The sequence below is a fragment of the Pectinophora gossypiella genome, chromosome 17, assembly GCF_024362695.1.
Source record: "Pectinophora gossypiella chromosome 17, ilPecGoss1.1, whole genome shotgun sequence".
NCBI lineage: Eukaryota > Metazoa > Arthropoda > Insecta > Lepidoptera > Gelechiidae > Pectinophora > Pectinophora gossypiella.
In genome coordinates, this window is record NC_065420.1 from 7754522 (window position 1) to 7898700 (window position 144179).

At 36.2% G+C, this 144179-nt stretch overlaps 2 protein-coding genes across 3 annotated transcripts; one reads left to right on the forward strand and one right to left on the reverse strand.

The window, feature by feature from the left end:
- The first annotated feature begins 14305 nt into the window (after positions 1-14305).
- Positions 14306-16409, forward strand: LOC126374276 (uncharacterized). Its single transcript, XM_050020797.1, has 2 exons — positions 14306-14661; positions 15044-16409. The coding sequence occupies exons 1-2, from the start codon at positions 14517-14519 to the stop codon at positions 15310-15312; spliced, it is 414 nt and encodes a 137-aa protein (XP_049876754.1). The 5' UTR covers positions 14306-14516; the 3' UTR covers positions 15313-16409.
- Positions 16410-21414: 5005 nt separating this feature from the next.
- Positions 21415-62457, reverse strand: LOC126374273 (diuretic hormone receptor). 2 transcript variants are annotated; one of them, XM_050020792.1, is made up of 10 exons: positions 62329-62457; positions 45184-45277; positions 41725-41827; positions 41306-41386; positions 38477-38556; positions 32179-32301; positions 31073-31261; positions 23942-24108; positions 22003-22131; positions 21415-21465 (listed from the first exon to the last, which is right to left on the reverse strand). In XM_050020792.1, exons 2-10 carry the CDS (start codon positions 45235-45237, stop codon positions 21456-21458), a joined length of 936 nt encoding a protein of 311 aa, XP_049876749.1. In that variant the 5' UTR covers positions 45238-45277; positions 62329-62457; the 3' UTR covers positions 21415-21455. The 2 variants fall into 2 exon arrangements, with proteins under 2 accessions (XP_049876749.1, XP_049876750.1); XM_050020793.1 differs by lacking the exons at positions 21415-21465; positions 22003-22131 and adding an exon at positions 23073-23239.
- Between the last annotated feature and the right edge of the window lie 81722 nt (positions 62458-144179).

The window sequence follows — 144179 nt, forward strand, 5'->3', positions numbered from 1 at the left end:
ATATCTCTAATCCAATCTCTAAGTCAATTTGATATTTGAATAAATTTGTTGTTTCTTTAATGTGTGCAATAACTTAATTTCTTTGTTTTCGTTGTATATTATACCACACAGTACAGGTATACCTTATTTTTTTCAGTTTTTGGTCACAATCAGTTCTTACATTTTTAAGTAACATAACATAAACAGCCTATATACGTCTCACTGCTGGGCACATGCCTTCCCTCAATCAACCGGAGGGGGTGTGAACCATACTCCACCACGCTGCTCCACTGCGGGTTGGTGGAGGTATTTTTACGGGACCGGGACTCATCTTACTTTTCAGACAAACAGGTGGTTCAAGCCTGAAAAGTCATTACCAAACAAAGGACAGTCTCATAAAGTGATTTCGACAATGTACCAATCGGGAATCGAAACCGTACCTCCTGATCATGAGCCGAATGCTCTAACCACTAGACCACTGATAAGTAATTTTTCAGTATTTTTATATATTATATAATTAGTAGTAGGTATTTTTTAAAGGACATAAACTTAAAAATGTGTGTAAATAATGAATGATTTTTTTCAATCGATTAGTTCGAATAGCTACCCATTCCAATGAATCATTCACATTCGCCCATCACTACAAATATTACATACGAGTTACATAGAAATTGAATCATAGCGCGGCAATGATTTCCATTTTGAATGCGATGAGCTTACGTGTGACGCGACGTCATGACAGCTGTAAATAAACCTAATAATACGAAACCACATTTTACCAAGAATTTGTTTGGTTATCATTATATTGTACGTGTTTCCACTAGTTCAGTCGAGATTATGATATGTGTTATAAATATTATAAATTCCAAAACAGATAATTTAATCATGCTTGTGATTTTGTTCTTAGAAACTGTTTGGATCATAATTCAAATCAAATCAAATATACTTTATTCCACAGAATTAAATTATAACAATCAGACATAACACATGAATACAGTACAATTTGGCCGGCCTTATTGCTCTAGACAATTGATGACAATTTATAAATTATAATCCATAATATTATTATATGCTAACTTTCGATAAGTTTTATTAATTTCGATCAATTTGCTTTTTGCGAAGGAACTTTAATCGTGATGTTTTTTAAATTATCAAAGAAGATCTAGAATATAATCATCGGCTATACAGCTTGTTGAGAAGCTGCAGTAGTTTTACGCGGAGATGTTTGACAGAGAATATTTACTTCGGCAAAATTGACGATTCAATGTGTAACTAACTATATTACCCACTAAGCAAAGATATTTTTGGGTTTCTGTTTGAATCACTACTTAATCAAACTCGAAAATTAATATTTACAAACGAATAAAAATAAATAAGTACTCATTATATCTCACAGGATGAATTCAAAAGGATATTGATAGAGAGTTGGTTTTATTCAGAAACCAAGCAAAGACTTGAAAATATCTGGGTAAAGCATAATAGTGCTAATTATATATTAACTCGGTTTCAAAATTAATAAAGTCGGCCGGGAGTATTCGTTACTACGGAAAATTTTAATTTTATTAACATTTTCAATTTCCACACTTTTCCGTGTCCTATTTCTCGTTGTGGTTTACAGAATTCAATTTAAAAGCGCATAAAAGTTCTCTGGCAGTGGAATCTCTAGATTAACATAGATATTGGCCCGACCTGTGCCATTCGCTGTGGTTCATTCCAATACTGCATTTACATGATTACTTAGTCACAATGATATTACATCTTAGACAATATCTAATTGGAGTGACGTAAAATGCAGATTAGATGTCATCAAAGAAACTGTTACTTAAAACGTCCGATATAGTGGTTAGAGCGTTAGATACCTACCTACCTAACTTGACCTGGGAGCTTAAAAAGGCACACTGAAGCAATTCCTCTAAAAAAGCAATATTGCTATTTGATTTTTGTTGACACAGCGCACTTAGTTTTATATGCTTGCGCCAAACTACAATATTGCTTTTTAGATGAATTCTTTCAATGTGGCCGATCTAGACCATACGTTATGAATATACGTTATTACAATACGTTATTACAATACGTTATGAATACTTTTCAATCAATAAGTAATGAAAATTTTCGAATCATAATATTACAGTAACGACAGATGACATTGTAAGTGCTCAACCTTTTGAAGATGTTTTTAATTATTTTTCAGCTGTGCTTTTTATGTTGTAGCTCTAACTTTTCACGACTCCCACTAACCGTTTAAAAATCGTTTAGCTCGCGATCGACGAGGCAAGGTTCCAAGCTCTTAAAATTTATAAGATAGAAACATTTTAGTGCTAAGCCAGTGATAGCTTCATATATTCCCTTTCTTTAAAGTTTGTTTTAGAGAAAAATCGGAGTGAATAAACCCATAATACTTGACTAAGCTGGTGTGTAAAGTAAATCATGAATAAATTCTACCATTTTGTTAAGCAAGTTTAGAAGATACGTAAGAAGTTCAAAGGGTTTTGGATTTTATACGATTTTATTTAGACGTAATCAAATGATCACGTGATAAAATCTATGCGATCTCAGTTTTTCACTGAAAATATTATACAGACTGTATACTATTACAAACTAAGACAACTTAATAAACAGGTTCAGAACGACTATACTTTTGTAAGTAAGCATTATTTTCCACGTATTTTTCGTAGGCAAAAACGATCGAACTTAAACGACAATACTCATAGTACTGTAACAACAAAATTTCCATATACTTACGTACTTAGCAAGATTAGTAAAAAGTTTGTATAGTTCTAAATTATTATATCATAATTACCTATTAACTAAGTATTGTACTGTATAACAGTATGGATTATCTTTCATTTGTTGGCAGCATTTTAACTCAATAATATCGCAAGGACTTTCCAATGTTCCTACCACAGTCTCCAGTTTCCATTTCCTCCCCTTTGCACTACTTTGCATCGATTCTCTATTTTGCCTTTGAATCAAAGGTTTCAACTACATTGAACACTTTAGCACTTTAGAATTCGCTTTTTATTGTGCTCTTTGTAAGCAACTGCTACTATTGACGACAGTGGAATTAATTTAAAAGTAACTTTGGTTTTGCATTGATTTAAGTATCCATAGATTTTTACGCATAAAAGTATTTCTTTACTAAATTTTGTCTTTCTGGCAACTTGTTATTTCAACTAACACATACAATTATACAGGCGACATTATAATAAATTTTAGTATGTGCACAATCTCTCTCAAAATTTAAAAGCTTCCCTCTTATAGGTGGAATAATCGCCATTCCTCTCTTCTTTCCGCCGAATCCTTCACCAAATACTACACGATCTGTACCTTTTATTTTATTTCTGTCATGAATTTAATGATCTTTAAGGTTTACCCCTTTCGTAGTGTTCTTTATAAATGAATCTCTCCGGTTTCCTATGTACAATACAATATTTTTATTGCACAATCAGACAAGAAACTGTAAGCTAAGTAAGAAAGTCATATTATGTTGTAGCTCTAGATAGCTCTACTTTATAAAACGGTGCAAGTTATGTTATATAATCTTTCTTGCAGTCACGTACATCAGAAAAAAAGCGTATTTACTTAATAATAAATTATACGTTAACCTCGTAAGAAACAATAGTTAAACATAAACTCTCTTTATTTTTCACTTTCCTTCCACCGTAATTTTTTGTTTTTTATAATTTTTAGTTAGTAAGTAAGTAGTTAGTGTTTAAAGCCAGTATACATTTGTGTAAGTATCTAGACTTGAAAGTATTCTTGTACGTGCAAATGAAATAACTGAGAAGATTTGTACCCTCTCCACTAAAATGTACTGGATTTCATTTTGGGCTCTATTTTTCACTTTATATATCACAGTTAGTCTCACAGTTTGTCTGGTGTTCTAGGCGACAGATGGGCTTACACATTTTCACATTGGGTATTCTGTCTCGAAGTTTTGGGGACTATGTGAAACGTGTCTTCTCGGCGGTCTAACTGAAAACCCAGAATAAAGGATTTATTTACTTATCGCTGTCTTTTCATTTAATTATAAGCTTTTGTGCTAGTTAGTTTTAATAATTAATTACTGTTATAAGGTGAAAGTAGAAAAAAATACCTACCGAGTCGTGCGCTCTGTTAGAATTTCAAGTTTATATGGAGTTATAATATTAAAAAAAAACGTTTCATTCGCCTGTGGTTTGGTGGTATGTTTGGTTAATTAAAATTTTCTGACCGAAATGAAACTATATTAGTATTAATTTAATGTACTTATTGTGGTAATTTATGTTAAAACTGAATTCCGATATTTTAGGAACGTAAAGAAAATGTAATAAACTGCTACTTTTTTAAAACCCGGACCTGTCAAATCTTTAGATTAGGTAAGCGGACCCTGTGAAAAACGGGATAACACTAGGGAAACGACGACGACTACTTTTTAAAATAAAATACTTGCAAACAAGAAAAAATGAAATGAAAACAGTGAGCAAAGCCTGCCTGAGCCTTTTCTAAAACGCAGAGTTCAGCGGTTTGTATGGAGTTCCAATCTGTCTTCAGAATTCAAAGAGGGTTTATTGTTCGTGGGACAAAAGAAAAACTTGTCACTAAAGATTCAAGTGGACTTGCTGAATTTTTGTTAACTTTTTTTATCGAACGATACATGTTTTTTTTTATAAATAATTATAGTAAATTAAATTCATGATTAAATAAACCTTTATTTAATCATGAATTTAATTTAATTTAATCAGGTGAGGTGCGGGACGTTTTGTAGGGTTGCCGAGCTGCTGTTTTGGATAGCTCAACATGTTTCTTAAAAAATAAAAATCAGAAGCTCAAGAGCGTATTAGTAACTACGCCCAGAAGTGAATATAAAGTTTTATAGAGTTATACGCCTAGGCGCAAACATTCCGACTTCACTTTCTGATCTGTATTATAATAGTATGCAGGTCTATACTCGAATAATGGCTACTCAGCAACCATTTACACATACAAACGATTGCTGAGTAATGTACTGTGTGTGTGTGTGTCAACCACTATAGACGGCGATACGGCTCACCATATATTCACATAGGTCTATTAGAAAGCTCGGTTAAGCGTAGGTACTTAGTTCATCTTGCGCTGTATGTATATTTGATCAGGTGAGCTTATGTGATCAGGATCAGTCATTCTCTTGAAGTTCTCTTTAAAACGATTCGGTCTTGATGACGAGATCCGGTTTAGCGATGGTTGCAGTAAAACGGATTTTAAGTTAAATAACGTTTTGGTAATTTTATTTTACAAAAAATGAGAGGTACTGTGGGGAAAGTTACTGGCATTCATAAATCAATTTATCCAAGTCTTTGAACATTTAAGCTTCTTTACAATTTAAAAATTGATTGCCTGTAGAAGGTAAGGTCTGTGGCCTTACAGATGCTCAATCCAAAAGTATTTTACAATTGAATGGGACCTGAAAAAAGGACGATTTTAGTTCAATAAAAGGACATCCCAAACGTGATAGAAACTATGTTTTATCTTTTTAATGGAAATCGCGACTCAACCCTTTTCGTCGTGCGTATATATACCTATATGGATAAGCATAGAGTAGGCATTTTGAGCAAGCAAATGCTTAAATACAATACGTAACACAAAAGGTCTGTCGGAGCCCAAAGACCTGAATAAAGACTTGAACACAGTAGGTAGTGAAAGCGTTTCAACAGGATCTTTTAAAAGCGAAGAAATTCGAAATCCTTTATGTAGAAGGAGAGAGGAGCACAGTTACTTGAAAAGCATTTTTAACAGTCGGCGATGTGAATAGGAAAGTAAGTATTTTGAAATAAGTAGTATAAATCCACGTTCGTTCATCTTTACAGATTTATAAAAAGAACTAGGATAGACAGATAATAATTATTTTTTTATACAATCCAAAGTATTAATAAAATCGACTGATTCAAAGTTTAATGTACTTAATAAATTAAATGTTTTAATATACTTACGTATGGTTTATTTTGTATTTATTTCTCAACATCCCGTTATTCGGTACCGTAAAGTCAAGAGATTGTTTGACCTACTTCAGGCTATGATAGACAGACGTATTGTTGTACCCTGCGTTGTAATTACTGCAGTATCGCACTATCCATAGGATCAGCAAAGCGTCGTCATGAGCACAATAATTATGCCTCGTTCACAATACGACCCATTTGTAAGTAGCTAGTAGCAAACAAACTAACTGGCAAAAAGGTGAACAAGTTAAAATTATGCATGTAAAATGTGTAGAGTGCACAAACGGGAAAATATTGTTCGTCAAACTAGTTTCCGGCGTTGCTACGGCAGCGCGTTGCATCGTTTTATGGCGTCTTTGTGTAAGTATAATAATACAAAATTTTGAGAGCAATGTTGACTTTTTGTAAGAGAAAAAGAAAGAACTAGACTATTTTTAGGACTAGGGAGGTAGGATAGTATAGGAATACTACTCACATACACACCCACACACACTTGGCGTTTAACTACCCAATTTAGGTACTTCTAGGATTTACTAAAATAAATCTGTCAAAAGCCGATATGAGAGTCTAAGTATTTCGGTTTGCCGGAAGGCTCGGTCTAACAGAGCGCTTTCATAAAACCCAGACTACATTTTTTAACGTGGATTAAAACTAGCGTATATGTTGCGTGGTTTTGTTAGTAAAAATAACATCAGTATGCGCTTACGAGGTATTTACTATGTACGACGATATAGTACAACAAATACTATAGTATTCATTTAATAATCTGATATTACCTCCACCGGCCGGAATACGCACAGGACCGCGAAAAATGGAAAGAGGAAGGGGAGGCCTTTGCCCAGCAGTGGGATCTTGTAGGCTAGATTAGATTAGATTAGATTACCTCCAGGTTTTTGTCGAAGTGTTTTAATATTCTTTTTTACCATTAATATTCACTGTAAGGCGGCGGAAGGTTGTTTACATACAATTACTTATCGATGCGGTACCGAAATATGTTTGTCTTGACAAAATGTGGATCGTCGTATTATGTATTATACATATAGAATCCGGATAACATACGGCGTTATAATAAAGATAAAACTGGACTGTTTGTGTTCCGTTTTATTCATAATATTTAACCTACAACAGTCACATTGTGGCGGATCTAACTAGTTGGTCAGCTAGTTCCGCCCACATGCAACAGATGGCGCCACATTGAATAATGCAGTCTTCAAGCTATCGTGAAACGCGATATCGAAGTTTACACAGCAAGACGCATATATACAACTTCCAACATAACACCGTTGGATCGTCGATCCCTAGTCACACTACCAACTTGTGGCTAGCGGGGTACTATGCTCTGTTCAGTACCCCGATAACATCCTTTGGCGGCAGCACCCCCTCGCCGCCAAAACATTTCTGGATATTGGCGTCGCCGTTTGCAAGAAAGTTAACGCGCACATTATTGTGCAAAACTTGCGAACAACAACAAAATCACATAAATAGAATCGATTTTAAGTATAATCTATTCGATGTCAGATAACAAATTGTAAATACACATTCCGCACGTATGTGCTTACCGGGCAGTAAAGATAAACCTCTCCACACTGATTTAATATTAAACAACTTTAGATACGGCTTTGATAACACGATGTCATTTGTAATCACGCGATATAATAATGTATGTGTACGCTTCAAATGTTGATTGGTTTAACAGGTATATACATGATTCTGTAATTGAATATAGATATATATCCTATACACAGCCCACATATTCCTTTACAGAAACCTATGTAATACACAGGCTGTAGGCTGGTAAATACCTACCTATAGGGGAATTACAGGTTTGTAGATTTTGTCACGTTATTACACACAAATCTAACAGACGCAATATGATCCGTAAACAGCCCAACACGAGTTAGAATCGCCCACTAAAGGGTTCTGTAAACTTCCGTATCATGAAATACTCCTAATAGTTAAGTAAACTTTGTAACTTATACTGTTTACGAGCTTGGCGCTCGTGATAGCATTGCCAATCGATAATCGACTACCGAGAGTTAATAATTAGTCTATCGTTATTAGAAATATTAATCGATAGATAGTAAGGCTATTTGGAGATGAAAACTTTTGTATTTGAGAACTACTTATTTATCGATAGTTTCGCTCAACTAACGCATGACAAATGAACATCAGTGTAAAACTTTCTTTTTGGCATTGGCAACCGCCTTTGTTCAATAAATAGCCGTTTTAATTTGAACCTTGTCGGCGCAAGTATAGAGTTACGGTATATTTTATGACTACTTCCCGGCGCCGTAAAGTTAATCTTATAATCTTGTTTTAGTACACGATCGTAACAGGCGTTACTTACTAGCCTAGACTGCCTTAAAGGATTTCTTTGTTAACACCAACTTTCAAGGATAAGTAACTATAAGTCGCTAGGCAACTAGGTACAAGCTGATTATATATTTATATCATTAGGTGATCAGTTGCTGATCATGTAAAGTACCTATCTAAATTCAAAATAACGTCACCTACTGTACACGTTCCACGTTCAAATGTCATTTTTATTGTTTCAAGTTTTTTACTTATAACACTCATACGGTTTTGGTTGCTGTGTTCACATTCACCTTTTCAACATTACCCAAGTGTTTGCATAAAATTGTTCGTCCTGAAGTTGGTGTTTGAGTAAACCGCACGAACGTCACAGGCAACTTTTGTGTTGAAACATTCATCGCTCCTGTTTGAATCCCGAATTTTAAATAACGCTCGCCAACAGAAGGTAGCGTTATGAATTTACGTGCTCAAACATCACTAGCTAACTCAACCATTTTGTAGATATTCGTCAACCTTTCTAACGACGCGATATTCACATTTTGTATAAGTAATAAAAATATAGTAGCGTTGATGTGATATTTTTGGATGGATTTTATGGGTTATTTCGTTTAATGGCACATACAACTGCCGCGGAAAAAAGCCTATTTATCCGCTACTCTTTTATATAATCGTAAAAAAACACTCAAAACTTATTATATGTACTTTATTGAAAAGGAAATTAGACTACGCGTTACTTATAAATGGTGGTTAATTAAATAAAATAAAATATTGACTATTAATATGTGTACTCTGATGATCCTACAATGATGTTGAACGAAACGGTAAACACGTCAATTGCCTATAACTAAAGGGGACCATAACGAGCAGATAGTAGTACTTTCCAAGCCAGCGAGCGAGTGGAGGCAGCGTAGTGCAGAAACGATGCCGAGACAAATTTTCCGCTCGAATGGCCGTAATGAACCATTGCACTGCGCTAAACAAAAGTTCTACTGCACAGTTCTCTCATTAATCCACCTAGGACTCCACTAGCCTGCTACAAAAAGTGGAGCTTTCATTATTTCTTTTTATGTTAAAGAGAATATTAAACTCCGCTTTTGTCTTGTTTAAGTAAAACTAATGGCTATAATGATACATTTGTGTTATTTATCTTCACGCTGTTTTTAGCGTGGTTTTAATGAAAAAGCTTTTCCACTGTCATTACGAGTGCTGGAGAAGTTTTGTCTCTTAAAATATTTCTAGAATTTTTTTATAGAAGTTTCTCTTCATGTTGTATGTGCAAATATTGTATTTTGGGCACTCCTTCTAATTTACAACGTATAAAAAATATATTTTAAGGAGGCATTCTCTGAAATTTAGAAAAAAATAAATACTAAAACGGTTAAATAATTATGCATAGAGCTATTACATAATTAGCTATTAAATGTAATGAATAGAAAGCAAATTTTTATGTCAAAGACAGTTAAATTTGAGATTTTATAATTAGTGTTTTAAGATTCGCCAGTACATAGAGTTCGTTGTTTAAGATGGATGCACATGGAGTCGGAGAAGCGAGCCGGGCCCGCAACTTTGAAAACAGTTACGTACTAAATCCCGCACCCCTGCCCGCTTATTCCGCTCTCCCATTTCTGAGCGCAGCGAACATCAAGCTAAACGAACCAGTTTAAGACCTTGTTTCTCATGGCACTACCCGAAAATTACTTATTTATCGCAGCAAGAGTTAACTCTTACAAACTTGATGGAGAGCCGGTCCCTCGGATATTTGCAGAGGCGACCAATCTGATAGAAATCATCAAGTTGAAATTGAGTGCCGTTGCAAATCGATTTCATCTGATCAAATCGCTTCGTTACTGGGACTTTGATAACCAACGCTGTACTTTTAAATTTGTAGGTATGTAAGTTATAAGGAGAAACAGGGAAAGAAATTTAAACTTAATCTTTAAAAAATAGGGCAATGATGTTTTTCGTACAAGTAGGTAATGTATCTTTCTACAAAGCATTCTATTTCTTTTGCTTTATAAGAACGTTTAAAATTTATAGAATTTTAATTTTACTTATTTCAAGGTCAAAATATGAAGTTTAGAAGGTTTTTATAATCAAAGTAAAGGTCAATATTATGGTCACCTTTTTATGTTTAAAAAGATTTATACTTCGAAAGTAGTAGTATTGGTACGTTTTTTAACGACTTGGGATTCAGACTATCTGGATACGGGTTACTTGTGTCATTGTAATACAACCTTATAAATCAATTGTAGAGCCGTGGTTTGTCGGTTTTGTAACAAACTGGTAACCGGAAGGATTTCCACTCCAGCATAGTGTGAGGAGAACAGTAAGTAGGCTATACATAAACTTACCAAAGTTTACGACTGTATAAATATCCCCGGCAATCTCTAACAAAAACGTTTACATTACCACGATACAAAACCAATTCAGGATTACATCAACCCATATCCCTTTGTGCATCCTATAGCGATTTGAATGCGAAATCTCTACAACTGAATTATATTATTCGATTCGCGGGCTCTCAAGAGCAAGCTGATAAAACACTATCTATTTTTGATCTCATTTTGATTGATCGAAAAAGTAAGATGACTCCGTCCTTCGAGGGCAATTTTCCGACAGGAAATGCCACTTGATATGAACTCAGCATCATGGTCTGACTTATCCCCGTCAGTATTCGTTACGGTGTCACTAACATCCATACCTGCTTGTATGGCTATCGTATATACTTGTACGGTGTGTAAGTGACATCGTAACGAATACTGAGGGGGATGATTCAGCTGATTATTCTGAGTTAATATCAAGTGGAATTTTCCATCGCAAAAGTAATAAAAATTGAAAATAATTTGAATAAATTAAAAAAAATGAATTTTCGATGGAAAATTCCACTTGATATCAACTCAGAATCATGGTCTGAATCATCCCCCTGAGTATACGATGTCACTAACATTATTAACTATTTGCTAGATGACTAGGTATTCTGGTTATCTTTACACTACGTGTTCACACCGCGTTCGGGACAAGTAATCGACATCTGCTTCGCCGTGATTAATGCGTGTGTTCCCGTAATAGAGCCGGTCATTTGTTACTCCACAGTCGATATAATTAAGTATACAATCATCTGTCTTGTCTCCGGGTGAAGTGGATGTTTCCCTCGACTGTCAACTGTTTTGGACGTGTCAATTTTTTCTGTTGTCAAAAGTGACACAGAGAGATTATGTCCAAGGTCTTTTCTAACACGTCACCGTAAGGTTCATCATATCCAGATATTCATACATCCATTTTCGTATCCATAGTGGCTGCTAAATGTCTTTGATTACTAGTTGCTCTGCCCACTACGTATGTGTCGATAGTGAGCTCAGTGCTTTTTTTTAACCCCGGGTGCAGCCCGCGTGCTAAGGTAAATTAGTATATATTTCTTTTACTGAGTAATTACTAAACATCAGTGTTACAAGTCCTTCTAATGTAAGTCGTTACTCAATTATGTCCTATTATAAGTCGCTACTCTGCAGTTATAACGGGAATCAGTCATAAGCGGCAAAGCAAATAAATTACAAACTAAGGAACTGTAACTCACAGCGTTACTCTGCCGCTACGCAGCTACGCCGTTACGGTCGTAACCCGTAGCATACTCCCGTAACGAGCCAGATATTTACTCAAATAAAATGATATTTAAGTATTTGAAAGTTGCTACATTTTATTCTTAACTTCAAAGTAGCTAGTATTAGAAAACAGCATTTTTATTGGCAAATACCTAGTATTCACTGTGAATACTGATTGATTAATGACAGTTTCAGTTCAATATCAGTGTGCAGGCTTAATTCATTACAGTAAATGCAGTGCATAGTGAGCGAGTATTGAGCGACTGTTGAGCGAGTCACAGTGCTTTGTCTGTCTCGTTACTTGTTGGTTAATTTATAGTGACTCTTCGTTACTGTATTAAGACGAATACTCCTCTTTGTCTGTGAGGCAGGACCTTTCAAAGAGTAGTATTACTTGTAGGCATTGTTTTCGATTCTTCTTCTTCTATCGTATGGGTTGTGAGGTGAATTACCAACTTCATCAACCCTGGTGTCAGGGTTACTATTGAGCCGCCAAAGGCCCTTGACATGACTCATGTAACGACTACGTACTTACATCAGTAAGTAGTAACCGGGGACCAACGGCTTAACGTGCCTTCCGAAGCACGGATCGTCTTACTTTCGGACAATCAGGTGATCAGCCTGTAATGTCCTAACCAAACTAGGGACCACAAAGTAATTTTTGTGATATGTCCCCACCGGGAATCGAACCCAGGACCTCCGGATCGTGAGCCCAACGCTCAACCACTGAACCACGGAGGCCGTTTGATCCTATAAAACTAGGACGCGCATTGTACCTTGACTTATTACGTTTTATGTATGACGAGTCATGAAGATTGTTCGTACCTAGATTTGTAATGTACCTAGTTAAGAGTTTTGTGAATAGATCTCTCATTCATCATTGTTTTACATGCTTCATTTTGGATTGAATTATAAACATACATAAATTCAAGCCCGTAATCGCTAATGAGGATACAAGAAATCAGAAGCATTTTTGCAGACATTTGTGATAAGATATATAAGGTTATTAGTGGAAATGATATTAGGTAATTCTTACCCGATAAGGCACGGGGCCTTAGCAATGTAATGAATGTAATCCTTGCAAACGAATTATAAAACACGTCTGTGACAGGGATAAAAATAGGTGTTAGTAACATCGTAACGAATACTGAATGGGATAATTCAAACCAAGATTTTGAGTTAATATCAAGTGTAAGTTTTCGTCGCAAAATCCATGTTTTTTTAATTATTTTCTATTCTATACTTTTGCGATAGAAAATTCCATTTAATAACAAATAAATAGAACTCAGACTCATGGTCTAAATAACCTTCAATGTTTTCGTTACGATGTACTAACACATATCCGCTTACCTAACTTGAAGATTTGACAAGTCCGGTTTTTTTACAAAAGCGACTACCGAAAAGGTAGAGAGAACCTTCCAACCCGCGAAGGCAAATCTAACCCAAAACGGCGTAGGTCACATACCTTTGTATGTTTGTAACGCATTTCTCGGGTACGTGGCTTTCCTTACGATGTTTTCCTTCACCGCTGTGCACGTGGTAATCATATATTTGTTTTTTAAAATATGATTGGTGTATGTAATAAAAAAAACTTATTTTGAATAGGCTCCTTTACACAAATTATTAAAAGCAAACACGCTCCAATTAAAATACTGTTTCACAATTTAACCAGACGTCTTCCTAAATGAAAAGATAATACCTGAAGGGAAAGTAGAAATATTACTTACCGTTTAAAAGCGACTTTGAACGAAGACGGTTTCGTTACAATTTAGCTTTGCGATTCGTAAAATTACTTTTTCAAGTTGTTCTTAAGTTATCGCTCGTTAAAAGTATTTAAGCGGTCGAAAATCTGACGTCTTTTCTAATTTGGTAATGGGAAAAATATACATTTAAACGCAGATTTACTTGTTGGACACATAGTATGATTTACTTTTAAGGCGTAACGGCGGACCTACTTCAAGGGGTGAATGATAAGATGCATGCGGTGGGATCATATAGTTATATCTACATTTGTTTTAAATTTATTTTGACGATGTAATTGGTCACCGGAATGTCGATAGTAAGATGATCCGTGCTTCGGAAGGCATGTTACTAGCTGATGTATGTACGTGGGCAGGGGCTTTTGGCGGTCCATTAATAACTTGGGAACCAGGGTTGCTGAGATTGGTCATCTACCTCACAACCCACACGATAGAAGAATAAGATCATTGGTCCACTTGTGGTATATGTTGCTCTTGTATCGTTGCAATTGATGATAGCATTAATTTTTATGTAAAGGTTGTTAGTGACATCGTAACGTAAATTTTGAGGAATAATTCAGACCATGATTCTGAGTTGATATCAAGTGGAACTTTCCATCGCAAAAATATGGAACTGAAAATAATTAAAAAACAATGAACTTTCATTAATTTTCTGACAATAACCAAAAGTATCTAAAAAAACGTGCAACACACAATTATATTTCGTCGCTTCATTCTTCAGATATAATATAAATCAATACAAGGTAGTCCCTTTAACCTACAGGCAACATCGCACGTTCTTTAGAGTAAATCGATTCAAGTCATCGATTTCAAATTTAAAACTATTTTTTAGTCTACTGTTTCTCTATGTACCCGAACTGTCAACTTCATTCTTTTTTCGTGCGAGGCAACGAGCGTACGCGCCATTAAAAATGCCGAAACGCAGTGCACAAGAAAAATTGGATAGCTACAAAAGGAAGATAAGGAAAATAGAAGAACGAGAAAAGCGTAAAAAAGAAACATCTCGACGTCGGATTCGACGTCTCTTAGACTCGTCAGAGGACGAGAACAACGAAGGTATGTAATATTTTATAACCTTAAATTGGGTTCTCACGTTTTTTCTTTTTCTATCGATAAAAGAAAATATAAGTGAATAATATGTACATTAAATTGGAATTGACTGCGAGTCAATTACAATAGCATGTTTAGTTGCGAACTATTCATGAGACAAGTATGTGTGTCAGTAAAAATGTCGAAAATACGTGTAATCTTAAATAGATATGCACGTTAAATACATAAATTATTTTGTCTGCGAGACAATCGCGTTTACTAACGCATACAATTTGCTAAATCACATTATTATTATTCTATACCTTCATAAGTCTTATTAGATTTACATTTCTGGTATGAAATACCCATTATGCCAATCATTTGGTAACATGAGTGTATTTTATTTTAGATACAAATTACATGGAATCTCGAGATGCGACGGAGCCACAGATGGGCCTGTTGACTCCACAAGATGACGTGATGGCAGCACCGGTCTCAGAAGTGCTGGATGTTGTGACGTCCGAGCAAGGCTCGGCGGAGCCCGTCACTGAGCCAACGTCCGAAGTAGCCTTGGACCCTGAATTGTTATTCGCCCTAGGTGCTTCCACATCCGATACACCAGAATTTGGTAATAATATTCATGACAGTTTAAGTAACTTATGGACCCCTATCTTTTAGTACCTATAGTCGAATCTGACAGAAAATATTTGCGTTTTAATTTCCAAGCTCCTAATTCTAATGATTTAATCACATACGAGTTTACAGCAATGCCTTACGGCCTATCCGTGGCACCCAGGGTGTTTACCAAAATAATGAAGGAGGTTATCGCCTACCTCCGGAGACAGGGATACATGTCAGTTATATATCTGGATGACATATTATGTATTGGTAACAGCTATGAGGAATGCGCACTTAACGTGCGCGAAACCTTAAAACTTTTACAGTGTTTAGGTTTTGTTGTTAATTATGACAAAAGTTCACTGATACCATCTCAAACTTGTAGATTTTTGGGCTTCCTCTATAACACTCAGAACCTTACCATGTCTTTACCGGCAGATAAAAGAAAGAGTATTGAACAATTAGTTCAAAAATATTCAGGCTTGCCAAGATGTACCTTACGAGAATTTGCTCAGTTAATTGGTGTTCTAATTTCCGCTTGTCCTGCTGCCAAATATGGTTTTATGTACACAAAAACATTAGAAAGACAAAAATTCATTTTATTACAACAACATAATAATAATTATGAAACTAAAATTATTTTACCAAACTGCATTTTAGAAGATCTTAATTGGTGGCTTAATAATATATTTACAACTTCTTGCCCAATGAGAATTGTAAATTATAAGAAGGAAATTTTTACAGACGCTTCCAGAACAGGCTGGGGCGCAGTGTGTAATGATGAAAAAGTCAGCGGCAGGTGGAGGACAGAAGAATTAGAACATCACATTAATTATCTAGAACTTCTCGCGGCATTTTTAGGACTAAAGAGTTTGGCTAGTGATGACGAAAACTCTTCTATTATTTTGCGTATTGATAACACTACGGCTATCAGCTACATAAACCGGTTAGGCGGCATTCAGTTTCCACACTTGAACAATTTGTCTAGATCCATTTGGCAGTGGTGTGAGAAGCGAAACATTTGGTTATTCGCTTCTTATGTGAATACCAAAGATAATTGCGCAGATGCAGAATCTCGTAAAATTAATCCGGACACAGAGTGGGAACTATCAGATGATGCATTCAATTCCATTATACATCACTTTGGACGTCCAGAAATTGACCTTTTCGCTTCTCGCAGCAATGCTAAATGTATCATGTTTACTTCTTGGAAACAAGAGCCAGATGCTTACGCCGTAGATGCATTTACCATAAATTGGAAATATAATTTTTTCTACGCATTTCCACCCTTCTCATTAGTCCTGAAATGCTTACGAAAAATTATTGACGATGAAGCCACCGGTATTTTAGTTTTTCCACATTGGCCTTCACAGGCTTGGTTCCCATTGTTACAAAATCTTCTCGATTCTCGTATTGTGTTTTTCAACCCAAGTAAATCTCTCTTACAATCTAATTTCAGGGAGTACCATCCCCTCTACCACAAGCTTACACTGGGTGCCGCGAGACTGTGCGGGCGGCGTTCGCGCGCCGCGGCACGCCACCAGAGGCGCTCGACTTGATGATGGCGTCTCTGTCTGACAGCACTGTTAAGCAGTACAATGTAACCTTAAAGTTATGGTGGCAGTTTTGTTCGGTTCATAATATTGACGGTTTTAATTGTTCAGTTCCATCGGTTTTATCTTTCTTAACGGAGCAATTTGCAAAAGGATGTTCATATGGCTCTCTTAACAGTCATCGTTCGGCATTGTCCTTAATTTTAGGCGATGTCATCGGCTCAGATCAATCTATTAAACGGTTGTTAAAAGGAGCATACAAGTTAAAGCCAAACCGACCGAAGTATACCTCAACATGGGACCCACAATTAGTACTTAATTTTGTTTCTTCATGGTACCCAAATCTGGAACTTAGTATAGAAAATATTACAAAGAAACTAGTTACTTTATTAGCCATTTGCACAGCCCATCGGGTTCAAACTTTATCTCTTATCAAAATTGAAAACATTACAATTTCTCAAAGTGGAGTTAAGATAGCAATAGTGGACATTATTAAAACCTCTGCTCCCGGACGGGACCAACCAGTTTTGTTTCTTCCATTCTTTTTGCAGAACCCGAATATATGTCCTGCTTCAGCTCTCAAGGATTATATTTTTATGACAAAAAATTTGAGGGTCACGAACGCGGGCAATCTCTTATTGACCCATAAAAAACCACACAAACCTGCCACTTCGCAATCAATAAGCCGTTGGATTAAACAAGTGTTGTCAGACAGCGGCATCGACGTCGCGACATACGGCGCGCACAGCACGCGCCACGCGGCCACGTCGGCGGCGCGTTCCGCCGGCCTCGGCCTCGACGTGATCCGTAAAGCGGCAGGATGGACCAATGCGTCCACTGCCTTTGCTCGATTTTATAATAGGCCTATTGTAAATGAGGGTGAATTCGCCAATGCAGTAGCATTTCCTAATTAACAATTAAGACTGATTAAGACTGATTGATTATTACATTTAAGTTACCATACGAAGAAGCGTATTTTATGTTATTTTTTGTTTAAAATAATTATGTTTTCATATGAAAGAAACAGTTCTTTTAGCTATCCTGACTTTTATTTGAATAATTATTTGATCCTGAAACAAAACTTAAATCTCTAAACATCTACCTTGTATTGATTTATATTATATCTGAAGAATGAAGCGACGAAATATAATAGATGATCAAACGAACTTCTAAGTGAAGTTCGATCATTATTATATGAGTCGCTTCATTCGAAGATATAATAACCCTACCCTCCCATAGTCATGCCACATACAATGGATGTGGATAAAGCCCAGGACTAAGTTTTGTTTCTAAATCTCTAAAGAATGAAGTTGACAGTTCGGGTACATAGAGAAACAGTAGACTAAAAAATAGTTTTAAATTTGAAATCGATGACTTGAATCGATTTACTCTAAAGAACGTGCGATGTTGCCTGTAGGTTAAAGGGACTACCTTGTATTGATTTATATTATATCTTCGAATGAAGCGACTCATATAATAATGATCGAACTTCACTTAGAAGTTCGTTTGATCATCTATAAATAAATGATAGGATAAATCGTTAGAACGTTGTGGGAATTTTTAAATGTACTTACAAGTTTTCTTCTGTTACTTTTATCATCTGGCCCTGAAGTAGGTACTCTGGAAAGTGACTATGGACTCGTACTTTTCAATGGCTTTTAAAAGAGACTACAAGGTTTAAAACACACTTTTATCACGTTTTTAAAGTTCTTGCAAAGATACGCGCGCGAGGGCAGTGTGTCGACTGACATTTTGTTTTTTAAACGTTTGGTGAAGTAGGAGTTTTGGCACCAAAGAACCAAAGGCTGAGAATCTTAGAACTGTATTAAGAAAATCAATTATAGCAGACGACTTGAAATAAAATCAACTATACTCAGCTTTGACATCACATTTTATTACATTAAGTATACAAATATTTAATTTAAAATTTACAAGTTGGTTATGAAAGTTTACACATCATTTTTGAGAGCCAACTTTTTTCACAGATTAAGGCTGGCAACAAGCCGAAACATAAGAAAAAGTCATGTAGGTAAGTACTCAAACAATTTACTTTCTTAAACGTTAGATTACTTCGACACTGGCAGAATGGTCGTACTCCTAAGTGACCCGTTGCCATAAAAAAAAAGAAAATAAAAGATTAAAGTTAAACACAAATAACATTACGCAAGTCTGTCACGACAGGTCTTCTTAAAAATGTGCTATAGACATAAATTGTAGTGAATTTTAATGAAATTCTTCTGGACACATTTAGTGTTATTATACTAGTACACACTTTAGTCTTGTTAATAATTAAATTCCGAACACGCGTCACACCGTTTTAATGAATTGTTGCCAGGAAAAAATATATATTTTATAAAATTATTACCAACATTTAAATTGATAAGGAAAAATAAATTACGACTTAGAACATTTATTATCATTATCTTGACAAGTATTACCATCCTATTTCATATTTGGTTGGACTCCAAAAAAAGGAAGTTATATCGACTATAATAATACCGCTATAGACAAATATATTTAGATTTAAACATATATATTATATAGCTTTTATATTCAAACTATTATATACCACATCGATGGAAACGGTTACAATCTAAGTAAAAATTACGATATGCTATATTATTATAATACAAATAGCGCTTTGTTTCCCGATTTCATTAAATGAAATTATACATTTACTTACCATTACAATTAGATATTAATATACTTTATGTAACTTTGGCAACACTTTACGCTTACTTAGCTTATGTTAAATAAGATTTTTTAAATAATTATTATGTACATACTAATATTTCATAAAATGCAATTCTCTTAAGAAGCAACTGAGTTTTTTTTAGCAATATTGCTTAATAATATTTTAAATACACGTTTTTAATAGTCACTTTTATAACATAGTAAAAGAGGTAAGGTAAAGTTATTAATGTAATTAATTGTTTTTACCTTATTTAACCTTTAATCACGTATGGGCCGGTTAAAATAGTTTACTATATTTTTAATAATCTATATAATGTGTAATAATATATATATATTTATAATTATATGGTATTACATAAATTTAGCTAAAACATTTTCGATGCATCACGTAATGCAATATACTTATGTTATATTATTATATAAAAGTTATATTTACAAAATTATTTAGTTATATTATCAGCAAAATGTCCATAACTATTGAATATTTTTGTTGTAATAACTATACATAAACTATGATCATAACGAAACTGAACATACGGCAATGATTACTATTCTTTAAAAACAAAAATAACAGCTGTTTATCAGCAAATAAAGTCACTAATATATATATCGATAACTCTTCTATGTAACCTTTGACAAAACATAATATATAAAGAAGAAACCCCTGTGTCGACTTCACAGAAATAAGCAGTAAAGTAGGGAATTAGGTATGAAGGAAAATACCAAAAAAGCAATAAAGTGAAATAAAGTGTATTTGTATTGTATTGTATTGTAAGGAATGAAAATCGATGAATAAAAGTGCGAGAGGCATAAAAGCGAGAACTGAAAACGTAATAGGGGACTAGAATGATTGAGTTAGCAGAGCAGGGCCCCAAAGAAGGGCAGAATAGTACTAAATGAAGATAAGATATGTATGTAACTTAGCAAAGAACCTGCCTATCCTGTGCGATAGGGGTATTAGAAAAAAATATATTGAAAAAGAAAACTGTTCTATGTATATATCCATGTGAAATTAACAATTTGTTGTTATTAATGGTGCTATTTTCTTCGATTCATCCGCGTAGCAACGTTGTCATCGTGGCTTCAATTATCGCGGCCAATTTCATTCATTCCGTTCCTGGAAACTATTTATGTACTGTAGCTTTAATGATGGTTGGTTGAGTAGTTACGGCGTGAATACGCAATAAACAGTTACTTTCGCATGAGCCATGTCAGGGGTGTATGTTGGCTTAATAGTAACCCTGACACCAGGGTTAATGAGGTTGGTACTCCACCTGAAAACCCACACGATTGATGGTGAGTTAGGTAAGAGAACAATACGAAATCTATTTAAAGCATAATTTAGTTAAAATGACAACCAATAGCCGCGTATTTTCTGTTTCGTCTGGCACGAGTCGACAACAGGTTTACAGATACCCGATACGATAAAGATATCTTAAAAGATAATTTGTTCGATAGTTCTCGAATTTCTATCTCTCTAATATCGTTCTCTCGAGATTCGTTCCTATTCAGACTCTACGTTCAAACGGTTCGATACGTCCGATGCTTCCAATCGACTGGCAACTGTAAATGGTCCGTTTGTTGCAGCTTTTTGGTCAAAATCGACTGCAGCGTTGGCGTAGTGCAAAGTTATAGTGGAATTCGAGTTTTGAAAGCGGGTTGAGTTTTGTCGGGCGTGGTCCCGCCAAGATTGGTCGGTTTGAGGATTTGAGTTCGAATTGGAATTCAACGTGTTATCCTGACAATTTAGATTTCGATTTGGCCAATCTTGGTTTGGCCAATTATTTGGCGAAGTGTCTCGAAGTTGCGAAGCATCTTGGGAAGGGAGAGCAAAGAAGGCGGGAGAGGCGAAGGCTTCAGTGGAAGCGTCTTCTTCGGGCAGCGTGCGCAGGCGCGGGAGCCTCCCCCGCCCCCCGCCTCACACCGGCGACTGGTCCCCGCTCGCACTCCCGCTCGTTATGTAGTCCTGGAGTAAATAACTTTCTTTAAGAGTTTTGACACGTATTCATATCAGTGTAAATGAATAGATTTCAAAAATAAATAGTCGTAAATATGACAAGGGCAAGCCACACCAAGACTGTTGATTCAGTGGCCGGCTGTCGACTTAATTTTGGGCCTTATCATGACCGTAAAGATGACATCGTAGTGTGTTTTGTCCTTAAAATTATAAAAATCATAAAAAATAAAAAGGAGTACCTAATAGTTACTATAATTTGAAAGAAAAACTGATTCAAAATCAATTTACGTAAAAAAAAACTTGTTTATTAAGTAGGTATAAAGTTTATACGTTTATTCGTTTATACTATAAACGAAGGATAACAGTCATAGTTTCAAGTACAGGATTGTAAGATCACTGATAAGGTGACATATAAATCTGTGTGTATGTTTTGTGTGTTCCTAAGTGAGAATGTGGTCGTGAGTTTATGTGAAGTTGTTAATTTTATATCTTTTATAAGGCCACAGGCTAAGGATTTTTATTTATTTATTTATTATTATTATTTACCGTGAATAACTTACAGCGTGGAGATGTCTGCCGTCATAGTGTGGAGCCAGTGAGGTCCTAGGCACGAGCAGCGTCGTGGTGGTTGTCTCTGAAGCAGCCGACTCTCTCTTCGAAGGATGATGGTATAACCTGCCCCACGCTAACATTATTCAATGTTCGAAGCTCTTCGTAGCAGATCGCTACGTCGTAGCACTTGCTACGTTTTAGTTATTACGTCTCGAATATTAAATTGGTAAATAATAAGTTGATTAAATTATACATACATAAATTTTTTGACAAATAGATTCAGCTTACATAATAAACGGTCAAAAGCCTCCACTGAATAAAAAGTATTATATTGATTTTGCCGGTGACTGGATTACGATATGAATAGGTTTCATTCGTAGTAGAGCATTCCCAATTCATGCAAAGCGTGAATAAACATGTGAATCAACCCCGTTTTCCTTTAACAAATGAATCATTCAGAAAAGATCAATACAAGGGTTCAAACGTAAAGTTCAAGCAATGAATTCTAATGACAAGCTTTATGTCATGAAAAGGTTTAAAGCTTTAAAATAAAATAAAAAAGGGATTTTTTCGCCGTAAATAATGTATAGTCGGAGACTAACCAGACAAATATGTATTTTATTATCGAGTTTTCGGTCCACAGCAGAAACGAAACCCGAAGTTAATTTGATGGAATGTCGGGTATTGCAAATCTCAAACAATTTTGGGGCAAATTTCAAATATTGCCTAACCAAAATTATTTCAATAAATGCACTGAACCCAGCGACCTAGTTTATTTATAACCGCCTAAACCTGAGGATTGCGGAGTCAAAAATAAAACATGCTTACTTCGACAGAAACTCATGCATTGTTCATGAATTTTAATACGATTAAGGTCGTTCATTTATTGCGGCGGATACCCACGCTACAAACGTTTCGCATTATATGAAATCTTAAATGGTTTTTCCGGGGTACGCATTGAGTGATGTTTACTATAAATGAGATGAGCGTATCGCAGGCCGCAATAGGTGACCGGAAACAAGTCAAAAGCTAAGGCGAAGGTTGAAAATAATAACAAGAACGAAGCGGGTTAAACATTTATTGAGTAACAAAGTAACAAAAAGTAAAAAGAAATATTTGATCCAAATCCACATTATCTTTTGACTATAAACATTTCCTTGTATAAATTTCTTCGTAAATGCAATAGTCCGGTAAGCCTCTGGTGCAAGTGTGGAGCCTTCACACAGTGAGCCTGATGGAAACAGAAATGCTTGATCAAATATGGATTTGGAGTACGAAGGAAAGCAGGGTTCGATCACATCAAGCGAGGTTAAAAAATAAAAGCGCATTCACGTTAAATTGAGCTGATCTGAGCTGATCGGCTCTTGACTATGAAAGGAAAATATGAGCTCCAGTTCGGACGCTTATGTAAGTTATTAGTTGCTTTTCTACTAGACTGACAGTAAGTCGTAGCATAACTGAATAAATGTTATGAGTACATGTACTAGTACATTTGACCTGAATTCAGTTAACACTTTAGTGGACCTATTCTCTAGGTTAAATCTCTAGAGTTACAGGTGTGTTGTGAGATATTCGTCCGGATTATTCATTCATTAATTTTAAAATTAACTGTTGTCAATCCTCCGTCCCTTTCCTTTTCAGCGGATAAAAAATGATGGGTATAATTTAAAATTAGGAGGTGTCTGCAGGAATAGGGGCCAATGTGTGCTTTATTTATTGTGGAATGCTATTAAAATAATGAGTAACATCAACAGCCAAACAACACAACTGCCAGATGTCATCCAAGTCACAAGTCTTCCGCTTAAGTCAGAAGATCCTTCAAATCAATGAATTTGAGTGATGTTCCGCTGTATATCTTATCAAATAAAAAAAAAATGGAAATGCCTCTACCTGCCTAACTTCCAGTAACTGGGCAATAAAATTCCAAGCTTACCGTATGCTCTCCGTCCGCGACCGAGGGGACCAGTCTTTGGAGTAGGATGCCCCTCTCCGCCGCCCCCCTCCGATGGCTCGGCCGGTCTTCCACCGCTCCACGTGGTAGCGGATCGCGTGACGAACTTCCGTGTTCATGAAGCAGTAGAATAGCGCTACTGTGAAGCCCTGTTGATGGAAAACAAGTTGTTATTTTTGGAAGTGTTTCGTGTGGTATATTAGGGATGCAGGAACATCTTAGGCCAGGCACGCACTACGAGTTTTTCGCCGCGCGGCAGAAAAGAGCAGCGGCATAATGTCGCACTGTAATACTGCGCCGCTGCGGTGGCTCCGTCGTCAAGTGCGCGCGATACAATTTAAAACTGTTTGGTAAAGAATTACAGTGCGACATTATGCCGCTGCTTTAAACCATAAGGTTAGACAGTTGGTGTTATAAAGGATTATTAATTCAATCTAACAAATATGTTATACTTTGAATCGTCATGTAATATTTTTATACTTTGAATCGTCATGAACATTTAAATATTTTTTGTTGAACGTCTTATCTGCCTAAAACTACTCAACCTATTTATCCGAGGAAAAGTAGCCGCAAGAAAAAAGTCATCGGCATAGGGCCCTAGATGTTTTTGACTAATAGTAAAATGCAATTTCGTGGGTTAGCTAATTAAGAGATCATTTGAAAATTAACAGTTGCCAATGATCCGTCCCTTTCCTTTTCGGCAGATATGAAAATGACGGATATAACTTATAATAAAATTAGAAGATGTCTGCAGGAATCGGGGCCATTATAATGATATAATTATGTTGCATAACAATGCATCTTAAGTATTTAATATTCCAGACAGGGCAAAGATAGGTAAATGCACCCCGTAAATACGTACCTGAACACTCCGAACAGGCTTCAGTTGCACAATAAACACTGAATAGTCAAACGTGAATACATGTACCTAATGTAAGCTTAGTCTTGAGTTAATTAACTTCGCGACTTTACTAAGTTTCCTACTTTAGCAAGTAACTTATGAACCTAGCCAAGCTATTTATTATATATTCACGTTAGCGAGGCGGAGGAGTATTTGTCGCAGCCCGTGGACCCGCAGCACCCGCCGCTGGCGGTGTGCGTCTCGTCAGCTGGCGGTGCGCCTGACCACTGCGACCGCCCGCCTGAGTCTCGATCTGATACTCGTGGAATGCATTATACAATACGACCAAAATGGAACTTTAACAAGGCTGATTTTAATCATTTATACCATTTAATTGCTTCTATTAATTGGGGTACATTGTATAGCATTCGAGATCCAGAGCAGGCGCTAGACCATTTTTATAATTTATTGTCACTAGTTTTAGAGGACTGTGTGCCGATAAAAAAAGAGCCATCACGTAAAGCAACAAGATATAGTTATCCTGAATGGTATACCGGAGAAATTATTTTCAACATCAAACTAAAGGCGGATTTACATAAACAGTATAAATCGAGCAATAAGAAAAATGACTATAAACTTTTTTCGGAACAAAGAGCAAAGGTCAAACATATGATCACTTTAGCACACGAACAACATAGAAACAGAGTGCAAAGTAGTGTAATGGATAACCCAAAATATTTTTGGAATTATATTAATAATAAGAAAAGTTCACGTAACAAATGTAAAATTACTAAGGACGATGAACAATTGTTAGGCTGTGATGGCGCGACGCAATTAGCTATGTATTTTGAATCGGTATATAGTAAAGTAAGAGCCCAGTTAGATGTAGGATCAGCAATATCGGGAAGCGGGAACAGCAGCTCACGGGTACATGTAGATATGATAGAACATAGTCAGGTGTTGGCGGCGCTAGTGCGTCTTAAACCTAAACGGTCAGCTGGCCCCGATGGGATACCGCCTTATGTAGTCAGAGACTGCAGAATGGTCTTATCAGAACCTTTACTACACATTCTTAATCTCTGTTTAGAAAAATCTATTTTTCCAGAAAGATGGAAAATCACTAGGGTGGTACCTGTACCCAAGAGTAAGGGGAGTACTGATATTACAAATTTTAGACCGGTGGCGATTTTATCTACATTTGCGAAAACTTTTGAGTCCATAATTCAAAAGTGTTTATATCAGCAAATATCATGTCAACTATCAGACGCTCAGCACGGTTTCCGACCGGGGCGGTCTACCACTAGCAACCTCATCAACTCAATGATGTATATAGTTCCTCATGTTGACGCGGGAGTCCAAGTGGAGGCAGCTTTCTTTGACTTCAAAAAAGCGTTTGATATGGTTGACAACGACATACTATTGTCCAAGTTGGCAAGTATGGGTTGCACCCCTAAGCTTCTGAACTTTTTTGCTAGTTATATGAGGGATAGGCAACAGTACGTGGAGTACGCCGGGTTCGAGTCACAGCCGTATTTTACATGGTCGGGTGTGAGTCAGGGTAGTAATTTGGGTCCCCTTAATTTTATTATCATGATAAATGACCTACCTGCAGTTGTGAAAAATGCGTTATGTTTATTATTTGCTGATGACCTTAAGTTACTTCTTGTAATTCGGAATGCTAGTGACTGTAATAACTTTCAGAGGGATATTGACAGTGTGGTCCAGTGGAGTAAACAAAATAAACTATTTTTCAATGCTGCGAAATGTTCAGTACTAACTTTTGGTCGAATGAGGACTCCCCTAAGCACGGAATTTAAAATAGATGGTGAGCCCATGAGAAGAGTCCAAGAGGTTCGTGATTTAGGAATTCAAATGAATAACGAGTTATCCTTTTCAACGTTTGTGACGAAAGTTTGCAAAAATGCTTTTAGACAGTTAGGATTTCTATTGCGTCAAGGTAAAGATTTTTCAAATATTAAAGTTATTATAGCACTATACAATGCCCTGGTTAGGAGTCAGCTGGAATTTAATGCTGTTATCTGGTCTCCACACGAAGCTAAGTACACGCAAATGCTTGAAAAAGTGCAAAATAAATTTACTAGGTACTTATATCAAAAACTGTATGGTGTCTATCCTTTTTATCCGTTAATGTATCCCACTTTATTTGTTCTGGGTATGGTGGGATACAACAAACTGGAAGTTAGGAGGAACCTGGCGTTATCTGTGTACTTGTGTGAAGTATTTCGTGGAATAATTCACAATCCCAGTGCACTAGCATATTTAAAAGTAAGTGTACCCGACAGATATGTGTATCGGAGAAGGATGCCTCGGCTGTTCAGCGTTGCCAGGGGACGGACGAACCTTGTAAACAAATCGCCCCTGACTCGAGCACTGCACACACTTAATGAGATCGCAGAAAGGACTGATATATTTATATGTAGCCTGGCCGAATTCCGAAGGGTCACCTTATATGTTACATGCTATGTACTATATAATTAATTGCTCCTACTTTAAGATTTGTATAATTATGTATATTTCTAGTGAACTATTGTATTGGGATAGTCTTGTAAAGATAGTTCTAGAACATTGATAAATAAATAAATAATAATAAATAATAATATTTGACGTGGCTTTCTGCTGTCGAGATTTGGCATGAGATGATGGAATGGCTTGCATTATGTTGATGTGTTATTGTATGTTTACACATTGCCATAGAATAGGGAATAATGCTATGTACAGAACAGCAACTCTCTGCTCGCCACCAGCGGCTGATCTAAGTGTACTTTACCCCCCTTGATTTTGCGTTAGTCTTCAATCGTACGGGCGTCACACGTCACACACACAGACGCGCGTGTACGATAACGTCAATATCTAGTGTCAGTGTAAAACGCGATGTTTTGTATGCAGAGTACGGGGTGTGACATTAGCAATATGGGCACCTACTTGATTGATGCTGTTTAATTTTGTTAGTTTACCGCACTTATAATTCCAATGTAGGTGGGTGGGTTTATTTATCTCTGTGGGGGAATACCAATAAAGTTCTGAAGATGATAGCGGAGTGATTCGACTCGCCTGTTTTCGGACGGTTCACAGAAATACACATAGCATGTGTGAGGAAGTAAATCGTGTTCGACGGCTAACATTTTATTGTATTTATGTTGTCAGGTTGTACCAACATAGTTTTTTAAGCATTTTTTTACTAAAAATTTGCAATTATCTAAAAAATAATCATTTATTTTATCTATGAACAAAAAGTAAAGATGAAACTCGTTTTCTAAAGATTTACGGCCTACCCATATCAGTCCGGCCAATAGGCATGTTTACGTAAGTAGAATTTGGCACAACATTCTCTAGATCGCGGAGTAAGGGCAATTTTTTTAACGGACTTGAGACGCGCCTTGATTTCATTGCCAAATTTCTCTTGAATACGCTACTGGGAAAGCGACAGAAATGTCCATGAAATATGTTTAGGAGTCACGCGATTTCGTTGAAAAATCAGGTTAGAAAAGTTGCTTTATTCGGGATCGTAGGGCCCAAGGTCTTTGTAAAATTTTACTTTTGTGTCTGGAAAACCAGAACTCACGATATTTAATCTATTTAGAAGTACTTACCTACATGTCTGCGGAAGAAAATGGTGGAAAATAGAGGAAAATTTATCGAGATATGGCGTTTTTGTTATATTATAAGAAATTGTATAATTATAATTTAGTCGTTTATTAAGAAAATTGTTTTTGACAGACCAGTTGTATCGTAGCAGTATATTATGTTTATTTGTCAACAAAGCAGATTGCGTTTATATGGACACAAAATTAAATTGTCACCCTTAAATACAAATCACTAATCAAACCAGGACGGTGTCTTTAAAGCCATTTAAACTTAACTAGACTTAAAGCTTACGGGCTTGCGGTCTCTGGCTTTGATCTAGCAATTCTAACATCAACTGTTTTATTTACGTACTTCTATAGTTAAACAGGTTGAACAAGAAATAACTTGTTTTTGTTTATGTCTAAAGCCGTGTTTTGCGTTAGAAATTTTGCGGTAAGTAATCCCTGGGAGCGACTTGTACGTGTGAGTGAAACAAGACAAATCAAGGTGAATCAAAGACAAGGGGCCTGTTTAATAAAACTTACAATTGTAAATTACAATGACAATTTGATAATATAATTATTATACATTGCGGTGTTAGTGATCACAAATATTTTGCAGTTTCATATTAGCTACGAAATGAACACCAAATTGTCGTTGTAATTTACAATTGTAAGTTTTATGAAAGAAGCCCAAGGATTTGGTTTGCAGAGCCGCAGATATGTTTCACCGACAGATTCTTTTTTATTGCGTTCGTATGTTGATTTATTTAGCGGAGGTTCGGTAGAGTCAGTAGAGGAAGACCTAAGCGAACATCATCTACATTATCCCGTTTTTTCACAGGGTCCGATTACCTGACCTGAAGATTTGACAGGTCCGGTTTATTACAGAAGCGACTGCCTGTCTGACCTTCCAACCCGCGAAGGCAAAACCAGCCCAATACAGATTAGGCACATACCTCCGAAAATGCATTTCTCGGGAATGTGGATTTCCTCACGATGTTTTCCTTCGCCGCTGAGCACGTGATAATTATATATAATCCAAATATGAATTCGAAACCAAATTCGACATCTTTGGTTTAGGCCTGTGCTGGATTCGAACCTGCGACCTCAAAGTGAGAGGCAAGTGTTCTGCCAACTGGGCTCGCCTTAGGAAAACGTATGCGAACATTATTATTATTGTTATTTCTGGCCGATTGATTGCAAGGCAAAGGCTTTATTCTTCCACGCGAACATACCGCGATTAAATTTAGGATGTTTTATTAAAGAAAGGGCAGGGTAACTATAAACCGGCGAGTAGTATGAAGATTTTAAAATTAGAATATTCCATACGTGTGACATGTTCTTACTCTCGGCAGTTTTCATGTCTCGGAGCCTTCTTTTGTTCTCAGAAGGCTCTAAGAACATGAAATCTGCCGAGAGTAGAAACATATTACACGTATGGAACATTCTAGTTTTAATTTTCGTCTTAAAATCAAATCAAATTACTTTATTGCACCCACACGAAAGAATTTTAAAACCCACACAAGAAATATTATAGGACAATTAGCAACCTTATTGCTCTACAGCAATTTATTTCAGGTAACCAGGGGTTGGAAACATTGATATTGTATTTAAATGCAACAACAAGGATTATTTAAAATTAATTTAACAAATATTTCATATTTAATCTGTGTGAGAGAGATCATTTGCTGTCACACGTAACTCCATAACTGTGATGTGTGTTCGCTAATTAAATTACTCAATTAAGGTATATGTTTACATTGATTATGAAGCCAGGATGGTATACGTTATTCTGTTTTGGTCGTATGCTATTTTATAATGGTATTTTGTTACATAATAATGTAGCATGATGGTGGGCTATTTTCCGCATTTAGACACGTGGAGGGCGCAATATGCGTGAATAATATAGTATGAAATATAAACAAAATATCATTCACTCATGATATTCCTTCTGAGTGACTGATATTTTTGTTTATATTTCGTGACTGAAGAAGCACTTCTTTATTTCTCACGGCTTAATATGATACGTTATTGACATGCAATACTAAAACAAATGAAAACTAGAGTTAATAGTAAAGCACTGGCGCATATAAAGTTTCAAATTATTTGACGATTGCATCTGGAAATCGCAGCCGCAAGAGGTTAAATCATATCACACCTAATTACAAAAAATAGGTCTTTTTAAAAAATAATCCACGCGATTTATATATGTGTTGACCTCCGTGATCCAGTGGTTGAGCGTTGGGCTCACGATCCGGAGGCCCCGGGTTCGAATCCCGGTGGGGACATATCACAAAAATCTCTTTGTGATTCCTAGTTTGGTTAGGACACTACAGGCTGATCACCTGATTGTCCGAAAGTAAGATGATCCGTGCTTCGGAAGGCACGTTAAGCCGTTGGTCCCGGTTACTACTTACTGATGTAAGTATGTAGTCGTTATAAGAGACATGTCTGGAGCCTTTGGCGGCTCAGTAATAACCCTGACTCTAGTGTTGATGAGTTTGGTATTCCACTTCACAACCCACACGATAAAAAGAAGATATATGTATATACGCGACATGCATCAATACTACTCATAAAATATTTCATGAGATTTCGTTTAGAAAAATGTACTTACACCTCTAAAGATAAAGATTTTTATTGTGCATAAATTTAGGTCTAATTATAAACATAAAATTAAAGTACCTGTGTAGACAACATCAAGGCTCTGGTGTAGTCAAAGGCGTGGGCGAACCACGAGTCGTCGCTCGGCCCACACAAAACTAGCAAGTTAGTGATGCCCAGCAGTGGGATCAATACCAATAGCGCTTTCGTCGCTTTCCGGTACTGCTCAGTCTCCAGTGTGTTCGCTGACCGAAGTTTCGTTATTAATACCTGTTGAATTGTAAAAACAAAAAAAAACTTTTTAATAAAATTTAATATATTTTTTCTTTCACTCTAATGCGTGGGATGTATTGGTACATAATGTGTAACCAATAGCCTACTTATATGCATCTATATATAAGCTACGTATCTCTTCACTTAATTGGAATAAACATCTGTATTGTGACAACATTCGATCTTTCATTACGCGTCTGCTCTCGTCCTCACATTATGTTAATTAATTTATTACACACATACAAAACAATAAGGTCGTTATCCCTAATGGGGTGGTGAATTACAAGTAATCAAATGAAAACCTGCAGCCACCAAACGCGAAGTCTTAAGATGAATTATGTTGAAAGTGTGAGGAGTGGTGAAGAGAGATCTGCCCTCAAGGCATAGCAATGGCATCGCGTAGATAGCATTCGCTGTGTTTATTGGTAGAAACCCTCGATATAATTCCCGACGTGCGCGGCGCGGTTGTGCAGCTTATCCCTAAAGGACAATTTCATTGTCAGATCCCTTTTTTGTTTTAAACAAACCGGTTTAAAACCCCTTTCAAACATCAGCTTACCGCCCATTGATATGCCCTGGAAGATAAGCAGCTGAACGCATTCCGTTATTCGCTTCGAGCACAGTTTCAAATTAATTTAATTTAATATGGTATTAAAAAATAATCTCAGGAATTCGAAAATTAAAGTTTATATATGAATGCCGTTTTGACGTAAAACAGGACGTAACTGCCGAGTCTATTGATGTTAATTAATTACATGACAACCTCTTTTGCTTAATGCCTTTGGCTTTGGACGACGCAACGTATGAGTGTAATGTATTGTAAATGATACCCGTTCAAATTAACAAGACACCTCGCCTCAGGGGTATACCTATCAGAGATGTATTTAAATTGCACGGGTTATAAGTATACTTACCCACATAATCCTGATGAGGAAGAACAGGTTCAGCGCAAGGCCTGCGAGTGCTGGTGCCTTGTGGATCCAGTCTACTTGGTGCTCGTGCATCCATAGACACATCTTGGTTTCAGTCACTGACAGCTGATTAAGAAAAAAAAAGATTTGATTAAAAATTAGAACACATTTCAGAAAATAGATAGGGTGTTCGATTGAGTCAAAGATAAATATAAAATGCTAAACTACAAATAGAAGCCTGTCTAAGATGATCAGAAATCAATTTCATTATACTTTTCTACTTATTTTCGAATTTTATTTATGAATTAAGTAACAATGAGTACGACGTTTGACCGCTTTTATTGATGTCGAGTATTTCTTGACGTCAAGATGGCGGTCCTACAGTTTAACGTGTATATCTTTTGAATGATAAAGGAATAGATTTTTTAGTTTACGTACTAAATAGTACTGAGTACTATTATCTAAAAATATGCAATTGAAATTGTAAGAAGGTGCCTATTCAGTCTTGCCTTAAAGGAACTCAACCTATCGCAGTTATAAACTCAAACCTTGTAATTTGTCTTCTTTGACTCAATTCTGTACCGTCGGTGAAAAGTAATACAAGTCCAAAATTCAAGTTTTGAGAAAATCGAGTTTAAAGTTAAAAATATTCTAGCTCGCGACTTATAAGGAATAATGGAACAGAAGTTAGATGTGTCGATAGGTGATGGTGGAAGGTTTCTTTTCTAATATTTAGTTATATTTAGAACCTAAACAGAAATGGTAGAGGATCAAAATAAATTACATGTATCAGTTGACACCAACTTTTATACTGTGTAAATTGATACAAGTCTACTTATACCTTTTTACACACATAACTATACAAAAGTCATCGTTGATATATCATATTTCAATTAATAATTTTACAGTCTTATTCTACAAAAAACAAAATGTCTTGGAAGAAACTTTATTTCATAAAGTTGTAGAAAGGCAAAATTATATTTATTTTCTTTAAAAAGTAAAGAAACGTAACTTATATCAATTGACACAAACGATAAACTATAACGAATTTGTGTCAAGTGGTTTAACATGACTTATTTTTTCGGTTTTATTGTGTAAAATGATACATGTTTTTACGAATTTCTAGTAATAAATACATATAAAGATGGTACACGTATATATAGTGTAAGGTGGCGATAATAAGATATTTTTGTTATGATTTTACTCTCAAAACTAATAAATAACCGGTCAAAACCACCATTGTTGCCCGCTACAAACACATTTTGTCCACTACACTACGCCCCTAATCAAAACCACTTTTTTCCACCCCTAACAAATGAAGGTAAGAGAAATCATATTAAGACTGGTCATTAGGAATGTTTCGGGCTAGCCTGGCAGTATGGCCTGAAGATAAAGGTGATGTACCTACGTACTTTTAAACCAAAATCACACAAACCGGTAAGTGTTACTTCTTTCCTGCTGAAACTATTTAAAAGATCACAACTCATTCCTTAATCAAAATCCCCTAAAGTAAAGTAACATTCGATATTTCGAATTATCAAAATTCCCGGTCTAAGGGTAGCCCGCAACATTGACAGAACGATAAACGGAGTCGAATCAATGTTGACGATAAGAATAGGTAGTGAAAATGAAGATCATTGGTTTACCTCCAAACCTATACGTTACACAGGGCTATCCTCAGGGTAGGTCTTATCACCTTTACCATGGTCTGTTATGGTTAAGCTAAATGAGCTCGTTTCCGCAAAACTCTACACGTAAGCACACGTGGGGGACTTTCCGCGTATCCTCGCGTATGGACCACTATTGTGAAGTGGTTAAACTTCCCACTATATCATCATCACCCTCCTGCCCTTATCTCACTCTAGGTGGGGTCGGCACAACATGTATGGGTAAATGTTCCATCTTCTTCTTCTTCTATCGTGTGGATTGTGAGGTGAATTACCAACCCCATCAACCCTGGTGTCAGGGTTATAACTGAGCCGCCATAGGCCCCTAACTTGACTCAATGAATACTCGAATGTCCCATATGTAATGTTATTATTGACTATGTAAGCCTACTAACTCCTTTCAGAAGCTCAAATACCTCCTGGGATTTTTACAAACTTTGTGACCTGGTTTAATTAAGGGGTTGTGCCCGTGGTGTTGCCAATTATTTATTCTAATCTAATCTATCCTACAAGATCCCACTGCTGTGCAAAGGCCTCCCCTTCCTCTTTCCATTTTTCACAGTCCTGTGCGTAATTCTTTCTTATGTAATCAAAATGCAGAAAAAAATATTACTGGTGTTGCTCAAGAGTTCAGAGTAGTTATTCCGTTTATAAAAATGAGGTAACTCGACAAATTTACACCATTCAACGTGTTTGAGAAACTGGTAATCTTCTCTTGAGAAGATGTGGCAGATCCCGATGCTGCCGATGCCAAGCTGGATCCCAGTAGGACCTTAAACCCAAAAGTATGTACGATCATCTACGGCTGTGTAGGTTCAAAAATACCATTACCGGCGCTTGCATCAAAGATCTAACCAGCGTGTATTGAATGGCTTGCATATTAATTGGAGCTCGATAATATTTGGAGCCATTATTTCACGTCTACAACCTCCTTAGCAATGAAGGCAGCGTTCAATCTGCCGCCGCTTAACCTGCATGTATTCAAGAAAACTATGTAAAACAGCTATGCTTCGAGCTAAGGGAAGGAGACTAACGACAGTTATGACAAATCTCAAATACCTCTTGACTAACCCTGCCATGGTGATAACGACGCCATAATCAGGACCCACAACTTATTGAGGTACTGTAATTAAGTACTACAAGGCGGCTATAGCAGAAAGAGAAAAAACACGGTTTGGTCTGAAGTACTAACTTAACCTATACCCATTCACAATGCGGATCAGATATGGTTTGCTGTGGCTCTAGACAAAATGTCTTCCCATAGACAGGTTTATGCGGAGGTCACTCTAGGATACACACTGGTGGCGCATGGAATCGAACTTGTATGTATCATTATACACGACACGATATTGATATTCAAGATCGTATTTTCTGAAATATTTTGATATATATTAATTTATATTACTTTTCACGAAAAAATAAATTTGGTGTTTGATGTTACAACTAAAATTATATCATTAAACACGGACCGTGAGAATTCAAGGATTGCGTGTATTTTAATATATGTTGAGTTGCATTTACTTACACCAAAATATTTAATGAAAATCTTCATTTCACTTTAATACAAGTTAAGATGAATTATGTTACACGTGTTATAACAGCATGAATCCTTCACAAACAGTACTTATATCACTGAACACAAAAATTATCTCCGTATTTATAATAGCTACAGTTACGAGAATTAGACAGAAAGAAAGAGAATTTTTTGAACATGAAGTGTGTGCTAATAACTCAAAAGTGATACAACTCGAGTTGTATTACTTTTCACCGACGGTACAGAATTGTGACTGTGCTCTTTAAAGAATGTTTTGAAAATGCTCATAATGCCCATTTTTACGAAAACCTGGGTAGGCAGAGACTATGGGATTCCATTTGCTTCGATCCTTCTTCGATTCTCTTGCTTCCTCCACATTCATTAATCGTAAAAAAACGATATTTAAAATGTTCATTTTCAGTAACAAATAAAAACATAAAAAGCAATGTTTTCAAATACTACGACTAAAATACATTAATGTACATTGTACGTGAGTATAGAGTAATTCATTAGCATTTGCACATTGTTTATCTTAAAACGTAATCGTTTGTGATAAGGGTACACTCCTACAATTACGTAAGTACGTATAATGTTTTGGACTTTGGATGAGACTAAACTGGTTTGACGTCATTACGGTATAGATAAGTGTGGTGTGATACGCTAGGTATCATACTACATTCCATTGTTTTGTAAACAGTGCATATTTTACACTACTTTTAGTGATATTTTATTTACTACAGATTAATAAATTTAGTTTCTTTTTCTAAATTAATTTAGTTATATTATTTTTAGAATCGAATATTTTTTCTTAAGTTACTCGAAAATGGTTCTAATAATAATATTGTCAAAATAAACTAACGTGTCCCATAGCTCAGTTTTTGTGTTTCTTGACATGGGGCGGTTTGAAAAAATTTTACGAATTGAATTGACCTCTCAAAACTTACTCCTCAAAAGAAGTATATATGGAGATGTAATTTTTGGGGAAGACAATAATAAGCCTTTAATATGAAATGTATAGGAAAGATTCTACCATTAAACAAGTGAGACCAGGCTACCTATTTTCTTTCCACACGATATAAAGATGTATATACTTAGAACACTTTTGGTTGCATATTCCTTGTAAATCCAGCAACGAATGTAGACTAACTCAGTATTTTTTTTTTAAAGAGTATAAACTTAAAAGCTGTGAATTCTGCCGTCGAAGTCTCTCGATATGTCTTCATCTATCAAGGTTATAGAGCTGTCCTCATTTTTACTTGCCACCCGATACGAAACTCAACGGTTAAAGACAAATTCCAACATTTGTTATTAAGTTTTTTAACCTGTAAGTAACACAGTTTTCTTTTGATTGAGATGTTGGAACAGATGTAGCATCAACTTTTCTTTCTTTTTTTGTATTGCTTGCTTACTTAATTTATTTATTAATTCTGTCTACTCAGTGATGCATGTATTAGTTATAAGTGGAGACTTCATTGGCTAATGTACAAACTATTTGCATTTTTTAAATTGTTACTTAAGCTGTTTGTTTCCCGATTTGAAATAAATAAATGTTTGCGCATAGGTAAGTGGATGCTAATTAAACATTAATTAAGTATTGATAGTGGTTATTGAACAGGGATACATTAATTCATTTAAAAATATAAATTGAGATCACGATTCGTACATATATTTATTTTTTACGTTTTGTTCCCATCACCTAAGTATTGTTTCATATCTTTCAAAGCCAGGGGACCAGTCATAATTTCATAAAACATGAAAGGTAAGGAATATGAAAAGTCCCATGACTGACATTAGATTTATTAGAAAAGATGGTGACTGTTACTGAAATTGGAATTCACGAGTCCTCGGTGACAGACATATAAATAACAAAGACTTTATAATGTGACAAGGAATCCGAAGGATCTCCACGACGATCATTATTAGCCGTACGACGCCCACTGCTGGGCACAGGCCTCCCCTCAATCGACCGGAGGGGGTATGGAGCATACTCCACCACGCTGCTCCACTGCGGGTTGGTGGAGGTGTTTTTACGGCTAATAGCCGGGACCACCGGCTTAACGTGCCCTCCGAAGCACGGAATCATCTTACTTTTTCAGACAATCAGGTGATTCAATCCTGAAAAGTCCTTACCAAACAAAGGAAAGTCTCACAAAGTGATTTCGACAATGTCCCCATCGGGAATCGAACCCGGACCGCCAGATCGTGAGCCTAACGCTCTAACCAGTAGACCACGGAGGCTGTTTGTTGGAGGATGTTTTTATTAGGATACCAGAAATACTCCGCAATATTTCATAATGGGTAATAGGTACCTTCCCATCACAAATTGTTGCGAAGTTTCGATTGGACTGTCTGTGTAAGCCGTTGACAATGCGCATTGTAGCATAGAACAGAACTTAGAGTATTATAATCTTACTTCCTTGAGTTCTGCAATGGTTCTGTATTGACAATAAACATTTGTCATCATTCTACAATAAAACTCGTGATTCATTTGGGAATAAGGTCCATGTTTCTTTAACAATTTCCGCTCATTTACCAATAAATTCGCTAGCATAATAGCTAGCTAGTGTAGTTGTAGTATATTACCTATAAACTCAGAGGCGGGGTATAGATATCTATCATATTTTGACTCAATAATTGGTTTCAGCGCTGTATATCTAATTTCATGATGATGGAACGGCATAGAAATACCACTAAATATGTTAAAACAGATACGGTAATTATGACGAAGCCGCATAATTTATACGACCTCTGGTGTTGACACCGATAATCAATCATGAAGCGCTTAAGTTTAAAAGCATTACAAAGTTGCTTTTTCATCCCTACGGATAATCTCTTGAAACTTTAAAGCAATTACAAGCAGATATTTTAAAACAGTAGTGTGTGCTTGTAATTGTTTTAAAGTTTTGAGAGTTCAAAATGATCAGGCTATAATATAATTATTATTAATATATCATTTGCAGTAAGCTCACCTAGGAAACTCTATAGAGCATATAAACAGTCGTGTGTGAGCGTGTGTGTGTGTGTGTGTGGGCGTGTGCTTGTGCGTGTGTGTGCGTGTGCGTGATTGTGTGTGTCCCTATAATAAAAGCACAAGTCTCACCGCGTCAGGCCCTGTTGACTGCACGACGTTGACAAAACATCGGGATATCACCCATATTGTGATGAAAACGGCTGGGGCTCCTGTAAACACACATAACACTTTACTGTTGCGTCGTGGTAATTGTCAGTTTATTTATTTATTTTTATACATTTATTGTTACAAAAACTTTGTTAGAAACATTATTATTAATATGACGTAGTTAAACCCCGAGAAGGTTTGTCCCGACACTATACCCACAACACGTATTAACGAATGATGAACAATGTCATGGTTAGCTTTATACAAGTAGTACAGTCATGAGCAATTATAATGTACCCACTTTAGGACTCTGTCGCACTAACATATTTAACATTTAGTGAGACTTACAGTTCAATTTGTCAAAAAAGTTAATGTGACATGGTACCAAAGTGTATACATATTAATGCTCGTGACCGTACCAGCATTTTAAGAATTATGGACTTCGTATCAACAGTGTATGTAAGTTGTCTTTAATTACTTGTAATTATGCTCACCCCATTAGTGTTTACGGACGTGAGTTTACTTATATAGAACATTTTAAACATTTGAAATAGAACTAGATGAATCAGTATTTTACATTTACTACGTACATTTGTGTACCCATAATACATAGGCTTATATTTATATACATAATGTTATAGAAGCCTTATATAACTTCTGTGCGCCGAAATTAAATAACTTTAGAATAGTATGAATAACTAGTAGAATTCTGTATTTTGACATTAATTTCATACGAACTACTACATTAAGACGTGGACGCTGAGATGCTGGTCTAACAGAAACCTCAGGGGAACGTGGGTACTCAGATCATTTTGCGATGGATGTGACCTCTGGATAACCCAAATGGGGATATAGCCGTGAACTTAAATATGTAATGTATAAAGAATCGATACAACACAGCAATAAATCAACATAAAACAGACCAAAAATAACTAATCTGTAATATATTGTTGTTTCGTAAAACTGTTGAGTAACGCTTACTAGGTTGAACAATGTTTTGGCTTTAATCAGCAATTCAAACAAACAATCTATCACGATGTCTTGTCAGAATCCTCTGATCTGTAAATAACATGTAAGTATTTGATCGCGTCTATCTTATATCGTCTAATAAATAACTTTATTCGAATGTAAGTTGTCAGCAACGCTATGAGGGATTTTCCAGACCACGTTCACCAAAAGCAATATAGATGGCGATGTACAGCTTTAACGCGATACCGACCCCGCCAGCGAGGCCGACGATTTCCCTCTATCAGCGCTTATTGCTATCGACCCGCTAGGGTCGATTAATTCTTTCGAATATTTTTCCTCTCAGACTACGTCCTGAGCCGAGGTTCGCGCCCAACTGGGCACCCTCATGCCTGTTGTCTTAAACGTTGTGCCGGGTGAGAACCTTCAGCGCTCCCCATTTGTCCGGCCAAGTAGTTAATGCAAATCTACAATAAGTCACGTCAAGAAAAAAGCTTTAACGCGATAATTACCTATTTTCTCATTACACGGGTACATAATTATTCCGAAAAACAATGTAATGGAAGAAGCATATATAAAACTAATTGTTGCTTGATATTTGGATTACATTATGTATAAGAACTATGTAATCAAAAATATTTATACCCAAAACAAAGATAAAAGAGGCATTTGTCTGTTATCCATGAAATAAGAAGGTTAAACGAAAATCTGTACAGCGCCATCTATGTTGTTTTGGAGGAACATAGCCTGAAATCTATAAAATGCATTTCATGCTTTGAAAACCTCTTTTAAGGTTCATAATAGTAAAGTAGGTAGATACAACTTGACTTTATCATCATTACTGGACCTGTATAGCGCACTATGTTATTTGGGCAGTCAAAATGGCGGATGTTCTATTAAGTACTAATATTTTATTATTCTGTACCTAAATTAAAAATGTAAATACCTCTTTAAGAACTCAATTATAACCATATTAAGGCTCATTCACTATTTTATATAGACATTATAAAATGTAGTAGTTAAAGCTAAGTAAGAACCAAATTTATAACTCAAAATTTATATACGAATGCAACATGACTACACGGAGATTACAAAGTTAATTTCCATAAACTATATATAAGTAGTTTGATAACTAACATTTATAATTTACTAATTCTAAAATTTTTATTTTTTTTGACAAGATGTTTTCATTTCATTAAATAAGATTATGTTTAATAGGAGCAGCCTTTTACACAATTCTTATACTTTCCTGGTAAGCACGTAAAAAAAAATCTTTCTCATTATTGTTGCCCAGGCCAGCGAGTGTAAAAAAGTTCATCAGAAGCCTTGAGTCTTTGATCATTCAAGTGCGAACTCTCATCTTATTACCTCTTTTAAATGTTTTTATTAATAAAGTATTTATTTTTCCTCTATTAGCGAAATGAATGCTCTTAATTTTACAAATGAAGATGTTTAAGTAAATGGTTTTTCCGTGTTATTTTGTCGGTAAAAAATATAGCTGGTACAAAGCATATTTAGTCTGTTATATACCTTACGAAGATAAAATATAATCCACATCTATGTGCTACCTAGAGATTAGTGAAACTATATGTATAGCTAAAGTAACTCGATATATATAAACGCATTTTGTCGATAGTGTGCGGTGATTTTAAAAAAATGCACTTTATTCGTATTATGTGCAAATGTCTAAAAGCACAATGCATGTTTTATTACTGATGGTTTTGTCTTATGCTGAATACCACTTTGGGTTACACAATGAAATTTCTTTAGATGCCCCATTAGATGTGGGAAGGTAATAAAAATCGGAATATTCTGCATCTGTTTGGAATATAAAAGTGCACTTACCCCAGCCAATTGTGGTATAAACTTTCAGTTTTATATTCTCAGCAGTGAAAGTTTCCACGACTAGCATGTACAGGTATAAACCTGAAAAAGAAATACTTATTTAACAGGTGCAATTCGAGGTGTAGGTATCTTTGTGTAAAGTGTAAAAGGTTATTTATTTATTTAACAGTCTAATGTACACAGAAATTGTATGTATTAAATAAATACTTTAGTCGTAAGTGTTGTTTGAATATGGATTCCACAAAGTTTTAATACTTAGGTAAGTATCTTAATTTTATTTACTTTTCGCATGACGAAGTCGAGTCGCTTTGCGTTCGGAAAATATGCGTTAAATAAAAGGGTGAACCATCTGTAGTGATCGAAGAAAAGGACGGGATGAATAAAAGTGAATTACTTAATAATTATGTTTAAGTCCTTACCTTCAACGAGCATCCAAAAGAAATTGGTCAGGTAGAAGTAGTGCATACATATAACTAGTATCATACACGACGTCTGGTCGTGTTGCGCATCGTCCGACCAATTCTGACAACAAACAAATAATTTATCAATAAAAATCAAGATCAGAGGAAATGCGGTTAGATTGATGGGAAGTCAATATCCATTACCGTGACCGCAAATTATCCCAATATACGCCAATATTATTTTTTTTTGCAAATATCCTGTTATAAATTATGTATGTCACCAACTTTTGTAAGTGGATATTTGAAAAAAGAAAAAAGATACTAAGATTTATTATTTTATCCACGCGAAGTTTTTGACGAGTATGGGAAATAGCATTAATCATTATAGTAGTTTAATAGGTGATTGTAAATTTTGTTATTGATGAATAAAACTTAATGGTCAGATATAATCTAAGGTAAGAAAAACAAGATCACCATATAAGGGTCTCAGGTTCGATTCCCGGCAGCGTCAATTTATCCAACCTCCATCCAACCAGTGGAACATAGTGGAGCACAGGAACCCTACAAGTTATGAGGTCTTGTGTCCGGAACTTAATATAACGTTTTTAAACAAAACTCGACCATTATCATAGATGGCGATACGGCTCACCACCTATCACGTTGGTCTGTAGACTGAAAGCCCGATGAGGTGTGAGTACTTAGTTGATCTTGCGATGGATGTACCTCTAAACATGATCACGTTTCAGATAAATACGTTATTGTCTCTACAATCGAATCTACCCCTAGGGTACGCGGACAGAATATCTGCAGATATTCTAATAAACAACTTATTCCGAATTGTGAGACCCATTCTGGGTACATTATTCAATTTGCTCCAATATTTTGAACAACCCTTATAAATGTAGGTAAATACAATACCGTAATGAATTGGTTTGTCTACTGTTTTGTGTACAAATGTAAATTGTAAGTAAACCAAGCGGCAGTAAAGTGTATTGGGAAGACTGTATCTTATTTTTTTATTATCATTCAGAAGTTTAGTTTATTTATTTATAACACTTTTGTGCGTAGAAGACAGAAATTCCAAACTAGATGTCTTGGACCCCTAGATAGTGTTAAACATGTAGGAAAATGAGTAGAACGGAAAGTAATATTGATAAGAAAGTAAGAGACAATACTACGGAAGGTTAATGAATGGGAAATTGGTTGTTTATGGTATGAGGGCTTTTTGGCGGGAATCGGGAACGGGACAGTTGCTTTCTTCATTGAATAATCTAAATAATTAATACGAAGTGGGGTTTTGTGGTTAATGATCGCATTAAGTTAGTGGGAAGACATTCGCGAGTGTTATTATATCGGAGTATTCAATAAACAAAGTGTATCTGCCTATTTTCGCTTCGTGGCAGGAAGCCGCTTCATAACTCGAATGTTTATGCGGACTTTTGAGTTAAATCGTTTGGGGTTCGGAGTAGGAGTCTACTCCGAGGGTGGGGGCTTAGGTTTCATCATCATCACCTTTCATTATTTCATTAATCATCAAGAAAAAAAATATGTAAGACATATAAAAGGGAAAACCAAAACAAAAAAAAATGTTTATGGTATGAACTTAGAATGGTTAATGACGGAACGAAGACGGACGGAATGAAGTTTTCTTGTTTTAAAAATAAAAAGGGTTGTCTATGATTATTGGGATTGGAATGTAAAGGTGCATATATGTTTTTTGTAAAAAAGGAGAGACTAAAAGGAGTGAAAATAAATAAAATATCCCTTTCAATTCTATCGCACAAATATTGTCCAATAATATTTCATAACAACATTAGTACCTTAAGGTAAGCGTGCTAAGAGGCCGATTGTTTATAATAATAGCAATATCGATTACAGTTAAGTGGACCTTGATCACGAAATATACGACCCTTAATACCTACAGGAAAACCCGTGGATATCGCAAACAGAGATTGCCAATTTCGCCATCTGCACCATTTTTATTTATGAGTTATTTGATGAGAGATTCTGTTCTGTTAAATAAAGCTTTTCGGTGAATTTCATTTGGCGACCTGTTGCTGGTCCATTCGCTAGTTTGTACAGGAATATTTATACTGAGGCTGTATTATATTGAAATGTTATTCTGTCTTTGTGTTTTGCATTGCAATGAATTAAGTATGTTGTTATGAAAACGGTCGGTTATTAGAGGTGACGGCGTCTGGCAGACAGACTATGAAAAAGAAAGATTTAGCATTCTTATCTCGATAACATTTATTCATAAACGACCCATATATGTAGTAAAGTCAGTAGAAAGTAAGAGAGAAAACTAAGGAGGGATAATGAATGGGGATTTGGTTGTTTATGGGATGAATTTAGGATTGTTAATGAATAGGACGGAAGGAAGTCTTTAAAAGTATAGAATGATTGTCTATTATTAGTGAGGGACATTGGTTTTTTGGGTAAAAGAAGAAAATAAGAGGAGCCTAGATAAATAAATAGCTTTTTTTTAATTCTATATCCCACATACAGTCATGAGAAATATAATGTACCCACTTTAGGACTCTGTCGCACTAACATATTTGACATTTAGTGAGACTCACAGTTCAATTTGTCAAAAAAGTTAATGTGACATGGTACCAAAGTGTATACATAATATTAATGCTCGCTACGAATAAATAATAATGCTCGCGACCGTACATGTACAAGCCTCGTTTTGCGGAGTCTACTTCATCACGCTAGTCCTTTGTCGGTTGGCGAAGAAACAGTTTCAAAATAGGACCTTAAGTAATTTAGAATAGGTCGTTTTCTATATTGACCTGACCGGGAATCTGATACTTTACATAGATGTCGTCAAGAGTAAGTGTACATAAAAACGATCTTCTATCGTGTGGTTTATGAGGTGGATTACCAACCTTATCGACCCTGGTGTAAGGGTATAAAAGCGATATATTGTAAGTATTTTGAGCTTAAAGTGTAGTAAGGTGAAACCGCATATATCTACGTTACGAGTATTTTAAAGCTATAAAATATTTTTAAGATCTCTAAAACCGATAATAAAACAAGTTCAACCTTAAGAATAAGAAGTATCTAACATGCAAACAATAGAGTCTTACATAGAACTTGCATCAAAGAGGTTTGAATCTTAAAGCAATACATTAATATTCTTATTCAAAATGAAAAATTGTAGTCGAAAATCAATTCGCGCAAAATCACTCAACCCATTTGAATTTACATAAAATCGATTAGGGATTCGTATTTGCTTCTAGAAGTTGTAGAACTTTGATATTTCTTCATTTATTTTTTTATAATATATTATAATATCTATACGTATATAGACCATTTTACTCACTGTCTTTTAAAATGTATTGTTAAGCCGAAGTCGTAAAGCTGGAAATATCCACTTCTCTTTCTAAATTTGGCATAAAGTATTTTCTCGCTCTTTCGACATCCATCGTAAAAATAAAGATACAGATTTAAAATTATTATGAAAGTACTTACTTGTAACGCTAAATTTAAAATCCAACTGCAAGCAGACAGTATGTACGTTGTCATAAGATTTGTGTGTATCGTGTTTCGCAGACATCTCAAGTCCCTGAAAGAGAAAAATCAATTTCAGTTATGATCAAAGTTTTCAAATAAGTTTTGAAATGAAAAAATAAAGTAGTTCACCGTTTTGTAGATATAAGTTTTCAGATAATTTATTCTCTAGATTTGAATTACTTTGATTACATTTCTGAAGTACTTAAATTTTTTAGAGTTTTCATGTAAAAGGGTTACCTTTTCGAACAAGATAAACGATTTGAGAAATATAAGTATTCAGACGTCGTACAGGAGAACAAAAAACGATTTGTTTCTTAAAATAAGGTGACTATATATAAACGTAATCCCAAAATTTCTAAATGAAAAGTGTACGTTTTAAACGTGGCGATTAATATTTATATTTACTAACCTAGATGAGTATTATTGCTATTATCAAATATTAAACTCTTCGGTTTTAAAAGATTAATGTACACATTTTTATATCCTCGTAAGGCCCGGATTTCCAGACACAATAGTTAAACAATGGGATTTGGATTTTAAAAGGACTTTGGGCCTTACGACCATAAAGATATTTTCTAGCTTCATTCGTTTCCCGTCTGTTTTATCTTTCTAAATTATGTTCAGCGAGAATTTAAGAAAAATAAAATATGGCGCTACATCTAAATTTGTCTGGGCGTGCGTCAATGATATTTCATAGCTCATAACAAACTACATTGTATGCATTGATTCACGCTTGTATCCTCGAAGGGGTAGGCAGAAGTGTATAGTATGTCCACTCCTCGCCAGCTATGCTCAAGTTCCATGTAATAGGAGGCGAGTCCATAGCCATCAACCGGGCAGAAATCCTGAAAACCACGTGATATCAATTATCTAACATGAATTCAAACTCGAATTGAGTGGTTTAAAACCCGAGCCGGGAGGCGGGAGTAGCAACTCCCGGCTACCGGCTTTACATTAATCTTTTCCATATTTCTAGGTAGCGTGCTAGTTGAAAACGTTTTAAAGCATCTTTACAAGAGAACATGGCGAAACCTCAAGTTATTAAAGCCTTCTTAACTTTCATGCGTAAATAATAAGTTCCTTTCTTTGAAACCAATGTAGGTGAAATCAAAATTGGTTACGGAACTAAAACTTTTTCAATTTTATAAAACACAAACTTACTAAAAGCCAATGAAAGTGGCCACTTAGTCGACTTTATCGCGTTATTCAACCGAAACGTAGGTAAGTTTTTTCATTTCAGTAAAGTTACTTTTCAAAAGTGAAAGAAAAATCTTTAGGCTAAAAGTCGGCTATTGGCTGAAGAATACAGTTATGTTAATTTCAGAAAGTGAGAAAGTAGGGTGATAAATTTTTATGTACTTAGTGCCAAGCTAGCGCTGGAATGGCCTTTTTCTTCGAACAAACAGAGCCATAAACATAAACCTACTTGGGTTTTTCTAGCGAGGCTTAGGAGGCAGTTTTATTTTGTGGTAATTTTGAAGAGTTGTTAAACTTTTTGCGCCGGTTTTACATAGCCCGTTGAAACCATAAATCACCTATTGGTTTCGTCCAAATATAACAAGTATTCAAATCTACCGTGAACAATGTATTTAGAAAGTTTTCCAGCAATAAAAACGTTTTGAATAGAAATATATAATATCGTTTTGCTTCTATTGTGTGGGTTACTATTGAGCCGCCAAAAGCCCCTGACACGAATCATGTAACGATTATTTACATACATTAATAAGTAACAACTGGGGCCAACGGCTTAACGTGTCATCCAAAGCATGAATCATCTTACTTTCGGAAAATCAGGTGATCAGCCTGTAATGTACGAACCGAACTAGGGATCACAAAGAGATTTTTGTCATATGTTCCCACGGGAATTCCAACCCGGGACCTCCGGGTCGTGAGTCCAATGCTCAACCGCTGGACCACAGAGGCCATTATAATACATATTATTAATATATAGGTAATCAAGCGGTCTTTTTCATTTTAATCACATGGGTGATCGATCATAGTGATCAAACGATTAGCAATATGTTTCAAGATGTCAATGAGCCGCTTATAGACAGCCATGTCACAGAAAATGCTATAATAACAGAAATAAACGATTACGAGTGCTTTCAAGTATTTTCGTTTTGTAAGTGTATATTACTTTTTTAGATGAGCTCGGTGGCGCAGCGGTAAACGCGTTCGGTCTGCGATTGTTGAAGTTAAGCAACTTTCGCAAAGGCCGGTCATAGGATGGGTGACCACAAAAAAAAAATGTTTTCATCTCGAGCTCCTTCGTGCTTCGGAAGGCACGTTAAGCAGTTGGTCCCGGCTGCATTAGCAGTCGTTAATAACCATCAATCCGCACTGGGCCCGCGTGATGGTTTAAGGCCCGATCTCCCTATCCATCCATAGGGAAGGCCCGTGCCCCAGCAGTGGGGACGTTTATGGGCTGATGATGATGATTACTTTTTAAATATCAACCCTGAAAATGGCTTCTTTTTCGTAGGTATTTGTAAGATTTTCTCAGTAATGGGGGTCGTTAGTTGTAAATCCCCTTTGTTACCCGACTACGCCGAGGCTTAAAGGAGGGATACGCCTTTTGTACTATCTAAATGAGATAGGTAAAATATCATGACGTCTATGTAAAGATATTTTTATCACAGACGCAAAGTCGTTATGTTTATTGCGTTCGTTTGGCAGAAAAGAAAATAGTTGTAGCAAATTCTTTGCAGAAATCTTTGACATCAAGGGATATGTGTGAAGTGTAGACGAAGAAAAGCTACGAGATTTAAGTCTTCATTCTTCTTCTATCGTGTGGGTTGTGAGGTGGATTACCAACCCCATCAACTCTGGTGTCAGGGTTATTACTGAGCCGCCATAGGCTCCTGTCATGACTCATGTAACGACTACGTACTTACATCAGTAAGTAGTAACCGGGACCAACGGTTTAACGTGCCTTCCGAAGCACGGATCATCTTACTTTTGGACAATCAGGTGATCATCCTGTAATGTCCTAACCAAACTAGGGATCGTTGTAATTTGTCCGGGACCTCCGGATCGTGAGCACAACGCTCAACCACTGGACCACAGAGGCCGTTCAGTCTTCATTATACGTATAAATGTAATTTGTTTCTTTATGTATTACTATTTACATAACATAACATAAACAGCCTATATACGTCCCACTGCTGGGCACAGGCCTCCCCTCAATCAACCGGAGGGGGTATGGAGCATACTCCACCACGCTGCTCCACTGCGGGTTGGTGGAGGTGTTTTTACGGCTAATAGCCGGGACCAACGGCTTAACGTGCCCTCCGAAGCACGGAATCATCTTACTTTTTCGGACAATCAGGTGATTCAAGCCATAACCACACCACCAGGTATTATTTGGTTTTTGTGTGACTATTTGTCTTTCTTTATTTGCTATAAAAGGGTTCGAGTGATGATATTAATCTTAATCTTACCCCTTCAGGGGTAAGCAGAGGTGTATAGTATATACACCCACTCCTTGCCAGCTACGATTAAGTCTCATGTAATAGGGGACGAGCCTATTGCCAGAAACAGGGCCTATGGTAACCACGAGATATCAATATCTATGATCCAAACATGAATTCAAACTACAAACAACAAAAATTGAAAGTATTCAAATAAACTTGAATGTAACAAGTGAAATTGAAAGTTACTATTGGAGGCGGTGTTAGCTCCGGTGTAAATAAAACTCCTTCGAGTGCCGATAAGCGGACTGAAATAACTAGAAAGTATTTACGTAAGTCAAATTTAATTTTATGCTCCAAATATGAATTCCAATATTAATTTGAAAATCATTGGTTTTTGCCCGTGCCGATTCAAACCTGTGAGAGTCAAAAGTTCTTCTTGAATATATTAATAACTAGCTTTTGCCCGCGACTTCGTCCGCGTGGCGTGTTATATAAGAGAGAGATCTTTGTGTGTGTGGGAGTGCATACTTATGCAGTTTAGATTTTTTCATACAATTTTTTTCCCAATAACTCCCATTTTTCAAAATACAGCCAAAAATTAACTTTATATTTACTAAGGTATGCATGCATGCTAGATTGAATCGATTGAATTGTTTTTTTTTTAATTGATTGTTCATTGAGTTTTAATTTTAATACACACTTCCTCTCTTCCCTTCAACGTTGCTGTGCCCTACAGGGTCCATGTTTTAGTTCCTATGCCTATGTAACACCCCATTGTACTACATGGAATGCAATAAATAATTTAATTGAATTGAATTGAAAACATCTATCCTACGCGGTTTCGATTTTTTCATACAAATGTTTTTTTCCCGCTAACTCCCGTTTCCGTGGGAATTTTACAATATCCTGTTGCAACTAAGCTTTAAGTTAACTAAGGTACCTGCATGCCAAATTTCAAGCGTCTAACTTAAGCGGTTTAGATTTTTCATACAAAAGGATTTTCCCGCAAATTTCCGTTCCCGTGGGAATTCCGGGAATTCCTTTCTTAGTGCACCTCTACGGTACCTAAGCTATGTCCCTTCCAAATTTCAAATGCCTACGTTTAGCCGTTCAGGCTATGCGTTGATATGTCAGCCACTGAGTCAGTCAGTTTCTCCTTTTATTTAGATTTGATTTTTTCATACAAATGTTTTTTCCCGCTAACTACCGTTCCCGTGGGAATTTTGTAATATCCTGTTGCAACTAAGCTTTAAGTTTACTAAAGTACCTGCATGACAAATTTCAAACGTCTAACTTGAGTGGTTTAGATTTTTCATACAAAAGGGTTTTCCCGCTAATTCCCGTTCTCGTGGGAATTTCGGGAATTCCTTTCTTAGTGCACCTCTACGGTATCTAAGGTATCTGCATGCCAAATTTCAAACGTCTAACTTGAGTGGTTTAGATTTTTCATACAAAAGGATTTTCCCGCTAATTCCCGTTCCCGTGGGAATTTCGGGAATTCCTTTCTTAGTGTACCTCTACGGTATCTAAGGTATCTGCATGCCAAATTTCAAACGTCTAACTTGAGTGGTTTAGATTTTTCATACAAAAGGATTTTCCCGCTAATTCCCGTTCTCGTGGGAATTTCAGGAATTCCTTTCTTAGTGCACCTCTACGGTATCTAAGGTACCTGCGAGCCAAATTTCAAACATCTAACTTGAATGGTTTAGATTTTTCATACAAAAGGATTTTCCCGCTAATTCCCGTTCTCGTGGGAATTTCGGGAATTCCTTTCTTAGTGCACCTCTACGGTACCTATGGTACCTGCATGCCAAATTTCAAACGTCTAACTTGAGTGGTTTAGATTTTTCATACAAAAGGATTTTCCCGCTAATTCCCGTTCCCGTGGGAATTTCGGGAATTCCTTTCTTAGTGCACCTCTACGGTATCTAAGGTATCTGCATGCCAAATTTCAAACGTCTAACTTGAGTGGTTTAGATTTTTCATACAAAAGGATTTTCCCGCTAATTCCCGTTCCCGTGGGAATTTCGGGAATTCCTTTCTTACTGTACCTCTACGGTATCTAAGGTACCTGCATGCCAAATTTCAAACGTCTAACTTGAGTGGTTTAGATTTTTCATACAAAAGGATTTCCCTTCACTACTCTGCTCCTATTGATTGTAGCGTGATGAAAAGTATACTATAACCTGTCCAGGAGTGTGAAGAATAATTGTACCAAGTTTCATTAAAATCCGTCCAGTAGTTTTTGTTTCTATAAGGAACATACAGACAGACAGACAGACAGACAGACAGACAGACAGACCAAAAATTTTCTGATTGCATTTTTGGCATCAGTATCGACCACTTATCACCCCCTGATAGTTATTTTGAAAAAATATTTAATGTACAGAATTGACCTCTCTACAGATTTATTATAAGTATAGATAATAAATAAAGAAACAAAATGATTTAAGGTGATTCGTTTTCCATACAAAAGTTGATGCAGTGCTACAGGAAAACGGATAGAGGAATATTGTTATAAAACCGATAAATAGTAATATTTTGGTGTATTATTTTCGCAAACTAACAAAAATTTAGGGTCCGAATACGAGAAGTACCATATTTCAGACCCTCAATTTTGATCAATTCTACATTTGTAGTGGTGCAGATTACAGTGTATTTGCTGAGCGTGTAGAGGTGTCAATGTTAGTTTGTGTGCGTGATAGTTTTTTTTTCTTAAGGCTTTGACTACTTGACAAGTGTAATAGAATGTCAGTGACAATTTATAAAGAGATTTTGTATGAAGAGAATAAATATAAATAAAAAACTAAAAATACTACAATCTGAGAAAAGGAATATTGGAAAAATATTTTTGTAATAACGTATCTTATTTAAACATTTTTAAATAATGGGTAAATACCGTGTTTTAAAAGAGGACATATATTATAATAAAAAATCAATACATAAAATGAAATGGCTGTATGGGCATAGTTCCCTTTGCCTTACCCTTCGGGGAAAACCAAATCAAAAAAGAAGTTGTTGCATTTGCCGGCCTAAATAGTAGTCATTTATAATTAATTGTTTTTCCATCCAACATACAGATTTATTTATATTCTCTTTGCCGCGGACTTTTTGGTGGGACCGGGAACGGGAAGGTTGCTTTCTTCATTGAATAATCTAAATAATCAATACGAAGTGGTGTTTTGTGATCACATTAGTCGGAAAACATTCCCGATAGTATTATTAAATCGGAATCTTCAATAAACAAAGTGTACCTATCTATTTTCGCTTTGCGCCAACAAGCCGCTTACTTCGTTTGGGGTTCGGAGTAGGAGTCTGCTCCGAGGGTGGGGGCTTAGGTTTCATCATTTCATTAATCATCATCAAGAAAAAAAAACACAAGACATGGCTGTATGTTCATAGTTCCCTTTGCCTTGCCCTTTGGGAAAAAAAATAAGAAAAATTTTGAAATTCTTATGTATAATAAACAAACATCACAGACATCATGACAGATCTAAAACTAAATAAAATCTTTTTTCTATTTTCTATTTGACTTATTTATGAATTTTAATCAAGAAAACGTGATAATAAGTTCGACAGCAACCAGTTCAGGTCCCCGAAACAGCCCATTTCAGGCCGCGTATATATGGAAAATACTACTTCAATACGTCCCAGCCTCGTCTTTTTTTAACGTCCTCGTTATAAAAAGACGTCCTAACCTGAACTAACTAACCTAACAATAAACACCACGCGTAAATATATGTCCAGAAATGCGCTGTGAGTCGTCTGGACTGGGCGCGAAAACAACATAGAATTCGATTAGGTGCTAAGTGTCCCGCATGCTATCACCAGCTGTCACTGACATACGTATGAAGTCCCGCGGATTTTATTGGAACTAAATGACAAGTCATAATAATTATATGCGGATACTGCGACATCAGCGCCGTGCTTGCGGGACGTCCTGAAGCGCTATTACATCTTTCAGACGCGATGCGACAAAGTTTGAACCTACGCAATTTAGGAAAAATCTACCTTATTATTACTGTACTGTGATCGTTATTTGTAAAATCATACAATACATATACACAATTCTTTATACACAATTTATTTATTTATTTATTTAATATAATTATTATGACATATTGTGGACTTTTCGGTATACCTACAAAAAAGGAACAATTCAACCATACGTTGTTTTGTTATATCTCAATGGGCTCAGGCAGCGTTTTCGCCGAAAGCTCCAAGTCGGCTATATTTGTAACGATAATTATGTTTGACATTCATCATCATTTTTGAACCATTTTATACAAAAAAAATACTTGTATAAATTATAAACCCTAAAGCACGCCCATGAATCACTCTACTCATTGGTGAAAACCGTATGAAAATCCGTTCAGTAGTTTTTTAGTTAGCCGCTTGTTCACTGATGCGATTAATGCCTGTTAGAATTTTACAAAATAAAAAATACGGAAATTACGGAAGGTACTTTAGTGCAAAGTAAATTATTGTATACTTAATTATAATATTATTGGTAAAAGTGATACTTTTTGAAAATTCCGTAACAAATAGACGGGTTCGCCAAATTCAATTGTAAAAAAAAATACAAAAAGTAAAAACAATTAAAACATGCAGTTGGGTTTGAACCGTGAACCTTAAGAATGGCGGCGACTGCTTTACCAAATGCGCCATTTAGAAGTTAGAAGTAGACTTCAAATTATGCATCTCTTTTAATAGCTAACCTAGTTCGCATGTGTGTGTGTGACAGCTTCGTGTTTGTACACAAATTGAAATGACACCAACTTTTGATGCAATGTTTCAATATGATATCTTCAGTAAATACTTCAAAATTGTAGCTTAACTTAAAGATAATGTATGTAAGATTTCGCCACCTAACATTTCACTGGGTCAGTACTCAACACTAAACGAATAAATGGAAAAAAATACGAAAACTGCAGAAGTAACGCCATCTACTGACGCAGCGTTACCTAGCTGACTGAAACACATCACCTTAAAACAAGAAGCTTTAAAACATTTAAAATTCATGATTCATACGTGTTTATATTACAAAGAGTAAGTATAAAGGACCTTACGAGTATATGATCACAATCGTATGCGTTCTATTTTGGTTCAGCATTATTTATAGTTAAACGCATGCTCTTGGCAAGTAACTGTCCATTCATATACATATACACGTGGCACTTGCAGGCAAACTATTCTTAGCCAAATAATATAATATAATAGAAGAACGCAAGCGTCCATCCATGTCTGTTGTACGTGAAAACAGGAGTTATATCTGTCATACTATTGTATCCAAAGTTGGAGGGTTTTTATTAAAATGAAAGTGTATAAACTTTCGAACATATACGAGTAAGTATTTAGTTTGTTTGTTACTAATAGATCTTTCAGGTTCTTCTAGCCATAGAGGCAGCCAATCAGCTCGCGACACCAAACACTTCAGGACCCCGATACCGACCCCGCCGGCGTGGTCGACGATTTCCCTCATTCAGCGCTTATCGCTATCGACCCACTAGGGTCGATTAATTCTTTCAAATATTTTTCCTTTCAGACGACGCCCTGAGCCGAGGTTCGCGCCCAACTGGGCACCCTAAGGCCTGTTGTCTTAAACGTTGTACCGAGTGAGAGCCTTCAGCGCTCCCCATTTGTCCGGCCAAGTAGTTAATGCCATCTGCGGCAAATCTACAATAAGTCACGTCAAAAAAAATATCATATACAATTACTAACATAAAATTGATACCTATTTACCTATTAATGGTTTATTATTACTTACAACGAAATGAACGATTTATTTGCTAAATATAACATGATATTGTGTAGTACCTACCTATTGATTACTCTCTCGCTACTATTAACAATATACAGGAAAATTCCACTTGATATCAACTCAGAATCATGGACTGAATCACCCGCAAAGTTTCCGTTACGATATCACTAACACCCTGTATCTTACGTCAGTACTCGAAGACTGCACTGTAATGATTTGTCACTAGCAATATTAAATCTTACTGTAAATGTAACTAGTACTACCATACGGCTGTCCTACGCGTACGTCCCCTTATAACAAAATGAAGACTGACGATAATACCAGGTTTAAAATAACGGAACTAATTGATAAGTCATATTAATTATAATTATGCAGAATTAGCGACACTAACGCCGCGGCCGCGTAACTTCTATAGCGGCGCGGACTTTTCTTTTTAAATCTGGTATTATTTTTAGTTTTCATTTTATAATAAGACGGTTAGAAAACATCGCAATTGAAAACTTTTTTACACGACTGCCCACGCACCTAAAAAGGGAAAGTTTGTCGTACTTTTTTGTTCTATTCGTATATAATATTAGGTAAATGGACAAATGATTGGCACAAAGGGCTCCATGCAAATAACTTTATTTCATTACTTAAGTAAATTGTAATTTTGGCGCTAAAAATAATAGGCATAAAAACTAAATCGAAATAAGATATTCCTTAAATATTTAAACTAAGTATTATTACTTTCCAACTAGATAGTAGGTAAGTAATAATTGTGTAACGTATTCTTTGTTCAATATTCACAAGGTTTATAATAGAATCACTAACAGAATCTACAAAGTCAAACTGAATTTACCTTTACCTATTCCGTCTTACAGACTAGACTGTGTCGTAAACATAGAAAGCGGTTCTTTAAGAAGTTCGTTAACTTGTAGTTAACGTCCCCGCGACACCTTAACTCGTGGTTCAATAACTTTTACCAAATCATACATTTTTGATGTGCTTAAATAAGCAAAAGTTGGTAAATACCAACGAGGTGGTTCGTTCTCAGTTCAGTTAATTTCTTTTTATCATGCCATTTGAATGCTCTCTAAAAATGTATGTATGTATAAATGACAAGATGATTAGACGTCTAATATGAAAATTACTGAGGCGCTGTTGGTTAGACTACGAGTAGTAGGTGGACTACCTACAATTTTATTTGCCAAGAGAATATTTTGCTTTTTTCGCTAATGCGAAACTTTACCGATTATCCATACCAATTAGAACGTAGATATCAATTAGAACTATTATCGCTTATTAAAACCTTCTTTTGCACATTTATATAATTATATAATAATCATGATTTGGTTGGTTTATACAAGTATAAACGTGCAAAAGAAGGCTTTAATAAGCGATAATAGTTCTAATTGATAAGTATTTCATACTATCGTCTTCTTCTTCTATCGTGTGGGTTGTAAGGTGGATTACCAATCTCATTACCCTGGTGACAGGGTTACTATTGAACCGCCAAATGATGTCCTAACCAAACTAGGGATCACAAAATATTTTTTATGATATTTCCCCACCGGGATTCGAATCCGGGACCTCCGGATACGTGAGCCTAACGCTCAACCACTGGACCACCGAGGCCGTTACATACTATCGCATTTGTTTATTTTTGTGAATTTTGTGTTACTCGAACAAAATACAGTCCGTCAGATCATCATCATCATTTCCGTATTCACAAGGGTCCACCTAACCTAACCTAACCTTAAGAGTTCCGGATCTTCACAGAAGCAACTGCCTGTCTGACTTTCTAGCCCGTGAAGGAAATACCAGTTCAATATAAGTTAAGTTACTAGAAGATGTGGGTTTCCTCACGATGTTTCCCTTCACCACGTGATAATCAGTTATGATTTTATGATTCAAATACGAATTTGAAAACAAATTCGATGAACCCTCAAAAGGGTTGGTCTAGATTTTGTAGAGATTGTCTAGGTAGCAAATTGTAATTAGTTTAAGTTTAGGCCTGTGCTGGGATTTCAACTTGCAACCTCACAATGAGAGTCAAGCGTTCTTCCAACTGAGCTGCCACGGTTTCAAAAAGTTGTAAGTAAGAAAAAACATAAAACTTAATTCAAAAGTAATTTTCGTCCGGTACAAACAATATTGTGAGTGACTTAGCTGTGGCGCTGCCCAGCAATTTACAAATCCATCATTTGAGAAAATCACCGGTCATTAGTTCGTATCGTGTTGGATATTGATCTAAGCGACCCACTGGCCTCACCTTACATTATAACATACATTGATTTATTGAGGGTTGCTTTTCGCTTTATTTTTGAACTGATATTATGACAATTTTAATATAACAATTACATATGGGTAATTGGATTTCAGCGTAGCATTCACGCAACCGCGCCACCAAACAAATGTTTGCAATTGACTCCTGGGGGGTTAAAAAGGCCACACAGAAGCAATTCATCTAAAAAAGCAATATTGCTATTTGACATTGCGCAATACAGACAAATGTCAAATAGCAATATTGCTTTTGTAGATGAATTGCTACAATGTGGCCTGTTTAGACCCCCTGGTGTTGGGGTGGTGTAGCTCACATTGAATTTGATAATATAGCTTTGTTTTATGTCCGTATATTCATTTTCAACTTAAGCAGTCAGTCAAAGTAATATTCGTTTCAAAGCACGAGTGTTTTATCTATTGCATTAAATTGTACAGAAATCAGTACTGTGAAAAGCTCAGACTAGCTTATATAGATAAAACCGAGCGATAAAACTTGCAGATTTTATTGTCGGTGAAGGCGAGATGTAACGTCAAACTTCGTCTGAATACTGAATACCGTGATTTAATTTAATTTAATTTTTAATTTTCTTTTTGTGAACGTTGATAAGAATAAATATCATTAGTAAAGTTGATGACGACTCCAACTAACAGCCTCCGTGGTCTAGTGGTTAGAGCGTTAGGCTCACGATTTGGAGGTCCGGGTTCGATTCCCGATGGGCACATTGTCGAAATCACTTTGTGAGACTGTCCTTTGTTTGGTGACTTAAGGACTTTTCAGGCTTGAATCACCTGATTGTCCGAAAAAGTAAGATGATTCCGTGCTTCGGAGGGCACGTTAAGCCGTTGGTCCCGGCTATTAGCCGTAAAAACACCTCCACCGACCCGCAGTGGAGCAGCGTGGTGGAGTATGCTCCATACCCCCTCCGGTTGATTGAGGGGAGGCCTGTGCCCAGCAGTGGGACGTATATAGGCAGTTTGTGTTATGTTAGTTGATGACGACTCCAATGTTGAACATAGACCTCTCCTGTTAAAAAGATAGAGATAAAGATTTTCATTGTGAATAAATTTAGGTACAGCTATAAATAAATGTTGCAGTTATTTATAAATTATGTCTCAATTTTTTTTCCTTTTTTGGTTATGAAATAACATAAGAAAGAGAGAGAAAACAAAAAAAAGTTTTCATTCAAATAATCTATGATGTCATCAAAAAATGGTGTTTTCACTCTTTTCTCGGTATTTCTCACATTAATCATTCGTCCACTAGCAGTTTTAAGGGAAGGGTATGTGAATATGAATATTAAAAGACGCTAGTAGTTAGAGGTGGAATGTATAAAGTATGAGTACGTACACTTACTACATATGTCAAAAATAGCTCCACTATCCGAACTTTTTTCCAGAATCGCTTACTTTTTTATCCCACTAATTTTATCGGTATTATAATAAATGCTATCTTTGAGACATGTGGTCTCGTATAAAGAAAATTCTTTCGTATAAACATTTTATTATTTTTTATTTAAATAAAATATCCAAACGGGTTGATGATTAAATACGGCCTCCGTAGTCCTGTGGTTGAGCGTTGGACTAACGATCCGGAGGTCCCAGGTTCGAATCCCGGTGGGAATATATCACACAAAATCACTTTATGATCCCTAGTTTGGTTAGGAAATTACAGGCTAATCACCTGACTGTCCGAAAGCAAGACGATTCGTGCTTTGGAAGGCACGTTAAGCAGTTGATCCCGGTTACTACGTACTGATATAAGTACGTAGTCGTTACATGAGTCATCAGGGGCCTTTGGCGGCTCAAAAGTAAGGGTTGATGAGGTTGGTAATCCACTTCACATCCCACACATATACTAGATAGAAGAAGATGATTAATTAATATCCTGAGGCACGGTTAACGGAGAAACACGAATATGCACTTGTATTTCCAACTTGAATTGAAATCGGATGCCTATAGTTTGGCATGTTTATTGTTTTGGTCCAAAACAACGGGAGGTTGTTGGAGAAGTGACGGGGGAACATGGAAATTCGAAGGGTATAGGAATTTGAACGTGTGTTGTCAGCGAGCTAACCAACCAGGACGTGAAGTTAGTTAGCAGCGAAGCCAACCAGAGAGGTTTTTGTAGTTATACTTTTTAGTTCAGAATTTTTAGATTTTCAGTTAGTATTTTTTCCCTTGATTTGTACGTAGTAGAACATCAGTTCCTTACTTTATTTCAATAAACAACTTTGTTATATCGGTTACCGTTCGTCCGGTAGGTGGCAGGTTGGTAAATTGTAACATCCAACTAGATATATTCTGAGCTTTGAATGCCGCTACAAGTTCTCCTAAAGGTCAAACGAGACTTCGAGGAAAGCGAAGCGGATTTTATGAAATAAATTAAGTCGACTTCAACAACATTAAGTACTTCGTCAACTTTATCTGCATTTATGTTCAGTTTAAAACTGTATCAACTTAAAATGCCAAGCAAATGATAAATGTTATGGTTTCAGCGTTTATGGCGTATTACTTTGATGCTACGTTTCATAGTGAAATACTGAAGGTTTATACTTTATGACAATTTTTATTTATATAGTTGTTATGTGTTGTATAGTCGCTATGTTCGTTGTTAGTTGTTAGATAGTCGCTATGTTCGTTATGTGAAAATTGACGATTCAAAGTATAACTATGTTACCTACTTAATAAAAATATTTTTGAATTTGAATTTGTTAAATGTCATAAAACTGAATAATACAACATACCCCTTAGTATTCCTTATGTTGTCACTAACATCATGTATAGATAAATAAAATTAAAAGTGTGCCTATTTGAAAATAGGCACACTTTTCAAATTCATTTGAATTTGTTAGATACCAAAAAAAAATTGATTGAATTTCATGATTGAATTCAAATTCATTTGAATTTGTTAGATACGGTCATATATCTCCAGCTACGTCTTAAGTTCGTTACATAAATTTTATATCAGCAGGGTCTGCACGTTGACCGTGTCGTGCCGCGAATTATCGAGGGCTTCGACCAATAGCTGTTTTGCACTGAGCTCGATTCGCCTCCAGGTACCAAACAATACTGGTAATAGCATTAAAATTCTATGATAAGCAGAAGACGATGTTCGTTCATGACGTCCTACCTAGAAATAACTCAAGTCTCTTTGTGAAAATGTATCAAATAATATGTAAGTTAACAAGAAAACTTGCTTCAAACCTTTATATCTGAAATCAAGTTAAAAAAATATTCATCCGTAATTATTGTGTTAGTTACATTTATCTTATTAAGTAGCTAGTGTTAGTAATATTTTTATTCTATTTTTTTTTATAATTTATTAAACCCGGTATAGATCTTCATCCAGTGCTGTCACAACGGGGAGTCCCACCGGTTAAAAGAATAATGTACTATAATAATTTCATTTTTTGTAACCTTACTGTAACCACTGTAACCTGTCATCGTACGATTCATCACAATAAATTTTTCGATTTCAAAACATGTGCTTGGCAATTTATTTGTAGAAGCTTGTAGTGACTATCTTATTACTTATATTTATATACCGATTATAAGGGATATATCTCATTAAGACACTATGGTGGCGCAACGACATGTATCCTTATTGGTTGCGCAACCATTAAGACACCAGGCGAGGTAGCCTCCACGGCTGCATCACAGCCTCCCCGGGGTAAGAAAAAAAAAAGGAAAAAAAGACAAAATGTTGTTTCTTTAACGTACAGAAACGCAGGTACGTCTATTATTTCCAATATCAGATGATGATCCCACATAACCGCTTCACCGAGCCCCAATGATTCCCCGCTTAATAAAAAAGAGAGGTAGTCTTTATACAACCGCGGCGACATCGCACGACCTTCAAACTGTATGATATCTTAGTGAGAATGGCCCTAACTAATTGGTAAAACTAGTCTATCATGTAGAACGTGTTTAATTAACGTGTTTTGGCCACATCTACACACGATTGCTCATTTCTGACAAATACGATACGAAGTTTTCGATTGAAACGGGCAGCGAAATTATTACAACTTCGGAAGCAGACGTGAAGTTGAAAGGAACATACTGCGAACTTGATTCGTGTAGTTTCGGAGAGTAATAAGCAAGTTAGTTATATGGAATACCTAAAAGGAAAACGTCTAGTACCAAGATTTATATGAGAGTTTGGTGCAAGTCTGAGTATAATTATGTCAGCCAAGCTTCGTTAAAAATAAACCGACATTTTGTGTCAGTTTTGAGCTTTTGAAAGTTTCAATACTAACACGTAATAAACATAACATAAACTGCCTATTTATATACGTCCCACTATTGGGCAGAAACATATGTAACAAGTGTGAATTTTAGTAGATATCTCATTTGTCCCAAGAAAAATTAAAAATGGAGCCATTTTCGTTTTGGTTCTGTTAAAATTGGTTCTAAAATTCACAGAAAAGAAACTGCTTATATTACTTTTGAAACTGAATAATTTAAGATTCTTGTAGTTTATCTGCGCTGTACTTACACAAGACTCGCGTAGCTATAAAATTACTTTAACAAACAACAATGCAAAGAACGTATATTAAAAATATATCAAAGTCTAGTTTTCCTAGCTGGATACAGTTAGCTAGGTCGTGCAATCACTTAACTTCTTCATTTTCCCGCTTTACTTCACAGTAAGTAAAGTTGTATTACTGTTTCTCTACTATGTGTACTCATTTCTTAGTAAAATAACGCAGAGAGAGTTTACATCAGAGAGTTTACATCTTCAGGGGCCGAGCGACATTGATACAAAATATGGGATTGACATAAAGTGACATGTCATTATTGATTTTTAAAATTTGCTATTTGACTTTCCGTGGTTATTTAGTTTTTGTACTAGATTTTCAGAATCACAGACCGTTACGAAAATATACCTAATTTCACAGCACCCCGGTCTTCGCAATAAGGTACTTACTTAAGTAAAAACTTTAATCTATAATCATTTTCCTATTCATGTGATTTATAAAACTAGTTTCTCGGATAAATGGGAAGAGCTGAGGCCGCTAAGGGCTCTCATCTGGCATAAAATCGGTGACGTCATCAACCGGAGACACATAGGCGATCAGTTTCGTGAAGCCACACCCCGGACCCTTCATACAAACAACCTAGTTTTACACAGACACTACACATTTACATTATCGTACACGCGCATCTGTGTGTGTGTGTGTGTGACGCCTGACACCATACGATTCAAGTCTAAACTGTGTTCGAGGGGGGGTGAGGTGGGGAGCGGAGTGTTGCCGTTCTATATATACATAACTTCACGCCCGTATTCCTCGAAGGGGTGGGCAGAACTAACATAACATAACATAATCAAATACTTTATTGCACAAACAGGAAAAAACAAAAGAGAAACTACAAATAATTAAGAAACTATTTGCAGCCACTTTTGATACATAGTCCTAAGGTAGATGATGATAGGGGATCAGCCTATCGCTTTTACAGATGATCCATCATGTTCGACAGGATGCTGTCCCTTTGTCGCCTTTTACGACATGCACGGGAAGATAAGCAGCTGAACGCATTCTATGTTTTTTCTTTACTCCCAGTCCAGCAGAGATACGCAGCCGTTCTATACGTAGTATTATTACTTATTCTATGGCTTGGCTTCGCGCAGAATCATAGTTTGTGAGGAATGGAGAATACACTTACTTGAAGTACAAGAATACGAAGACAGCGAGGGAAAGTACGGCGAGGCTGAGTGAGTAGCCGGCCAGGTAGATGAGGCTTGTGACGTCAGTCGGTGACACGTTCGCGATCCGTTCCGTGCAGTTCTGGTAGTTTGAGTAGTTGTTCCATACGCCTTCCAAACAAAACCGGGACGCGTTCTCTGTAAAGGTAAGATACTAAATTATAACATTTATTTTGTAAAGAGATTAATATAACCGACACAAGGCCCCGATTCCTGCAGACACCGCCTAATTTTATTTTAAGTTATATCCGTCATTTTCATATCCGTCGAAAAGGAAAGGGACGGATGATTCACAGCTCTTAATTTTAGGAAGAATGAGTAAATGAATGAATAACCCGGGCGAATCAAAAGGTACGTCGCTGGTATGCAATCCGTTTGACGTGCTGTCTACTTAACTGTGTCGGGTTATTGACGGATGTAATTTTTTTAGACGGTTGGTTTAGATTTGTGCTTAAAATTGACGTGTGTTCCATAAATTTTATGCTTGTCGATTACCCGTCCCTTTCCTTTTCGGCGGATAAGAAAATGACAGATATAACTTAAAATAAAATTAGATGGTATTTACAGGAATTAGCACCAATCTCTTACAGTAGTAGCAAATTGTCTGTAAGTAATTCGTTTGACACATAATCCAATAATTTGTAACCTGAATTGTAATAACTATTGGTGTTGCAATAATAAAAATACATTTATTAATTGCTTTGTAGTTCTACTCACCCCTGAGTTGATTTAGATATGTATGTATGAATATTGAAAACAGGATATATTGGTTTGGATTTGTATTTCTTGTTTAACTAGTACTTACAGTGAAAAGTGTGAGAAGTGTGACATAATCGAAGCAAATGGAATTACATAGTCTTTGCTTACCCCGGTGGGAAATAGGCATCAATTTGTGTATGTATTTAACAAGTACATTAGAGCACAGGGCTTAAGAGGTATATTTCAAGCTTAAATATATTCTAGGTATCTAGCCAACTTTTTTACGCCGTCCAAAGTTTCTTTTATTAATATTTTGCTCAAATAATTAGTCTTATTCCGTAAATTTTAGACAAAGTAAGTAGCTCCTTGTTTCTATATATTTATGAGCGAAAGTAATCTGAGAACTCGTCTAGTTGTTGCTTTAATGCATTTAATGTAAAAGGCTTATTTATTTACCAACTCTTTCTCGAAAGAATACTCGTAATAACATAAGTATTAACCCAAGTGCAGTGACGTACACGCATCAGCTTATGCTGCTAGTGTACTTAATAAATAATAATAATAATAATAATAATATTATTTAAAAGACAAATGACGGCCAGTTTATAACACCTGACAAATTATAAGTAAAAGGTGGGCTGGCTAGTAAAAATATTGCTGTGAAATGATTAACGTGCGCGTTGATTAATGATAGTTTTCATAATAACTCACATTATCGTTACACATAATGATTTTACACAAAATTACTTTGAAAGAAAATTGCAGAGGCATAAACGCGTGTAGTTTAGTATGATTAATTACTGCTATGTTTTTTTAAGAATAATAATAAGAAAGTCTTACGATAAAAAGAGTGAAAAGCCTATACTATCTAGTTGTATTATCCAGAGGAAGATCTAGATGGACTTACATTGACAAATTTTGCTCCGAACCGGCGTGCGTGTACGAAGCGATTGATGAATGTGGAGGAAGCAAGAGAAGTATGTCAGGATCGAAGCAAATGGAATTATATAGTCTCTGCTTACCTCGGTGGGAAATAGGCGTGAGTTTATGTATGTATGTATCATTATCCAGACCAGTAGCTGAGGTGCGATAGGTGGTGGGTTCCGAACAATAAACGATAATAGTCCCACCGCGCTGGTCCAGTGCGTGTTGGTGGGTCGCCAGAGCCCCTTACAACCCTGAGATACGTGATCTTATTAATGTATCGGTTAAGGCCTGTATAATTTTGTCCAGCCAAGTAGTTCATGCCATCTGCGGCAAATCTACAATAAGTCACGTCGAAAAAAAAGGCCTGTGTAGACCTATATCGCGTCTCGCTTGCGAAGATAAAGTTGCAGCTCTGGCAAAATAAAGCTGGATTAAATATACTTTTCATCCGACTGTACAAAGTAGAATCCTCAGTAACGAACAGGCGGTGAACAAGATAAACAGAACGCGACAATATTTTGATGATCCAAAGCCTGAGAAGACGCCACAAACTCAGCCATTGAATCACACTTGGTTGAAAGTTGTTTGCTGGGTTGCTTAGCAATAAGGCCGCCAGATTGCAATCTTTCGTCCATGTAAGTATGTGTAAAACTTGTTTTGTATGTCGTGTGCAATAAAGTATATTTGTATTTGAAAGTGTTGAATTGAAACCCCAAAGACTCATTTCAACTAAACTTGCTACTCTATTTTGTACTGTAAAGTAAAATAAGCCATTTAACAAACAGAAGCAAAATTAAGCAGTAGTGGCCATTTTGCAGTAATTAGCACATTAATTACCTTAATTTCCTTAGCAACTGTAAAGGCAATGTCCTGCAAGTTTCAGGTAGTTTTACCGGTACAAAGGATAGTGGACAAAGGACTTTTTAATATCCTTGCTGCACCAGTGTTCTGGATAGACTGAGAGGCTACAATATAGGTTTGGTATAAACGATAAATGAGTATAATTTTGTTTACATTAGGCCTACTGTTCACTACGTATTGTTACAAGGTTATAATGTAGGTATATATGCAAATCTACTGCGATAGTGAAATCATCAAGCTAGCAAGTATCATTTTCATTGACAGAGATTTTAAAGCTTATTAAAGAAAGCCTTCTTATTTGGTCAACCGTCCACTTTGTATAACGGGTTAGACTTCACAAAGACACAAGAGAATTTCGAGAGTAATACTACAAAAAAGTCTCTCAAAGATTAAACGTCTGTTGCTTTGTATATTCAACAGTGTCAATTTAAAAGCAGAAAGAGGCTACGACCTACTTTACTATCATAAATTATTTGTGATGTCATTTATTACGTCATACTAATGTAAATAGGTTAATCTGTAATCCTTTCTGTCCATTTCTAAATCAATATGACATGAAGATTTGTTTTCATAAACAACGCTTCACAAAGGATAATTTAAAGTGACTTAATGAATTAATTTACATCATTTTAGAGTACTCTAAAGGCGAGATTGTCAACAACGACGAGGTTGCTGTAAACATCAGAGCAGATTCAAACAAACAAAGTCAGTAAACAAGGGACTTGGTCAAAACGTCAAAGTTAATTTATAACTTCTCAAAATGTTTGGAACTTACCGTAATCAATAAAAACTTTGTCAGTAGGAATAGTTGCGGCCGTGGGTTGGTTTGAATTAGTTCGAAAGAACAATGTAAGTAAGATAAATGATTGACGTAATTCACAGGGGAAAATTATTTGCGAATATTTGTAATTATTTGGCGTTATATGGATAATTAATAAGGTACAAAAACTGGTCACTGTTTTGCGCCTTAAAAAGACCTTTTTAAACTTTAGTTTATGTTAAGACAATATTTATTGTATCTTCTCTTGCTTCTGAGAAAATGCTGATTAATTTATTATTTTTTTAATAGCTGCTATCAATCTCCCCCATCATTAGAATGATAAGCAGTAGCATTTTTTAATGGAGCATTTACGTTATCTGTAATTCGTTTTTTTATATTATGGTGTAAGATTGATGTCAATATAATTAATGTCACTTGTTTTCTTATTCGTTCTGTGACTCCACTAAGTATACAGGCTAATTATGGCACTGTTAAGGCAAGAGGTTGCTTATATTAAGGCACTGACCGTACGTGGAATGTGTGATAAGAAGTGGATAAATGTACTTACGAGTGTCATCATATAGGACGCCATGGAACTCTTTGAAGCAGCGCTGCACGGCTACCGTGTACCAGGGCGTGGGGTCCCAACACAGCAGCCCATCGTAGTACGCCGGGCAGTAGTTCCCCGACAGGTTGAAGTTCCTCTCCAGGCACTCCTCGGCCTTCGCGCTGCCATTCTCTATCACGTCCCTCGTCTCCAACGTCGGTAGGTCCTCCAGTTTGACTCGATTCCTTACCACAGACTAGTACAAATTTGAGCTTCCAGCTTTGCCTTCCGCTTACTCTGTTCTTTGGCTCATTTACACTTAACCACACTTACAATCTAGATATTCACACTGGCACTCGATCCATTTTATGGTAACTAACACAATTTTCAGGTGTTTTTCCTGACGCGGGCGAGTGGAGCGGATTCTGCGGAGCACCTCACCGTCTCCAGTAAGAACGTTACCATGATAAGGTTGTTTGCTCGAGGCTTGTGTTCTGACTTATCAAGTGATAACGCTCCGAGAGCAAACATCGGCAGTCTCTGCGAGTATTTGCGTATCGTGCATGGAACTCTAGTTTTTCTGTAATTGCCTTCGCCTCCTTAGAGCCGCCATGTCCGAACCTGCAAAGAGACATCATGCATTATGTTTTCGTTTTGATAACGTTATATGTGATGTACTTTATTGCGATATTTTGTTTGATCAGTGCGATACTAGAGTGCGCTAGAGGGCAATAAAAACGCACCGAAAGACATTTGCTTGTTGTGTACGACTACTTTGCTGTTTATGTTATGTTATTGTACGGGAGGTAAATGGGTCGTTTGTGAGCTGTATGTGTGCGGTAAGTGTATATTACAAAGATGCGATTGAGTCCCGCCGCGTGAGTGATAGAATTTAATTAATAGGCAATATTCCAGGCAATATGTCTCAGTACGGCTTAGCATACCTTCAGAGGGGCAATATTGTGAGTACCTTCTTAACAATTCACCCTAGGCTGAAACCCGGAGCTTGCTATTTTTCGAACATTTAATTATAATAAACTGAGGCTTGTATATAATTAAAATAACGTGTAATTAATTGCTTTTCCATTGAATTGTAATGTTTATTAAACTACTTTATCTCAGTAGTTTTTCGGAAACTTCAAAGAAATTTATTTGTAAGTCTTCTAAACATAAAGTTCATTAACTCTCAACACAAGATGATCGATAACATATGGAATTTTTTACACAAAATTTTCAAAGGTGGACGAGATGTGTTTTTCCAAAGCTGAACGATAGTTTATATCCGATTATATGAACATTTCACTAATGGAATGAAAGACTTCTTAGGTCATTGCGTGTAAGTAAACTGAAATTAATATGTACAGGGTGTTAGTGATATCGTAACTATTCTGAGGGGGATGATTCAGACCATGATTCTGAGTTAATATCAAGTGGAATTTTCCGTCGCAAAATTCATGATTCTGTTTTAGTTCTGTTTTAATTATTTTCAATTCTATACATTTGCGATCTAAAATTCCACTTGATATTAACTCAGAATAATGAGCTAAATAAGCATCCTCAATATTGGTTACGGTGTTACTAACACCCATACCTACTTTTATGGCTGTAAGTGACATCGTAACGAATACTGAGGGGGATAATTCAGACCATGATTGAGATGATATTAAGAGGAATTTCCTGTCGGAAAAATCATTCACATGATTGTCCGAAAAAGTAAGATGATTCCGTGCATCGGAGAAAAAAACAACACTTCCATCAACATGCAGTGGAGCAGCGTGCTCCGTACTCTTCCATACCCCCTTCGGTTGACTAAGGGAGGGAGGTCTGTGCCCAGCAGTGGGATTTATGAGGCTGTATGTTATGTTATGTACATAACACATTTTGTTTTGTTTTGTTTCAGTAATATAGACCTTAATCTCACAAAAAATTATAATCTGTAAGGATCAGTAGAACATCAATCAAAAGGGATATACCTCGATAAAGAGATTTGGGCGCTTGTGAGTTTAAAAAAATAAAGCTAAAATGGACGTCTCTATTTATCATACCTCTTATTAAAAGAAAAAATATTTCTTGTCTAAAATCAAAACATATGTGCGTCCCGTGTTCGATAATGTACGTAAAATGGCTCTTCGTTGTTACAAATTAAAAGAAAACATGTCAAAGGGGTTGGCTGAAAATTATGTTTATGTTCCGCAGCTCTGGCTTACCAGCGTCCGCCATGTTCGATTTAACGTGACGTCACATTGACGTATACACTCGTGGACGTAACACCTGTGGGATTAAATGTGTAAAATCTACGCATAAAATAGGCTGCTTGCATTCGTTGTAAATGCAACAAGATTTAAACGAGTAAGCTCAATACTAATCTTGGATGATTCTCAGCTCTAGTTATATCCCGTTTTCACAGGGTCCGCTCACCTAACCTGAAGATTTGACAGGTCCGATTTTTTATAGAAGCGACTGTCTGTCTGACCTTCCAATCCGCGAAGGGAAAACCAGCTCAATATCAGTTAGGTCACATACCTCCGAAAAGCATTTCTCACTCACATTTAGCATTTATTTTCGCATTTAGTATGAACTCTAGTCTAATAATCAATTATAGTAATTATATTTTATATTACCTATTATACGAATTGTCCTTCATGGTAAACAAATGCAATGCTGCTATGGATGCGTAATTTTATTATCAGCAAAGAATGTTTGTAGCTTAGAGTTCTTGTTTTATTGGCTTTAATTTTTTTTCGGGATAAATCTAGCTTTATATAATATCGAGTCTCTACTTAAATTGTATAAATAATTAAACCTGTGCTCGTGCAATATCTTCGAGAATGACACGACCGATAGAGCGAAGTGGAAGAGAAAGACCAAGAAGGCAGAGCCCACTATCAGATGGGAATAATAAATGCCAAGGAGAGAGAGAGAGAGAGAGATACCTAGTCAAGAATTACTAATATATTTTCACTAAATAATAACAGACTAGGTAACTCATGCCTATTTCTCACCAGGGTAAGTCAAGATTTCACAATTTGTCCTAGCATAGTAATTTTATCAACCTACTTAGGATCAAAATTCAGAATAACTATCGGGTTGGTCTCAGATTGTCTACTAGCAATATGAATAGTTATGTTAAAGACTATATCGCACAACGACTAGATATTATTTCACCCAGATCTTATATTGGCCTTGTCGCAAAATGTATTTGATCGCAAAATGACTATTTTGGTTTTTCTAGTTTGTGTTTTGTTTCACAAATGTACAGTCCAATTACTCTGCACGATGTTGTTTTGATGTTTTTATAAATTTTATATCATTTTGTACCATAAAAATTCAAATGCATTTTGAAACATATTGCTACCTACACAATATCAGGTTACTGAGGAGAAAAAAAATCACCGTCGTCGACCACCTTCGAGATATCTTATCTCAAGGGCACTATATTTGCTTCTGTTTTACATGTTTACAAGTTGTAAATCAATTTATCTTCTAAGTACCTACCTATTTGTTATTTCTATTTACAGCAAATCTGGGCCAGTTTTATATTATATGCACATGTATAACGCAAACAGCTTATAAACGTCCCACTGCTGGACATAAACCCAAAATCAAATGTTGTTTTCTATTCGTCTTCCTCTTCCCCCTTTTTATATTTTAATATATTATAATAAAAGAAATGGAACTAATAAATATGTTAAACGGACTGCAAATTTCTAATTTTGCAGGGCGGGCGTTAGCCCGATGCGCAACGTGGTAAAATTATCGATCTAATCTAATCTAATCTATCCTACAAGATCTCACTGCTGTGGAAAGGCCTCCCCTTCCTCTTTCCATTTTTCCCGGTCCTGTGCGTATATCGATCGATTCAATAAATTTTGTCGAAATCGATAAGTTTGTTTATTTACCAAACTATGATTTTGTTCGTATTTTGACAGAACGACACAAAAAAAAGAGTAAAAAAAAAGAAAAAAAAAGGCAATAAAGAGTTTTTGTTGTTGTTGTTGTTGACACAATGGTATCGTAAGAATCCATAAAATGACCGTGACAAAATTTGATCACGTTGCGCATGTTAGCCCTACAGACCTTTTTATAAAACATCCCGGATTTGGCCACGATATGTTCGTTAAGGTTTTCCTCTTCCGGCCTTACCACAAAAAAAGGAAATTGAAGCTATTTTTTTGTAACTTAGTAGTCTAGTTATTATTTTTTCTTATTTTGCCTACTATGTTTATGCTTATTCTGATAATAGTGACGTTGAAGATTTACTTTTATTATCTAAGTACGTTATAAACCGCTTGTGTGAGATTAAACAAGAATATGTACGTTTATTTGCACACCAGTGAGATTATTATCAATTAAAATGCTACTTTTATGCGCGAACCTGTTTACATAGAGTTGATGAGTAGTTTAGTAGCGTAGTTTGCATGTTGAGTGCTAATTATGCCTAATAATTTTCTCCTTGTTTTATAATTATAAGGTCATTTATAAGCCAACTGTAACAAATCTAAGTACATACATACAGAACAGTTTTACATTCATACATAAACTCAAGCCTATTTCCCACCGAGGTAAGCAGAGGCTATGAAATTCCATTTGTATCGATTCTGACACACTTCTCTTGCTTCCTCTACATTCATCAATCGTTTCATACACGCACGCCGGTTCAAAGTAGATCGTACTGAACCATTTCCTTACAAATTCCAATTTGGTTAACAGTATTAATAATACTATTAATGTAAAGTTGTTATCATATCATCAATACAAATAAACACGAAACGGAAATTCCGCTCTGAAAACCCCATTTTGAACGTCTTGAATAGCTGGTTGTCACAAAGGGAACCATTAATTCGCTACTGGGTCGGAATTCTGTCCGTGCGATTTAGTAGTACGGTTACGAGTACTAATATGTATACACTTTGAAACCATGTCATATTAACTTTTTTGACAAATTAAACCGCGAGTCTCTCTTAAATGTCAAATAATGATAGTGCTATAGGGTTCTAAAGTGGGTACATGTAATTGCTCATGACTGTACGTAGATTTATCTATAAGTTCACTTTTAGGGCCATTCTCATCGGGACGTCATGATGACCACGTCGCCGGCGACAATCGCCAAACAATACAATGAAAAAATGTTGTTTGAAATGTTTGGCAGGTTTCAACTGCTTTTGCGATGCATAGGCGACTTGCAACGGTTTGGCAACGACGCCATTTCAATATAAATTGTTTGGCGACATTGCGCGTCTAGGTGGGTCCTGATTGGGAGTCATCCTATCGTCCAAAGGTGTCATCGTTAGGATTGCTATCAAAAAAGCCGCCGCTTTTACACATAAAAGCCGTATCTCACTGGGACACCATAGTGTTGCAACGACAGTCGCGCTATCAACACTACTTTACCTGGTGTCTTACTGTATGTACAACCAACTAGTCAATAGTGTGTCCTTTTGTTGTTGGAAGTGGGTGAATCTCCATGGTGTCCAAGTAAGATACGGCCTTTAGAGGTGCACTGTACACACAAACACGTCTTTATGTAACACAAACCCGAGATAAAAGAAAGTGTGTTTAGTTCTTACCATTGTTTGATTACGTGAAACCAAACAATCTATTCCACATAACAGGAAAATAGTTGAAAGGAAATAATACAGTAGAGATATCAATACAATAACTTTTAAACATGTGTGATTGACGGTGGGGGAAGGAAACAATATAACCCCTCGAGTATGCGTACAAAAGAATATGTTCCACAAATATTTATGCTACAAAAGGAAAATGTATACTCTAATGTCAATGTTTTTGTTGTTATGTCTACGATCTCAATCTAATAAACAATAATGTTATATTGAAAAACCTCGTGGGCGCCATTTTGAAAACGTCCCACAGCCAATACGGCTCCCCTCCTACAATAATAATTATAAGAGGTATAGAGCAAAATCAATGTTTTTTTTTGTAAAATTCAAGATTTATTTAGTATCGTAAAAAAAACCTTAGAACTTTTTATTACGACATGGAATCTATGTGAAAAAAGGGAATTGGCGAGGAAGCGGATAAACCAATAGATAGATAATTTGATTTATGGACAATCGGATTCCAAGTGTAACACTCTTTCTGTCTAATTTCAGCATTTTCCTGTTACGTGGGATAGATAGACTTAACTAGTTTCCAGTAAGATATCACAAGTAAGTCATGGATTTCTTGTTTATTCACCTCTAAACTTGTAATAAGAAAAGTAAGTCTAAGTAAAGGTTATTGTAACTTTTACCCTATTTGAGTGTACTTAATAAAGTATATTCCTTATAAGAAGTAATCAGTATTATCATTATAATAAAACACATGAGTAATATTGGGCAAACTGATCCCGATGTTTGGTTGGATACTATAGCAAAGTGCTATGATCACGGGATGACCGAAAATAAATATTGGGGGTAAGAACGTAATATTATTTAGTAAGTAATAATTATAATAATCAGAGAAGGGAAAAGACAACGAGGAAGGCCAACAAAAAGACGGGTAGATGATTTTCCTAAGTTCTGGAGAAGATTAGCAAAAGACCGGGGCATATGGAGGGAACTCGAGGAGGCCTACGTCATGAGACAACTTGACTGTTAATGGCTGCTCTCTAGATATCAGGAAAACTTTGTATAACCTATTTTGTTAGTTTTTAAGTCAGGGAATAAAGATTTTTATTTATTTTATTTAATAATCATAACTAAGTCAATCCGCCGAAAAGGAAAGGGACGGGTAATCAGCAAGCATAACATTTATGGAACGTCAATTTCAAGCACAAATCTAAAAACAACCCTATAAAAATTTTGATTGTCTTGACCCGACAGAATTAAGTTGACAGCACACGTCAAACGGTTTGCATACCAGCGAGATTTAGTCATACTTCCTAAAATTAAGAGCTGTCAATCATCCGTCCCTTTCCTTTTCGGCGGTTAAGAAAATGACAGGTATAACTTAAAGTAAAATTAGGAGGTATCTGCAGGAATTGGGGCCATTACTTGATTCTATAGGAGCGCTCCCCATTTATCTGGGCAATTAGTAAATGCCATATGCGGCAAATCTACAATGAGTTATGTAAAAAAAATGGGAAACTGCTACTGCTATAGGATTATGTTAAGACGATACGTTCCTCAGCTAAGTTGCATGGCTTTATATTTAATGTATAATGTTATATTGAACTTGTCTGTATTCGAGGTCCTCAATAAAGGTTTGTTGACTAATAAACTTCTTCATTCCAAGCAAGTTAAAGTAATTTGATGTCACAGTTACATTGAATTACTGTTTTAATGGTAATGTAATTTAACTGCAAATTACGCTCTGAAAGGCTCGTGATTTTCTTTAAAAGGGGTGACAGTATCTTTAGGGCAAAGTTATTTTGAGAAGCGGAAGCTTAAATGCCTCAAGGGGTTAAATAGGCAAAGGGCATCTCAAAATACTTAATTATATGTCAGTTTTGCTTTTAATGTCAGTACAGTAGGTACTGTTCCTTTCTGTTCCATACGACCCTCCTGTTTGTGGTATGGTGTGTGTTCAGTTTACATAACTCTTACAATAATACATTGGCCTGCAGAATTAAGTACTACACTTTTATTTATTTTTTATAAACTATAGAAGTTTGAAATTTAAAATAAAAACAATTTTCAGCAAATTTAAAAAATCAGCTTTCTTTGTAACATTTCGAGTCCTTTTTATTTCAAAACTTTATCTTGTATACTTACTTAAAAAGTTAAGTTCGCATGCACGGGCCTAAACCTATGATTTTTGAAATCGTTTTTCGAATTCACGTTTGGATCATAAATTATTATCACGTGCTCAGCGGTGAAGGAAAACATCGTGCGGAAACCTACATACCCGAGAAATACGTTTCGGAGGTATGTGACCTGACCTGTATTGGGCTGGTTATCCCTTCGCAGGTTGGACGGTCAGATAGGTAGTCGCTTGTGTAAAATTTTCAGGTTAGGTAAGCGCACCCTGTGAAAACGGGACAACTCTAGGGATATGATGACTTACTTAAAAAGTATAATTTTATATAAGTAATAATAATATATTGCCAAGTACAGCCCCTCATACTTCTCCTACCTGACGATTCTAGGGATTCGATAAATTTTAATCATGTTTAAAAGTCGAATCATAAAATGGAACGTGTTAATCGTATTGTAAGTAATATTTGTACAGTGTTATTACACTCGTCAGGTAGGAGAAGTATGAGGGGCAGTACTTGGCAATATATTATTATTACTTATATAAAATTATACTTTTTAAGTAAGTCATCATATCCCTAGAGTTGTCCCGTTTTCACAGGGTGTGCTTACCTAACCTGAAAATTTTACACTGTTATTACACTTATCTTTATGCCGTGTAACTTTTATTACTAATAAATTACATTTTGATGTCTGTGTCTAATCTAGCGTGCAACGGACTTGTTAAAATAATCTCAAGGGAAAGTAGTTCACTAAAGACTGCACATTTGTAGTTGAGGAAGCCCCTTTATTAAGGGCACTCCGGATGTTTTGATGCGCGACCTTGCGGAGAAGGGTGTAGACATCGAGCAATAAATCTTCCTTAACATTTTTATTGTACTGCAGAAAACCTTGGAGGTAAAGTAGCGTCTTTTGTAAAGTAAATGACAAAATGTACAGACCGTAACAAATGGCCCGGGTTGAGTGCTGGCTACTTAGGAAAATTAAACAGCTTGTTAATTGTCCTGGTAAATCTTTATTGTTTTCAAAACAAAGTGTTGTAAAGACACAGGTAAGTATTGGGGGAAAATCGTTTGAGTAGGTAGGCTTTCGCATTTATATACGTAGAGATTATTACTACTATACCATTACTCAATTGATTATTAGTGTCAGTTTTTTAATTTTTGCTACTTTTATCATAATACTTTCGCACAATCTTAGAATTATTGTTTCGTCGAAACTTATCATAATGTAGCGTCAACTAAGATATATCCATATATCTAACTAATGGCAGTAAATTATAAAGTTTTATACGTGTTAAATTTTATGTCGTTAAACAAGGCATAATCAAAAAAAAAAAACAAACCTCTCATTTAACTAGGTATTTGAATACCAATTATAAAATTCAGTGTTTGATTTCTATCTCGTTCGAAAAAATCATTATTCCTTGTCTAGATCATCATCATCATCATCATCAGCCCATTAACGTCCCCACTGCTGGGGCACGGGCCTTCCCTATGGATGGATAGGGAATAGTCTAGATCATACCATGTAGGAAACCTCTATGCAAAATATTTTCTGTATAAGTTAGAGACTTTTCTTCTTTTATCGCGTGGGTTGTGAGGTCAATAACTGACCTCATCAGCCGTGTCGGAGTTACTAATGAGCCGCCAAAGGCCCCTGACAGGGTTCATGTAACTAAGAAATTTTTTATCGGTCATTTTGTAGCTAAGTATACAGGGTGTTAGTGACATCGTAACGTATACTGAGGGGGATGATTCAGACCATGATTCTGAGTTAGTATCAAGTGGAATTTTCCATCGCAAAATTCATGATTTTTTTTTAGTTTTTTTTATTATCTTCAATTCTATACTTTTGCGATTGAAAATTCTTTTTGATATTAACTCAGAATAATGAGGTAAATCAGCCGGCTCAGTATTCGTTACGATGTCACTTACACCCTTTACCAGTACATACAGGTAGCCATACAAGTAGGTATGGGTGTTAGTGACACCGTAACGAATACTGATGGGGATGATTCAGACCATGATTCTGAGTTGATATTAAGTGGAATTTCCTGCCTAAAAATTTATGATTTTTTTATGTTTTTTTTAATTATTTTCCGTTCCATACTTTTGCGACGGAAAATTCCACTTGATATCAACTCAGAATCATGGCCTGAATCATCCCTCAAAATTTTCGTTACGGTGTCACCACTAACACCCTGTATAAAGAATTTCAAATAAAAAGCTTCCTTCACATAAATTCGTTGTTCGTTGTGTTTTCGAAAAAGTCACTTGCAATTATAAGTGAGGAGGAAAGGAAGGTGAAATAGAGCGTCACAAAGAAGCATTTATATTTCAGAGTAGATAAATATCGTCACCATAATGAAACAAACTTACTTATAATATATTAATGCACGAAAATATTATTCTCAAGAAAAAGCGTAAATAATGCATGCAACTTTGAGTGTTTTCTAGAGTACCTACTATTATAATTACCTTGGATAATTAAACAAATGAATCACGTTTCATGTAGACAATAGGATATTAATAAGTCCTGTCATAAATAACTTCGGTCTTTGTCTGAGATACGATTAAATATAAAATATGATACCATACAATTTGCAGAACGTTATTCAAAATTACTTGAATATCTATTATGAAGTAACTAAATGGGACAAAGTCTTCTTCTTCTATCGTGTGGGTAGTGAGGTGGATTACCAACCCCGTCAACTCTGGTGTCAGGGTTATTATTGAACTGCCATAGGCCCCTGATATGACTCATATAACGACTAAGCGCTTATATCAGTAAGTAATAGCCAGGACCAACGGCTTAACGTGCCTTCCTAAGCACGGATCATTTTATTTTTGTACTGGTGATCAGCCTGTAATGTTCTAACCAAACAATGGATCATGAACTGATTTTTGTGATATGTCTCCAACGGGATTCCAATCCGGGACTTCCGGATCGTGAGCATAACGCTCAACCACTTGACCACGGAGGCCGTTAGGAGGAGGAAGTTATCGGTAATATTTCGGGAAAAAAATCGGTATAAACCATTAGGATGAATGTTTGATTCACATTCATTTGGTTTTAGATTGCCCTGGGCACCCATCGGACCAATATCATGCGTCGATCGGAAAAATATTGAAATGAAATTGCGGGATGACTTTCTACACATTTATTTATGTTTGGAGTTTCTGTCGCCTGTTTATGTTTTTGATAGTTAAACTTTTCAGACTCAAACCCAAAAATATCTTGATTCAATTGGTAACATACAGTACAATACAATACAAATACACTTTATTGCACAAAAACAAAAATAAATATAAGTACAACTGCACCTTTAATCGTCAATTTTACAAATAAATTGGTTTTGACGAACGTCTTATCCGCTTAAAACTACACAGCTTCTCACAACCTGTAGTCGAGGAAAAATAGCTGCAAGAAAAACATCGGCACATGGCCCTAGATGTTCTTAAAAAGAAATGATTTGGATAGCCGCTGTGACGTTTGTATGGCTCATCAATTAAGTTAAAGGAGCAAATAGCTGTACTTTGTGTTCATCAAGTTTTGTATTAATTTATAACTATATTGAAGGAACGAATTGCTGTACTTTATTATGTTAAAGCGGCCATCATAGCGTGCGTGCAATTGCTAGGTTTGTAGTATATTCTGATATCGTATTAGGACTATTAATTAAACACTGATACGAAAGAAGCACTGGTTTTATTTTAATATAACAATCAGTTGTCACAACATGAAATAGCCTTCGTCCCGCTATATCTTAAATAATGTGTACAGTCTTTTTAGAGGAGTCTGTAGTGGTTCGCGCGAATTATTGGTTAACCTTTTTATATCCTTGTTACTCAATGACAACTGTCAAAATAACCTTCAGTACCACTTGCGTTTCGGTTTTCCTATAAGTTGCGTTTGGTTACACTACACTACAAGTTTAGTTAGGCCCTCTGTATTCCCTTGCATCTGGCTACAATGCTGCATGTATTTTTGATTTTTTCTTTCGAATCTTAATTTCAAATTAAATTATATTTCTTATTTTCGGAATTTTCCAGGACGAAGATTTGGCGAATAAAATTGCGTCCGTCCATAAATGGAAAGCGCTGCTGCGGGTTTTTACGCACGTAATATGTATTATGACTAGTGGTTATGTAAAACAACGGATTATACAAGGCAACTGCCACATACGCACGGACCCGACGTAGGTATGTGGTTGCCATATTTGTTTTAACTCAATATAGTCACGTCGTTTCTTACCCTTTTGAGTCAGCAATATGTATATAAAAAGTAAGAAAAACTGAGATCAACCGATTCTCATACACGAGAAATGGAAAAATGAAAATAATATATTCTGTATTTGTTGGTTATTGAGGCATAACGTATGTAAGCGAGTTACGTGTTCACGGCTCTGAGACTGACATATTAAGCGATGTTATAAGTGAAATATTTCGTTTGTATTTTTATATATTTCATTTACTTAACAATTGGGCTGTATTACAGCCATGAATAAAGATCCTATCTCGCTGGGACATCATATTGGTGCAACCACAGTCGCGCCACCTACAAAATGTATGCAGTCGTTTATACGACTGCATGTCAACTCATCAACAGTCGATCCGTGATCATAGCACTTGCAACAGTGTTGAAATATCGGGAGTCTCATATCCCTGATTAACGCGGTAAGAACCCGGTATTATGTGTTTTAATTATGTTGTATATACAGGGTGTTAGTGACATCGTTACGAATAATCAGATGATTCAGACCAATCTGATCTGAGTTAATATCAAGTGGAATTTTCCGTCGCAAAATTGATGTTGTTTTTTTAGTTTTTATAAATTATTTTCAATTTTATACTTTTGCGATGGCAAATACCACTAAACTTGATATTAACTCAGAATAATCAGTACATACAGATACATACAGTAGCCATACAAGTAGTTATGGGCGTTAGTGACACCGTAACGAATACTGAGGGGGATGATTCAGGCCATGATTCTGATTTAAATTAAGTATTATCCGTTTCATACTTTCGCGACGGAAAATTCCACTTGATATCAACTCAGAATCAGGGTCTGAATCATCCTTCAAAGTTTTTGTTACGACGGCACTAATACTCTGTATGTTACGTACTTATTAATTCCATGGTCAAACCGGTTTACCTCATGCGATGTTGACGCGAAATGTCGCCGGCGAAGGTAAACAGAGGAACGATCACCGACGGAGTTGCTCTTGCTCTTACAGAATCGTACTGCTTAGTACACTACTACGTCTAGCCACTAGACTCTTAGTAGGTCTCGAATAGAAGCCGAGTCAACTCGATTAAGCCATATTCGAGTTTAACTCGAGTTACTCAAATTGAACTACGCTACTATTAAGATTACTGTTGTTAATATTGAATTGCTTGGTCCCAACTAAGTGCTCTACATTGCGGATTTACTGAAGTTATTTGTATGTTTTTGTTCACTTTACTACCATACGCTTAAATTTAAATTTAGTTATATTATTATGTATTGCGAATATTTACTAAGCTCTATTTTGATTGTGCATGCACAAGAATGGTTATAGTAAATCTACAAATGAAACCAGTCGACCCGTGAAATCGTTTTAAAATACTCCACTACATAAAACGGATTATAATTAAATGTGATTACGCAACAAGTGATTCGAAGGACACAATAACACTACAGCATCAATATTGTGTTGGTTCGTTGCAATTGGGTATTTTAACATGCAAATAGCCGTGGTAAATGAACGCGCGACCGCTACACTTAATTCCATGTTAACGGCTCACAACTCGCTCATTTTACGCAATTTGATTTCATACAATTTTAACTTTTTATTTATTGATTGCGATGTTACTTCACATATGCGTAATTTTCCACTGTAAGACTGGTTCCTCGCGAAGCAATTGGATGTCGCATGGGTATCCGATTGTTTAAGATAAGGATACGAAATTTGACCATTTTTTACGACTTCACATCGTTTTATAAAAGTTTCCAGACATGCTTTAACAATTTATAAAAAGTATATGTAGGTTGTCACCCGATATAATTATATCGTCACTGGAAAGGCAAAATTATGTAAGCGCCAAAATATCATAAAATAGCAGTCCATGTTATGATAATTATGTATTGTTAGATGTAGAGAATGAAAATATAAACAAGGTAAGTAGGTAATCTTACGTGGACGTCGTCCAAATTGAATAAAAATAAAAATAATAATATTGGATTGGGTAAAAAGTTATGAAAAATACTTTAAACGGCATTTTCTCGAAACGGCCTCTTGGCGCTTAAGTAATTTTGCCTTTCCAGTGACGAACTGTAGGTTGGCCCTATAGGTACTAAAATCGTGTTTTGAGAAAGCTCGCTAAGTATATTACTGTCCGTAACATGTCTTATTTACGATGAACTTCCAACTTGCAACGGCGGCCGCGTGTAGGTACTTCGGTTATGGAAATAAGTACTCTAATTCCGCCTCTAGAAAGTATTTTATGTCAGTCGCTGGGTTTCGATCTATCTACCTGTCGATTTTTATTTACATCGGTTCACCGGTTCAGACGTGAAAAAGTAAAAGTCAGACAGACATGTAAATATGTAAGTATGGATTAGCCCGGTATTTGCCATTCGAAAAGATATATTGGCAATATTATTTAATTTGATTCGCATGTTTGGATAAGAGAGTATTAGTGAGTACTCGAGGAGAAAGATATAAGGTGAAAGCTACCTTCAAGATAGGACTGTAGAGTGATTATTTAGTTCGCCATCGCGGAGAAAGGATTTGTTACTTCTCCAATTTGTTCACAGATTTCCCAGGGTGTGCTGGATAAAATGGATGAGGACTATAAACCTAACAGTTCCCATTACGTCATTCTCGGGGAGAAGGTTTCTAATGTATTATTTTCGCTTTCTTACTGTTACCGCCTATCACCACTTTATATATATTTCAATGCCATACAAAGAGTGCCTGGAAAAAGCCTATTTGCAATTTTATCCATCCCACCACTTAATCCTCAATAATAAATAATAATAATAATATATTAGTATATCTTACTCTATTTTAGAAAAAAAGTACAAAAACAGAGTTACAACTAGTTGGTTGGTCGCCTCGCCACACCACCAGCTATATTGTTGGTGGTATATATACAGGGTGTTAGTGACATCGTAACGAAAACTTTGAGGGATGATTCAGGCCATGATTCTGAGTTGATGTCAAGTGGAATTTTCCGTCGCAAAAGTATGGAACGGAAAATAATTTAAATAAGCTCTAAAATTTTCATGACTTCTCCGACAGGAAATTCCACTTGATATCGACTCAGAATCATGATCTGAATCATCCCCTTCAGTATTCGTTACAGTGTCACTAACACCCATATCTACTTGTATGGCTACTGTATGTACTTGTATGGGGTGTAAGTGACATCGTAACGAATACTGAGAGGGATGATTTAGCTGATTATTCTGAGTTAATATCAAGTGGAATTTTCCATCGCAAAAGTATAGAATTGAAAATAATTTAAAAAAACTAAAAAAATAACATGAATTTTGCGACGGAAAATTCCACTTGATATTAACTCAGAATCATGGTCTGAATCATCCCTCTGAGTATTCGTTACGATGTCACTAACACCCTGTATATAAATATATAGTCCTCCTTGTCGCCTTCGACAACGGCGACCTCAATCTGTTCTCTCGTGCGCTCGAATGTGACTACCAATAAACCAAAAAATGTGACCAGCAATAGCACAGCAGAGATACGTGCACGCAGTCCAACTTGCTCGCCAACATCGCCAGGACGCTATTGGAGCTAGCCCGTATCCTACGCACCAGAGACGCGCATCTCTTGCGCATTGTGGCGTAGAAGCAATCAACGCGCGCTTAATTCATAATAATTCATAATCATTTATTCGCAATAAAAATGGTAATACAGTCAACAATGAGCAATGGGGTGAGTAGAGCTACAAATCGCATACATAAACTCGCCCCTGTAGCCCTATTAAAGCCGCGAATATTTCATTGTCTGTATAATAAAATGATAATAAAAGATGATACATTTGAGGAAATACGTCAAATCAAATGTTGGGCTGCGATGATGGATGGTTACCTCAGAGGCGGAAGGTTGAATATTTTTGTATAATAATGTTGTTTTTCTTTGAGGTACCTATAACTGTTCAGAGACTTGATCCGAAAGGAAAAATTGCTTTAGCTGATAAGGTGATCAAATTAGGTAAGTATCTAAAAGACAAATGGTAAGAGAAAAAATAATTTGCTTTTGTTAGAGCAAGGACTAACTAATAAGTAGGTATACTATATGAGTTAGAGTAATAAGGAGCGCACATCGTTACCGAATGAGTGGTTCTGTTAGATATTTGATTCGATTTTTAATCGCTGCACATTGCTTTTGATCAGACCACGTCCTAAATAGTATCTTTTACTAAAAAGAAAGTAAATTTGAAGCAACGTGTTTGTATTGTGGACTACCTGTATTTTTTCTTACATAAGTTTTTTTTACTATGGATTTTGGAATTTGGACTATGGAAGCGTAGACGCATATAAAAAGTACTAAATGTATTTAAATAGAGAATTACCCTTTGTTTGCCTAAGCAACAAAAAAAGTTCTTTTAAGCGTGCTGGCAGAATAATAAAAAAAAATCTGAAAGTGAATTTGAAGCAACGAAATAGTATTGTGTGTTCTGTGTCTGTTTTTTCTTCGTAAATAAGTTTAATGGGTGTAGAAATTAAAATTACACATACACATACATACATACATAAACTCACGCCCGCAATCCCTAACGGGGTGGGCAGAACCACAAGTAATCAAGACAACTTGCAGCCACTGTTGATACGATGTCGTAAGCTGGATATGATGAACCTTATGGTGATAAGGGATCAGCCTATCGCCCATAACATTAGTCCATCATGTTAGAGGACACAATCCCTCTGTCGGTTTTTACGACATGCCCGGGAAGACAAGCAGCTGAACGTTTTCTATGTTTTTTTAAAATTACACACTACATTGTTTTAAATCTAAAATAAGCTGCAACAAATCGGAGGTCGGTATTCGATCTTATACTAAAGCTAAAATTAAGCTGCAATTACAGCAAAGCATAAAATTTGTAATAGCAGTTTCAATTGGAATTCTCAAAGGGTACCAACCAACTACCTACAAGGGTTCATAATCCTCAAAGCTTATCAAGCCAATCTGTTTCCGACATTTGCTATGAAATTAACCTTTGGGGAGAGAAACATAAAGGGAAGAAGTTAATATTCATTAAATACTGGACTTCAAATTTATTGTATACTTAATGTAAAAGTTACTTAGTCTCAACAGACTAGATGTTGTTTTCTTTTTATGGTGAATGTTGTGTTCACTTGTAATAGGCTTACACATAAGTACTGTTTTACTTTGTTTAATTATGTTCTAACTAAATGTTATAATGTGCATAGCTGTAAGTGATCCATAAATAAATAAATAAGTTAAGGTTGACATTGTGGATGTTTGTTTTTATACTTAAGCTCACACCCGCAATCCTTAATGGGGTGGGCAGAGCCACAAGTAATCAGAAGACAACTTGCAGGCACTGTTGATACGAAGTCCTAAGATGGATATAATGATACATTGTTTTAAGTTTACGCGGTTATTATAATAATTATGAGAATGGGAGTCTCATATCCCTGCTTTAAACGCGATAAGAACCCGTTATTATGTGTTTTAATTTGGATAAAATGATTCCTTACACCCCCTTTATACATTACATAAACAGCCTATATACGTTCTACTACTGGGCACAGGCCTCCCCTTAATCAACCGGAGGGGGTATGGAGCATACTCCACCACGCTGCTCCAATGCGGGTTGATGGAGGTGATTTTTTACGGCTAATAGCCGGGACCAACGGCTTAACGTGCCCTCCGAAGCACGGAATCATCTTACTTTTTCGGACAATCAGGTGATTCAAGCCTTTATACATTATACATACATAAACCGCCACGCTGACACATTTATTTTGCTTCCTCCACATTCATCAATCGTTTCATACACGCACGTCGATCCAAGGTGCACTTAAAAAAATGATATGCAACTCGGAAAAGGTATGTTTTATGTCACATATTCACACGTCATTATTGTGTTATCAATCAGCGATATTATCGTAAAGTATTCGTAGTAGACTGTAGAATAAAATGTATCATATAACTATAACACATAACATACGTAGGCACATACATATGTAATATCACTGACAATAAAGAAATGAACACAAATACAGCATCGGAAACCGATTGAAATGCGTTGAGGTAAAGCCACGGTAAAAATGTCGACGGTACAATGGTATGCTGTTCGTTTTATTTCGGAACCATCGTTTGCAGAATATGTTGGTTCGTCCCAATAAGGCACGAAGCTCACTGACAGGATCACGGCCTATTAGGGTATTCATCTTTATCATCTGCCTAGCATTATCCCGTTTTCACTGGCGGACCCCTAAACTGAAGATTTGACAGGTCCGGTTTTAATTAGGTCCGGTTCATATAAGATAGGACTCATCATCATTATAGATGTTAAATATTTTTGTTATCTTAAGTAGAAATTGACTGTCGTCAGATTTTAGTTAGGTCTTCTTTTGTGCGGGTTGTTATAAGGTCGATGACCGATACCGATCCAGATGTTTGGAGTTGAGCCGCCAAAGGCCCTGACATATCTTATGTAACAAAGAAGTTTCGAAATTAGTAGCCATGACCAACGGCTTAATGGGCCTCAATTTCGAAGTACGGAAATATGTTTTCAGAAAGTGATATTATAATTTGACGTGTCCCCACCAAAAAAACAACCAAAGATCGCTGGAGCGTGAGTCTAAAGTTCTAAACACTAGATCACGAAGGTCGTTAGTAGTCTTCTTCTATCGTGTGGGTTGTGAGGTGAATTACCAACGTCATCAACACTGGTGTCAGGGTTATTATTGGGGTGTCCTTAGTAGTGAATAGAAACTCATAAACTTCATGAAATCATTTATACGATGAAGGATTTCATGTCAAAAAAAATCCAAAATATTTGTTTTTCAAAATTGGCTTACATACATAGTCAGCGCTTTTGGAACGTCTAAAATTAAATTACATATTATGTAACTAGCTGTAAAACTGCTACCACATAGGAATCTGTAACGCTGAGGGAAAGATGTGGCCAGAAGACCTCCCAGTACAGGGCCCTAGTCCTACTGTTTCATGTTTTCCTGAACGTCATTGTGAAGATAAAATGAATAGAACAAAAATGCGGTAAGTATGCCGATGACACGGTCTCTGCCATGCTGTCTACTGGTGAACGTGGGGCCTTAAATGGCGGCGTCAACAACGAATTCACGGTTGAAAATATTTTGTTTTAGACATACAAATTTTAGCATCACGATGTGAGTGAGTGCATGGAATTATTTACGACCTCAAATCGGAAAGACAGCGTCTGAAAATAAAATAACTAGAATTAAATGAATGGGTCTAGCATCACAATTTTTTACTTGAATATTATTCGTAAGTACTTTTGAAAATATTAAGGTTTATAATTTCAGACATTATTTATTAAGTAGGTAATTACAAGTTCTTTGGGATTTGGATATTGCGAGGGTTTGAAACGTTACTGAAGTATTTAATTATTTCTAAGTCCATACTAACTAATATTATAAATGTGTGTGTGTATGTGTCTGTCTTGAGGTCTGTCTGTTTGTTTAACCGTCTTTCACAGCAAAACGGAGCGATGAACTGACGAGCCTTTTTAAGTGGAGATAGTTGAAGTGATGGAGAGTGACTGCTACTTTTTCTCTTTCTAACCCCCAACTTCTCTAAAATGGAGGTGGCAGTTTGTATGGAGCATTCCGCAATTTTCAAGGTAGAAAGCTAAAAATTGGTTTGCGGAATATTTGTGGCTAACAAAAAAATCCTGCACCATTTTTTTGGAATGCTGCCCCAAACCCCTTCAAAGCGGGGGTGAAATTTTATATGGGACTTTTTGCATTTTTGAAGGTGAGAAGCTAAAAATAGGTACATTAGGAAAGGGGAACCATGTTATCCCGTTGTACGCGAGCGCAGTCACGGGCAAAAGCTAACGTTTTATAAATAATGATGTAGGTACCTTACAGATCTTAAAAGGCTAAGCTTTGAGACTACTTTTTGTATTAATGTTTATTAAACGTTAATTCCACGAACCACTATATTGTTACAGTTGAGATAAAGCAACACTACAGTCGATAATTTAATATAGAGACTAAAGAGGTTATAGAGCAAGAATTACTGCACTCGGAAGTAAAGTGGCACTTCCAACATTCACTTTAACATGGAAACCATTAAACATAAAACTTGCCCTTAGAATAACTCTGATAGCTGGCGGGTAGCGAGTCAGTGAGATATCATAATAATTGCATCCACAGCGCTATGTCGGCCAATATATCCGTATGTGGATATATTCAGTCTTGCAAAAATAAAATAAATATAAGCTCACGAATATATTTGCAATTGGGGTAGTTAGAGACCTATCTCTAACTACCTTAGCACCTATGCTAAGTACCTACTCACATTAATTTCACCAAGCCTTATGACCAACTTGACAGGTGGTGACATAACCAAATTGCCGCATCGTCAAACTGCCAGAGACTGCTAGAGAGCAAATCAGTTTATAATATATATTTTAAATGAATCATGTTTCTTTCATCTTAGCTTGTTGTAGAAGGTGGACAAAAACCGCCACGAAGAGGCACGCACAAAAGGAAAGTTACGGAAGTGTTTTATGGCTAAATTATAAAATAAACATGTACTTATCAAAAGTTATCGTTGCTTCTTAAAAGTTTAAATTCAAATAAAAACTTTTACATGTAGAATTTGAGTGCCTCGCGGATAAGGCTCCGTAGCGTATGCCCCCGATTTCGATTGCCCCCGTAGCGTATGCTACGCTCCATTTTTTTGCAAATAGTTTAGTACTTATAGCTTTTGTTAAAGAAGAAAAAAAGTGAAAGTTATAGTGGTAGTGAAGTGTTCAGTATAGCGTTTAGTGCGGTATTCAGTGAAGTGTTTTCTTCTGATATAGAGTGTGGTGTGAATAAAACTCATTTTACTTGGATTGCGTGAGTTTCCTTCCAATCTCGAATCCCGCTACGGAAGTTTTAACTTTAGGACATTTTAACGCTTTATCGCCGACTGTGACACAAGCGCCAGAGGGCAGTATATTAGATCACCAGTCTACCGTCACAGTGGCACTTGCTTTGATACGAGAATTAAGGCCGCTTTAATAAACTGTAATGCGATTAAGTAACAAAGTGCCGTACAGACGCGCTTTCGAATTAGGTTGAATTTGGCATACACTGCTATTATTTATAATTCAGTTATTGACAGTGAGCACATGATTCGCCGGTAGCTATTGCTTTATAAATACTAATAAATAATTTATTTTAGACGATATTCATCCATATTGTGTTAGTTACCTACATTTATATTATTAACTAGTGTTAATATTTTTTTTGTTTTAGCTTTACTACAGTATAAAATTAAATACTTAATACAATACAAAAAATATTTTTTGCACACAAAAACAAAACAGAATTTAGCAGAGAAGATCTTTGAAGTAGCTGCGCACGACAAAATATGACTTGTATCATTCAAGAAAGGTAATTCGTTAATGTTTTTCTTTCAATCAATCAAAAATTATTTATTGCGCAAAACATATATACAGGACATATACATACGAATAAAAATAAGCACAATAGGCGGCCTTATTGCTATACAGCTATTTCTGCCAGTCAACCTTAGGGTGAAAGAAGTTTCATTCATTGGAGCGAGGGATGGTGCAATAAACATACAAATCTTCTTCTCTTTCGCAGTTACAAATGTAATAATACTATTTATGATCGTATTTTAGCTACTGTTCGCTGATTTTTTTGGTTGATAGCCATAACACTGTTACGCTTTTATCCCTGTTTTAATTCTCATTCCTTCGGTTTGCGAACCTCCTTGAGAATTCTATAAAAAAATCTGGGAAAAAGTGAAAGAAGCCGCCAGCAGCGGAATTAAAAAAAGAAAAGAAAATGGAGGCTCTCGACGTTAAACCGCCTGCATCCGGTGGAATCCGGTTTCGAGATAAGTTCTCCCTTGTTTTAGACATTATGTGGGCTTGGTAATCCTTTCTGTTTCGTGGATAAGAGGGTAAGAAAATTTGTAAAATGTTTAAAGCTCGTTACTATATTATGCTCACTATTCTCTACAAAGGCGGGTAGCGTTAGGTATTTAATATTTGAGGGCATGTAGTTACTCTTTTGGAAATATGTTTTTATCTTAGGGAAGATTGTTGATTTTATCTTTAGATTCTTCTTGACCACAGCAACAACAACAACAACAACAGCAGCTGCTTCAACAGTGGCTGCAAGTTGTCTTTGATTACTTGTGGCTCTGCCCACCCCAATTGGGATTACGGGCGTGAGTTTATGTATGTATGTATGTATTCTTCTTGACCATTCATTACGCATTCACTAAGTCACAAGACGCTGTTTTAAAAAAAATCCTTGTCAAATAATCATTTGCTTAAAGCAGAGCAAAACTCGAGTCAATTTTTTCGTTCACCGGTGTACAGAACCTCGCATGTAACATAGAAGACGTATAAAGATTTGCGATGTTTTGAGATAAAGCTTGCCTTTATATGGATCAGTTAAATTACATCTTTTGAACTGCTGGTTCGGATCTAGATAAAATATTAATAGGATTGGGAACCGACTTTAATTAAAACTATCTCTAGGAGTTGGCTTTGCACGGCAAGAAATAGGAATTTATACCATTGCGGTATAGCTGTAGCATGTTTGTGAGCAAGCTATCCATTCATCCGTTTGAAAGTTGGAACTACTGGAGCTGATAAGAAAGTTCACCGTGCCATTTGATGTAAGTATGAAGACTCTACTTCCGATAACATGATGAATAATACGAGTAGTATAAAATACGACACCAATAGTATAAAATTTGGTATCTGAATCTCATGTGCTATTGTTATAGGCCTTATCTTCTAGGGGGTGTTGTGATTGTCACTTTGTGGTTGTATCATTGTCTGTAAATTTCATTCATATCATTGTAAGTGTGTGTAGTGTGTAGGACTATATCATTATACATATACGCAATGTGGTTGTAGGTGTAAGTAGACATTTCTCTTTGATGTTTCTATTGATAATCTACGGGCCGGAAGCATTATATCGCTGTGTGACAAGATGAAACAAACAATTGCTAGGATACTAACTACATATTTTGGATTTGGGCAAACACTTTGACAGAGGGGGACTTCTTTGCTTTGGTCCTTGTATTAGTAATAACTTAGGACTCTCCAAGTGCAATAGCACAATACAATACAAAACACTTTATTACACAATTCTTTATTCCTCTAATTTTCTATTGGGGTTGGCGCGGCGAAGCTATAAGTCAATTTGCATTAACTACTACTCTTCTTCTAAGATTAATTATGATGAAAAGTCAGAATACATAAATATCTGATACAGAAAAGAATATACCTAGTTTTTTTCTAGACCGTGCGTATAACTACAACCATAGAGGAATAATACTATCTATAGAAAGGCAATTCTCCGCTCCCCACCAACGTCTGAGCTACGTTTACCTTACCCCCCTCGGTATGTAGTATTATTTCTTATTCTATGCCTCGGTCTTACAGTCTTTAGTCTTCAGTCGTATGAGCGTCAGACGTCACACACATAGTTGCGCGTGTACGATAACGTCAATGTGTGTCTGTGTGAAACTACTTGTCCGTGGTGTGCTACGACTAAAAAACGTATACCTGTGTAGATAGGAGTAAACTAATACCCTGTGTAATGCCCTCGAAATGTTTGGAGTAAGAATGTGGAGCGAATGACAGGAATGTAACGTCGAAATGTGTAATTACACACGGTACAGTTAAAATAGTTTTGTATGCTGCAGTGAAATATACTGTAATGAATAAGCAAAGTCCAAATACGAAGTAAAACGTCAAATACATAATCACTACATAGTATTAAAACAAAGTAGCTTTTTCTGTCCCTATATCCCTATGTATGCTTGAATCTTTAAAACTACGCAACGGATTTGATTTTGAGAGTGATTCAAGAGGAAGGTTTATATGTATAAAAACATCCATTAAATAGTGGAGAAATACTGTTACTTTTGAAAATTTTAATGTGTTGTCGTAAATAATTTCATTTTTCCTCAGCATTGCACCCGAGCGAAGCCGGGGCGGGTCTCTAGTCGACTATAAGTAAATGTTTAACATAATATTTTAGTTATATAGGAGTGGAAAGTTATATTTTATATGCGAATTTACATTACGAACTAGCGAAGTAGTCGAGAATTATAGACTAAAGTGATTAAATCACAGTGGATACAAATTTAACATGAAAGTTATTCATTTCATATTTAAAAAAACAATATTCGATAATTTCCATTTGAGAGATAACCAATCAATCAACCAGGTTATCAAAGACCGGCAATTTAATTATAGTGAATCAATATACCGTTTAATTTGCTGTATCATAGAAGATAATTGAGTTTCGCCGAGAGCAAATATAATTTTTTGTTCCAGATGGTTCAATATTTGATTTTGGCGAATAAAAGCATGATTGCATTGACTGTACGTTACACATTGGGACAAAAGCAATTTAGTTTGTCGGGTCGATTCGCCTTTAAATAATCGTATATAGAGTATAATAATAATAAAGAAAGTTGGGAAGTTCTATATTCATTGAATTTGTTGCGAGACGTTGTGGAATTGGATAGTACTATAATAGTCATAATAGTGGAGCAGCTAGGTGGCGCAGCGGTAAACGCGCTCGGTCTGCGATTGTTGAAGTTAAACAACTTTCGGAAAGGCCGGTCATAGGATGCGTGACCACAAAAAAAAAAGTTTTCATCTCGAGCTCCTCCGTGCTTCGGAAGGCACGTTAAGCCGTTGGTCCCGGCCGCATTAGCAGTCGTTAATAACTATCAATCCGCACTGGGCCCGCGTGATGGTTTAAGGCCTTATCTCCCTATCAATAGGGAACGCCCGTGCCCCAGCAGTGGGGACGTTAATGGGCTGATGATGATAATGGACATCTCTGACAACTACCGAGACGTGTCCATCTCTCCACGTCACGGCATTGTAACGTGGAAATTCACGTTCACGACATTGTGTCATGTCGCGATTTCCATAGTCGTCGCCGGCACCGTGAATTCCGACGTTAAAAACGCCGTGCCGTGAAGATGTGGGAGGACGGACGGATGGGTCTATACTCGTTTTAGATCGCAATTCATTCCGATCGCGGTAGGAATCGACTCTTTTAAATGGGTCATTTTGCGGTGTAAAACGCTTCGCTATCAGTAGGTACCTACTCCAGCAAAATATAAGCTTAATACTATAATAAGTAAGCAGATAAGAATATACGAATAATTAACTGAACTGTTCGTGTAAGTTTTAGTAAAAACAGACCCCGTAAAGCGTTAGATAAGGAACATGAGGCTAAGGAAATGTCTGCGGTAAAAATAGATTTATACTATGCAGTTGGTTAAATGAGGGTTAGTTGTATAGACGGTAAAGCTTGGTGCTTACAGACGTGGAACTGGGGACGATCCAAATCCAGGAACATTTTGAAATGTTCGAGTTTGTATGCAAAAAAATATTTAGCCATTTTGTCTCTGTTGACGTACCTAACCCATTACATTAAACCATATTATTAAGTAGGTAATCTATAAAGCCGAGGCGAATATTGAATCCGAGGATGGCATTCACTTGGCCAGACAAAATAATGAACGGCCTTGTTTCAATAGAGCTATCTAACCTTTATACTTCAGGAGATATCTCCATCAGCAAAGTTAATGAAATCTACTTTCAATATATTTTACTTTAAACTTATTGATGTAAAATCTGTTCTTCATAAATTCTATAACAAAATAATCAGGATCAGATTTTGTTCAGAATACAAATTTTATAAGAAATATTGGTAATATCATTAGCCGAAGCTAAGATACCTTGATAAGAAAATGGGTATCTTAGATATAAAATGTTATTTAAGAAAAGGTATTTTTTGAAAAACTAAAGAAAAGTTGTTGGCAACATCCAACAAATAATATTTTTTTTACTTATTCATAAAAAATGGCAATACTTTTTTCGCATACTCCACCACGCTGCTTCAATGCGGGTTGGTGGAGGTGTTTTTACGGCTAATAGCTGGGACCAATGGAAGGAGGAGGGGGAGCCCTTTGCCCAGCAGTGGGATTTTGTAGGCTAGATTAGATTAGATTAGCTGGGACCAACGGCTTAACGTGCCCTCCGAAGCACGGAATCATCTTACTTTCTCCGACAATCAGGTGATTCAAGCCTGAAAAGTCCTTACCAAACAAAGGATAGTCTCACAAAGTGATTACGATTCACATTTCAAAAATACTCAGCTTAACGTATTTCAGCGAAACACATAGTGCCGGCATGTAGCCTGCTCCGTATTTATCTCAACCAATGTTAGTCTTGGAGCCGACTCAATACAATCCGTAATACAATACTTGTTTGTGACAGATCTAGGTCTTAGCTTCCCACATTTGTGGTCAACCGTATTCATCGTACCGTAGTTGACAAATACGTATTTATTGCTTTCAAAAGTTGAGCACAATGGGATTTTGTTTACTTACATTTAACAACATAACTTCTTCTTCTTTGCGAGTCGATGGCGATCGATACTATTTTTTTGCTGACCAATAATTGGCCACGCTTACGGCATTGTCAGTGGCTTCGTAAAGAAGGTAGGCCGACGTGTACAGTATACAGACACTCTTAGCTAGCTATGTTTGTTTGTGTTCTTGCATTTTGATGGTGAAAACAGGGATAATAGCTTGCTATTCTCAACTGGAAGTGGATGTCTACACGACAGGAGGGTTTAAATCGTAAGACAGCGTTTCCTATAGGTATTTTTGTTCGGTCATGTACCTAGTGAATTTCTAGTCAAAGTCTATGGCGTAAGCCGCTCAGTCGTTTTGTTTATACGTAGACGCACCCCTGACACTTCATACAAACAACCTCGTTTTACATAGACAAGGGCATCTGTGTGTGTGACATCTGACGCCATATGATTTAAGTCTACACTATGTTCCAAGGGGGGTGAGGTAGATCTAGTTGAGACGCTGGTGGGGAGCGGAGAGTTGCCGTTCTATACGTAGTATTATTCCTTATTCTTTGACGTAGATATTACACTGATCAGAAGTTACGCATAACGAAGACTACTTAGTGGAATATTCAAGCAGACTAAGTAAGTATATTTAAAAATGAAAGTTCTAAAACTAAAGTTTCAGAATGTTTCATTTCACATTAAGTATATACTTTGCTAAAGTGGATGATAGCTGTCAGACTAGACGGTATTACAAGAAAAACCGTTGTAAGCTTCAAACGAAGCACATTTTAGGTTTGTACGTGGTTTGTACAGTGCATCGTTATTGTTGTGTTGTGTTTGTTGTGAGTTTTGTACCTAACTAATGTATATTATTATCTATGTTTGTTAAGTATTTTTTTGAACTAAGTATGTACATAATTAAATATAATTATAACGGAGATGTACGGTCACGAGCATTAATATGTGTATACACTTTGGTACCATGTCACATTAACTTTTTTGACAAATTGAACTGTAAGTCTTACTAAATGTCAAATGTGTTAGTGCGACAGAGTCCTAAAGTGGGTACATGATATTGCTCATGACTCTACTGTCCTGTACATGGTATGGGGTTAATAGTGAGCGGACGGCGGCGCTGCCCCCACGCATTCATTTATCGGTTACCATGATCCTATAAGCTACAGGAAAACGTTATAACTATCTACGGTTGTTTTATCTGCTGAATTATATATAACACTTGAAAAAAATATATGTCAAAGAAATAGCTTCTGTGGTCTAGTGATTTGAGCAAACTCACGATCTGGAGGATTGGATTCCCGATAGGGCCATGGTTGAGATCACTTTGTGAGACTGTCCTTTGTTTGGTAAGGACATTGCAGCCAAAGGAAGATGATGCCGTGCTTCGGACGGCACATTAAGCCGTTGGTCCCGGCTATTGCCCTTAAAAAAACACCTCCGCTAACCCACAGTGGAGCAGCGTGGTGGAGTATGCTCCATACGCCTTCTGATTGATTGAAGTAAGAGCTGACTCTGGCGTGTTTATGTTATGTATAAATGTAAAAAAGTAATACATAAAGTCAACTATATTTCAGTTAAAAAACAAAGTTAACAAATAAAAACCTATTTCGGTGTAAATATATGTAACAATTTAATTACTATTTTTAAATTTAATTTACTAAGTTAAAAATACATATATATGTAGTCAAAACATTGATTAACTTACAGCATGTTTCTAACGTCGACGATGGTATCAAGGCAAAGAAAACAGTTTTTATCTATTTCTGAAGAAAAAAAAAACTCTTAAAAGCTTCATTGAGAAAGTTCTTAATTTGGTTAGTGTCTGTGTAACTACTAGGTATATCTGACAGGCGAAACCTTTTGAGTTAAACAATAGCGACCAGAGTAAACAATCTTAATTGAGTTTATTAAAGAGCTTAGTCTAATATTATCAATTTAAAGTTTGAATAGGCGTCTTTAAACAAAATAAAAAAGTATTATTAGATTTTTGAAGACTGTGTTTGAAGTAGAATATCACTTAAATAGAATATTACTTAAATATAATATCACTTAAATATTTTTGTGGTAAAAAATGCTTTTGCTTTTTTAATTAAAATATTTGTTTTTCACTCATTTTAATGTAATGTTTCTAGCATTATTTTTTACGAAGAAAACAATTACCTTTACATACCTAATACTTATTTGTTATGATACTTTATGTTAACGCTAACATTTCGCGAGGTCTGACGCGATGTTATGTCTCGCTATCACAATTTAACATATATGGTAAGTCGGTTAATACCGTGATGAAAAAAGAAAAAAAAAAATGATGTAAGAAATCCTATTATACTTAGTTTCTCTATATTTTTTAGGGACGTTTAATAACTTAGTGACTGAGTCAGAGAAAACGATTCAAGATTGAAAGAGAAATTTTAATCGAAAATGTCTGACTCAGACGGGATTTGAACCCGCAGTTCTTATGAAACCGAGACGAACGTGTGCGAGTATGGGTGTTAATCCCGGCCACGTTAGAGTTTTTTTTTGCTTTGTAAAACAGACGGTATCCAGAGCCAGAAAATTAAGTTTTAAAATTATTTTTTAGTACTCATTATTTTAATAGAGGTCATTTTACTATCACCATAGTAGGTATAATCACTAATTTAATAGCCACGCTCTTGTCGGTGTAGCATTCTCCATGCTACTTTTTTAGGGAAAAAATATTTTTTTTAAAAACCCCCGACCAAAAAAAAGTACTCAATTATTATGACAAAAGGTTAAAAATGCTAAACCCTTTAAAAAGCAAAAAATTACTTATCCCACATATGCTTGCAAGCAAACTGAGCGTGTAACATTCCTATCACACTTAAGAAACGACCTGATAATCTTGAAGACCTGAACCGATTTCCACCAAACATAGCTAAGAACACTCTCGACTGATATATCTTTCAAACAAAAAAAACCTCATAAAAATCCGATCATCCTTTGAGAGCTACGATGCCACAGACAGACACATACACATTTACACACACACAGAGACACGTCAAACTTATAACACCCCATCGTTTTTGCGTCGGGGGTTAAAATAGGGCAGTGATTTCCCTCTTGCTTTCCGCCCCACAGTATTCTGTCTGACGCGAGTGGGATAGTGCCCAGAGTAGTCTATTTCAAAGCCGTACGAGGCAAAAGAAAGTAGTCCTCTGATTACTTGTTAGGTATGTAAACCAATTATCCGTTTCATCCTTTCCCTACCTTCTGTCCTCCGTCTCTGAATAGTACTGACAGTTACTGCTGCCCTTTGTTAAGTTTCAGGTTACAGTCCCTGTGACTTGCCCCTTCCAACCGGCCTCTGCAGCCGTTGAGGTCTTCACTCGTATTCCTGGGCAAGGGTTACATTATACCCCGTAGGTCTGGATCCCTATTCGAACTCCGGCCCACTGAAGTAAGAGGCGCCCGCCGTCATAGCAAGGACGCGCCGAACAGGAATTGCCCTAGTGGAAGGCAAATGACTCTGTCCGCCCTGGGGCCGGGTTAATTGTCTTGTATGAAATCAAAAGCAAAGGGCGTAGACCGTAGTAGGTTTATTAGTTGAGACCCTAATAATTTAATATATACACGTACTCTCTCTCTCTCTCTCTCTATTTAAGAGCTGCGCTCTTGTCGGTGGAGTAATCGCGATTCCTCTCATCTTCCCGCCAAAACCTTTACCTCCCGATACGACACGACCTGCGCCTTCTCTTTTATTTGTTTCATAAATGTTATCCTAGGTCACACACGTACTACTTAGGTTAAATTCGTTACATGAAAGTGATATTGTAATAGGTCGGTCTAAGTCTATAATTTTGTATGTCTGCAACCGGCGACATCAACTCTAATATTGAGAGTGCGCCATTTATTATTTACTTTCCTATTTGTTGAACGAAAATTCCGACAATAACCGGATTTTCTCATGAACTTAAGCGCTTTTTCGTTTTTTACAGACGCATGCCATTACACCACGAACTGCGGCAGTATTTTTAAAGGTTACCCTTTTGTGGACAAATGGGCGGGTGGGAGATGATATAATTTGTTCAGCGACTCAGCCATATTCTTTCAGATTTACAACTTCTAAGGTCAGAACATAAAACCATCGTCGTGAATATCAGGATCTATTACCTATATTTACATATAACTACGTTGAATGTGTACGTAAACCTACTTTAGTATTCTTTAATCTATCACGAAAATACTTACTTTTACTTAGGCGTTTTTACTTTCCTTTGAAAAGTTTTTTAAGAGAAAGACTTAAGTAAATAAAGGTACAAAAAGAAAACTAATTTACAAATTAAGAGGATACCATCTTAATAAATTAGTCCCGCCCGTTTCCCAAACGCGTGTGACATTCTTAACATTAATTAATGCGTCCCATTTGTTAGGTTGTAAATAAGTAAGTAAGTACACTTACTTCTTGAAATATCGCTAAGATAATTGGTTTACATAGCTAACAAGTAATCAGAGGACTACTAAAAGCTACTTTTAAATAGGTACCAAGTCACTGTATGGTCACAGAATATTTATAGCACTACGTACAGAAAGGACACTCGCCTCTCCGCACCAAAATCGCCATACTGCAACAGTCCCCGCATGCTAAGGGTTGGACTGTTATGGGTTCTTTACCCTTAAATGTCTGTATGGTCACAGGCACCCCATGTTAGAAAGATCGCCTTCTATTTTTTTTTAAATATATTTTCATCTCTGTGAACGGACCTACGATTACTGAAGCCTATGTTGTAGGAGATTTATAATTTAGAGACGTTTGTTTCGTAACAAGTAGCGAAGTGCACACTTAGATTTTGCCATTAGACCGTATGTATTTAAATATTGCCATCTAAAATAATGAAATGCGGTAGTGTTTCTAAGACTATATAATGCAGAGTAATATCATTTCTGCATTACCACGACTCATATAAAAACGCATTTCCAAATAACCTCAATTATGTTGTTCTCATTGCAATCAGTACAGGAAAAGAATACAACAAAGAATAAATCCTTTGGCATAAAGGTTCGTAGAGATGACGAAAACGTCGTTCCTAAGGAATGTGTTTAAAGAACTTCTTTCGGCTTTACCATTGTACGTAATAGAGATATTTTTTTTTGCAAAAAAGACTTGATAGCATGAAAAGTAAAAGCAAAACCAATAAATCTTTGTGTTTTAATGATAAAAGAAATATGTATTGCTTGGGTTTTAATTTTTTTCATGAACTTGCCTGAGTATTTTGTTACGCTGCCTGTGTGTGTGTGTGTTGCCTATAGATACACTAGGTAGTGTATAATCAAATAAGTCTACTTATTGTAATAGTATAGTTATGGGTGACACTAACCGGCGATTATCCCTGTTTGCATATGAAAATAATAATGTCTTATGATATTATTAGCATATACGATTACAGAATTACAAATTAGGAATGTGTAGGTGAAAGGTTTCTCTGTGTTTGATATCAAACAAAGATACGAAAGCTCATCGAACGAGACTATACAGGATGTTAGTGACATCGTAACGGAAACTTTGATGGGTGATTTAGACCATGATTGTGAGTTGATATCATGTGGGATTTTCCGTCGCAAAAGTAAATAATAAAAAAAAAAACAAATCATGAATTTTGCGACGGAAAATTCAATTGGATATTAACTCAGAATGATGGTCTGAATCATCCCTCTTGGTATTCGGTACGATGTCACTAACGCCCTGTATAATATTTTAATTTTCGTTCAAAATTAGCAACTCGCGGTTTTTGTGGTAGCTTTGCATGACCCCAGGCAGATACAGATTCGTGTGGGCATTCCTTTTTTGTCGATCGCACAAAGTAACAGAAATATCTTTGTTTACCTAATTACCAAATTATTCTTTACATAAAAAAGCAATCATAATATCAGTAAATAATAATCTGAGTGAGTAGGCGAAAATATAAAGATATATGAAAAATTTCATAATTTTCTAGCTAATCTGACCTAACGTAAAAATTGGACGAAAAATAAGGTACGACTGGATAAATTGCGTTATTTTTTGGATTGCAGCTGACTCTTAGACTGTTTATAATTCCTTGGCGATAGCCGTTGACGTTTTCTGAATGAGAAATTTACTTCCCACAATCTGTTTTGAAGCGTTACAAGAAACCGTTTTAGTTTTAATTTTTTAGGAAAAGGTCTGCTTTCTCGTAAAAATCGTATTTAGAATTAATATTATTACCACATTTGTTTAAGGTTCTTGCTCTATAGTATAGAACGCGGTAGCCTCAATAAAGTTATATTACCTAGCACTGAAGAGTTCTAAGTGACAAAATCTTAATTCAAAAAATACAGACTGTTATTCGAAATGTAATAAAGTTTTTACTTTACGCGTGCCATGCTATTACGGTTAGGAAAGTTTACGTTCTACCCACATTTACTGAGCTTATAACGGAATATATAGTAAGCTAAAAGTATTTGCATTTCATGTTCAGAGATAATATTTTTTACGTTTTCGTCCAAATCCTATAAGTACAGTCTTTTGTTCCCATTTGAGATGTCAGTAATAATATTTAGGTATTGAGGTAGAAATAAAAGGATAAATCGCGGGAGTCACAAGGTGACCTCTTTATGTGACGTGTTTTATTTGAGTGACGTGTGCGTACCAGTATATGAGGGTCAGATGAATATATTATGACAAAATTAATAGGGTTCCGTTTTAGCCCTTTCGGTCATGAAAACTTAATATCGGAAATTACGAAAGTTTTTCCGTATTTGTGTTAGTTTAGTAGTATAAAATTTGTGAACTTAGTAGAGGGTACTTCCTTCAAGGCCTGAATTTAATGCATGTTTTCGAACAAATTTAGATTTTATGGGAACATTAAAGTAGATTAAGCGGTTTAGGGACCAGCCGGTACTCTCTCACAAAAAGACATGGTATAATATATAATTTATTAATTCGTTTTCTATTCAGTTAAGACGCTAAACATTCAGGTTATTACACCCTAAAGGTGAATTTTCTCGGCTCGTTGGCATACGAGCAAAATTGAAAAAGGTGATAAATCAAGTGTGAAGCCGTTCGCAATTATTGTACGGAAAACTCGCGGCATCGTAAAGTAAGTTAACGTTAAGTGAAATTCTTGGAAGGATGCTGGTACTCAGACTTGTTATTTGCTGTTTTTACCCAGGGGTATATTTTTAAAATAAAGTAACTCATAGAAATTACTTTCTATGTACTTTCTGCGTTTGTATGTTTTTTCTTTCTTTCTATGTACATAGCATACTTACGTACATAGCGTATGTCTAGTGTTTACATTTGAACGGCAATATACCCGTCTGATACCGCGCCGTACCATGACATCTATATATTTGGCCCCAATTCCTGCAGACACCTACTTTAATTTTAAGTAGAATGAATAAATGAATATCACAGGTGAATCAAATAGGTATGTCGCTGGTGTGCAAACCGTTTGACGTGTGCTATCAACTTAATTCTGTTGGTTTATTGGCCATTATAAAATTTTGGCAGCGTTTTTAAATTTCTGTATAAGTACAATTGATGTGTGTTCCATAAATTTTATGATTGTCGATTACCCGTCGCTTTCCTTTTCGGCGGATAAGAAAATGACAGGTATAATATAAAATTAACTCATAGTAGGTATGTACTAGAATCACGACGGTTATTGTACCTAATCCTTACCTATTTTAGTACTGAGGATTCAGGTGAGTTGCAGCATTAAACACGATTCATGCTTCACGCAAGAACGTCTTGTCCCTCTAAAACTATTTTTTTAGAGTCCTTAGTGAGTATAATGTATTTAGAATATTTTGCTGTATAGGTACGAGTATGTTTGCTGGGTTAAATGGAATCTATACTAAAAAGAATAAGGCGTTTGAATGAAATATAATGTCGATATATAATGTTTCGGTCTTAAAGTCATAAATTACTAACTATTTCGGTAAATAGATTGGATATTTATTCTTTAATAAATTGTTTGTAACTAATATGGCTACATTTTGTGACTGAGTTTGATATTTTCATAATTACTTTTAGGAAATTTTGGTACAGTAAATATAGCGGGATTTCTATTGCTAGTGTATTTTCGTTTTGCAAGAGAAATAATAAGTTAGTAGTAAATTGCTTCACTGGACGGTGTTCCGCGGAGATGAGCGGAGATTGGCAGAATTTGCATAAAAAATGTTTAAACTTGGAACGGAGATGAGAAAAATCTACCATTCAAACAGTGCATCACTTTTGAACATTTATTAAAAATCCTATTTCATTTAGCCTATTCGATTCCACTGCTGGGCAAAGGCCTCCCTTGTTTTATTTTTTTTATTAAAAATGTTTTTAAAGTTTATTATCAACATAAATGTTGCTAATAACTGCGTCGTAGGTATGACATGTTGACGAGTATAAGTGGGTATTTGTACTATTAAGAAGTTATTCTGTACCAACGGTTGTATAAGACAAAAAAATCGGATCACTTTTATTAGTATACGAACTTTGTTACATAAAGTGGCTCCATACGACCATTTTGCATGAATGAAATCTTTTGTTATATATTTTACAGCTGTCGTAAAATCTTGTTTGTTTTATAACACATGCGTACACGGGGTTTTATCGGTGCCTCGTAATAGCTTGTCGGGAAAATACCTATGAGAAAATATTCTTCAGCTTTATTACATTGGGAAAAATACTTTTTATAACATCAATAATGTCTTTAGAAAGAAGGTGGTTTCATTAGTATGCCAGTTTTATATTTGGGTATAGAACAGAATGGTAACAGGAATTAATTGGGTCGTGTTCTAGGTTCAAGATAAATTATAAAATTCTGATTACTAAATAAAGACAAATCTAAAAGTAACGAAAAACATTTTCCTTTTTAACTCATTTATGAATTTTAATTAAGAAAATCGTTATAATAAGTCCGAAATTTTATCACGTTTTTCTATGACGTCACAGTCTGATTCATAGAAAATCCATATTAATTTCGTGTTTTGACGTTTAGTCAAGAGTACCAGTTGACCAGTTGGAAACTAGCCTATTGTTTTTGTAATATGTTCTTTTGTTGAATAGTTTGCAATGGTTTCTTACAAAATAGTAATTTATATTTAGTGAGATTGCAGTTATGACAGTGACAAAAATGTATGGGATTGACATGTCACCATAAGTCATAAGCCATTCCATTTTTATCACTGTCACTCTCGATTGACATAATCGTTTGCAACTCGATTGAGGAATATAACTGTATTCGACTTCTGCTATTCGAATAATAACTAATGGAACCGCTTCGTTCAGATTAATGGAGTATCCACAAGAGCAAAGGGTGAAGTAACCGCAGATGGAATGGTGCGGGTAGAATCAATTTGCGTTTGATCAGTAAAGACAACCGTCTTCTTGTATTAAGTCTCAAAACTTAGAGTACAGTCGTTGTAAACAAACATGGCGAACCCAATTCGAACATAAATATTCCTTTGGGTAGCCAGTTTGTTTAAAAGTCAAACATTTGTTTTGGGTCAGACCGTTTAAATTTGTGTTGTCGTGAACCTGTAATTATACAAAATCTCTTCATTGGGGATTCAAGCTAAGCCATTTGGGTCACTATTAAGACATTTGTATTCGAAGATTAAGTAAGGGTTTAGATTGTGTGTTTAGTTAATCTTGAAGTCGATAGTCACTTGTGGGTGAAGTACTATTTCGAAACGGTTTCTTTAGTGCGTCGTAACTCCTTCAGTTAGAACCAAATGAATGTTTGACGGTGAAGCATGAGAAATTCATTTTTTTGAAGTGATTTATTGTAGATTTGCCGCAGATGGCATTAACTACTTGGCCGGACAAATGGGGAGCGCTGAAGGCTCTCACCCGGTACAACGTTTAAGACAACAGGCCTGAGGGTGCCCAGTTGGGCGCGAACCTCGGCTCAGGGCGTCGTCTGAGAGGAAAAATATTTGAGAGTATTAATCGACCCTAGTGGGTCGATAGCGATAAGCGCTGATTGAGTGAGATACATTATATTATAAACATAAAATATATTATAAAACTGAGTTGTAAACATACATTATACTTGATATATAAGGCAGAATGTTTCTACTAATTAATTAAGAGATTAATTTAATTTATTAAGAATAAGAATGGTCTCGTAGTAGCCCTGTTGGTAGAACGCATGCCTTTCACTATGAGGTCGCAGGTTCGAATCCAGAACAGGCCCAAACCAGTGATTGTCGAATTTGTTTTCGAATTCATGTTTGGATCATAAGTGAAGGAAACCATCGTGAGAACAAAACATCCCTTCGCGGGTTTGAAGGTCAGACAGGGAGTCGCTTCTGTAAAAACCGGACCTGTCAAATCTTCAGGTTATGTAAGCAGACCCTGTGAAAAAACGGGATAAGGCTAAAGAGATGATATTAAGAATAAGAATGTGAGAAATGAAATCTCTTAGAATTCCTTGTTAACATTAAAAGTGATACGTATATACATAAGATGACGCCTATTACCCTTTGGGATAGGCTGAGGTCATGGAATTCCACTTGCTACGATCCTGACACACCATTTACGCTTTTTTCACTCTCATCAAAGCCGTCATTCATGCTCGCCGGTTTAGAGTACTCTCGACCCGACCTTTTTTCAAAACATCTTGGATTGGATCGAGAAAGATAAAAATATAATTGTGTAAATTATACCTAACATACGTTATATAAAAAAGCTTCTACACTCGCGAAAGACTTGCACTTGCAGCGCACTAATTGACTCTAGGGTTGGTGAGATCAGTCATCGACTCACGCCAGAAGAATAATACAGCCACTCAGGTTACCCGAGTTTGTTCGAAAACAAGGTATTTTGTCCGGGTATCAGAAATCGGAGCGCGGTTCATTTCAACGCAAAGCTGTTAGCATCCGTATTTTGCCCTCGGGAAAACTCGTGGCCACGAGAGCAACTTGTAGCGGATCTATTGCTTTGTCGTAATACATTTTGAGAAGTCCGGGCTTGTGGCTATTCATGTCAATTGTGTGCCCCGCCTATTCACTACAAAAGGCTTTTTTGCCGGGTCAGAGGCCCTCGTAGCTTCTTATTTCTTCGCACAAAGTGACGTCAAAAAGAACAATACTTGTAGAATGTATTTATTTAAAGATCATTTTTCGTTACTGACCTTGTTTTGAATTGTTATATCAAGCAAGATTATAGTCAAACACATCATCATCATCAGCCCATTAACATCCCCACTGCTGGGGCACGGGCCTTCCCTATGGATGGATAGGGAGATCGGGCCTTAAACCATCACGCGGGCCCTGTGCGGATTGATGGTTATTAACGACTGATAATGCAGCCGGGACCAACGGCTTAACGTACCTTCCGAAGCACGGAGGAGTCGAGATGAAAACTTTTTTTTGTGGTCACCCATCTTATGACCGGCCTTTGCGAAAGTTGCTTAACTTCAACAATCGCAGACCGAGCGCGTTTACCGCTGCGCCACCGAGCTCCTCCTACACATAATCATATTGAATTACTTACATAGGTACACATGAACCTTATGGTGACAAGGGATCAGCCTATTGCCAAAATAAGATTTTCGAAGTATACTAACGTGTGATCGTTATTCTCCCAACCCACAGATATACGGTTTTGATGTGTCAAAACACAAATTACCTATTTAAATTGTCATCTCCTTTCAAAAAGCCAACGGGAAAACATTATGACTCATTATTTTGGTAATGTAATGTTACGAAGAGGAAAGCCGAGAATCTTGTTTTGGCTAATTTATTATGTAATAATAATAATAATTTTTATTGCCAAAAAAGTGGATACAATTCTTTCCTTAAACATAGCTCAGCTTGTGTCTGTTTCATTGTGTACAAATAAATAAATAAAATAAATAGCTTAGTATTAGACAAAGATATAAATCGGTAGGTACCATAGCTGACTAAGTATAAAAATACTTGTATTACAGCCTATGATGCCTCTCTCCTGGATATTTATTTATATTATGTTAAGCTAGCTAGTATACATACTTAGGGTGCGTGTATATGTGTGACTGAAAAGCACAAGTAGCGTGTTATAGAGATATGATGAAGAGAGCGTAACCGGTGGGACAGAAATATGCACAATACGAGCATATTGTATTGGGCAACAAAACTTTCCACATCATTTATTGCTTCTTTTGTATCGCGCAATCACAACTAGTGCCTTTTACTAGGAAATGAACGGCGGGTAAATCGATGTAGCGATGCAGTCGGAAATGTCTTCATGCGGCCGCTTTACACGCCGATATGAGTTAACAGTCGACATGCTGACTCGTGTCATTTAATGCTGAGAATATCCCTCTTGTTTCTATGATCTGTAGTGAAAAATAATAAATATGGTAGAATAAATATGGTTTCGAGCTCGCGAGTTTCGTATTTATCGTCTTAAACCGAATCAAAATCCAAATTTAACTTCAAAAATATATTTATTTAAAGGAAACATAGTTACATTTTAAATCGTCATTTTTAAATGACGAACGTCTCATCCGCCTAAAACTATTGCAGCTTCTCATAACTTGTATAGCCGGCGAGAAGCTGCAAGAAAAACTTTGGCAATGAAAAGTAATAAAGACATTTTAAGACTTTAACAACCGTGCTTTCAGGGTTATGATTAACCGCACAAGGGTGCCTGGCATGGCTTATGTAATGACTAGGTAAGAAACACAACCTTATTGGTATGCTGGTAAGTAGTAGCCGGAACCAACAGCTTATCTTTAACAACAACAACAACAACACACCAGTCAACATTGTTGACTGTTGGTACTGTACCTACTAGTCAACATTGCGAGCGAACTAACTATAGTCTATAGTTCGCTCGTTTTACGGCGCTCTCCATACTTCATGACATGTGTTCGTTCACCTACAAGCAATCATAGCGTATGTTGCTCAGGAACCACAGCCGTCACCACAACAAACGCGTTGTTTAAATGCCAGTTACTATAAAGTGTATTTATAGAGAAAAAGCCTCCCCTCAATTAACCCTAAAGGGGTATGAAATATGGAGCAAACTCCTCTACGCGGCTCCACTGCAATTCAATAGTATTTGTATTAATTAATTTAAGTATTAAAAATAATAAATTATAATAATTTAAATTTAAAAGTAAGATTAATGATGATTGAATTTATTTATATTAAGTTAAAAAAGAACTGAAACATTTTTTCGAACATTTTTTTTTATAATGTCCGTTTCTCTTTTCGCCTCAAAATGACGATAAAAATATTCACAGAACTTTGGTATCTAATTATATTACTTAAAATTGAATGATAATTTGAAAGGTATCAAGTTATTTTCTTAGCCTATGATTACATAATATTCTAAGTAGCTTAATATTTCGTAATCTCATCTGAATATCGCAAATATTTTTCCCCGTACCTTTGCTATGAACTTCATAAAGCGTTTTCCTGGCTTATAGGCTATTATAGCACACGTTATTATGGGGCCTCAGAGGTCAGCATATTACAGGCAATATCGAAATGCCATAGTCTATTACGCAATTTATAAATAGAACAGAGGAGGTAGATATTTCCGGAGTCCAATAAGAGCCTTTATATTGAGGTATTATTGTTGTAATACTGTATTGTTACTGTATTCCAATAAAGTATTATAATTTTTTATTATTTTATCCACTGTAAAAAGACAACAATAGTAAAAAGGTGAGTAGTAATAGAGAGATTAGCCAAACGAGAGGAGATTACAAACGATTATGACAACTGACAGTAACAGTGACAAAAATGTATGGGATTGACATGTATTATTGATCACTGTCACTGTCTCACCTTGACTGAAACTAGCGTGTCTATTAAAAACGATTATGACAACTGACAGTAACAGTGTTAAAAATGTATGGTATTGACATGTATTATTGATCACTGTCACTGTCTCACCTGGATTGAAACTAGCGTGTCTATTACAAACGATTATTACAACTGACAGTAACAGTGATAAAAATGTAAATTGATCACTGTCACTGTCGATTGTGATAACGTCACCTTATAGTGAAAACAAGTAAAGTCCTATTTGCAAAAATCACATTCGGATATGTTTTTTGTTAACAGAACCTGTCAATAGTCACGCTAGTTTCAATCCGGGTAAAAAGCAGTCTCAATGTTTACATGGATTGAATGAAATCAAAGTTTTGTTGAAGAAAATATCTTACGTGGTTTTTACTACGTATATGGTGACGATAATTGTTTGCAACTTACCTAAGGCCTGATTACTATTTACCTGTTTCTATTACGTCGGACAAGAAGCAATTGCCCTTAATTGTCTCTTACTACGTGGCCAAGATGATAATCATCACGGAAAAGCTTTTTCTGTCCGCCATGCATGGAATATAGAATGGACGTAATGAAATAAAATATTTTCTCTCTGACCATAAAAAATAAATTGACGCAAGTAATACGTACTTTGAGGAGCTCGGTGGCGCAGCGGTAAACGCGCTCGGTCTGCGATTGTTGAAGTTAAGCAACTTTTGCAAAGGCCGGTCATAGGATGGGTGATTACAAAAAAAAAGTTCTCATCTCGAGTTCCTCCGTGCTTCGAAAGGCACGTTAAGCCGTTGGTCCCGGCTGCATTAGCAGTCGTTAATAACCACCAATCCGCACTGGGCCCGCGTGGTGGTTTAAGGCCCGATCTCCCTATCCATCCATAGGGAAGGCCCGTGCCCCAGCAGTGGGGACGTTAATGGGCTGGCGATGAAAAAGTACTTAAATCAGAAGTCCGACGCGTCTACAAGTTCCAAAGACTTCTGAAATCAATCAATGGACGTGGAACAAGCGTAATTAATTACCCTGGACAAAGACAAGGCCAATCTAGTTCTCCTTATAGTCAGGGCACATTGTTATTAGGAGGCAAGTTTAAGGCGTGGTTGTGAGGTAAGTAAATCACTGGTTTGGGTAAAGCTGATAAGCTATCGGAGCACAACTTGCGGCCGCTTTTGGTTGTTGTTTCTTGGGGTTCTGTATACTGCTAAGTACCGAGTTATCAGATCATCAACCCTCATTACCAGCTCTTTAGTGAAAACATCGTTTAACCGCCTATTTGTAAAATCACATTCGGGAGACAAGTTACTTTCAATCTAGGCAATTTGTAGTCTGACTTTTTTATTTAGAAATGTGATGAAATTAATTGAAAGAAATCAGTGTTTTCTTGAAGAATTTTCTTAAAATGTGATTTTTCAAAAAGACGCTTATGTGGTTTTCACTGTCTATTAGGCGAGGATATAAGATAGACAATAAGCATTATGGTAGATAAACTTACTGTATTTCTTTTCTGTGTTAGACCACGCATTTTCAGAGCATATCCATCATATGATTTCACAGGTCATATTAATGTTTGCTTTATTAAATAAAATGCGATTGTTTGCTAACAAACAAGAGTTTGCAATAAAACAACGAATTTCAATTCAACGCACAAGTCATGTTGACAAGCTTAGTTAGCTAGTTCTGACGACTAAACTTTACCGTGAAGCATGTTGCATTTATTTTCCTATAGGGAATATCTACGATGATGTAGTCTAAGAGGGTGGTCATACGGGCGCTCTTCTTCTATCGTGTGGGTTGTGAAGTCGATTACCAACCCCGTTGTGTCGTGGCAAAGTATGATTTCAACGTACAGCAGTACGTAGGTTGCTAGAAGAGATTGCTACTTAGCAATAAGGCCGCCTATTGTACTCTTTCTTTTTTGTTTTGTATTTTGTGTTTTCGTGTTTGTGAAATAAAGTATTTGCTATGTTATGTTATGTTGCCCCTACAAGCGCAATGAATCATGTGAAATTATTTACTGCTCAAGCGTCAGAACAGATCATCAAAGTACAGTGTGGCCTCACTCTAATTCTAACACGTAGCTTTATGTTTTACAGTGCAATTATAAAACTCTTCTGAGACCATGAGGGCCACAGGCTTTTATCGTAGCTTATGAGTTGTTTGAATTATGAACTAAGGGGCAAGTGCAGCGGTAATGTCCTGTAAGAGGTTTCTAAATGAGTCGAATTAATCATGAGCTGTTAAGTACTATGTGCTGAAAAATACTAATTGGATTGTTAGAGATTATTATGTATGTAGGAAAGTGAGTAGAACGGAACGTAAGATTGGTAAGAAAGTAAGAGGTAATACTACGGAAGGATGTTGTACGGGGATTTGGTTGTTTATGGGATGAATTTAGAATGGTTAATGAATGCGACGGACGGAAGATTTTCTTTTAAAAATAAAAGGAGTGGTCTATTATTAGGGCTAGAGTGTAAAGGTGCATTGGTTTTTTGTAAAAAAGGAGAAACTAAAAGTAGTGAAGATAAATAAAATATCCCTTTAAATTCTATATCCCACATGTAATTGACTTAGTTTTCTTCTTCTGTCGTGTGGGGTGTGAAATCAGTGGTTGACAACATCAACCCTGGTGTCACGGTTACTAACGAGCTACCGTAGGTCATTGATATAGCTCATAATTATAACGACTACGTACTTACTGAAGAAAATAGTAGTGTGTTAGTAGACGCTGTTCACTGTACAGATTTTTATGGGCAGTCTTTTACGGTGCAATCTGTGCGACTGTGGAACTCTTTAACTTGTTTGGTTTGTTGTGTGCAATAAAGTATATTTATGTATCTTCTTCGGTAACTTATCTCTTCGGACAAGGCGCTTCGTATAATTATGATAGAACTTCACTTACAGGTAAGTTCGTTTAATCATCAATTGTATTGTAATAGTACTGTAGCCGGTATCGACAGGTTAATGTGCCCTTCGAAGCACGCATCATTTTACTTTCGGACCGAGAGATCAGCCTGCAACGTCCAAACCAAACTAGAAATCACAAAGTGTTTTGCGTGATATAAATGTTCCCACCAGTATTTGAACTGAGGACCTCCGGATCGTCTGCGCAACGTTCACTTTCTAGAACAAGGAGGCCATTTTTGAGTCACCCTACACCCTCTTATATAAATGTCTCTACGCCAAATCGCGATCATATTGTTATAAACTCCTGCTTCCAGTCCTGGAACTCTTCTCGTATCGCCTTTGTTTGCATGAAGCTTTGATGTTATTGGTTCAGAGATATCAATGGAATATAGAAACCGATAGAGGTTTGCATAAAAATATTGTTTACTTAATATAAAAAGTAACTGCAACGTTGTTTAAATACGACAGGCAATATCCGTACTTGTTCCATTTTAATACAGAACTGGCATTCCGAATGTTGTATATTGAACTGAATGTGTGCAATACGTGCCAGATTGGTTTGCTATATTTATTCAGCGCTTATCGCTATCGACCCACTAGGGTCGATTAATTCTTTCTAATATTTTCCTCTCAGACGACGCCCTGCGCCGAGGTTCGCGCCCAACTGGGAACTCTCAGGCCTGTTGTTTTAACTTTTGTACCGGGTGAGAGACCGCAGCGCTCACCATTTGTCCGGCCAAGTCAAATGTCATCTACGGCAAACCTACAATAAGTCACGTCGAAAAAAAATGTCTGCTATAATACTCGTTTTCCGCTTACATAAAATTTGCTTATATCGCCATGTTTAAATCCGTGAGTTTTTTCCCAACAATAAACGAAAAGGTCGAAACCTTCTAAGTGGTTTTCTTAGTACTACAACCGCTCGAAAAGTAAACCTTTGTAAAAGAGTAAGGTTAGGGCGATCCCTAGGGTTACCAAAAAATAAAACTTTTACTAAGCTCGCTAAAATGTGGGCAATTGATAAAATTATCGCGTTGTGATAAACAAAATATTGGCATTACAATCATTTAAATTGAAATATTGTGAATTAGTTTATAATTCTATCAAGTATTCTTAAAGCAAGTACGAAAAACAACAACGGTGAAGGCAAACATCGCGAGGAAACCCACATTCCCGAGAAATGCATTTGCGGAGGTGTGTGACCTAACTTGTATTGGGCTGGTTTTCCCTTCGCTGCTTGGAAGGTCAGACAGGCAGTCGCTTCTGTAAAAAACCGGATCTGTCAAATCTTCAGGTTAGGTAAGCTGACCCTGTGAAAAAACGGGATAATGCTCGTTGCGTAGTCACTTTAAGTTTCTCTGAGGGTTTGTTTGTTTAGAGAAAGAAGCGAATGCCACTTGGCAATTACCTACTTTGAAATCAAATGCCTTCAGTCGGCTTTGGTGCTTTTACTTATGTTAACCTCATTCTCGTGTTGCCACCAACCCGCATTGGAGCAGCGTAGTGGAGTATGCTCCATACCCCCTACGGTAGATTGAGGGGAGGCCTGTGCCCAGCAGTGGGACGTATATAGGCTGTTTATGTTTATGTATGTTCTCGTTTTGCTAGAAATACAAGGCTGTTTTAACGATTTGAGATATTTTTTACCTTTCTGAAAATCATCATTATTAACAAGTTTATAACTATAGGTACTTGTAACGAATTGAAAAGTAGTAGGTATTGTGCCTGATCCTGCGAGTCACTACTTAGCCCAGAGACATATATCTAGTACTGGTAGTACTTACCTACCAAGCGAAAATATACTATAAATGTGAAAACAAGTACTTACCTACCTATATTACCATGTTTTCTATTAGGTATTTAAAATAAACCTTCCAAATAATGGCAATTATCAATCGTCTAAATTATTTCAAACTGTTGTATAGATTTGTGAAATGGGCTATCAAATTCAGAATTACCTTATTAATTACAACGAGAGGACAGACAGTTATAACGGAGTCTAATTTTATCGCTACCTAAATAAATAGCTTTGGTAATTTTGTTAAAGGTTACGTCGAATTGGTTTAGATTGTTTTGTTGGACGTACACAATTGTTTTATGTAGTTGGTCGGTTTTGGGTTATTGCTAGATTTGTGAATTTAGTTCTCCCGAGCATGGATAAGGGCTCTGCCACTACACACATCACCAAAAAAATGTATGCAGTTGTATAAATGCTACCTCTGGGGGTCGAACAAGGCACAACGAAACAATTCACCTAAAATAGCAAGATTACAATTTGACATTTGCGTATATGAAAGTGCGGAATGTAAACAAATGTCAAATTACAATATTGCTTTTTGAGATTAATTGCTTCGATTCGGGCTTTTTAACCCCCTGGGACACCATAAATTGCATTAAGTATTTAATTTGTATGTGGTGGCGCGACCACGGTTGCACCACCACGGTGTTTTAATGAGATTGCGAGTTTTTGTTTATGTTTTTTTTTTCATGACTTTTTGTAGATTTGCCGCAGATGGCATTAACTACTTGGCCGGAGCGAGTTTTTGTGAATATTAGATGTACCTAAGGAATGCAATCCCGATCTTGCGGGATCCCGATCTCGCGAGATCTAGTCTAATTTTTCGTTATAATATGACGAGATTCCCCTTCATAAACTTAATTCACCTGAGCTAATTATTCGAGATTGAGGGGATTGGGCGAATCTCCTTGAGTTATACTTTTTTTGTTTTGATTATGCTGATTTCTAAAGATTTAGTAAGTAATATTGATAAATAAATGTTTTTGTTTTCTTACAAAAATATATTGTTTTAATTAACCTCACTATCACAAATAAGCAGTTTTCATCGTTTTCAGCCATCCTTACTTTAGATTTTTATATGACCTAGACGAGATCCCGAAAATTTAGGGATCTCGCGGGGTTGGAAATATCAATCGAATATTTCGAATTGCGATCTCGAGTTGGGATTGCATTCACTAGATGTACCTAAACACCATAGCATCACACATAACCCCGGCTGCATGAAAATATTCAAGTATACAAGAGATATTTAAATTACCCGTGCCGTGGTAGCCCAGTTGGTTGAACGCTTGACTCTCACTTTGAGGTCGCAAGTTCGAATCCAAACCAATGATTTTCGAGTTTGTTTTTGAATTCATGTTTGGATCATAAATGATTATCACGTGCTCAGCGGTGAAGGAAAACATCGTGAGGAGCACATTCCCGAGAAATGCATTTCGGGTGTATGTGGCCTAACCTATATTGGGCTGGCTTTCCCTTCGCGGGTTGGATTGTCAGACAGACAGTCGCTCCTGTAAAAACCGGACCTGTCAAATCTTCAGGTTAGGTAAGCGGACCCCGGGAAAAACGGAATATCACTAGGGAGATGATGAATTGAATCCTTGTAATTAGTATTAACTTCAAGTGCTCATTAAGCTGTTTAGCGAAAAATACATTAGGTATTTAGCGATACTCGTCTTGTTTTTAGAGTAATTAAATGTTTAGGTATTCTATTAAGGTTAATTATCTTAAATGTAGTAAATAGCCTTTAAATCAGAAAGTAATTGTAAAAAAAGTAATTGTAGCCAACTTTTTTCCAACATTTTTAGTTGTGAAGTAAAAATTATACCTAAGCTAAAGGTCGACTTTAATTGTTATAAATGTATCTAAATGAAACATTGTCGTTCATAAATTGTAACTTTGTCAACCGTAACTCATTTTAACGTCGAATAATTAATTTTAACGTATCTCTTCAGTTGTTTGCCTTATTTCAACTCTCCTGATGTTATTATACAACATTTTACTATTTATCAAAATCTGGATCTCCTTAACATTATTTTCTATACATATATAGCATCATGCTTAAGGGGTATGACCAAGGGGTAGGTCGAGGTGTATAGTATATTAATTAACACCCACTGCTCGCCAGCTATGTGTAAGTCACATGTAATAGGAGGCGAGCCTATTGTCATTAACCGGACACCAATCGCAGAATCCACGTGATATCAATTATTTCAATAACAAGTCGAATCCAATGGTTTAGCGCCGGATTAGTTCGGGGTCGAACACACACACGCACACACACACACACACACACACACACACAAACACACACACACACACACACACACATACACGCACACACAATATACACACACACACACACACACACACACAGTAAGTATAACTCACATGTCTTCGAACAGTACTCTCCGGCATTATTATTACCGATAACAGCGCACATTGTAATGCTGTAAAATCGAACAATAAAAAACATCGCTTTTTCAAAACAATGTGCGTACTTCACAAGCTCGAAGACTGTGCGTCGTACTCGTAAGCGTTTTAGGGGGTACGCAGTCACGTTCGTTTTACGAGCGCGGGCACTCGTAGCCCCGAAGGTACGCTGTGGCAAGGTTAGAGGCATTTCTGGAACGTGATATACTTGACGGGCCGTGGTGGAGGCAAATTATGTGTGATGTCACGTTGGATTTGTCACGATCGCGTTATATAGGGTTTTGATGTTAGTACGGCTTATAAGGTGCTGAGATATCGAGAGGTAGGGGTTTTCACACCGTTGGCTCGACCATTATAAATGTCAATGCGGCTCACCGGCCATCACGTTGGTCTGAGTGTCAGTCAACAGTAATCTCGGTGAGGCGTGGGTACTTAGGTCATCTTGTGATGGATGTACTTCTGATTACCCCAATTGGGATCATCATCATCAGCCGTACGACGCCCACTGCTGGGCATAGGTCTCCCCCAAGGATCTCCACGACGATCGGTCTTGCGCTACCCGCATCCAGCGGCTTCCCGCGACCTTCACCAGATCGTCGGTCCACCTTGTAGCGGGCCTACCCACTGAGCGTCGTCCGACACGCGGCCGCCACTCCAGAACCCTTCCTCCCCAGCGGCCATCGGTTCTCCTCGCCATGTGTCCTGCCCACTGCCACTTCAGCTTTGCAATTCTCCGAGCTATGTCGGATATGTCCAAGTGGGATATTGTCGTTATAATTATTATGTAAGATAGCGAAATGCGTCATTGGAACGGGTTTTAAAAGAACGTGTAGGTAGGTGTCGAGGTTTTTCTTGCAGATTCTTTTCCACGGCTAAACGGTTTGTGAGAACCTATATTAGTTTTAGGCGGATGAGACGTTCTTATGTAAATCATGACGATTCAAAGTGTAACTATGTTAACTGCTGAATAAAGATATTTTTGAATTCTAATTTGAATTTGATTCCTATTAAAACTAACGGTACGCTTATGGCCATTTTGACATAATAAAGAAGAGTAATTTACTCCATCAATTATAAATTAATTCGAAACTTGACGAGCACAATAAAGTACAGTAATTTGCTTCTTTAACGTAGTTATTAATTAATACGAGACTTAATGGGCGAGACAAACAAACGGCTGCTAGTTTAAGTCGGTTTAAGTGCTGTGGCATACCACAGGTCTTACGGTAAGACTCTTACCTTCATAACTTCCACGTACAATGTGCGGTCTTTTCGCATAAATCGATTTCTTCCAGACTGTTAGAAGCAAAATTGTAAAAGATGACAGGTACAACATAGTGCAAGTGACAGTCATGGTAGATACGACAGAACAAAATACTATATAAAAACAAATTTGTATTTGTTTAAACAAATAAACACATTCAAGCAGTAATATATAGGATAAAGTGATTTGTTAATATTGAATATAATAAAGAAAATACTTATAAATAATAATAATATACTCAACACAACAATACACTTCAAGCCAAAACAAAGGAAACCTAATTCTTGTACCATGTAACAAACAATAGAAAATGTACCTACGAGAATATCCATATAATTTAGTTTCGCCTGTCTGCGCGCATTACTTCCTGTTCAATGATGCCATGCTATCCTTGTCAGTGTGATCGACGTCTCTATAGTTACATTTTGTTGTCCTTTAATGCCAATAGATATTTACGAAAAACCACTTTCTATATGAGTCTTCGTCTCTCGTGTGGGGTGTGTGGTCAATGACGGACCACATCAACCCTGATGTCAAGTTTACTATTGAAACGTCAAAGGTCCCTGTCATGGCAGATATTATGTAATCGAGACCTCCAAGTTGAGAGACAATTTAATCATTATAAAGAAAGATATTATAAAGACCAATTTAAATATTATTTATTTTCGGAAACCACAGAAACAGACAGACAGGTACATTACATTTAACAGAGGACAGAAACTGCACGGAAAATAATATAAAAAATAACACTTAGATTAATAATTATTAAAAAAAACAATATCATAAAAATAATAATAATACGCACTGACGACACCATTGCAACGACTATCACCTTGGGATATAAATAAAAATGTTATTATTATTATTTATTATATTTATGTATCGTTATACAATACGTAGGTATTCTTCGTTCATCGGACGATCTAGCAGATGACACTAAATAATGACAATATTGTGGAAGTTAATGCAAATTGTTACGCATCTAATAAAATAACCTAATAAGTTAACTAATCCGTTACCTTATTAGGTTATTTTATTTAATAAATTTATTGGTGTGATGATCAAATAGAAAAATGTCGAAATTACAAATCAAGATTGTTTAATTAATCGTAATTTGGCTCTCTTTTATTATTACTTACACCTTTAACTAAGTATATCGCTTTTAGAATCACAATCAAACAATCACAAAAAGAAAAAAGTAAATAACGGTAAATTCAATCCATCATGGAATCCAATCTGAATTGAATCGCGATTTGCTATCTAGATTTTACGAGTACATATTTCCAACTTTCCTACGTCAAATGTTTTCAGCAGTAAACCTTGATTGAATGAGGTAGATGTATTTAGAAGGCAAACCCTCTTCAAAATAGCAAGATGTTTACGGAGTTTTAATGAAACGAAAAGCGTTTCAAAGTTCAAAATCTTTTTAATCTGAATTATAATGTTATTTTTATTTATAAGGATATTTTTCTTCTTTCAAGGACATTATAAATTTATGTACGTTTGGAGACCAGAGTACGTTTAATGTTTGCGGCATGAGTTTTATATACAGGGTGTTAATGACATCGTAACGAAAACTTTGTGGGATGATTCAGACCATGACTCTGAGTCGATATCAAGTGGAATTTTCCATCGCAAAGGTAAGGAACTGAAAAAAATAAAAAAAAAAACACATTTTTTTATCAATATTCCGACTGGAAATTACACTTGATATCAACACAGAATAATGGTCTCTCAGTAGCTCATTATTCTGAGTAAATACCAAGTGGATTTTTCCATATCCGTATGTATAGAATTAAAACTATTAATTTTATATTAAGTTAAACGTGTCATTTATTATCTACCGAAAAGGAAACGGACAGATGATTGACAAATGTTAATTTTAAAATGAATGAACAGACCGGGCGAATAAAATACCTCGCTGATATGTAAGCCGTTTGACGTGTGCTGTCAACTTAATTCTGTCGGGTTATTGTCCAATGTAATATTTTTAGAAGGTTGTTTTAGATTTGTGCCTAAAACTGACGTGTGTTCCATAAACTTTATGCCTGTCTATTACCCGTCCCTCTCCTTTTCGGCGGATAAAAAATGACAGGTATAAAAAAAATCAGCACCATTATACATATTAATTAGTACGAGTATCACTCCAATGAACAGCAACAATAAAACGTCATGATTTAAATATTCGAAATACAAACTTTTAACTCGTAAAATGTCGAGTCACGGAATTAAAAGCGACACTGCACTGCATAACTTCATAAAAACAAGATATATATAAGTAGGATAAGAAGTAAAAAGTGGAAATAACTCGCAAATTGCCTAAGTACATAAGTACATTTTGTTGTTCATTCCAAACTTTGTAATAAGGCCAGTTAATATGAGGTGTTGTCAATGTATGAAATATGAATGCTGGCGCAAAGTTTGATTACTTTCCGTTAATGAGGCCCTGATGTTTCGTGGCACGTTCTTTATAGTATCACGTTTTCGCCTGAGACCTTCCAAGTATGTAAATTTAATAAGTTTGTTTACTTTCGCGTGCTTATGTTGCCGGATATGTCATGAGAGGTTAATTCCGGGCCGAGGAGTTTTATTACATCTTTTATGCACTTTGCTTTTAAAATTACATACAAACATAAACTCACGCCTATTTCCTATCGGGGTAAGCAGACATTATGGAATTCCTTTTGCTTCAATCCTGACATACATCTGTTACTTCCTCCACATTTTTATCAATCGTTTCAGCGTACACCGCACTAAACTTTTTTAAGGACATCCCCAATTTGGTCAATGTACGTCCTTCTAGGTCTTCCTCTGCCAGCCCTATCAACAACCTTCGCCTTATGTACTTTCGTAATCTTATTATAATTTATCCGATTTACGCTCTTTTTTAAATTAGCTATATCTAATCTAATCTAGCCTACAAGATCCCACGGCTGGGCAAAGGCGTCCCCTTCCCCCTCCCTTTCCTCGAAGCGGTGGGCACGGATCGTCACGCATCGGGTACAGGCGTCGTGGTAGACCTCAAAAGAGATGTACTTGGACGCTTGCCGGAGGGACTGGTCGGAGTACGCACAGGACCGCGAAAAATGGAATTAGTTATATATTACTGCAATTTTATTTAATACTTATTCAATCTAAAAGAGACATTAGCTGCATTTTAGCCTGGATTATAAGAGCCAGAACATTGACAGATACAGGATACAATATGTAGGACATTGTGTCTAAGTTTGATACACTGGTTGTGGCGTTTTGGTCTCATAGATATTGTAATATTTATTTTTAACCACTTTGTTAACACCTAATATAGGCTCGCCTTTTAGTACAATCACACATGATGATAAGTGGTAGCTTAGCTAGCAAATGCCTATTCACTCTAGCCTTGAAGACTCCCAGATTATAACGTGTTAAAAACATACAAGATGAGCCCTTCACACGATTGGTGACTTATTATAACAGATTGGCCATTACGCTACGAGAGACGTAGCAGCTACGACAATACATTGCTCTACCGTAGAAGTTGCCTGCTACGACGTAGACGAATATGTTAGACTTTCGAGAGTAAACTTTGTGAACGTAACATACGAGTATTATAATTCATCTCTTCTTAAGATAATATATATTATAACATAATCTTACGACTATATCGCAATTGGGCTAGTCAGAGGTAGATCCATAGCAAAATGAACTATGGGTACTTAGTTCTTAACTTCACCGAGCTTTCTATTAGACCAACGTGATAAAGTCCAAGTTTTCTTTTGATAAAGATTTTTAGTGATATTTGTGTGATGTTTTGACACATTACAAACATTAGGACATACATAATTTAGCGAGAAGAGGGCAGATAGACCTATTAAGTATATATAACACACAGATAGTATTTGTTAATCGATTAATAAGTTACAGTTCATAGTAAAAAATACCTTTTCGTTTTTTTCCGCCTACCGAACCTGAAGATTTCACAGGTCCGGTTTTTACAGTAGCGACTACCTGTCTAACCTTCCAACCCGCGAAAGGAAAACCAGCCTAATACGGGTTAGGTCACCTACCTCTGAAAATGCATTTCTCGGGAATGTGGGTTTCGTAACGAAGTTTTCCTTCAGCGCTGTGCACGTGATACAAACATGAATTCGAAAACAAATTCGGCTATCATTGGCTTAAGCCTGTGCTGAAGTCGAACCTGTGACCTCAAAGTGAGAGGCAAGCGTTCTACCAACAGAGCTACCACGGCTTCCAATAAGTAAAATATATCCTTTTATCAATTAGATTTTTTGTTAGTCATGTTAGGTCGTTCTCTAACTATTTCTTCCCTTGAAAAAAGGGGGTAATATGCAAAATAGGTGGCATATTGCAGTGGCGCGGGATTAGTTTTCTTGCCACATTTACGATATTAATTCCACCCTAACTATCTGATCTATGTGTTTGAATATAATCCCACTTGAGCTGGACATTGATATCAACTTAAAAAAATCGAAATCTCAAGGTTTTTTTTAGCAAAACGAGCGCACTTTTATGACATTCTCTGGATTCCGTTGTATTTAAATTCCCTCATTCAGCGCTTATCGCTATCGACCCACTAGGGTCGATTAATTCTTTCAAATATTTTTCCTCCCAGACGACGCCCTGAGCCGAGGTTCGCGCCCAACTGGGCACCCTCAGGCCTGTTGTCTTAAACGTTGTACCGGGTGAGACCCTTCAGCGCTCCCCATTTGTCCGGCCAAGTAGTTAATGACATCTGCGGCAAATCTACAATAAGTCACGTCAAAAAAATATAAAAGTTGTATTTAAAATGTTTCTGATTATTATAAAAGTATACTACGTTTTTACTTTCTAGATCATTTGTTAAGTTATTGCTACGAGGGGACTGTACAAAACAGTAAAATAATTTCAGGGCTAAGTAAATTCTGTAGGTACCTACCTATTTTTCTTTGCTTCCCTCTGTGGCCTAAGAATTCATTTAACAAGCTTCCGTATTGTTTCGTTAAATAAACGAAAATAAGAAATGAATTATTCGTTTGAATTCATTAACACGAGGCTTGACTTCTATCCATTTAATAACAACCTTATATTTTGTTGCGAAGCCGCAGTTTTATGTACTTACTTACGTATACATAATTAGCTAGTGAAGTAAACACTGTTAGTTATATTTTTAAAACTATTGTATTTTGATGAGATTGGAGTATGTGGAATTCGGTGGTGTCTTTCTATCCCAATAACGAAGTACACATTTATTTATTATTATTAGTTATATATACGTATTTTTAAATTTCTCTTTAATTTTGAATGTTGCGCAAGTTTTTTGTTACGGCAATGATTTGTAGTTGAATCATTTGGGCGTTATTAAGCTGGTTGCCAGAAAAGGTAAATATCCCTTAATATATCTTAAGGAACACTTTTTGTTTCTTTTTAGATATTGTAACTATTGAGTAGATAGATGAGATTTATTGTTATATGGTCGCGCGAGAGGCAAAGTTGGGATTCGGGAAGAGTATGTCGACATTAACAAAATGAACAATTTCAAAATTGCTTGTATACTTTCCAGGCAAAACTACCAAATGATCGGACTAGTAGGTATTTAATAAACTAACTGACTTTCGGCTTGAAACTTTTAGGCCGTGGCTATCCGTTGCGGAACGTTGGTGTACATATCGTCTGTGAACGTGATGTTTATTTGATAGAAGCGGAAGAACGTGATGTATTCTTATGGCCCAAGTAATATGCCTTTCTGCCGCCCTCGCGGCACGGCAACCGAGCCGCGCGCGAGCGATATCGAGGGCCTCGACTAATAGCCCCTCAACGTCCATCTACGTAGATAGCATTCGCTGCGTCTATTAGTTGAATCCCTCGATATAATTCGCGCAGCGCGCGGCACGTTTGTTATGCAGACTCTGCAGAGTGATAAATAATAATATACTCTCATTAAATCTGTTCACACATCCCATGCAGATTCGAGAATATTTTCACTGGAATGATGAAAAGTTTTAATGATATCCACAATGGGAGTTAGTCAAGTTGCAAACGATTTTGAAAAGCGATAATGATTCGTCTCCATACATGTCACAACACAACGAACATACTACAATATACATATACTTACAAATAATTGATGTCTTTTCGAAATCTCGTAATTATAATTGGAAGAAAGTTATTCGACGTAAAAGTCAGATTCAAACCTTCATCAAAACTTGGTAAATCTTCGCCAGTCATTAATTTAACTAATAAACGTTTCGTCCCGCAATTTCATTTTGAACAGACTATTTTTATTTCAAAAATGTACACCTTATATACTTACCTACTTATTTTAAACCGCATCAATTTGTGAAATTATAATTATTATTTTTTAAATACAATACAGACTGAGGTAGGCTACCTCATCTATATTTTGTAAAATGTCGCATTTGAAAAATATTCATTCAATAGTTAAATAAGTATAACATATTGTAATTTAAGGTGGTAACGATCTCGAAAGATGATTTTATTTCTTTATTTAATTATTCTTCGGGAAATTGTTAGATGCTAACAAAGAATTTCCACATATATGTGGGATATAGAAATAACACGGGATATTTTAAATATCTTTAAGTACTCCTTATATTTTAACAAAATCCTCTAACCCGACCGACATTGCACCATCGACTAGTTTTTCTTACTTTTAAAAACTGCCTTACGTCCCATTCATTAACCATCCTCCTTCCATGCCATTAACAATCAAATTCCCATTCATTATTCTTCCATGGTATTCTCACTTTCCTACATATATGTAGAATATATAATAAGGTATGAAAACACTTATAAAGGAACTTGTGATATTGTTCATTAATTACCTATCAAGGGGCTGTGTTAACGACGGCCTCGTTGGTTGTCCTAAGTTTTTTTTTAATATATATACTTCTCATTTTTGCAGTATATTTTATTGTTTTTTTTTATAATGTCTGTTTCGTTCTATATTAAAATCAGCTAATAATGTTTTTTTGCTTTCTCGATCATTTCATACGTATGCACTGTGTTTGAGGAGCTCGGTGGCGCAGCGGTAAACGCGCTCGGTCTGCGATTGTTGAAGTTAAGCAACTTTCGCAAAGGCCGGTCATAGGATGGGTGACCACAAAAAAAAAGTTTTCATCTCGAGCTCCTCCGTGCTTCGGAAGGCACGTTAAGCCGTTGGTCCCGGCTGCATTAGCAGTCGTTAATAACCATCATTCCGCACTGGGCCCGCGTGATGGTTTAAGGCCCGATCTCCCTATCCATCCATAGGGAAGGCCCGTGCCCCAGCAGTGGGGACGTTAATGGGCTGATAATGATGATGATGATGATGCACTGTCAACAGGCTGTATCGATGAAAGCGATGTCGTACCTGAAAATAGAACAGCTGACGTTAGATAAATAATTAAACGAAATTGAACCAACATCGTAAACAGATAGTATTTCATTAAATACTTTCGAGGTTAAAGGAAGTTGTGTTTTATCCAGTGATGTGACGTCCTCGGGAATAATCCCGAAGTGGGAATGTTACAATTGTAAAAAACTCTTTAATAGCAAGGACACTAACGGCCTCTGTGGTCTTGTGGTTGAGAGTCTGACTCACGAGCCGGAGACCCCGGGTTCGAATCCCGGTGGGGACATATCATAAAAATCACTTTGTGATCCCTAGTTTGGTTAGGACATTACAGGCTGATCATGATTGTCCGAAAGTAAGACGATCCGTGCTTCGGAAGGCACGTTAAGCGATTGGTCCCGGTTACTATTTACTGATGTAAGTGAGTAATCGTTACATGGAGCCATGATGGCCTTTGGCGGCTCAATCATAACTCTGACACCCGGGTTGATGAGGTTGGTATTCCACCTCACAACCTATACGATAAGAAGAAGAGTAACGACACTGACTGCTTTTCTTTTTCAAATTGATTGAACATTTCTATCTTATACTGTCCCATGATCCCATCTGCCTAAAGGTTAGGCAATAAAGCTCTGTTTATATAACTTTTGCGACTTTTTCAATACGATCTACTCTGAACCGGAGTGCGTGTATGAAGCGATTGATGAATGTGGAGGAAGCAAGAGAAGTGTGTCAGGATCGAAGCAAATGGAATTCTATAGTCTCTGCTTACCCCGGTGGGAAATAGGCGTGAGTTTATGTATGTTGCGTCTTTTTACTGCTGGGAACGTTAACAAAATGGAAACATTCCGAAAATGGCACATGACTGGTCTTATCACGGACAGAAATCCGTAAATAAACTTCACCAGTCGCATTCACATTAAGGTGCTTCTTTACCGAGAGCAGTCGCTTGTAATGCATTGTTTAATTATGAACATCGTACACTATAAAGTAATGCTTTTAAACTTTACACCACAGACGAATGCTCGCGGTCAGAGCGTACCTTTAGACTGACAGTCGGTCGCTGAACTGTTATACTATAAAAATATTGAAAAAGAAGTTGGAACCCCGATAGCAGGCTTTTTTAAATTTTATAAAAACTACAAATTTATGTAAAATATCAATCGATTAGATATACCACAGCTGAAGCCTTCTTCTACTTATGAACTACTTATTTATATATTAGGTTTAGAGAATACAGGATGTTAGTGACATCGTAACGAATATTAAGGGGATGATTCAGCTCATGATGCTGAGTCTATATATAAAGTTTCCACTGATTTTTCATTTCCATGAATTTTCCGTCCCAAATCATGATTATGTTAGTGTTTTTAAAAATAATTTGCAGTTCCATACTTTTGCGACAACTGTCTTTTTTGAAGTAGCACGGAAAATGCTGCACCGATAAGAGCGTGACTCTTAAATTGATGATGATGACTTTTGCGACAGAAAATTACACTTGATATAAACTCACAATCATGAGCTGAATCATCCACCTCGGTATTCGGTATGGTGTCACTAACGCCCTATATAGTATTGTGATGCTACATCATAGTATCCACAAACGCGAGTAAAATCTAACACACGTTCACACTTGGGCACCATGATAATTCGTTTAATGTGAATGGGACCGTTACCTTTTGATCTACGCCAGTTAGCAGTTGTTTGTAATAAAAGGAAATCAAAGCATTTGTTGGCATTTAATAGTTATTTATTACTGTTCGTTATGTGGAATGTACCTTAGATGTATTAAGGGCATTTTTATCGCAAGATCTGTGAAAAATAGTCGGGTGGTTTAAATTAAACGTTTCGTTTTAATGGTTGGCTATAAAGATCCAAGCCAAAGAATGGTGATATTATCTGATGCCAAATTAATCTTGTTGCGGAGTAGTTTCTAGAATTCTGTTCACTTTTTTGAATTTGAGTTTTAGAACAGGCATTTTTGCAGATTTTAATATAAGTAATATTGCTTTTGGAAATAATAAATTCAAGATTTTAAATGGTTTTCCATTTATTGTATATCTGAGTAGAATATACACTTCTCATCAAAAAAATCGAAACACTTCCGTTTTCATTGTTTCTGTCCGAATTTAACACAAAAAAGAATTCATACGATGAAAAAAAATACATAAATGTATAGCTGGCAGTTTGGCCATTACAGTAATAAGCGAAAATTCTAAATTCAAAATTAGAATTTCATTTGTTTATCTTATAAACGAAATGAATCACTGTTTTGAGACAAATGTGTGTTTAGGGTTGGAGTACATTTAGCGTTTAAAAACTAAAAATTGGCGCCTATCCTTAAACTTTTTGTTTTTTATTTCAATACTGTGACTTTGGGACGTCTGAAAAAAGGTTTTTTTTCTAAAACGTATGGATACTTCGCCCACAGAAGCCGCCCAAGTTGTGGCATTGCTGGATTCTGGCCTTAGTCAGCGTGTTGTGGCTGCAAGACTGCATCTAAGCCTGTCATCTGTTCATAGAGTCTATAAACGTTATCGGGAGACTGGTTTGTTCACGCGCCGTTCAGGATCTGGCAGGAATCGGGTCACTTCTGAGCGAGATGATCGATTTATTGTAACAACTTCTTTAAGAAATCGACGCCTTAACGCTTTTCAACTGCAGCAGCGGCTTCGTGTTGTACGAAGGGTGGCTGTAAGTGACTCTACAATTAGAAGAAGGTTGAAGGATCGTGGACTGGTACCGCATAAGCCAGCAAATGGGCCGAAATTAACTGCAGACCATCGAAGAGCGCGCCTTAACTTTGCACGTGAGCACCTAAATTGGTCATACCTACAGTGGAGCAAAGTTCTCTTTTCTGATGAGTGTAAAATTATGCTGTATGGTAACGACGGAAGGAACAAGGTCTACAGAAGAGACGGAGAACGCTATGCACAATGCTGCATTGAAGAAAAGGTCAGCTATGGTGGCGGTTCGTGGACGGTTTGGGGAGGAATCAGCACCGACGGTAAGACAGAGCTTGCTTTCGTGTCTGGGCCACGTCTGCCTGCACTAAACTGTCATCGGTACGTCGAAGAGTGTCTCGAGCCTCATGTGATGCCCTATGCACATTTTATTGGCAACGGCTTCATATTCATGCACGACAATGCTAGGGCTCACACCGCGGGCGTCGTACGAGATTATCTTAACGAAGTCGATATCTCTATTATGGAATGGCCAGCAAGAAGCCCGGACATGAATCCCATTGAACATCTGTGGGATGAATTAAAGAGACGAATTCGAGCAAGAGATCCTGCCCCAGAAACACTTAGCCAGCTGCAAGATGCAATCCAAGGGGAATGGGACAATATACCACAGCATGTGATCGTGACTCTCATCCGATCGATGAAGAACCGTATGGAAGCAGTAATTAGAGCTCGGGGAGGGAATACAAGTTATTAAATAAACGTTTTTTAGCTTTTTTTTCATTTATGTGTGTTGTTTTATCCATTTCCTTTATACTCCATACGGAATAAAAATGACTCATTTAACAAAATACGAAACCTATGAAAAATTCATTTAAATTTAGAACATTAACATTAAGATTTGATAAGCTCATATTACTCACTATTAAACGACATTTAACATTTATTCCTAAATGTACACATTTTTCTGATAATCCTGACAAAACGTAAACTTGCAAGGTGTTTCGATTTTTTTGATGAGAAGTGTATATTATCATTATAAATATTTTATTTATGAATGGTGTCAGTGTCACATTTCAATGTGTAAGTAAACTAATTATTTTTAGTTGATTTTATGTTTTATTTTATAAAAAATACACTAGTCCAACCCGGATACTCTGTAAAAAAATCTCATTCCGGTGCCGATTTACCCCTTGCGTGTGAGTGAGAAAAACAGTCCCCGCGCGCTCTCTTACTTCTTAATGGTTTTCCGCTGAAATAGACCATGAGGGGGTGAGGTAGCTCTCGCTCGCTCCAAGCTCGTATTGGTGCGGGGCGGAAGGTGTCCTTTCTCTACGTAGTAATATTATTTATTCTATGATTATGTAGAGTTACAACCAACGTCGCTCCTTTAATAAGTACGACAAAGCGCAATTAAAAAATGCTCGTTTATGGTTTAATTAATTCTTTCACCTGTAGCTCGGTTTACAAACATTTTAATTTAATAACAAACAAGAGCAGTGGCCTTTCAACAACGTGGAGTTACCGAAATGAGATTAAACATTCATGTCGAGGTACGGAGTTGTGGGTAAGCGAGCGTGTCGTGTACTCGTAAAGTTGTACGGGTTAAATAAGGGATGTAATAGACGTCTCATAATGTACGAACCGTCTTGTATTTGCAAATGTTCATGAGGCGATATGCTCGATTATTACGATAACGTTTTGAAGAAACAAAGTAACAAATGAAATTAAATTTTGTTCGGTTTGTTCGAATTCTGCTAATTACATTATATTAGAAGAATTGTGACCATGGAAAATAAAAAGGCGTAAATGACTTTAATTGACGTTTGATAACTCGCGAGTATGTAAGTAGCGAGAGAAAATAAAAATCAAAATAATTTATTTGCGTCAAATGTGGAACATAAATGTTTTAAATAAAATTCAGCAAGATCACACACTTCACCATTATCAGGCATGCAAAAGTTTAAAATTTCAAGAAGGCACAAAATAGAAAGCTTTATAACACTCGACATGAATTTGAAATAATCAATCGCCCGCCCATGTAGTGTTTATTATGTGTTTTGAAAAAGGAATTGTTAGGATTAAACATTAGTTATACCTAACTCTAAAGTCGAGCAAGTAAGAATATCGCGTTTGCGTTTCTAAAGCAATAGGTGTCAGGTAAGTCAGGAACGAGAAATTGCTTGCGCCCGTGAGCGATGCTTTTGAGGAAAGCAACACGGTTGCTGAGTTTGTTTTGCAAGTGAAACATCAAGATGGACTTACGCAAAGTTTGTGGCATGAAGTACGGATACAAGTTTTGTTAGGCGAGTAATAGGTAAGACAAACAAATAGTGTGATACTTTCCGCAATCGCGCAATTTCTTGCTTGTCATTATAGACAAAAGATTAAGAGGTCCTCAGACAACATATTCGAGAGAACGGCTGTATCACGTACATCACGTACTTGTGTGATTATCTCGTTTGCAGAATAAGGAAATCGTGCAAAATATAAATGTGAACCCTTGTTAAATTGTACGAAATGTAATATTATCGTGTTCATTTTTCCAGTTCAAGAAACCATGATTATATAGAGCAGCTTGGTGGCAGTGTGCTCTACACCCTTTCCGGTCCGGTCGTAAATTTTACCAAACAAATGTCAAAAGCAAGCAAACTTCAAAAAGCCAGTAAAAATCCGCCTACATTTAACGAAAAACAACGGTTTTTGCCCAATTTTGATAGCGTCAACAGCTGCCACAGATATGACATAAGAACATAACAGCATCACGCCTGTATTCCTGCCGGGGTAGGCAAGAGATGTAGGTCTAGCTCCTAAGAACTAACAATTTTAAGAACGAGTTATATGCACTATTGACATATAAAGCCTATTATAACATCCATGAATACCTAACGGATAAAAATCTTATATAATATACATGTATCTTTACCTTTAAATTGACATCTCTGCTGTTATATAATATAAAATTTTGAATTTAATATTAAGTACTTAAATAACAAGCCACTATTTGTATGCCTACTAACAAGCTGAACACAGAGATTGTAATAACTTTATGTAACATCCTTTTGTATACCTATATACACAAATAAAGATTTTTGATTTGATTTGATTATACAGGGTGTTAGTGACATCGTAACGAATTCTCAGGGGAATGGTTCAGACCATGATTCTGAGTTAATATCAGGTGGAATTTTTCGTCGCAAAATTCATGTTTTTTTTTTAGTTTTTTAAAATTATTTTCAATTCTATACTTTTGCGATGGAAAATTCCACTTGATATTAACTCAAAATAATCAGCTGAATCATTCCCCTCAGTATTCGTTACGATGTCACTTACACCCCGCACAAGTACATACGGTAGCCATACAAGTAGGTATGGGTGTTAGTGACACCGTAACGAATACTGAGGGGGAATGTTCAGACCATGATTCTGAGTTAATATCAAGTGGAATTTTCAGTCTGAATATTCATGAAAATTTTTGTGTTTTTTTTAATTATTTTCAGTTCCATACTTTTGCGACGGAAAATTCCACTCGATATCATCTCAGAATCATGCCCTCAATCACCCCTCAAAGTTTTCGTTACGATGTCACTAACACCCTGTATACACTCACTTTTCGCCAGCTATGTTTAAGCATACAAAATTGACTAGACACTCCAAACCAGACATCTATTATGGTCCTTTAATGTAAGGTTATATATAAATTATTTATAAACCTGAAGTTCATAAAGATTTCATAAGTTGACGGGAACCGCTCAATGTAATGTAAGGGGTTTTTCTGAAAAACAACTCTATCATCAACTAAAGTAAAGTAATATTACATACTTACCCGAATATTATATTACATTCTTTAGCAAAGCATCCCTTTACCGAATTCTTGTGAGTGGACATTCTTCATATTTCTGACATATTTTATTGATACTTTGATACATGCTTTGGGATAGTAATTATTTACTGAGGATAAAGTTTCAAGGAAACAAGTGTACGAAACAATAGAAAGACATGTCCGGGAAATGCCGCTCAGTAACAGAATGTTGTATTGTCAGAAATTGCGTTAAAACGGTGCTAATAATTGTATAATGTGCCACGGGTATGGAAAGCTTTCAAATAAGTTCTTCAAATTATTTTTTTTTTCTTTGTTATCCGTAAGTAATTTTCCTCGAATTCATTTTGTGGTCCTTGACGATGTAAGTAGGGCTTTATTGATTTTATACGCATTAAGTTATTAATACTATTGTGATATGTAGCATATTAATTTCGCCCCTATTGCCGAGTTGCCTAGGTCAAAGGTAAGTTATGAAATTCTGATTACTAAAAAACGTTATTTATTTTTTAATCAATAAAAACGCAATAATAAGTTCGATATTTTATCATGTTTTCTATGACGTCACAGTGTGCTTTTCATATTGACTTAAAAGTCATTTTGTGTTTTGACGTTTTGTAAAAAGTGACTGATTTGACTAGTTGCAAACTAGCCCATTGTGCTTATTTAGTACGTTTGTACCTCAGAACAATAACTAAAGCATAGAAGGAAGGCTAAAATAGCAACAGAACTGTATAATTCTGCTCTACTTTATCTTACGGAACTGGCGTAATGTTAGACAAAGACGCATATACAAAAATTGTTTCGTAATTTCGTAGGTTGTCACAGGTTTTTCATTGCCTAGTGTTGGGTTTCACTTTAGTAATATGTCGATAAAATTAAATTTACTTACAATTAATGTCGATATATTTTTTTTCAAGATTTCTTTTTGTAGGATGCAATTATCTTCTTCTTGATGAAAGGAGACTCTGTCTCTGATAGGTAAGTATCTAACCATTTTTGGATTAAATTGGTGCTAATTCCTGTAAATACCATCTAATTTTATTTTAGGTTATATCTGTCATTTTCTTATCCGCCGAAAAGGAAAGCGACGGGTAATCGACAAGCATAAAATTTATGGAACACACGTCAATTTTAAGCACAAATCTAAAACAACCGTCTAAAAATTCGCCCGGGTTATTCATTTATTTACTCATTCTTCCTAAAATTAAGAGCTGTCAATCATCCGTCCCTTTCCTTTTCGGCGGATAAGAAAATGACAGGTATAACTTAAAGTAAAATTAAGAGATGTCTGCAGGAATCGGGGCCATTGTCTGGTTTATATTAGTTTGGAGCTGCAGCTCACATTCAGGAAGGAAATAAAATAGCCAACTGTTATCGTTTCATCGGTAAGTTTTTTGTAGGAATAGCATCGTCTCGAAGACGTCTCCACTTCGAATTAGGAACACACATAAATGAATCCGCAGTAAAATGTTTGGAGCAAATACGGCTGTACTTATTTGGAATCCAATTTCGTTTATTAATGCGAATTATCCATTCTTTCTTTTTGTTATCGTCTACAGGAAATCTAAAAATTAAAAGTATCGATAATTTTAGTACATCACTATGGACAATCAACATAACCTCAAATCAATTCCGTATTTATCGATAAAACGTATAATATAATGGATATCTCAAATATTTTATGCTACAAATCTATTCAGCAAAACATATTACTTTCCTAAAATTGTTCAGCAGTTCACATTTCACTAGAAAATTACAAAAAACTTACCGATGAAACGACAGAAGTTGTTGGCTATTTTCTTTTCTTCCTGAATGTGAGCTGCAGCCCCATACCACACAAGACATAATGTCACTGAGTCAAGACACTCAATTATTTGATATAAATAAAAGTTTCTTTCCATTTATTTGGAAAAATATTGTTAAATTACCACTTAAAACAATCTGAACACAAGACACTCGTAAACAAAGTTCACGCGACCGTACAAATAGTTCGGTAAATATAAGTAAAATCTTCTTATGTTATGTTATATTTATTTAGCCGAGTTAAAATGAGTCCAATAGGTCCAAATGACATTTCATGTTTGGACAACCTCGGAAAAAATGAAGCAAAGAGCGAATCATTTGTCCTTTTCTCACTCATAGTTTGTGTCGTAAGCTAGAAGAGAGCCGGTTTATAGTTTCTGAATTCTTATTTTAGCCTTCCTTCTATGCTTTAGTTATTGTTCTGAGGTTTGTACCTGTTCCATAAGATATTTGTGCAATAAAAAAAATAATGAGTGATGACAGTTAGTGCATATTCTTCCGTAAACACATATTTACTGAAAGTTATTTCAATGGCGCCCTTGGAACTGAGAAAATATATAAACGTAAAGTGTACAAATTGTTACGTACACTGACTGAATAATTCAGCGTTGAATAAAACATGAAACAGGCTGTAAACGTGCATATCGTTTCGTAAAGGGAAGCAAATTGGGAATACTTCAGCAGTTTGCTACTGCGTCTTTATTTACAGATATTGAAGTCAGTTCCATGTGGATTTTGATACAAATACCACTAAGCAATAAGGCTTTAAAACCACAAATAGTCAAGAGATAAGAACGTACGTGATAGCGACTAGTGCTGTGCCGTTCCCAGTAATGTTCCAAAGTGGAAATCTTCCTATTGTAAAATGTTTTTAATAGTAAGGACACTGGCTACTTTTTTCATATTGTTTTTCCTTGTACTCTGATCCTATCTATTATGGCAGATAGCTCTTTTTACATAATTTATGTGTTTCTTTTCCTTGGCTATACAGGTTTTGAGAAGCTGTAGTATTTTCAGGCGGATGAGGCGTTTGTTATGAGAAAAATGGCGATTCAAATTGTAACTATATTATCAAGATATTTTCGAATTTGAATTTGAACAGCACATTGCTGATATCAACATTTATATATATATTATTCTTTTGTATTACTTACGTAGGTGATATTCTGAGTGCTGTGCATTCCCTGTTTTAACAGGTCTTGGAGGTCAAGACAGTAATAAAACATTTTTGAAAATTTTCATACATGACCCTTCAGAATGAATCCACTTTTTGAAATCTATCATGAAATCTATTTCGATGGGGTCGTCTCTTCGCCTTAACTAAATAGATTCTGATCGAGCAGATTTTTCGCAGCGTGATTCTTAGAAATAGGTTGTCGATTGGCTCATGATGGAAACGCGAAAAATAAGGTTCCAGCTGGTTTTAAAGACGCTTTAAAATAAATATTTTTGATGAAATACATTAGGGGATTTTAATTAAAAAAATGGCTTAAGTCTCATATATTAGGATTAAACATCTTTTATCTATACCTTTATTTTTATTTGGTTCTATTGAAATATTTGAGTAAGCTTGTTTCAATTTATTGTCACATGTGCAAATTAATTCAAACTTTATTTTTATCAAGTTATTAGGGACAAATAAATCGGCGTTTAAACAATCTTTATCCTTTTTATTATCTCAGAATACAATTTAAATCTGCAGTAGTATTTACAAATCACGTGAAAAAGTAAATAAGAAAATAATTACGTCTTACCGCCGTCACTGGATTGAGTTTGAAAAACTCCATTGAGATGTTCGCTCGGGGCGACGCGCTGTAGAGCACTGCACTGATAAAACTAATGAACCTTTCTAAACTAAGTACTTTTATCTTCTCTTTATTTATCGGATTTTTCTCTGTTATAAATCAAAAACTAGTAGCCAAGTCACAAGCAAGTTAGAGAAGGATACTACAGTCACAATCCTCTTTGATTACGAACTGCTTTAAGTATGTCTTTTTTGCCACGGTTTAACCTTTATTATACGATTTAACGCGTTAAAGGTATAAATGTACACAAACTCAAAGACATGACTTCAATTTATTTTCTTGTGGATGTGAAGGATTTTGTTTCCGGTTAACAATAACAAAAGAGTAGTGATATCCATTCAATATTTTTGAAAAACTCTATGTATCCAAACGCTTGTAAATGTGCGAAATATAAGGGAATATTCTCATATTTTATTACGCCTTACTAATACGAAAATTCTAATCATTTAAATATCAAAATGATCGTGTCTTTTGTTCGTACCGTTCGACATGAAAACACGAACGATATTAAAATTCAGTCACTACATTGAATTGATGACGTCGAATACAGGAATATGTTAATAACATTTTCGTGAATACAGTCAGCCGTCATAACTTATGTAAATTGTAGGGTGTTGTACGAAAATTATTACGGGAATTCATGATGGAAATAATGGTTTGTAATTTTGTTCAATTAAATTATAGCATTCTTTATCATATTACTTTGTAAATTAAAAACCTAACAATAACTGTGAATGCTTAATAGGCGTCTATATCGCTTTTCGAAGCACCTTTGTCGACAAGAGGGTTGTTGGATTTAATAAAAAATCAGCAGTCATAAATTATCATAAATCTGATTAGTAACTACCTAATAATGATCGTAGTGTCATGTCATGTAGAAGGACAATATCAAAAATATTTTAATTTAAAAACAATAATAACAAAAAGTATATATACACCAGATGTTAGTGACATCTGTTCGCGTTGTTTGATTTACATTGCGGCGCAGTAAAAACTCAAAATCTTAATTAAACATTTGCGACAAGAAAAACACCTACCACTGTTTTTAGTACAATAAAATAGACTTTCTATGTTTTTTTCGTTGCAATGTCACTAACACCCTGTATATATATTATATATCGGTATTATCGGTATATAAACAAAGTAGCACGGAGAATGCTACACCGACAAGAGCGTGGCTTTTAAATTAGTAAGTAAAGTATATAGATAAAAACGTACATACATACATACATAAACTCACGCCCGTAATCCCTAATGGGGTGGGCAGAGCCACAAGTAATCAAAGACAACTTGCAGCCACTGTTGATACGATGTCGTAAGCTGGATATGATGAACCTTATGGTGATAAGGGATCAGCCTATCGCCCATAACATTAGTCCATCATGTTAGAGGACACAATCCCTCTGTCGGTTTTTACGACATGCCCGGGAAGACAAGCAGCTGAACGTTTTCTATGTTTTTTATTTGCTCCCAGAACAGCATAGAAGCAAAACGTCCAAGTAAAAAAATAAATATAAGTTTGAATGAAACATTAAAATTAATGAAACCAAGTTACGCTGAGATATAACTGATTACTACAGCTCGCTTACTAACGACATTCGAGCTAAATGAACCACCGAAGAATTAAAAAGAGAAAATAAAACCGTTCGTGGTTAATGTAATTACTAAAGCAGAATGACTAATGGCTGTCTGCTGCTTTGACTGAATTAGACCGGGTATAGGTATTAATGTTTCGTTGCGGGTCCTACGTTTGTGATGACATTTTTTTTTGACGGCATTTAGAGCGGCCCCTTGACACACCCCGGACACTTCATACAAACAACCTCGTTTTGCACAGACAGCACACACTGACGTTTCGTGCACGCGCATCTGTGTGTGTGACGTCTGACACCATACGATTAAGTCTAAACTATGTTCCGAGGCGGGGTGAAGAAAACCTAGCTCAGACGCTGGTGGGGAGCGGAGAGTTGCCGTTCTATACGTAGTATTATTCCTTATTCTATGCCCGTGCTCCAGCGGGTGAGCGTTAGCCTTACGATCCGGAGGTTCTGGATTCAATTCCTGATGGGGATACGTCTTACAAAAGAATCTCTTAGTGAGACTGCCCCTGATTTGGTCACCAAACTAGGGATCACAAAGTGCTTTCTTGTGATAATTATGTCCTAATCGAGAGTCAAACAGAGGATCTCCGGATCGCGAACCCAACGATCTATCACTAAGTAGGTACCTAGTACCTTATTCAAAAGTTTAAAATTCTACTGTGTAGAGGTACTAACCATCTATGTGTTAAGTTACTTGAAAATGTTTTTTTTTATTTAGATACTTTGCTTTGTAATAAGTAGGTTCTATTCTCGTAATAACAGTCAGATGTGATCTGCCACGGAATCCGTTGTGATCCTTTGTTCTCTACGTAGCTGACCGTATTTTCTAGGTCATTTCATAAGTTACGTCCTACGAGAACCCTTTATAAATTCTATTCATGAGAAAGGTCAGCATAGTGACGATGTTAGTTTTCGGCGAATTGGTGCTGTGACTAGGGATTTAACTTAGTTCAATATTTGTTTCGGCTCCTTATTAACCCATATTTTTATATGAAAAAGTATAGCTTAATCTAAAATATTATATATAGGGTGAAAGTAACATCGTACAGAATACTGCGAGAGATGATTCGGAGTTCATATCAAGTGGAATTTTCCGTCGCAAAATACATGATAATTTTTTAAATTTGTTTTCATATTAATACTTTTGTGAAGGAAAATTACACTTGACATTAACTCTGAATCATGAGTCGAATCATCCCCCTCTGTATTTGTTACGATACGGTCTACTACTATCGTGTGGGTTGTGAGGTGGAGTACCAACCTCACCCACCCTGGTGCCAGGGTTACTATTGAGCCACCAAAGGCCCCTGCCATGGCTCATGTAACGACTACTTACTTAGATCAGTAAGTAGTAACTGGGATCAACGGCTTAACGTGCCGTCCGAAACACGGATCATCTTATTTTATTATTCCTTATTATATGTATACTTATATTCTATAATAAGGAATAATACCAACCAACCATCAATCCGCACTGGGCCCGCGTGATGGTTTAAGGCCCGATCTCCCTATCCATCCATAGGGAAGGCCAGTGCCCCAGCAGTGGGGAAGTTAATAGGCTGATGATGATGATACATACATAAACTCACGCCTATTTCCCACCGGGAAATGATGATGATGATGAAGGAATAATACTAAGTATAGAACGGCAACTCTCCGCCCCCCACCAGCATCTGAGCTACGTTTACCTCGACCCCCTCGAACTTAGTTTACACCATAGGGTGTAGGTATGTGAGTACCTTTATTTTATCTACGAAGGTAAGTATAAAGTTGTATTCAAGTAGTTTTTTGTTGGTTAGGTTATAAATTCCAATCCCCGCCATGCCCATCCGTATATAAGCTATGTAAGTATGTTGTATGTTTTACGTAACTTGTCCAATATGAACGGTACCTTTACACAACGTTAAACGCCAAATAGCCTATCGCAGCTAATACAATGAAAAGCAACCTCGGAGCACCTGCATATAGCAGCCAGCCGCGCTTATTACAACGAATATGCAACCAGTAGAATAGCTTGGTAGATAACTAACTACATGATATTATTGTAACAGACATTTGCTAAGTAACAAGCGATTACGACAAACAATTTTTTTGACGTTTGCCGCAAATGACATTAACTACTTGGCCGGAAACGACAAACGATAGTGACAGTTATAGACATGCCACCATATATCAATTGACAAAAAGATTTATTTATTTCCCCGCCACAAGTATCCTAACTTAATGGGAGGTCTCGGCCACGATGTAACTAAAATTTGTGAAAATAAAGAATTTATTAAGGTACATACCATTACAGTATGGCCCAATGCGCTGTATGACGAGAAAACAATATACAAACTAATACAACAAAAATAAACATTGAATGAAAAAAAAGAAACAAAAAGAAAAATAAGACTATAAATAACATGAAAAACACTAAAAGAAATAACAATTTCAAAATTAATAAGTAAACTATCACACAAAAATAAAAATATCGTCTAGGGCTCTGTGTCGAGATTTTTCTTGTAGCTACTTTTCTTGGGCTATATAGGTGGACCGTTACCTACGAAAAGTGTATAAAAGCGAGTGTACATAGATGAATAAAAATACTTTTTTTCGCAAAGCTATATCGCGCGATATGCGTGGAGCATGCTACGAAGGTTGGAAGCTATAATGTAGCCAGTACTTGTCACTGTGCCAGTTTCCGGTCGAATGTCGCGCGGCTTTGCGCACTCAACCGCTCGTAACTAGCCGACCTGCCATGAAAGTTAAATTTAATTTGAATTCTCTTCCTCGTTCCGTTCACAAAATTAAAATTAGAGTATTGCGAATATTTTGTTTCTTATTTCCTCGGATTTAGTTTGTTGACTGCCAATAATATTTGAGATTTCGGTATGACGTGAAATTACATACTCAATTTTTTTACATAACATCATTTTTGAAGTTTGAAAAAGGTAGTTTAAGTATCTATGTTTTATCTTTATAAACTATAACTCTAGCGTACCTATTTTTTCAAACAAAAGAGATTATAACTCGGTATCCACTCAAAAACGTAGGCCACGAAAGTGAACTTTGCCACAAAAACCAGATTAGCAAAGGTGTCATGACTTTTACTATTGAGATTCCTAAGCGTCCGTTTGTGTTTGTTACACTGAAAAATAATTACCATCCGAAAAACACACAAACTTAAATTTACGCCCATTCACGTAGAGCCCCAAGTAATTAAATACAACTTGCAAGAGAAAAAAAAGAAATCATACCTAATAAAAAAAAGACAAGTCACTTCACAGCAGCTTCGTTCATTAAGCCATTAAGCTACAAAAGATAGGTATTTGCTAAAAGCCCAATGAGTTGGAAACTAAGCGCTACCACATTCTAGACGCCGATAATACGAAGCAACTGAATTAATGAGCTAGAACATCCCGATAGTGCACACTAGCGCCTTCTTATTAAAGTAACAATATATTTAGCTTCAAGGTTTCTTTATACTCATCGTCATCCCTTATTTCCCCAGGGCCGTATACCAAACTTGAAGACTTGACAGGTCTGGTTTTCTGCACAAGCAATTGCCTGTCTGACTTTCCAACCCGCGAAGGGAAAACCAGCCCTATACAGGTTAGGTCACATACCTGCATCATTTCTCACATTGTTTTCCTTCACCGCTGAGCACGTGATAAAACATCTATGATCCAAACATGAATTTGTAAACACACGGTTTGTTTGTGGATACAGTCATGAGCAATATAATGTACCCACTTTAGGACTCTGTCGCACTAACATATTTGACATTTAGTGAGACTTACAGTTTAATTTGGCAAAAAAGTTAATGAGACATGGTACCAAAGTGTATACATAATTAATGCTCGTGACCGTACTACACTTGACTCGTTAATTAACTTCAAAAATGTTTATTTATACGATTTTTTCAACTTATCGAATCGACCGGTCGTGACTGCCCACGACCCGCTTTGAATGTTGAATTACAATAAAAAATAAATTATAGCGTACTACGATGCATGGCTATAGACGATAACAGGATGGCATGACATGTTGTAGAAAGGGCATCAAGCGCTTACTTACTCGACGGACTGATTATAGAATAGACAATGAACTGGTTATTCATTCGTCTAATTAGTTATTACTGTTTTTAGGGTTCCGAACCTCAAAAGGAAAAACGAAACTCTAAAGATAAAAGATAAAGATTTTTGTTGTGCATAAATTTAGGTACAGTTATAAATAATAGTTGCAGTTATAGTTGCAAATTACGTCTCACTAAATAAGATCTCTTATAGGATCACTTAGTTTTTTTGACGTCACTTTTTGTCACCTGGGCGTACCCAGTTGGGCGCGAACCTCGGCTCAGGGAATCGTCTGAGAGGGTTGTACTTGACAGAACTAATCGACCCTAGTGGGCCGATAGCGGTAACTGCTGAAGGAGATCGGTATCGGCGAGTCCTGTTGCCCATTACACTTATCATATTTATAACATTGAATAGGTACTAATATATAGTCTGGAACTTATCTTTTAACAATTTGTGGGTCTGATTACGGATGAAACTCTATGATTTTATAACATAACACAACATAACTTAAGCTCATCATCATCAGCCCATTAACGTCCCCACTGCTGGGGCACGGGCCTTCCCTATGGATGGATAGGGAGATCGGGCCTTAAACCATCACGCGGGCCCAGTGCGGATTGATGGATATTAACGACTGCTAATGCAGCCGGGACCAACGGCTTAACGTGCCTTCCGAAGCACGGAGGATCTCGAGATGAAAACTTTTTTTTTGTGGTCACCCATCCTATGACCGGCCTTTGCGAAAGTTGCTTTACTTCAACTATCGCAGACCGAGCGCGTTTACCGCTGGCTGCGCCACCGAGCTCCTCTAACTTAAGCTCGTGATTAAGTATATTCTCAATTAGGGTAGTATCTTCGTCGCATGATGAACTAAGTAGCTAAGAGTACTTACCCCTCACCGAGCTTTCTGTTCTACCAACGTAATAGGTGGTACTGTGATTTTATCAAATCAAATCAAATCAAATCAAAATCTTTATTTGTGAATACAGGTATACAAAAGGTGTTACATAAAGTTATTACAATCTCTGTATTCAGCCTGTTAGTAGGCATACAAATAGTGGCTTATTATTTAAGTACTTACTATTAAATTCAACAATTTATACAATAGGATTTTAAGCAGAGATATCAATTTAAAGCTAAAGATACAAGTATATTATATAAGACTATTATCCGTTAGGTATTCATGGATGTTATAATAGGCTTTATTTGTCAATAGTGCATGTAACACGTTCTTAAAATTTTCTAGATCTAAACATGTCATACGTTCAGGCAATTTATTGAAGATCTTAGGAGCTAGACCTAAGATACTTTTGTGCAGTAGAGCTGTGCTATGTGGTACTGTACACAGTCTATTTTTATAGCGCAGGTTAGGTTAGGTTTATGTATATGAAATATGATGAATAGTAGGTAAATAGCATTAAACATTTATATTTGATGGTATAATAGATTTGACAACAAAAAGACGTCAATTAGGCTGTACAATTTACTCGAACGACACGACGCCACACAGTTACACAATTTATTCATATAGAAATGAGCTCCTGCAATAAGTTATTAGAATAATGTCGAGAGTTTTCCTCGAAATTCAGCCAATGTTCTGAAATGTTCATGTAGTAATGTGTCAAATATTCGTAGGAAATTTAATGAACTGAACAGTAATAGCTATACCACAAACTGTCCGTTTAATTTACTGTTATGTGCTAATAATATTATATCGGGTCTTACTTACATGCGTTGTGCGTTCAGCAACATTAAATTGGGCCCGTATTTTTTTATCGGTCGTCCCGATCGTTCGATCCGTCCGCACTCACGTGCTAAAATATATGTATGCGTATACCTGTCTCATCTTGCAAATGACAAGTTCTGATCTTCTTCTATCCTGTGGGTTGTGAGATGAATTACCAAGCTCATCAACCCTGGTCTCAGGGTTATTATTGAGCCGCCAAAGGCCCCTAACATGGCTCATGTAATACTTACTACTTACTTATCAGTAAGTTACTTACTACTTACTTACTGATAAGTAAGTAGTAACCGGGACGAACGGCTTAACGTGCCTTCCGAAGCACGGATCATCTTACTTTTTGGACAATCAGGTGATCAGCTTGTAATGTCCTAACCAAACTAGGGATCACAAAGTGATTTTTGTGATATCTTCCCACCGGGGTTCGAACCCGGGACCTCCGGATCGTGAGGCCAACGCTCAACCACTGGACCACGGAGGCCGTTCAAGTTCTGATGTGCTACATACATATTTTCACACGCGAATCAAAAAGAGTCCTTTTGAGAGTTCATGATACGGAGTTGGAATTTATAGATTCTGCTAAACAAATGACGAACAAGGTTTAGTAAGCGCAGCTTAAATCTGACTCCATAGTTACTTAACACCTGTAATCGTTCCGGTATGTCGACGTTGAAGATAATTAATAATGTTTCATCTTTAGATTGTGTGTGAGTATATAAGGGGTACCACTAACTCTGTCACATTAGCTAACGTGATGTTTTACTTAATTTAACAAGTAAAATCTATAAAATAAAAAATGAAAATAATTATTATAACCGTTTTTAGCGTCGAATTTCCAAGGAAATTCCGATCTTACTTTGGTATAATAATAAGGATGTAAGTGCGTACAAATATATTAAGAAATGCACGAATACCCACGTATACACCTACACGTCCGCCCACACACGTATTTAAGTTCACTAGTCTATGAATTGAGAACCTCGGCATTTTTACATGTTTATAACATACCTCATACTCGGAGGTATGTGACCTAACCTGTATTCGGCTGGTTTTTCCCTCGGATCGGAAGGTCAGACAGACAGTCACTTCTAATAAAATACCGGACTTGTCAGACTTTCAGGTTACATAAGCAGACCCCGTGAAAACGGAATAACGCGGAGATGGTCATGATGATATCATATCTTTTTTTGACGTGACTTATTGTAAATTTGCCGCAACGCTGAGGGCTCTCACCCGGTACACAATTTAAGACAACAGGCCCGAGGGTGCCCAGTTGGGCGCGAACCTCGACTCAGGGCGTCGTCTGAGAGGAAAAATATTTGAAAGAATTAATCGACCGTAGTGGGTCGATAGAGATAAGCGCTGAATGAGGAAAATCATCGTCTACGCCGGCGGGGTCGGTATCGGGGTTCTGAAGTGTTTGCTGTCGCGAGATTGTATATTACGATATCTTATACCTTACTTTGTCTGTTTCTATTAAATCGAACACTGAATTGACATCTTTAAGATTAGTACGTCTAATGACTGTGGTTTCGATCCCAAGTGTCCTATTGTCTATTATGAATGAAAGATCAATGACCCGTGATTAGTGTCCATGAAAGTGTTAATGTGCATAGAGTTACCAAAGGTTTAGCGAATCATCGTCCGTCGATCAAACTGAACATTGAGAGCACTTTCGGCCGATAGCATAATTCACCGAAAGCACTTTACAATTACATTATCATTTGTGGTGGGTGGTTACAGGCAAAACAATAGTTCTGTTACGTTTGAATGTAATAAATAATTCATCAAATGTAATAATGGTTAAATACTGACATATACGACTTACATATCACCTCTAATCATCTTTTTTGGGGTTATATGTACGTTTTAACAATAAAATACCAGACAATATTTTTGTCAGAAAATAAATTTAAAGCTCATGTGAAGCTTACTTAATGTAAAAAAGCTTATTATAAGATTAATGACTACCTAAATGATAAAAATGTCTGGTATTGAATGTGTTCCTCTAGTTATTAAATAACTTGAAAAGTATACCCTCATTGATTTAAAAGATGTGTTGCTGTTGCAGTTTCTTGTTATTTCTTCTCCTCGGCCATAACACCTTGCGAAATGACGAAAATTCAAAAATGATACATTGATCTTCAGGTAGTTTATCCATGATAATTACGTTGCATAAATGATTCTGATTTCTGAGGAATCAACACATATCTTTTTTTGGAAATACCTATATTTTATATGCGCGTACAGGATGATTTTGTGGTGTAACGGCTATACTGCCTTGACCATCAAAGCAGATGTTTAGGGAAACAACAATAAGAATAATCGTAGTAGAAATAAGCTGATAAAAAGGGGCTGTAATGTTTGAAAAACTGTACAGTATAATTTTTTGGGGATTATGGAAGTTTTAAGAAAAATATAGGTACCTTGTGTTTACACGGGTCGTTCTATTTTGACAGCATCCCTTTTGAACTTCACATGTTTTCACATGAAAGGTTTTAGGGAACGCTTTAAAAATGGCTGATTTAATTTGTTACGACCCTGATGACGCGTCGCATGTTCGTTTATTATTTTAACCTAAAAATGGTACAGGTATAATGAAATGTAACATTTTTCAGAGAGTTTTTTTTTAAGGATTTATGGAAGAATACGTTAATTATGAATGTAAGTACGTATATAATACAGAGTCATATTTATAATGGTTAGTTTTTTCGATTTATTATTTATGTTATAAAGTTACTAGATTAAAATGTCATTATTAATAAACACGTAGGCCTAAAACCCAGTTCAATCACAATTTATTAAATTAACCATATCTATAATTAACGGTTCATTTTACTTGAAAGAGAATCTTCATTATTTAATTAATAAAATAAGCTGCTTAATTGGCAATGAATCGATTTTGTTCAATAGCTGGATTGTGTTTATAAGGTTTCTTCAAAGTTTGTTTGAAATTAGATAATTAAATCATTTGATTTTGGTCACAAAATCTGTTTCCGAAAGGAGAGCTACTGATATTTTAGAACTCATTGTTGTTTTGGCGTATTGTTTTTCTAAAGAAAAAATAAATAAACTCGGATCTAAATATACTTAATACTCCATATTATTTCACGGTTATAGATATTAAAATTAAGGTAGACTCTGGGAGAGACGGTAATTTGACGATCTATGAAGATGCCTTTTACAAAAGTTGGTAATAATAATTCGCTAAAAACTGCAAAAACGGAGCGGAATAGAAAAAGAAAAACCCCAGAAAAACAACTGAATGCATATTTTTTACCTTTACGAAGAACAAATTTTGCAAATTGAATAATTCTGCATAAATATTCCCCTCCAAATCACGGCTATTAACTTAAGGCGTTTTGAAAGTTAAGTGGCTTAATGTTATAAAAACGGGAACTTGGCGGTCTCGTCTTGACTTTTATCTATTTGACTTTCAAATTTGTAATGCCGTTGTTACACTTGATTTGCCCTTTTAAATAGGGAATGGCTTCATAGAGTCTTCTGAGAACACACATACGCTTCGTTTGTGACAAAACAAAAAAATGGGCTATTCAACTGTAAAGGGTAGAAAGATGCATCCAGGAACGGGACAATACAAATTATTAAAGTTATTTTATGATCGACTAATTTAATCGCGTAATATGAAGATATGAATGCAGGGGATTAGCTGTCTGGGAACTGTATAACAGTGAACTGTAAAAATTGTATAACAGTATTTTATTTTTAAAAAGATCGTCTGAAGCCCTGTGGCGAGGCTTTTCTTGCAGCTTCTTTTCCCCGACTATGCAGGTTGGGAAGCTGCAGTAGTTTTAGGCGAATGTGTCATTCGTTATGTAAAAAATGACGATTTAAAGTGCACTTTGAATCGTCGAAACTTGACTCTATAAACTTAATGATAATTTTGACAAACACTTTTTTCGTACATGCGTAACAATAAATAATTTCTTTCTTTCTTAAAAATATCATTCCAAGTAGAAGCAAAGTAAATATTGATACAAACCAGAGACGTTTGTGTATCTTTACGAGTACGATTCAAATACAAAGCAACCTTTACTTACTCACGTGTATAGGATAAAACAGGATATTTTTACAAATTTACACGAACCTATCGTTCAAACACTTATGCTTGTTAACTGAGCTGCGAGTGAAATTGTACGAAAAAGAAAGGGAAAAAAATAATGCGAGAAAAAAGACAGATGGGAGAAAAAACATGAAAAAAACACTTCTGATTTCAGAATAGTAGGTAAGTATACTAGAGTCTATCCATCGTTACCCCTATACCGACCCCGCCGGCGTGATCGACGATTTCCTTCATTTACCGCTTATCGCCATAGACCCACTAAGGTCGATTAATTCTTTCAAATATCCTCTCAGAAGATGTCCTATGCCGAAGTTCGCGTCCAAATGGGCTCTCTTAGGCCTGTTGATAACTAAAAATGTAGACCAAATGTTAAATGCTGAACAACCGCAAACTGTAGCATTTTTATTGCAAATAAATGATTACAATACAATACAATACAAATACACTTTATTGCACCAAAATAAAAAAATAAATAAAAAAAAATGGAAAAAAAATAAATAAAAAAAAATAGAAATAAATAAATAAATAGAAATAAATGAATTATGTTGTCTTAAATTTTGTACCGGGTGAAAGCCCTCGGCGCTCCCCATTTCGTTGC

Bases quoted from the DNA above. Each gene is read 5' to 3' on its own strand.
- LOC126374273 (XM_050020792.1), bottom strand. From the start codon at position 45,237: ATGACAACGTACATACTGTCTGCTTGCAGTTGGATTTTAAATTTAGCG. The intron at 41,828-45,183 runs GTAAGTACTTTC...GTTTGTTGTCAG, and splicing joins TTTTAAATTTAGCGTTACAA to AATTGGTCGGACGATGCGCA. The intron at 41,387-41,724 runs GTAAGGACTTAA...TTTCTTTTTCAG, and splicing joins CTTTTGGATGCTCGTTGAAG to GTTTATACCTGTACATGCTA.
- LOC126374276 (XM_050020797.1), top strand. From the start codon at position 14,517: ATGCCGAAACGCAGTGCACAAGAAAAATTGGATAGCTACAAAAGGAAG. The intron at 14,662-15,043 runs GTATGTAATATT...ATTTTATTTTAG, and splicing joins AGAGGACGAGAACAACGAAG to ATACAAATTACATGGAATCT.